The following is a 144,179-nucleotide window of genomic DNA, read 5'->3' on the forward strand; positions in this document are numbered from 1 at the left end:
GGTGCTAGCTGACGTGCAGCCTGGTTGGCTAACTCGGTAACAGAGGGTTGCCCCAAAACACAAGGTTTCCGGTACTAGTCCCGTTCAGGTACTTGGATTAATTCTGCCGGGATGTTTCAGAGCAGCGGACACTCCTTTACAGAGAGGAATATTCCTTTACAGACAGGAATACTCTTTCCAATAACACTAGTGTGTTTTCTCGAAATGGGAGAGACAAAAAAAGTTGGCTTCACCATCGAGGTAAACAACGATGATTGTAATGTTGAAAGTAAGAGAGGGTGTTTCACATTTATTGAACTGGTGAAAGAAAGTTTAGAGGTAACATCCTGTTTGTAGAACGATCAACTAACGTTGGAGTAGTTAATAAACTGGATTGGGATTTGGGGGACACTGAAGCAGAAATTACGGCGTTCACGTAAAATGGTTCCGGTAAGTCACAGGAATCTAAATTATGGAGGCCGGATTTCAACCCATCTAAGAAGAACTGGTTTCAAGTGTTATTATGATTAAGTATGAAGATTATATGCTTAGGTGTTTCAGCAGCGATAGCTTCGATTAATCACCGCTAGGAGCTCTACTTTATACAGAACTTGATGCAACGCCCGGTGTGGTGCCTCAGTGACGAAGACACTGGACTCGTGTTCGGCGGAGTAGGGTTCGTATCCCCGCTGGCATATGAAACCTTAGCTGTGTGGTTTCTTTGGGAACAGATTGGTAGATTTGAAACGTCCCCTTAGAACAATTATACATGACTGTCCTTAAACTGACACAATATTTTTAACGCTACGGAATCTGACTTTCAGTAATCCCTACAAAAGAATGGCCCTGACTAACATTAACATATACCTTTCACAAATCGCTTACCTCACAAAAACCTTCGTTACTCGAACTACTGCAATACAGCGAGCGCCACTACTGCCAGCTAAATAAAAGATTCAAACTACGGAAGGCACTAACTACTGATAGGCATAGTTAGCAAATGAAAGCTTTTAATAGAGAACAAACAATGTATTTACCTTAATAGTGTTGAAAAATCATAATATACATAGCAGTTCATGACATCCAGTCTTACAAATTTCCAAACTCCGCCATTTCTCTCCCCACATCCACCACTGCTGGCGGCTCACCTCCAACTGCGCAACGCTACGCTATTTCTCCCCACAAAAAAATTTACAAATTGTTTTGGGCACTGGCGAATACATATTTGTTAAAAATTTTTCACAATTACAATAACAAAGAAATCAAATGCACACACTTATTGATACAATGTTGGTCAAAAGCTAAAAGAAAATGCACATGGAAGTAGTGGATTTCCATGCAGTCTTGACGAAGTAGTGTTGTCCTTCCAACGGAAAGACAGTGCTGACTCTTGACATGCAGACAGGTAATGGGCCACAACAGAGCGAACCGACAGCAGAGTCAGTCGAAGTTTTGAAGAATATTCGTAGGTAGGTCATCACAGAGCAGACCACTGTAGTCTTGTTAGAGATTACGGTATCGGTGGGCCACCAGAGGTGCAGACTCACAGTGGCAGTCCTTGTAGAAATAATGGTATTGGTGGGTCATCAAAAATGCAGACCCACTGTAGTCCTTGTAGAGATGGCCAGCAGCCATCTGTTGTGACTGTGCAAGTGCACAATCACCATTGAAGAGTCTTGCGGATAATATAGCAAGTCCACAACCACCACTTTTGAACTCACAAAGTTTCTGGAATTGTCCGTAGAACCAGCAATGCTGTTATCCAGTCCCTTGCTGAATTATTAATTCTCGTGCAAACACTAACAATCCCTACTTCTCACATATTGTCCATATACTACGACCAACAGAAGCGTGTGCAGTGAAATGGAACTTACAAGTTAATAATATGATGAACTGGTGTCAATTACAATTTTATAACATAAGAATACAATTACAAAGGTACAAAACAATACAGATAACATTTGTAGTACAGGCTTTAAAAAAGAATCGAAATAACATATACATCAGTGTTACAGGAATTATGACATAAGTACATACATAAAAGATCAGAATAACTTTTGAAACATCAACTTCACACATGAGCAACAAAACTGAACAGATAAATAATGTCTAAACATCTTTACAAAGTAAATAACATAGTATTAGAAAAATTCTACAATGTAACTCATATCAGCTAAACACATAAAGACAGGAAAAACACAAATATTCAAGAGTACACAAACACATAGCAGAATAACACAAGAGGAAAGGGCAGGGTTTGTTTTCAGTGTAACATTTGGTACTGCAGTCCAATCTAAAACTTCATTCCATAGATTTTTCGCCTTATTTCAACATTTGTTTCCACCAAAAAATCCTATCCAAGCATGCTTTCTGTATATATATGTTCACATATTTCTTACCTCATTATTTTCCATTATCTTACCTCATCATTTATTTCCAAGAAAATCCTACCTAAACCTGTTGTCCCTAAACCCTACTTTTTTGCTCATATTCTCTTTCAAAACACTTTTTTGGCCAAACCATTTTCTTATAGCTTCTCAATGCATTTCTTCCAATTCATCACAACTCGTTCTCTCATATAGCCTACCCCAACTTAAGGTAACTTAAATCTACTGAGCTCAGATGCTAAACTATGGGACGAGGCAATGCAGCAGCATAAAACAATTAACACAAACAGCAATGACAAAAAAATGGAAATTGGCAAATCAATTGCAATATTACAACTAATATAAAGCACTGCGCAGCAAACAAGAAAAATAAATCAGTAGTGAAACTGGCTTAACAGAGAAATGTAAAGTGAAATTTAGTAGCACTATGCCTGGCAAACAGCAGCAGCAAATGCAATAACTTATATCTAAACATGACATAGCTCAAGCAGAAAAAATAGTACACTAAAGACAACAATGCAGATTAGGCAAATGTATATTCACATCTTAATGTCTATATAATTAAAGTGGTGCACCACAAGAAGTTATTCTACCAAAAAAAATTACCAAGTACTTGAAAAGAAAATTCCGTATGCAATTCCTGTGAAGGGAAATGTCTTTTTATGCTCCTTCGTTTTTTTGAATAGATCATAAAATTATTTACTGGATCTGTAGGCATAAAATATTTATATTAGTACATCTATTAAATTTTATTTTAACCAATGCTGCAGTGCAGCTAGAAACTAGATATTAAACGAAATGAGCAAATATATATATACAAAGCAACATATGAAACGTCATTCACTAGGCAAATGTCGTCTCCAGAGGTAGAAAAAATCTCTCAACTAGAAAGACAATAGATGTAGAATGTTTCTCATCGTGTCATTAGGCATTTTAGTAAATATCATAAATAAGAGCTCCACAGTGTAATCATATGTTTTCAAGTTCAAGCGGGTCGTTTTTGCGATGCTTTCTAGAAAGGAATGTCAATAGCGAGGTTAATGGTCTCTTTTTTTATTTCTCCACCTAATGGCTTTTTCTTCACGCAGGTGGCACAGCTAGGCGCTCACAACGCATTACGTGAGGTCACTTAACTTTCTTACCAAAATATTTACGACAGCAGTGACAGTCTCATATAAAAATTTCACAGCTCCAGAATTTCGTTGCAAATATGTAGAAACAAAATCCTATAAATATAACAGTGTCCAAAAATATTTTCGTTGGCATTGTAATACATTCACAATTTTTCATAATTCTTAAAGTACGATTCTTGCTTTCCAAAATCCTTTTCGACAAATCAGAGTCCCTAACCACTACTCATTATTCCTTACATTATTACACATATACATATTCGTCGACACTTCTTCAATGTTTCCTAATTATATATATGTAGCATAACCGAATTCCTCATATAGCATCAGCTTATTGATCATAAACATACCTCAACAGCATAATACACGTCGTCGTCGTAATAATAACATCATAACACCTCAGTCAAATCTCAAAATCGTCGTAGCTTTCTCAAATAAATTCCAAACCTAAAAAACTCTCTGTTCATTTCAATAGTGTCATCTACCACAGACGTACTTTAAAAATTGTGATCGCATACCAAATATATCATTCAACACTCTCATAGTATCACAATGGTTCCGAAAAAAATATGAACAGTTCACAAAGTACAGACAAAATACAATTTCGTAAGTGTGAAGTTATCCAACGGTGTAATTACGTAAACATCTGTCACTGATGTAGTAAAATAAACGTTTGTCTCTCTCAGTTAAATGATCAGATAGCTGTGTATTTTGTGTTGGAGAAATATGGTACTGATGTGTAAAGTTGTATAAGCAAATACCATATTAGCTAAAGCTCCTTGTGCTTGCCAAACACATGGTACACAAAGTAAATGTGTACCCCCCCCCCCCCGAGGATTAATGTAATTATACCCTCAGGTGTTACAGATTATTGCAACGGAATGAAATGTATCACGGAAAAACTTTGTATCATTGTACTTCAAATATCTTTAAAAATAAATGTATTAAGTACAAAATTAGTCACTCAAATACGTGTACTATAGCGCTAGCGTCTTGTTGTAAGATAATCTCTGTGGAAGTGTCGTAGTTATCGTCCTCCAAAAGCTAAGTTCTGCAGAAGTCAATGTACTTACCTCATGATAAACAAAAGTGAGATGCTTTGCGTATAGATATCGTAGTTATTATGCTTATTGCCGTGATGAAGAAAGTACTATAATGTAACGTATTGTTGTGCTACGAAAAAGGCTGTCTCATTGTAGCTATACCACAAAAGTTACTACTAAAACATGTTTTACTTTCCAGAAGAATTTTGAAAACCTGTGCAGATATAAAACAGATACACCGCAAAAACAACATTGTAAATTGTCACTCAATAGTAGCGTCGTGATAAAATCGTGTAGCTGTCACATAAACTAACCACTGTGTCATCTGGTATCTCACAGAAAGTACTTTAAATCCAGAATGTATTTTCAAGTAAACCAAAATGTTGCATTAAGATCTCATTAGCAGTACCGGTACATGTTCTAAATAAGTCAGCCTTATAGTCATTACGTAATCGTGCAACTAACAAGCAAGAATGTACTCACACAATAACACTGTGTCGTCAGTTCACTATAACAATGCACTCGTAAATACTGTCTAAATATGTTCCCTAGGTTATAGACTGGATAGTTAACTTCAAACATTGTTGCATGATAACAGTTTCTAAGTCTGACAATGCATACTAGAAATGTGAAGTGAAACGTTTTATGGCAAAGACAAAGTTAAAAGCAGATTATCTTTCAACAAACGGTTTTACATGTGAAATGTGGTGTAAACCTTTACTATTCCTAGTACGCAGAGTTTCAGCTTCAGTGGAATTATCATGTGGTATATGGTACATCGGTAAAGAATGTTAAAATTTTTCTCAAGGTTAGCGTCTATGTAATTTTTCCCTGAGCCAGCCAGCGCACGTGGCTGCCTGCGGTGTGAGTCATTGTGTGTCTCTTTGTTGGCGTGCGTCGTTATTGGGATTAGGAGACCTAACTTCTACAAATTCACCTTGTCGAGAGTGCCCTACTCAGTTTGATTTCCGCCAGTTCTGATGCAATTCAGGTCTGTCGTTACAATCATATCGTCTGTCGTCATGTCGGTAGATTGCATAGTTTCTTTCTTGTCGGTTAAGCGGTGGAGAATTTCTCCCTGAATTATCACTGCTCGGTGGACCATTGCGTCTGAAGTTATTCTGTCTCCCGTGATAATAATAGTTCTGTTTGCCATATTGTCTGTTTCTATGGTAATCTCTGTCACATTCATTACTACGGAACTGCGATCTTTCTCTGTAACTATTATTACTCTGCCAACGGTTGTCATATGGGTGGTGTCTGTTTTGGTCACGATTTGTGTTGTGAGAATGGCCTTGTCGTGTCCAGTTATTATTTCTTTCATCGCAGAATTGCAACGGATGTGACCTGTAATTGTTGTGCTCCTGTTTTCGCGTTCCGCGATTATCAGTGTCAATTTCTAATTCTTGTAAGAGTCCCTGAACAGCTTGAGAGGTGGCATTAGCCCCCTCTCATATTTCTATCTTACGATTTTCCTCTCTAATTGCATGCAGTGAAAATTCTCTATTCCTTCACACGCGGACTTCCCATGCAGCGTCTCTTGTCACCCGGGTGGTCCGGTGACAGGCGGGCGCTGCTGATCTAGAAAGGGTTAAGCTGACGGGTGTAAGGAAGTCGAGTGAATGCTTTGCAGACGAGGACATTGTCAAAAGACACGCCCGGAGGGGTCTGAAGTAGCGTCTGGGCTAGAGGTTCCGTTACTTCGCAGAAACTTAGCGAAATCACTTTCTGGTGGGCTACCAGTGAGGCGTGGGAATGACTGTGTACCCAGGCAGTTGTGGCGGGAAAATTCCCGCGCTTTCTGCAAAATAGTGACTGTGATTGGCTTGCTCAGGGCATAGCTCCGTGACGTAGCAAAATCAGTGCAGAAATTGGCGCCAAGAATCTCCATTGGTGGAATGGTAGTGCTCTGGCAATAGAGTGGAATTTTCCGCCGGTTTTCGAGTTGCTGATTGGAACGTCTAACCACGGCCACTGTCGTGGGGGCGGGAATGTTGTGTGTTCGGCCTGTACGGGTGCTCTAGGTAGTCGGCTCTCGCCTTTCAGTCGAGGACGTCGAAGCAACCAGCCATCGCCTCCGGTACGCCAGATCGTGTTCTGGCAGTTAAGAAGACAGTTTGGTAATGTATGTCCGCAGCACCGGCAGATAAGGATTTTCCTAGGTGATAATCAGAGCTCAGCAGAGTGCGCCTGTTCATCTTTTTCTAACTTTGTTCTGTCTTGAGTAGCAGCAATTAATGTTGGGTTAGCTGTGTGCCTCTCTTAAGATTTGAGTGGCAAGGAATTGGCTCCACATACCACTTTGTCTTAAACCTCACAATCTAGTTTAGGGACGACTTCACCTTCCCAGCGTTTGTTTGAGTATCCCATTTGAGCCAATTTGATGTATTATAAATGTTTCATGTGTTTTTGTTTATTATTTTGTGTTTAGTCTTAATAAATCATATTGTTATTTTGGACAGAACTTTCATTCTGTTAATCGGTAGAGCAACCCATTATTTCTCACTACGTTAATGAAACCTTCCTTTATTTAACTTATTTATCAAATTAAATTATCGCAGGAGCCAAACTCTTTTCCACTCCAATTGCAGGGTTGATTACAGTCAGTTCGCGTATATTTTTTAATCCATGTGCAACAGCAAAAGTCGGCGTTAGAATAGGGGGGGGGGGCTTAGAGTATCATCTACATATGTAGATTCTAGAAGAATTTAGCGTTAAATATACTGCTTGCCCCGGCACCTCGGAAGCTTCAATGTTGTCTTTGCAACGTCCTGCCAAAATAATATGTCGTAAATATTCAGGTAATTTGATTAAGCAAATGCGGATGAGTTCTGAGGGGTTGTATGGGTTTGACAGGTACTGATTCTTGTGCAACATGTCCTCAAAATATTTCACAAGACTGGAGAATTCAGATTGTTCGAAATGTTTCATCATTAAGTTGCTATGTTTTACTCGGTCTTGTGTAGCTTGAGACCAATATGCTGAGAGGAAGGCTTGATAAAATTCTCCTTCACTGTGGCAATCGTGAATGGCCGATCGAATTCTTACCGCTGGTTCATTCTCTAGATAGCCACACATAAATTCTAATCTGTGCTCTAATGACCAGTTGGGAGGAAAACAATGAGAGAATTGATGGAGCCACGCTTGTGGATGAATGTCGTTGCCAGAATTCTTAAATATTTTAAATTTACGTGTAGTAATAAACAGCTTATATTCAAAATCATTATGTCGGCGAGTCACATATCGGTCATTGTTACGTCGTTTCGGCGGTTCCATTTCAAAATTCGGTGCACCTTGCCAATTTCTTTGATAATTTCCGAAATGCACTGTTATTATTTTGTGGTTGTTCCGTATTTCTATGTCCCTCTTCCTGTATTGGAGCACGAGTGGCGTCTAAAATATGTGATTCCTGTGTTACCTGAGTCAGCTGATCTTGTACTTCCCGGATTTTTCTTTGGTGTTGCGTATTAATTTGATTCTGATTTTGTTTGAATTTCCTAATTTGTTCGCACTCTTCTGTGTCATTAAAGACTATCGGTTTTGTGTCATTCAGATTATCATCTAACTTCGTAGATAAGTTAGTGAACTGATCCGAAAGTTCGGCTACTTTCTCCGATAGTGAACACATTTCTTCAGTGTGTTTTTCTGAACCAAGTTTGAGTGTCCATTTGTGAGGAAATCGAATCTACTGTGTCTAAGTTTTCCTGAGTTTTGGCAAGTTGCGTAACCGAATCGGTAGATGCAACTGAGTCAATTTAAGCCCACAAGGTCTCATGATTTTCATGAACAATGGTTTGCAGTTCTTTTATGGCTGCTTCGTGATTCTGTAATGCATTTTCATGCCGCGAAAAAATAGGTTGAAAATGCTCACAAATGTATGTTTTTACGTCATTACAGACTTTTTGATATTTCGATTCAATGTTATGTAACTCAGTAGTTAAATCTTCACGTGTTTGTTAAAGTGTGGTGTCTAACTTCCGAAGATTTTGTTCCATTGTGTCTAACTTTTGAAGCTTTTGCTGTGTTTGTCTCTGATTTTGTTCCGTTTGTTGCATTAATTGCAATAATAATGTATTAGTGTCTGGAATTTGTTCCTCTATGCTTTTCGGCAGAGAATTTGCACCGGCAACATTCAAATTTTGACAAGCAGAAAATGTGTCTTTACTTATTTGAGGAAACGGTGAGGACGCAAAACCTGAATCTACAGTATTTGCAAGATTGTGTCCTGTCATTTCGGATTCCTGTGGCGAGCTCTTGCCGACCGATCGATCGATAATGCTTCCCTGTTCACTAATTGTTTCACTGCCTACAGCATTATTTGCAGCCCGCTCCCTTTCCCTATGCACAATTACCAAATTACTACTTTGAACATTAGTTAATTCATTACTCGGCGGCGCTGATAAGCTACGCTCGTCGTCACTATTATTTCTCAGTTTACTTTGGAGCCTAGTGTTACGTTTTTCACACGCCATTATTGTCACAATATTTCACACGACAACACAGAAAAGCACAATTTGAAGAGCAAAAATAAGAGAACACATTAACATAGCACTGAAAATGATATCTAGTTAATTGCAAGCGCAGCTGCAAAATACTTGGTGCAAATCTACATGCGTGCCACACCTGTTTTACTGTACAACAATGAAAGACTGCAACTACAAAGGAGATTCTCTCTACAATTACGCGCTAGCAATAAACAAAATCTATACTAATTACACAAACTACAAGAAAAAATCAGAAGATTCCAGTGAGGTATCCTCGGCTAAGGGTCGACAGATGAAACGTCCCCTTTGAACAATTATACAGGACTGTGCTTAAACTGACACACAATATTTTTAGCGCAACGCAATCTGATTTTCAATATCCCTACAAAAGAATGGCCCTGACTAACATTAACATAACCTTTCACAAATCACTTACCTCACAAAAATCTTCGTTACTCGAACTACTGCAATACAGCGAGCGCCACTACTGCCAGCTAAATAAAAGATTCAAACTATGGAAGGCACTAACTACTGATAGGCATAGTCAGCAAATGAAAGATTTTAATAGAGAACAAACAATGTATTTACCTTAATAGTGTTGAAAAATCATAATATACATAGCAGTTCATGACATCCAGTCTTACAAATTTCCAAACTCCACCATTTCTCTCCCCACATCCACCACTGCTGGCGGCTCACCTCCAACTGCGCAGCGCTAGTCGCTTTTAACAGCCAACTGCCCACTACAATGGCCAATAATCCAACAACAATGCAAACCAGCCACAGACTGCACACAACACAGCCAGTGATTTTCATACAGAGCGCTACGTGGCGTTACCAATATAAAAACCTAAGCAGCCTACTTACTGATTTACTGCGCCATCCTTGTCCAGTATGAGTTCATGACAGTTATCTGATGCCATTGTCGTCGATTGAGGTGATAAATCCTGATTTTACTTTCCTTCCTTCTTGTAGTAACTTTCTGGAGAGTTTACAGTTTCTCCAAGGAACTTGTCAAAACGCTGAGATAAGACTGTGGACCACCAGGGAAGATTTAATCAGTGAAATTCGCCAGTAAATTCTGCATTTGGACCTTCTTCAACTGCAATATCGGGATAGGTATCGGAGCAGAATAAGGTATTTACGTGACATTAGAGAGTTTCTCAATCATACGTGTACCAATGGTTATTGGTCTGGGATCTAATGCTAAGTGATAATGAAGCCAACTGACAATATGTGTGGCAATGAACATCATGAAGTTAGTAACAGTCGAGGAAACGTATAACATTTGTTTTGGCAAGTAGATAACGATTTTAAATACGACGCATAGCGTTCTGCTTTTCAATAATTCCTCTTTCAGAGAAAATCTGAAATCAAGACACCATGCCGGGCCAACAAAGGGCACAAAAGTCTGCAGATATCTCTGTGTCAAAAAAATGGTTCAAATGGCTCTGAGCACTATGGGACTTAACTTCTAAGGTCATCAGTGCCCTAGAACTTAGAAGTAATTAAACCTAACTAACCTAAGGGCATCACACACATCCATGCCCGAGGCAGGATTCGAACCTGCAACAGTAGCAGTCTCGCGGTTCCAGACTGTAGCGCCTAGAACCGCTCGGCCACTCCGGCCGGCTCTCTGTGTCGAATAATAAATAAAAATCGCACAAGACGAGTGCGCTGTCAAGAAGGTTAGAGTGTAACATCTCGGTTCTGTGTAGACAGAGCATTCCGCCAGCTGGTCCATGAAGGGAAACGGACGGAATTGTCTGTAATACTGTTGATGAAACTATCACGGTATTCGCTTAAAGTGATATTAGAAAATCGCAGGAAACCTGAATCCGAACCACTCGGCAGACATTTGAATTCAACACCATAAGAGGATTTACTCTTTTCGCGTGAGCAGTATTGTGATCAGCGAGCGGCTATGTCAGAGAGATTAAACAGGTGAAAACAGTTATGTCTCACTACTGTCATAGTATCCTGAAGTCAAAAAATGCAACAACTTACAAACCGTCTTGGACGTCTTAAGAGATCCCAATCTACATGCATAATTCAGTTAATACCCCGCACATAATATTTTATGTATTTGCACAGAGAACTTCCGTACCACTCCATTAACTGTCAGATATCAGTTGCTGCATCTATGTATTCGTTAATTTTTACTTTATGGAACGCATCATATAACCAGAAGACAAAGTCTCACAAACGTTTCGGAATGGTTTAGGGTATTTCTGCTTCCTTCCCTCGCCAGTTTCGGAGAACTGTAGAAATTACTTTGTACAATACCATAAGCTATTGTTAATTTACTATTAAAAATAATTTAAACAGCAGCTCACGGTATTACATACCGTCATTTTTGAATTTTATCAAAGCTGTGGAACAGAATCGGATTTTTTTTAAAAAGAATAACTGCATTTTTCGCCGTGTACCATAATATGGTAGTTTGAGCTGTTAATAGAGACGTGCTCCACATGTACTCGTATTTTCTTTTTTTTTTTTTTTTTTTTTTTTTTTAACATCAGAAGTACCGTTTACGTAATATGGTGCAGGCTACTTGGTATGTACACACAAATACCAATAAAAATGAAACGACAATAATACAGCCATACTGATAAATAATAACTATAAATCATCAAATGGTTCAAATGGCTCTGAGCACTATGGGGCTTAACATCTGAGGTCATCAGTCCTCTAGAACTTAGAACTACTTAAACCTTTCTAACCTAAGCACATCACACACATCCATGCCCGAGGCAGGATTCAAACCTGCGACCGTAGCAGTCACGCGGTTCCGGACTGAAGCGCCTAGAACCGCACGGCCACCGAGGCTGGCTATAAATCGTCTTCAACCGTAGTAAGTGACCGATAGTTCAAGAACATTTCAGCTACAGACTTTGACTATTTCAAGTCATCGTACGTGTTGATCTTCTGATCTTACTTTCATCTGAGGGCAATGCCCGTTTTGCTTAGAATTTATTGATTTAGCAGTTGAGATTGTTCTCCTCCAGAATTAAAACATCTATATACATACACGGAAGAAGACGCCCTTTTTGTAACAAGCGAGTCACTAAAAATATTCGTCTTTTTAAGAGAACGCTAACAAAAGGGAAGGATTTAGTTGCAACGGACAGCATCATACGTGAGCAACCAGCCCGGTGGCCTACTTCAGTAATTGGATTGTGAGGCCTCAGGGTAGGAAGGGAGTACTAGGAGGAATGAAAGACGGGATGGACTGGCTGGTGAAATGTGTGTACGCTCTTCTTTAAAGAAATAATGAAAGAACTGTTTGAAGGGCGAGGCGCTGGACAGTTGCGCCCCAGGGCGGGACCGCTCTAATCACCGCCGCTGCCGCATTGTTCGCTGCAAAGGCCCGCGGACTTGAGAAAACACGGCCGCCGCTAAGACTGCCCTGCGGGTTAACCGTCCCCTACCTCGCCAAACAGATACAAACCGCCGTGTTTGTGCAACTGCACCACACTCATTGTGTGGCTAAGTTGTAACCTTCCTCCAGCTGCTTGAGATAATATACAGTTTACAGACCTTCTTCTGCAGCAACACACTACCAACGAGATGTCGTATGAAACTACGACACAGGGGCTCGATTCCACAACCCACGGCGTTTCCTCCACATTTTTTTTTTTATACGCGTTTTCTGCTTAGAGAGTTATTCGGCTTCATATTTTTCAAACGGTAACTGATTGATGTGTAACTGACGGAACTGCACTTTTAGAGCAGTGAACTGATGGTTAATCAGATTGTTGGAAGTTTCAGACTCAACATCATCTTGACAACGTTAGCATTAGAAACATACAGGTGTTCGGAGATTCCCGTTACAGACTTCTAGGAGTTGTGGGGGGATGTGAGTAGATAACACTGCGAATAGGAACGTATGTCCGGAAACGTACCGTCTCCGTGCGGCAACCATTTGAAGACATTATGGTAACGCAACCACTTTTACAAGTAATTCATTAGGCGTGATATAGTCCATCACTTGTTTTACAGTTCCACTTCTCAATAGTCAAAGAAATTGCTCCTGTTCTCATTCACGGGTTCTTTTCATCGTGATGCAGTAAGGCCTCTTACAGTTCCGATGACGTCGTCTCCTTAGTGCATCAGTCACGCCTGCTGACGGTGAAAGTACCCTTTACCGAAGCCTTTGCGCAGTTGCGGAGGAGTCGGACATTGTGGAGAACGATCTTGGTAAAGGCGACTAGTAGTTCTTCCATTACCGTGTGCTTAACCATTCAGAATCGGTGTATTCTGCAAACGTGTAGTCAGCCATTTAGCTCTAACACTCACAGACACGTGAATGAGGCTCAAACCGGGTCAGAGAGGTATGACAGACGTCAAATGACATCAGGCGATCCGACCTAACGATCCCCCACCATGACTGTCCTGTTTCATACCTACCTAGCAAACATGTTTTCAAACGGCTGTAGCACGAATACGTTACATTTCCGCACATAAGTTCTTGTTCAAAATATTATGTACTCATTCCCCTCTACAAGCCCTAGAAGTTTGTAACGGGAATTTCCGAACACCCTGTAAAGTTAGATGCGAAATAATGTTCGGTCTGTAGAACGATGTCGGCAGTTAGTTGTCGTGGGCAGGAACAGGCACCTATGCTGGTGCTGCTGCTACTACAGCCGTCATGAAATGCATGCAGTGTATACGCAGTGGCAAATATGGACAACCATCAATTGTATAATAGAATGATGACAATGAAAATTTTTGCTGGACCGGGACACGAACCCGAGTCTCTCGCTTATCGTGAGCGGTCGCCTTACCATTTTTTAATGCTTGTCTTGCTATTCGCTGTCTGCATTTTATACCCACTTTTTGTTAACAGGAATGAACGGACACAGTCAGCTTCAGGCCAGATGGAGATAAGGCCGGCAGGGGTCGAAACCCGAGGCCTGGCCACGATGCCTCCCCCTCGCCTGTCGCAGTGCTGGTCCCTCGCATGGACATAGTTTTTTATTTCACGTTTTTATTTTTATTTTGTTTTTATTTTTTATATTTTCGTAAATTTTGTCTTTATTGTTGCTGTTATTTGTTTTATTACAAGAACGCCTATTAGACAAAAATGCCATAATTCCGGGACTCAAAGGGAAACAAATTTTTTCCCTAAGAAGGACACAATGAGAAAAGACTTCAGAGAAATAAAAAGTCAAAAGAAAAGAACTACCCAATTCCTTGACGATTAAAGACAAGATGCAACATATTTGCAAATAAAACACGATAATGCGGAATCCTTTGCCACTTCAAGTGAGCAGTCACCATATTTTGGCGGAAACGAAGGGGGCAGTATCGTTGTCATACCCGACTAAATAGTGGGAGTAGTGTCCTAGCAGCCATACGATCGAATTAGTCTTGGTTCGAGGGAAAACGGAAAAGTCTGGACAGAGGAAGTTCAACCGAGAAAGCAGCTTCAGCTGATCGGATAAGGAGAGCCAGTTGTTTGCGATTTTTCTCGTCCACAAGCGACGGACCTTTGTGGTAATGTATCAGGTTGATAACATGTGTCGCAAAGACCAGTCGGACTGAGACCTATGCGATGGAGACGTTCGTTGGCCGGGATCAGATTGTGAGTGATCCTATGCCATGAAAAGGCGATTTCCATCGGGAGGGTAGGAAGACTAACGTAAAACCACACTGTTTTCCAGGATACCAATGGCGCGGCCATTTCAACTTGGGACAGGGATGATTGTACTCCCCAACGAGAAAGACAGGATCTGGTGGTAAGGTGTGTCATTGATAAAATATCAGCTCCCAGAAAACATATATTATGTAAAATTCACGTACTGGCCACAATTTAATATTGATCCGACCACGGTCGGTAGGTGGAGTCAGACTGGCCGGTTGAAGAGACATAAATAAGCGAGATGTAATAGAATGAGCAGCTCGAGTACACGTTAAAACAGTACGCCGTATAAACAGTAATGAATCCTTCACTATGATATTGGGAAGTCCCATACCGAAGTAATGTAAGAAAGTTTTAGGCCTGCATCTACTGATTAATAAAACTAAGCAGTTTATTACTTTCAAATGACCGGTAACAGTCCGTGGCTGCCGCGCTCTCAGGTTGAAAACGTTGTTTGTTGTTGCTGTGCGGGAAGGCGACTGTCACATGGGGCAACGTGGGGGGTGGGGGGCCCTGAGGAAATTCAGTGTCAGGTACAAATAATACACGCCACTCTTACACATGTGGGTGGTGCGGTTCGTGAGAATTAACGGAAACGGAAACTGACGGGATGTCTTTTACCGTCACCACAAGTGCCGCTGGCACATTTTGGCTGATCTGGTTTTGACCAGCAGCGGCTTGTGGCATGCTTTCCCCATCCGGGGTCTCATAAGAAAGGAGGGAACACGGTAGAGACTCAGGAATGTCTGGCAAGTCTGTAGATTACTACGGAACTCCGGAACGGGTCCATCTTCTTGTGATTTCGAAGAAGCGGTCTCGGTCTCGGGAGTCAGGTGGCAGAGAATGCTGGACGCTTTTGAATCTTGACCAGCAACCGACATGTTACGATCCGGTCTAAATTGAGAGAAGGGAGAGGCCTCCTGCGGCGGAATCTTTTCAGTAGAGCGGAGAAGCGAAGAGGAAACGTCTGACTCCTCACCATCTTGCATCCGTCTAGGCTTGTTTTGAAGTGAAAGTGGTGGCGGAGCGAAGCTACACAGGCGAAGTCCTTACTCGAGGCTACCGTCGGAAATGCATTAGGACCATAACGTAATGGCTCGCCTTGTCACTCATAAACGTGATTAGACACAATGGCTGTCAGTTAATGAACTAGATCCGCTGAAGTTGGCCTCTTACGTTGTTCATAAGTAGATTTTAAGACCGTGACATGACGCGGGCAATTTGTACGGAGGTGTCCACACTCATTACATATAAAACAGATCTCCTCTTGTCCGGTGTAAACTGTATGTACACGGTATGCGCACACCTGCAGATGAGATAGAATATTCCGTTTGGCCACCATGTTCCAGGATCGAACTCCGCTATAAACTGGTGAACGATATTGAGCGGACCAACGTCCCCGCCGTATATTCCTTATATCTTCAAACAGAAGCAGGACTGTGTTGAGTAAACTGTCATCAGTTTCGGGCGGTTGTCAAACATCCACACATGAGTATATTCTACCTCCGTATTCGCCAGAATAACGAGGCTATTAGAGACATAGCGATGAGCTCAAGGGTCAACCAGATACGGGTCTATAAACGGTCGGTTGTTCTCTGGGAAGGAGACCAGACAGCGAGGTCATCAGTCTCATCGGATTAGGGAAGGATGGGGAAGGAAGTCGGCCGTGCCCTTTCAGAGGAACCATCCCGGCATTTGCCTGGAGTGATTTAGGGAAATCACGGAAAACCTAAATCAGGATGGCCGGACGCGGGATTGAACCGTCGTCCTCCCGAATGCGAGTCCAGTGTCTAATCACTGCGCCACCTCGCTCGGTACGGGTCTATAAACCTGACGTATAACACGCACGATTAAGAGTCGAAGTAAGCCGTGTGAACCTCTGCTAAAGTGACCTTCATAGTATCTACAAGGTTTTTTTTTGAATTTCTAACAATCTCGGCTGCACATGACGCGTGGACTTGTCAATACTAAAACTGACGGTACCTGTGCGTGGAGTGTTCCTCGGAGCCATGGACGGCATCACGGCTCAAGACAACGTCGCGTCAATATGGAATCACAAACACGAGACGAAGAAAGACAAACAACGATGTGACGCTCACAACGAGTCACACGATACCAAGGACAAACAAGGACACCATCGCAGGGCAACGATAGAGGCGGGAACAGGCGGAACCTTCTCGTCCGGCGTGCGAAACGGGAATGCCATTAGGCCTATCCCAGCACGACTCACGACCACTCAAACTTCCATACGCCCTGGTACGGTTGCTCGGCGTGTTCGGTGAGTTAGATGCCCTCAGCAACGAACAATAACGAAAAAAAGCAGATTTAAAAACAAATGAATAAATATACGTCGTCAACCATGTTTCTACAGCCTCTACCCGCACATTGTTTATGTATATTCCCGTACAGGCGACACATTTTAATTGAAATTCGCCTGCCCGCTGTTACTCATGAGTGCATGCATTCATGTCCTAAGGAACACTGCATCGTAATATCGAATAACACAGGCACTGCAATATAGTATTTATCCACCGACAGTGGCCAAGTGACTTTCAAGTAAAATGTCTGCTCTGTACGGGAATATGAATAATGGGTGTACAAGTAGAGATTGTAGACGTACGGTTGACGACGTACGGAAGTTTGTGTCGAGCTGTAAGTCGTGCTCGGATAACCTAATGGTAAGGCAACCGCTTACGATAATCAGGCAATCCGGGGCCGAACCCCGGTCCATCAAAAATTCTCATTATACGCGTGATGGTTATCCATATTCACAACTACAAATATGTTTCATGTATTATATGCAGAGAATAAGTCTTTAAAGATGTGGAACAATTTAATAATTACTTTCATTAGCAGAGTAACACAACGGTTGTCGTTGACGTGTAAATACGAGTATGTCATCAACATCAACAGAATCCATTCGGTATCCACTGCCGGGTAAAGATCACCTTCAGACTTGACTACGTATTACAGTTTTCAGCTATAGATATCTTTGTTGCTGCGTTATGCGCTATAAAGTCGTCTACACCCATTCAGACGAGCACTGTATACAGTACTTTCGAACCTTCTGAATCTCGTAAAATACTTGCATAGAGCACGAACAATCTGTTCGCCTGCCTGAATGACCTACCCAACTCCATTACACTTTCATAAGAGACTAGATTACTTCTTACACTCTATTCTATTTTCTAAACCATTATTTTGTTATCTTGTCTCTCCTAGCAAATCTCAACACTTATCTCTATTTCTCGCTGCACAACATTTGGTTTTTGAACGGCTAACATATTAAACGACCATACATCACTGGCATACGTAACACCTGGTAATACACTGACTGTAATTTTTTATTTTCAGAAACGTCGGAAACTTAGTTTTGAAAACTTTATTTAGTTTACCAAAAGCACTCTAGACCGTTATCACTGATCCTCTCATTTCTTTTGCTAGCAATCCAGTCGTCGTCTTAAACTAATACAAAATCTCATCAACAGTATTTATGAACCATACGTTGTCAAGAATATTTTTCTTTCCAACGTGTTTATTATACATAATTTTAATGTAATTATAACTGTTCATCAGGCTTACTTCAGACTTTACAGTACTGTATTCTTCCATTTTCCGGCACTAGAGTCCACAATAGAGCTCAAGTGGTTCACATGTGTTTCAGTAATATGTATTCCTTTTTCTCTTTTCCAGTTTAGGGTTCTGAAAATTTTCTTTAGACCTGTTGAGAATTGTTTTGGTGATATGTGTCTTCCTGCATAACTCGTGTTTAAGTTCTGAATTTCACTGAAATTTGACGAAGGCTGTTGGAAACGTATATCACAATAAAAAAGTTTTGTAATAGTCTTTTATATGTATAGCTCCTGGTCTACTGTAAGAGCAACCACATTACGGGCAGGAGGCTACATGAAACATTAAATAATGAGCACATGTATAGAATACAGTGAGCGCCTTTAAAATTTTATTCGGATTATTCTTATTCTTAGTAGGTAAACGGAGCAGGTGACTGAGAAAGAAAAGGATATACCATTTACAAAAAGATTCATTAAGAAACGAATTGGAGGTTCTAAACTCTAAATAATGAATATTTTAAAATTTTTGAGAAAACGAACTACTCCGAACCATTTTAATGTCCATAAATGTGATTACCACATCTGTCTACAACAGCAGATGACACGCTACGTAGCACAATACTGCTGCCATATGGTAACAAATGAAACTTTTCTTCTGCTATCTTAACTAGAGAATGGTCACTGATGTACTAAGAGAAAGCAGTTGCGTTCTGGCCGCATATTAGAAGGCGGTGCAGGTAATTATCTCTCAATCGATCGTGGATACTTCACACTGTTGCGTTTAATACCTTTTGCAAGTCACACGTAACAATTATTTATTATATTGTAAATTAAGTACGTCCCATCAGTAGATATAAATTGACCTTCCTGATATCAAAGCCTGTCAAAAGTCCAGTCTGCGATTTGGAGTGTTTATTATTCGTGGGCACTTGGACGAGGATGGAAGAGAAATTGACCACAGCTTCTTTGATGGAAACATTGTGGCATTCGCCTGAAATGATTCTGGAACCTGCGGGAAGCCAAAATCAGTGTTATTCTTTTACTGACTCAAAACCCATCCCCATCCCTATATCGGTTCAAGACAAAGTCAGTTCAGTCTCATTCCGGAGAGTGTGGGAAAATGCCGGCATACTACACTTTCGTCCTGTGGATGGTGACTTGTCATTGCTCTCGTCCACTACATTTTGAGGTGTTATTTGCATATCCAAATAGTGCAGATGACTTCTTGTAGAATATCGTGCTACGCTTATGTATTTATGGGAAACTGAAGAAAGGAAAGAAGGCAGAGACTGAAACATTGTACTGGCACATACGAAACTCCTCTCAAAGAGCACCAGGACTTCCGCCGTGCTTGTTGTCCTCATAGGCAGGACAGAGCATCACCAGCTGTCACAAGCTATTAATCCCACAAGGCATCGCAAAGAGAATCAGAACTTAACGCAGAACATTGTCGCAAAGATTGCTTATCAAGAACATTACACCATCCTCTTTCTTCTCTTAGATAGCAAAATAATAGTACGAAAATCTCTTCCGCAACAAGAGCTTGAACCTGCTCAAGTTCATTGTGATAGCGTGAATTTGTGACTCCTTACACGGAGTAAAGTCATGCAATCAGGGACCGCTGATGTTTTTTCACAATATCCCATGTCCTCCACCATGTTCAGTATTATCTGAACGGTACATGGCTGCGGACCAAGCACCACAACGTCATAGCTGCTGGCATGGCTACATAGGATAGACGCTGGTAATCACATGACAAACAATTTCCGTTCAGCAATTACCGAAATTAATACGACAGAAGAATCTTAGAAGCATAAACGCTGGGATAAAGCGACAGAAGAATCGTAGAATTGCAACCACTAGGCTTGGCTCTGACCTGAGAATATCTCATCAAAGTTTGATCGCAAGACGCGTTCCTAAGGGCATTTCTATGTACATTATATTATGATCAGCATTGAGGTCACGTTATGTAAAGCAGCATGTCGTGACCAGCACGTGACCAGCGGACCGGAACATTTCATGGTGCTTTAGTAAACTTACCTTTCTCTGTTTTCCTAAAGACACTTCGGAAAATGTCAGACATGTTGCCTCAGACAGTACTGAAGCTTTCCTTCCTCATCAACAAATTTTGTGCCATTAAGTTAATGAATACATAGTTGAGGGATCGTAGTCAACAGCACAAGTTACTGCCAGTTTCACTGGAAATAGTAAATCGGTATACAAAATATCAGTCTACATTTAGTATAGAGTGTTTCTTTAACCATCATGCAAACTTTCGGGAGTGTTGGAGAGAAATAGAAGTCTGAATTTGAGGCAGAAACACCCGAGTCTAAAGTTACAAACGCAAGTATGACTTGAAATAACTGTGACAGTTCTGTATCTACAAATAGCTCTTCGTATATTATAATAAATTATTTTATGGTGGCTAACATTGTATGGTAGACAGCTGCAATCACCGTGCAACATACATCTTGAGGAACTGGGACAGCTGGCAGAAATTTTTGGAAGATGTGTTATGTGATCTTCGGGCACGTATCGAACGATGAATAGGAAACGAAAGTTCGGTTTTGGGAATAATTCACACTAACTTTAGACCTAGTGTGTACACAATGACATTGTAATTTAATGAAATAAATAATAAGAGCACGGTGAAAAAGGACTGAATTTAATGAAAAATTAAGTGCTGTTTCCTTAATATATTTTTCTGAACTTTACTATGTAAATGTGTATTCCTTTTTTTTTGATACCGTATCTTCACTTACATACATTCTCATAAAGGTAAGACAACTATGAAATTCTTTCTCCAAATGATCCACATGGTAGTAGTCTGAGATATAGGCGTAAAGAGTGAATAGTTTTCTGATAGGTGGCACGTGCAGTTCAAGATGTGTAGGAATAACGCATACAGACTTTACAACGATTGTATTCGCCTTAGCCGGGAATGGCGTAAGTTTTCAAGAGAGGATCCCATTCATGAGTTTCCTACACAATAAAGAGATTAACATGATTCATATTTATGATCACGTTATAAATATTTCATTGTAAAGTGGAATGAGACCTGACATTCAACAACTTCTTTGTGAAAATTGTCGCTTTATTCGTCCAGTTTCAATTTTTCGCCTTCTTACAAAATGACGTCTCATTCAGAACTTAGTTTACAACTCGTTACAACTTTTCAGTTCTCATGCAGCTAGTAGCTAACTGTATGTATAAACTTTAACATATTTGGTAGAATTCGTGTAAACGCATCCCTATGAAGAAACCAATACAGCTCAGCACTGAAAGCTGCAAGCGAATATTCTCCACCCTTCTTTGTGATGAACGTCTACTTAAACGTTTTGTAATTATTTTAATTCAGCAGAAAATGCTATCAGCAACGTGTAAAAGACCCGTTGGATTATTTCCAATGGCGCGTGACAGCACCTAAATATCTTTGTTATCCAGAATCCTGCCAGGAACTACTTCATCTATACTTAATTTTTGTACGGACTAAGGTGTTTTCGGCGAGATCTTCTTCACAGATACACAAGCAAAGAATATTAGAGTGGGAAGGATCTTGCCTTGCGGCACGAATGATGCATGGAAACACGCACTTCGGGAGACCCTTGTATGATATGAGCCCTCGGGGTATTTAGCTACATCTACATATCCATTATGCAGTCGCAAAGTCTTCTGACTTTCCAATTACAACTATGTTACAAACATTAAAACCTCTGCCATGAAATTGCTTGAGGTCCTAAGCAGTTAAGTCGCTACATTAGGCTGACGAGTTTCCAGCGGTGGAATGAAGTCATTTGTTTTTCTTATTAGGGGGAGTGGCAGCTACAATAAACACACGGACGAAAAACGGACTGAATGTCTCTTCTAAGGTTCATCAAAGCCGCGTTCTCCTATAGCAGCTGGACTTAGTTGGAATTATTGCGCTCTCATTTTCTGTTTACATTAAGTTTTCCATTGAAGTTAATGTGGCAGTTGGTGAGCGAAATATTGCAGTCCGTAAATCGCTGGATTCACATCTGGATGACCAAGACTCTAATCCCCATTGTTACATCCCTAGAATTTAGTGATGATGATGATGGTAATGATGAGGTCCCAAACTCTGAGGAGTGTAGAGGACGATGCGGGAAACCCGTACCGCCGTACTAGGCAAGGTCCTAGCGCAGGTGGTTTGCCATTGCCTTCTTTCGACCGTAATGGGGATGCATGATGATGATGAAGACGACACAAAACACCCAGTCATCTCGAGGCAGTTAGAAACCCTGCCCTCGCCGGGAATCGAACCCGGGAACATGTGCGCGAGAAGCGAGAACGCTACCTCAAGACCACTAGCTGAGAGAATTTAGCATTTTCCTAAAATCATCTTAAGTTAATAGGAAGAATGTTCCGCCCAGAAGACCACGGCACCGACAATGCATTAACCCAGCGCTAGCCAAATGAGTGAGATTTCCTTCTGCAGTGACACTGCTGCTGATAAGGCATCAGATCTTAATCTTCGTTCAGTCGTTACAACCGTTAATCTTTTAGCTGCGTCAGGAAAACTACTGTATGTAATTCGTACTGTTCACATTTTACTTACGATTTACATAGACTGGCTCTACAATACTGCACCAAAATAGTGTATCATTAATATCTAGTCTCTATGAATGGTTTCTTGTAGAATATAAGGAAAATGCTACCATACAAGCTATTCTCAGGTGCCCTTTATTTTCTACAAAATTTTGCGTAAATATCAGGTCTAGTGCCAAAAGTTGATGCAGATCAACTACAAAGAACAACTACAGTTCCCTTATTTCGTCGCAACTGTTACGACGTACAGAAGTACCCTGCCACACAATTCAACGATAAAATACTAGCTTCGTATTTGGAGAACATTATTAGAGTTTCGAATAAGCAGTCTTTTGAAGAAGTCAAAGGTTTACACTCCATTAGGGGTCTGACATTGGCTACAGTGACAACAACTCGAATTCACACTAGTCATTATTTCGGCTCTACAGACCTTAGCTGTTTTTGTAAATGGGGCTAACGGCCCATTCGACCGGTGATCAACTATTTCGCAGTCTATTAAGCCTCAGCGTACCAGGCAGTTCACCTATACCAAATATGTTACTTTCCAAACGGAACAAGTCTCACTAACGATTTTGCGTAACCACCAAAAGTGCACATAGTTTCCATGTCATTTTTAGTATTTGAAAAGAAATTCTTCCTTCAAGTTAAGGATAGTCTCGATAATTACACATAATGTTAATAGGCAATATCTGATGGTAGAAAGAGCAATTCATAGAAGACTGTAGTTAGTGTGCGTTCGCTAAAGATATTTCAGTGTTTTTCATTGGCACTGGCTACTACCCCAAAGTAAAAGATGTATGAGAGGACCGTTCTCGTTAGGTCATGAAGATTGCGATGCGAGTCAAGAACAACATCTAAGAGTATCAAAAGATGACAAGTTAACGTCTCCATTCTCCAAGGTGGGACCATCAGCTAAGCACGTAAGAAGAAGAGGTAAACAGAAGCTTTCTTAGATTACCGTGTTCTCCGGCGGCTTGATTGGAACAAGAGTTTGCTTCATATCCTTCGCGCAACAGTGGCGACTTCTTTGAGTACATAACATGCAGTCAATTCACAAATCTACTATCACTTAACAGAATTTTCACAATAAAAGGTGAAATCTTTACCTTGACCAGCTGTGTCAGAATGTCTCTCGCCTGTGAAGTCCCTTCTACATCATCCTCTTAAAGTATTTCTTTTGCTTAAAGGCCATGTGAACACAGCAGTTCAGTAAACAATAGGAAATCAGTTGTTGCCGATACGACATGATTCTGTCTCAGACGCTTAGCGACATAGTCGTAACACCATGTTTTATTAGCTGTACGTCACCCTTCGGCGCAAGTTATCAGTACAAATGAGTTCTACGTTTTCAAAAGCTTATTGAACAATCTCTTCCGGTGTGTACGTTATATACAGCTGGCAGTGTCTTTTAATTTTGTCTAGTAGCTGGAGTATAACTGAAAAGGAGGTCTGCGCTATCCCATATCGAGTTTCGTGCTGAATGATTTTCTACTCACCAGCACAGACAACACGTGGCAAACACCGAAAAAGTAGTCAATGCTACTGCTATTACATATAAATTTCCTAAAGATAACACAATTTAACGATGCAGTGCACTTTTTCACTCACGTTGCGTTGTTACTAAACGGTTTACAATTGTTGGAGACATGGTTGTTACAGTCACTACTTTGCCCATAATTGCCGGCCGCTGTGGCTGTGCGGTTCTAGGCGCTTCAGTTTGGAACCGCGTGACCGCTACGGTCGCAGGTTCGAATCCTGTCTCGGGCATGGCTGTGTGTGATGTCCTTAGGTTAGTTAGGTTTAAGTAGTTCTAAGTTCTAGGGGACTGATGACCTCAGATGTTGAGTCCCATAGTGCTCAGAGCCATTTGAACCATTTGTTTTGCCTATAATTAATCAGGAATGTGAGATATTGGACTTACTTACACACAATGATACCATATTAAGTCATTAATGGACTTTCTTAACACTGCGCGACAAATCGAGTGAGCTAAATACAGATTTAACCACTCAATCAGCCTGAAGGTGTGGTTGAATAACTCCCAGTCTGAAAAGGTACTGTACGCAAATTGGAAGGAACTTGATTTGATTCCAACAACCTCTCATTGTTGCTAAGTAGAGGGAACTTTGTCAGTGCAGTGATCGATATCAGGAGCGAAAATGTGAATGAGTATTTATGGGAATATGGAAACATTCCTCATTTAAAGGTTGTGCACAACACTAAGTTGGTGGAGAAATTTGCTGTCTCACTCCTGAAGTCGAAGACAGACATTTATATCCTACAGTATAAATTAGGACTGCCGATATTCTTAATATGGTCGGGAATCTAATATACAGATAATTAAAAATGTGTCATTATCGGCCCTCGATATATGGAAAATATTACGATATATCGACGGAAAAGAATATCAACGGAAAAGAATATCGACGTACCCGCCTATAATATATCGGCTGCGCATTGTAAGTATACAGCCTGTTTTAGAGGTTTATTTTTAAGTATTTATTTATTATAGGATATTCTGTACGTCATCAAGCTAGCAGCCTGCCTATCCCCCGTAGAGCAAGAATTGAAACGAAAATGATGCACTTTCACGCTTGGCGATAACCACTTTGCTAACAATGGTAACTGCATGTAAGTTGCACAAACAACAGAAGGTGCCCTATGGGTCCGTTTTACGGTTTCGTCACGTAACGGGTTTGTGCGGAACACTTCATGTCGACTTACCTGTTTTTTTAATTTCTCCCAACGCAAGTGACGTAGCGGTTGTAGTGTCCAAGTTGCGTGGTGTAGTTAAATGTTGCAGTTTCTGTTGGTTGCACAGAGCGCCGTTTGCGTCAGCATTTCCCCTCACTCGTCTCCAATCTTGCCATTTAGATTTTTTTTTGTTTCGTCAATTTCAGCAACTGTTTTCTAAGAATGCTGGCACGTAAAAAATTGTTTTTTAACGCAATTGGTGTGCTATTTCGTCCCATCGGAAATCTTGTTATTCCATTCAGTGCAATCAGACTTCTTCTTTGTGATACCAATACTTGCTTCACACTGTCAAAGAGGAAGACTGGACATGATGAAAGCTCAAAATGTAGTTAATACTCCTTCGCACAGCGATAATAAAATTCTCTTCTACTACAGTTTCAAATATTTATCGAAAATTGCTAAAAATATAATATAAAATAAAAATATCGGCCCTCGATGTAGCTATTTCAATATCGATATTTGAGGTAAATTACGCAGCCGATATATATCGATATTTTTTGACAAATATTGATATATCAGTACATAGATATTTCATCAACAGCCGTAGTAGAAATGTTATGCTAAGCAGCCTCTGCTGTCTCTGAATTAATGATACAAGTTTACGACTCATGGCATGTACCACTGCAGTGTTTATCGCCATCTCCTGTTGGTTTCCTACTTTAGCACTTGTCATTAACCCTCTGTCACCGTCATTTAGACTTCAAGTGTGGCCACAAAGCAAGAAGGTTCAGGGCTCGATATCTCGTCGACGACGGGATATTAGAGACGGAGCACAAATTTGGACTGAGTAGGCACTGGGAAGGAAATTGGATGTGTCATATTAAAAAGAACCGTTTCATTATTGGTGGGAAGCACAAAGATCGTAATTCTGTATGGCCGGATACGGAGATGAAATAAAGTTTTCCATAGAGCGACTGTAGTCTTTTCTTCAGTTTCGCCGGGTTAAATTGGAGTAGAAACTAGAATTTTGGACCAAGTTCACCCTGGCCATTCTCACGAGCAAGCTAGTTAGTTAGTTACATGTCCCATAGTCATTAGAACGATTCTTTTATCGAAATGGCGTATGACGAGGCAGTTTAAAGGATATGTTTACATGAACAGTGTTAACGTTAATAAACACGTTATCATTTTAGCTAGAAGGCAACTACAGTTAAAAACAAGTTGCTTTTTCTTCCCCTATTCTATTTATTTCTTTTACTGGCTTCCAGTTTTTAAGTGGAAATTCATCAATGAAACAGAATTAATGGCCCACTAGAAATAATTTTAAATTATAATCAAATGACTCTGAGCACTATGGGACTTAACTGCTGTGGTCATCAGTCCCCTAGAACTTACAACTACTAAAACCTAACTAACCTAACGACATCACGCACATCCATGCCCGAGGCAGGATTCGAACCTGCGGTCGTGGCGGTCGCGTGGTTCCAGACTGTAGCGCCTAGAACCGCATGGCCACTCAGACCGGCTATTAAATTATATTTAAAATGTGCTTCGCTACCTGTCAGACATATTATGTTATTGTGAAAATGATCAAAAATTTTTATTCCTACATATTGAACTCTTCTGAGCCATTGACAACTTTAACAGTGGGTAATAAAAGCCATTTTCCCTCTAGTGTTGTAGGCAGGCACATCACTGTTCGTCTCAATTGTGATGGTTTATTTATGACGAATTCCTTTAGCGAAAATATGTATTGTGATGGGCAGTTAAAATGCCTAGCTCCTTGAAGAGGTGCGTGCATGACGTCTCTGGGTGAACTCGACATATTATTCTTAAAAAAATGGCTCTGAGCACTATGGGACTCAACTGCTGAGGTCATTAGTCCCCTATAACTTAGAACTAGTTAAACCTAACTAACCTAAGGACATCACAAACATCCATGCCCGAGGCAGGATTCGAACCTGCGACCGTAGCGGTCTTGCGGTTCCAGACTGCAGCGCCTTTAACCGCACGGCCACTTCGGCCGGCTATTATTCTTACTTCTCGCTTTTGTGCAATCAACGCTTTCTTTCTAAGTGACTGCCGCACCCGCTAATGTTGTCTCCTTTTACAGCCAACAGTGAGATTGTAATCGACTGATAAGCTACATCGTGACGTTCTAGGTATGGCATGAAACACAAGTGCGGTTTTTAGAAATAGCTTGATGTATTTCATTCTAACGTATCGGTATCTAGCGTTCACTTTCACGTGTCAGTGGGGGATGTCCAACATGCGGAAGTTCTTAAGCACCTTCCAGTTTGCAGCAGACATTGTAGTGACGGCTGGTCCCGGCGGAGGTTCGAGTCCTCCCTCGGGCATGGGTGTGTGTATTTGTCCTTAGGACAATTTAGGTTAAGTAGTGCGTAAGCTTAGGGACTGATGACCTTAGCTGTTAAGTCTCATAAGAATTCACACACATTTGAACATTTTGAACATTGTAGTAACTCATTTTCAAAATTTCGATCAGTGAAAAAAATATGGCATTAAATTTAATTTTACGTATATCTGTAGGGCGGTGCTTCACCGCATATTTTCCGCAAATTTCAATATTTAATACGACGCACTAAGATGGTACTTACGGAAGTTCCAATATAAATCCACCTCTTCTGCTGAGCTACGTGTAGAAAAGTACCGTTTACGGGGACTATTGCTTATAAATGTGCCAACACGACTTGAAGTATTTTCGATGTCGTCCTTTGATCTGTCTTCTCTCATGAGTGCACGCAACAAACATTACGTTTGCTATTACCCATCCATTCGAGATCAGACGAGAATGAGGGAGTGTTAAATAGGGTTTCGCCATAACTCTCACACTGTATCCACCGGGAGCGGGTGTTCGCGTATTTGCGCATCACTCGACAGTCACTTGTTTGCAGCAGAGGCATATTGTACCAGTGGAATGCGTTTGTGGGCGGGCGCAGGCGATTACTGGCAGCGGGACATCAAAGGGCAGCTGCGGCTGCGGCCGCGGCTGGGGCTGCGGCATGTTGATAGGTGCGCATCCACAAGGAGCGGAAGACGCCAGCGCTAACGGCCCGCGGCCAGCTGCGTTGCCGAAGCGTCTCGGCCCGCGCGCAGCCGCTAATTTCCATGGCTCGCGGCTGTTTGCTCTGCTCGTGGGAAGGCGGACCCTCACCTGCCCCTTCTTAAGCGCATGCAAATGCCGTCCTGCCTCCTCTTTCGAAAACCCTTACACGTACATGCGTCCGCTTTCTACTGCCAGTCCGAATCCGTAGGTAAACGGGAATTGCCTGCTGCTCATCGCGCGTAAATGGTAACTATTAAGCGCTAACAGCGTAAACGATCACATGATTTATACTGCCGGGGCCGTACTCAGCGGGATTTTTCCTCCTAGGTGCTTTGGTAAGCTCAAAATGAGACAAGGTTGCCTAGTTTCGACATCGCTTGTGGTTACCATTTTAAAAGTGTGGTACACATTTCAGTCAATGGAACTGTTAATGATCAGAGAAATATAGTATCAGTCACGCAGATCGGCAGTTTTACCTAACGATGTCGAGGTAGACTACTTTCCAACACTAGTTCTATTACCGAGTTAGGAAGGCTTAAATCAATTCAGCATACAGTTTTCACTTGTCGGATAGGTGTGGGAGGACACTGATGCCTAGACATCATGTCGCTATTATTTCTCGCAATTTTTCTTGGGCCATATAAAGAACATTTTGCTCTCCATGAAAGTTCGTGTTGTGTATCATTTAATGGAAAGGAGAGTAGAAGGTGTTGCTGCGGCCACACGCTGCACGAGCCTGAGACTGTGAACAGGAATGGCCAAAATAGTATTAGCGCGGAAAACGTCTGGAAGTATGAAACGTTTATAAGACTGACATGAAATGAGTAATCCAGGTGAAAGAAGAGTAAAGATGCTCTTTATGCAAGATGCTGGAAATGCCACCATTGAGTCAATGCAGACCTATGAGCAATTTATCAAACTGTAACGAAGACAATACCACAGGAATGGCAGCAGTATCGTCACCCATGTACTGTTACGCGTCCTCAACGCAAAGTAGGCCTATTCGTCATGAATGCTTTGTGCTCCGCAGTTTCCAGATATTTATTGAGGGATATCGTCTGTACACTATTACCCATGCTAGAAATGTTTTATGTGCTAAAACTTTTTTTTTTTTTTTGGCAACAGTGGTATCTGATACAGCTCAACAGGCAACTGCATGGAAATCGATTTTTTCAAAATCATAACTGCACATATAGTAGCAGTAATATGAATCTATTTACGTTATGCACTTCCATACCAATGATTTGCATATCAGTTATTACGTTAGGATCTGAAATCTGTTCTATAGCATACTTAATAGGCTGTTATGTATGTTACAGCTGCCAAATCTTAGGCAGTGACAATTCTGGGTGAAGTTTCAAGTTGTTTTTGTTGTTGTGGTGTTCAGTTCAGAGACTGGTTTGATGCTGCTCTCCATGCTACTCTATCCTGTGCAAGCTTCTTCATCTCCCAGTACCTACTGCAACCTACATCCTTCTTAATCTGCTTAGTGTATTCATCTCTTGGTCTCCCTCTACGATTTTTACCCTCGACACTGCCCTCGAATATTAAACCGGTGATCTCTAGATGCCTCAGAACATATCTTACCAACCGATCCCTTTTCTAGTCAAGTTGTGTCACAAATTTCTCTTCTCCCCTATTCTATTCAATACCTCCTCATAAGTTATGTGATCTACCCATCTAATCTTCAGCATTCTTCTCTAGCACCACATTTCGAAAGCTTCTATTCTCTTCTCGTCCAAACTATTTATCGTCCATGTTTCACTTCCATACATGGCTACACTCCGTACAAATACTTTCAGAAACGTCTTCCTGACACTTAATTCTATACTCGATGTTAACAAATTTCTCTTCTTCAGAAACGCTTTCCTTTCCATTGCCAGTCTACATTGTATTCCCTCTCTACTTCGACCATCATCAGTTATTTTGCTCCCTAGTCATCAAAACACATTTACTACTTTAAGTGTCTCATTTCCTGATCTAATTCCCTCAGCATCACCCGACGTAATTCGACTACATTCCATTATCCTCGTATTGAACTTGTTGATGTTCATCTTACATCCTCATTTCAAGAGAATGTCTATTCCGTTCAACTGCTCTTCCAGGTCGTTTGCTGTCTGTGACAGAATTAGAATGTCATCGGCGAACCTGAAAGTTTTTATTTCTTATTCATGGATTTTAATTCCTACTCTGAATTTTTCGTTTGTTTCCTTTACTGCTTGCTCAATATACAAATTGAATAACATCAAGGATAGGCTACAACCCTGTTTTACTCCCTTCCCAACAACTTCTTCCCTTTCATGCCCCTCGACTCTTATAACTGCCACCTGGTTTCTGTACCAATTGTAAATACCCTTTCGCTCCCTGTATTTTACCATTGCCACCTTTAGAATTAGAAAGAGAGTATTCCAGTCAAGTTTGTCAAAGGCCTTCTCTAAGTCTACAAATGCTAGAAACGTAGGTTTGCGTTTCCTTAATCTATTATCTAAGATAAGTAGTAGTTCAATACTGCTTCACGTGTTCCAGTACTTCTACGGAATCCAACCTGATCTTCCCCGAGGTCGGCTTCTACCAGTCTTTCGATTCGTCTGTAAAGAATTCCCGTTAGTATTTTGCAGCCGTGACTTTTTAAACCGATAGTTCGGTAATTTTCACATCTGTCTACACCTGCTTTCTTTGGGATTGGAATTATCATATTCTTCTTGAAGTCTGAGGGTATTTCGCCTGTCTCATACATCTTCTAACATTGTACATGGTTTCTGTTGTTCTATATCGTGTCTCCCTACCACTTTCGCGCAACGACGCTCTGAGCGTGTTTTTTAGGGAATTGACTGGTTTGAACCTGGGACCTCTTGCTGGTAAGGAGACTTCAGACCACACATGACATGTAGAATTCAGAAGAGTTCAGTGAGACTAGCGATGATATAACCAAATACTTAATAATTTCAGCGTCAGCTCCACTGCACTCCCTGTAAAAGAATCTTAATACTAACTAAATTTAGTGGAAAGGGTTCAAGGCTCTCCTATTTTTAGTTAGCTGGTAAATTAACGTCGAAAAAGCAGTTAAGTTTACCATTGGAAATTTTATTCTACTCACAAAACATTGTTTATAAATTGCACTATTGATAAAAGGAAATGTTTTAATACAGGATGGTAAAAACCAATTGCGTTCAACAAAAATGTGAACGAATATTCCCTGAATGGATTTCCAAGTTCTACAATGGATTGAAGGATGACCTATGCCACATCACATCTATAATCTAGGTTTAAACTAAGTTTCACAAAAGAGAAAACTATCAAAATGGTCTACAGTGACCCTCAATTATCTTTAATTACTTATCTAACTTGTCGTAAATTACAGTGGCTGATGTGGCTTCTCAATAACTATATAACAGAAAAATCATCGCGTTTCAGATTTTTACTTCAAGTGGCAAATGTGAACACCATGAGCTTTAATTGACGATCGACACTAGTATTACACAAAAAGGAGGTGTAACAGATGAGACTTCTGCAGTTCTGAGTAAAGCTTTATGCGCTGTTATGCGGCATCACGTGCGTTCATTACCTTGTCGGTGTTCGTCAGGGGGCGGCGGACAGCACAGCTCCGCTCACTTCGCCGTCTCGGAAGCAACTCTCTCCTATCTTCTCCTTACTACAATTTACCGAAGTTGGTTTAAAAAAATTATCTGGCTGTGTTTTCATCTGACCAATCAGGGTCTCAATGTTAACCTTAAGCTCTGCCTACAAAAATTCTGTCTATCCAATGAGAAACGTTATACTTTTCGTGGTGGGGCAATGTTTTTAACGTTTGCAAAGTAACAGAGACGCGAAAAAGCCTCACGCTAAAACTTGCGACTGGGGTGTGGCCCATTTTGTGTTATCGTAAGATCTATACTGTTCTTCTGGAGGGCTCTAGCTTTGAACATGGGCTGGGAAGGGGGGGGGGGGGGGGTGGTCCTAGCAGTTAACTGGTGACGTAGGTGTCCACCCCTTATCGTAGGGCTTTCCAGCTTAACGCAGTTCTGCTCTCGGCTTCTGTTCTCGTTTCTCCCCTCGGAACTGCGTCTGTCTCATGGTGGGAAGGTATGACATGCATTTAGGCATTCTTGTGTTAGTCTGTGGTATTCCATTTGCTCACTCGTTACTCGTATTACTTTGGTTAATTTAAGGTCACGATTTATTCGGAGCTATGTGACATTCTACTGGATTTGCTTATTATGTCAGGGTTCTCATGGAAGGTATTGGATTTACCTGACACCTTACATATCACCACCCTTCGAAATTAATTTTTGCACTGAAGTTAGGCAATGATTGAATCGTTGTCTAAGTCAGTCAAAAATTATTCTGTTATCTAAATTTTGTTGCCTACTGTTCAGCCACGTTATTCAGTTCTATGCTAGTTTGTATTACTAATTTATGTTTTTATATTCTTCCACATTATTATCAAAAATATGTTTATATTGACAAGGGAAGAATATTTTTATTCTATAATAATTATTAATTTTTAATTATTTTCTTTCTTTATTTAATTGTGAAGTTTGTTTTTTAAGAAGTTTGCTATCAAATGTGAGGAGTCTTTCACATCGATTTTCTTAGAAACATTGTTTTTACAAATGTAGTAATTAAGTAAAATCTATTCCTAACACATTTTCTAAATATCATGTACAAGTAAAATGTTTTTGTTTCTAGACACTCATTTCAACATTGTTACACTAACAAATAAGAATTATTTCGAAGAATTGCTTTGACAAAGAAATATTCATACACAAGTATTGAGATATTTTCCTAACAAATGGTACAATTGTTAAAAAAAGGGAAAACATCCTACAAGATAATTTTTTATTCTTTGTTTTTATAAGGAAAAGGAGAAAATAAGTGGCGTATAGTTTTAGTGTTTATTATGCCTTACTTTTGTTCTTTATATCCTGTCCATTTCAGAACTAATGACTTATTTTTATCGATAGTCTATTTTTTACTTAAGTCCGTAGTCAATAACTTTTATTTTGTCGTTTATTAGCTGTCTGGTGTGCTTAACTTATTTAGTTTTTCACACGTTTCTTTTGCACAATTCCTACATCACATAATTTGATTTCACACATTCACACAATCCTATGAATGTTTAAGCATGAGGTTGGCGAATGTTTTTTGCACGAAGGTTATGGACTTGAGCGAGATGGATGCAGGCAAGTATTTGATGTACAGCTTTGTTCATCGTTCCTTGTTGGCTTTGCAAGTGTGTGTTGCTGTTGTGGAGGTCCCATAATGGAATGGAGCTGTGAGTGCAGAATCTCGTGGTTTACTGGCTCTGTATGCGTGAACGTCATCGTTATGTGTCGCTGAAAGCGTTCGTTTTTCATTGTAATACTTCACAGACGACTAGTTTACAATAGGATAGGGATTTGGGAACGTATGTCGTCTATTCTTCACGCATCTTCTTTCTTGGTCTCAGTCTTGCGAATCTTCAACTTCTGTTCTTCCTGCTTTTTCTCTGCTTCTTACTTGCTTCTTGGGTCCTCTCTGGTCAGGATAGGGAAATATTTATTGATAACTAGTCGCTTTGAAGTTCTCCTCTTAGTAACAGTTTGATAAATAGTTTGGGTGTGTCATTTTTACTTTGTGGAAGTTTTCTTCGGTTTCATGCATCAGCATGCTGTTTACACATATTTTTTGCCAGTGGTGGCTTGCCCAAGTGGTCTTCTCATCAAGCCGATTTTTGCTCACTCCACTGAGTCAGGGCATTCGGAGAGCCTTCTGGCGTTCGGTGTCCTCTCATGTCTCTGCAGGGTTCCGCCACTGTGTGGTTTCCTGTTCTGTCCCAGCAGGGTTCCGCCACCCTGTGGTTCAGCTTGGCAGCAGATTTATTTACTGCCCACTTCAGCTACAAGGGCCTTCTGTTGGTCTCACTGTCCTTTCCCTTCTCTCGACACTTCTGCCTTGTAGGAATCGTGTCTTGCTAATTACGTCCTTTCCTTTCTTGATACTTCTCGCATTGCAACTTGTGGGTCGTTGCATCTCGTCCTTACTGGAATTTTTACAACGGTTCTTACAAAAATTTTTACTTATAATCATCTAACATATGCCTAGTACCTACATTGTTTTATGCCTTCTTAAAAAGCTAAATTTCGGCACCCTTTCCATGTTACAATTCTAAGATATTTTGAGTCTTAACTTCTACAAAAATCCTCAAATTCGTTTTTTTTATTTTTTGTGTAGTGTTGCGGGGTACAGCATTTTCGTATTTCATGCAGTTACACTACCAACGCTTTATCCCTTCACCTTAATCTATGGTACTATTGGTGTTATTTTTGTTTTTGTTTTTATTGAAACTACTTTCTTTTTCCCACATTCCTCCAAACTTTTTAATATGGCTCACATGGTGAAGTCCTAAAGTTTTGCCTGTTTTTGGGTTCATTAGTTCCACAGCATTATCATGAGCAATTCGGCTAATTATGACAGGTCCTTTGTATGCAGCGTAAAACTTATGTATTTTGTGTTTCTGTTTGCTGAAGAGATGGTGTGCTTTTTACAAATACTTTCTGGCCTACTGAGAATGTTCTTTTAATTGCTGTTCTATCTCTCTTTTCTTTTAATGGCTGCCTTTCTGATGTTGGAGAGTGCTGTTGCTATGACTTGTTTGTGCTGTCTACGTGGTACAAGAAGAAATCTAACATTTTCTCTGGTTATGTTTGGGGGTTCAATATTTTTAAGTACAGTAACTGAAGGTAGTAGTGTAGTGCTATGTGGCATTTCATTTATTACTTCTTGAAAATCTTTAAGGTATATATCCCAAGTGTTATGTCTTTTGTCTGCATATAATCGGCATAAAGTGCCTATGTCCTTCATAGATCGTTCTGCTGGATTTATGCTAGGTTTGTACTTAGATATGTAGATGGGTTTTATTTTGTGGTGTTTTAACGTGTTCTGCCATTGCACTGATTTGTATTGTGGGCCATTATCCGAAATTATTCGTTCCACTCGACCTACTTGTCTGAGAAAATCTTGTCTAAATGCTTTACTTATAGTAAGACTTGTTGCCCGTTTCAATGGTGTCAAGGTAACATATTTAGAAGTAAGTTCCAAAACAACAAATATGAAAAAATATCCATTTTTTGTGCGTGGGAGGGGCCCCATCAAATCTGTTGCAGCTATTTGTTTTAATCTTTTAGGGATTATTGGAAACATAGGTGGTTTGGTTTGGAAAGTGACGTGTTTAGCCCTTATACATTTTTTGCATTTGACTAATACTGTTCTAATTCGTCTTTCCATATTAGGAAAATGGCTTGATTGTTTTATTTTTAAAAAGCATTTCTTTGGTCCAAAGTGGCCATTACTTAAATGTGTATACCATATGTACTTATTAATTAGTTCATGTGGGATATAAATTAACCATTCATTCGTTGCAACATTTCGTCTAAAAAATAAAACATTGTTTTTTACGAGATAGTGCTTTCGAACGTCTGGAAAATCCTAACTTCTCCACTTGTGTTTGATTCCTAGTATTTCGGGATCCTTGTCCTGTTCTTTGCCTATGTTTTTCAATGCTGTCGTAATGTAGTTTTCGAAAGGTACTTGTTTCATATAGTACATTGTAAACTGGTCTTCTGCGGCTTCCAAACCTATGTTATTGGATGCACCCTGTGGACATGGCGATAAAGCATCAGCTAATACATTCGCTGGTCCTGGTATGTGTGTAATAGTGAAGTCAAATTCTTGTTGTATTAACATCCATCTGGCTAACCACCTATGAGTTAGTTTGGCGGATAACAGAAATTCTAATGCTTTGTGGTCGGTGTATACTTTTGTTTTTATTCCGAATAGGAAGTATCGAAAACGTTGGAAGCCCCATACAATGGCCAATGCTTCCAGCTCCGTGACTGAATAGTTTTTCTCGCTTTTTGTGAGTACCCGACTGGCAAATGCAATTGTTCTATATGATCTTAGCCCTGCCTGTTAGTATTCTTGGAATAAAACAACTCCTAAACCTGTTTTCGCGCTATCAGTGGCCATACAAAAATATTGTTTTAGATCAGGATGTGCTAAAATCGGTGCTGCTGTTAGTGCGTTTTTCACTTTTAAAAATTCTTCATCCTTTTTATCTCGCGTCATTCTTAATTGTTTGTTTATAACTGGTATTTCTTCTAACTTTAGCTTTTGCTCAAAGAGAAGTGTGACATTCCCGAATGTTACGCTACCTTTCCCCATATCTATTATCGCTCGTCTCTCATTTAAAAAATCTGCACCTATAATCAAATCTACAGTTAGTTTAGGTATAATCACGAAGTTGGCTTCGACCTTTAGACCTTGACACGAAAGAGTTAACCTTGTTTGTCTCGTAACTTCCGCAGCATTGTTTCTAATAGGACCTCTTACTTTAATCTTACGTGTATTCAGAACTGGCAATTTCTCATTGGCATTACACTGCATGAATAAATTTTCTGAGATCGCAGTCAGTTCACTTCCGCTATCAATTACAATATTGACTGGGATTTGCTTTACCATGGCCTTCACATTTGGTTGAATTTGAAAGGGTTGTTTCTGATCTTCTTCTTCTTGCATCAACGAATCCTCCACTGAATCATACATGAGTCTTTTTAGGAATTTCCCTTGTGAATTCGAACTTTCTGCAGGATAAGCTTCGACTGCTAGTTCTCTCTCCTTTATTTCCTCTTCTCTATTTCTTCCTTCATTTACGCTATCTTCAACATTCTCTACTTTTTCCTCATCCTCGTCTATCTTCTCTTTCTTCGTCGCTACTTCCACATAATCACATCTAAATGGTCTAATTATCGCTTCATAGCTTCCTTCATTATATACGTTGGGTTGTGTGCCCACTCGTAACTTATTTTCAACTTCTGTCGACTGCGCGTTATCCGCATTGAATTCGGTTTCCCTGGTTTCCATCTCAAATAGCTCTGCAATACTCATTACTTCGTCCTTTCCTCCTACATTCGTAGTGCGTGCCTCTGGTAATTTATCTTCCTCGTCAGTATTCTCCCAATTAATTTCGTCCCAACACGATATTATTATCTTCTTGTCTTCGTTTTCATCTGGTCCCTGCGGATTTGTTTCTTCCTTCTTCTCTTCTCGTGATAAGATTTTTACTTCTCTGTTCAAGGTGCTGCAATTGTCCTGGGTCGGTGCGTCATTCTCTTTGGCATGGGCGCTTAGCTGTCAGTTCGAACGTTTATCGGGGTTTAGTGGTCTTAACCTCCACCTCTTCTATCTGTATTCTCTTTTCTTGTTCAGCTTGTTGATAGTGGTTTCTTTGTTGATAATTTGTCGGTCTATTGGTTCTCCAGTATCCGTTCCGGTTGTCCTTATTCCCTCTGTAATTGTTGTTGCCGTTTCTGGGTGAATTATAGTTATTGCCATATTTTCTTCTAAATCCATAATGGGTTCTTTGTTGAAATCTATTGTCGTTTCTTGGTGCGAAGTTATCACGTGATTCGTAATTATTGTTTCTTCGTACTGTGTCTTGTGGATTCCACTGCTTTTTTGCTTTCATTTTCACGTGCGCTTCGTCTTTTTCTTGCGTCATCTTCCGAAAATATGAACTCTAGTTCCCTTAGAATACCTTTAAATGCTTCGACGTCATTGCCTCCGCGACCTACTGATGATTGCTGGTATTTCAATGGTAGCTTCATCGCGCATAATTTAATCAACTCTCCGACACTGTATGGTACGTCTAAGCATTGATTTTTATTTGCCATTAATTCGAAGAATTTGACGGGACTCTTCTCTCCAGAATTTTCAAAATATGGGTTCTGTAATAATTCGTACTTCACTCTGTTCTGTGCTCCGCTGGACCAATATCGTGAGAGAAACTTCTCTCTGAAATCTTCGTACGATCGGCATGTCGCTCCAACATTCTGCATGCTTTCTGCGACTGTTCCTGACGTGTGTGCACATGTAAAGTCTAATTTGTGTGCTAGCGTCCAGTGTTCTGGTAATCCTACTCGGAATTGATCAATAAAAGTTCGCGGAAATAATGAGTTTCCTTCTCGAAAGTGTTGTAATTTTCTGACTGTGAGGAAATGATCGTTGTCGTGCATCGTCATAGTTCCATATGAAATTCGCGATTCTCCGCCACTTTTGTTTCTGATCATTTCTCCCGTCGTTCTTTCCGGTTGTGGTAGATCCATTGGATATTGTCCACTGTCACTTTCGCCTACCCTTGCGTAGTATCGTTGGAGTGGTATGCAATAATTTTCTTCCACCGGTTGTGAACGTGTAGCTGAATGCATTGCACTGTACTCTTCGCGACCTGGCTTTCCATTGTCAGGTACTGTTTCGGTATCTTGTCTGGCTAACCTTGCTGCTTCATTGCACAATCCAAACTGCCTTGAAACATACATTTGTGGTTCCGCATGTGTTTGTGATGACGTTTGTTCATCAAGAATTTCGAAACGTGTTTGTTGCTGTGCAGGCTGTCTGATTTCACGTATGTTACTTTCCGCCTGTGATTGGAATCGCAAATGCGTAATATCTTCGTTAATTGCTTGTTTTTCCGGTGCTGTTACAGATACGGATGCGGTTGCAGACTCTGTGCTTGTTCGATCCTGTTCACTACGCTCTTCAACGATTTGCAACAACTCTGTTCGCAATTTCTGAAGTTGTCACTTGGTTTGCGCTTCTATTTTGACTATGGGGTTATCATATCCGTTCAGCGCTGCTTTTGTGATACGTTTGTGTAACACACTGTTTTCAACAACTTCACGCGCTGCACCTGCTGCTTGTCTAGTAATTTCGTTTAACTATTTCTCTAGTTTCTTGACTTCTCCCTGGGTGTTGTTACGTAATGTTTTGATCTCGTCCTGAGTGTCATTACGCAATGTTTGTACTTCCGCTTGTACCTCGTTAACGTCTGTTCTCAATTGATTGTGACGTGTTATTAAGTTTCCTATCACTTCTCGAGATTCTTTTGCCTCGTCTTCAATGTGACTTAAGTGTAACTGAATTTTTTTGTTTTGTTCTTTAATCTCACGCATTTGTCTCGTGGTTTCTGCATTCAGAATTTGAATTTGGTTCGCTATGTCTTTATTTTGCCTTGTCATGGTTTCCGTAATTTGTTGTAATAATTCTGCCAGATTGGTGGGTCCTATTGCGTTTTCTTCCGACGTCCTACGCTCTGTGTTTTCGCCCAAGAGTTGGTTCGCAACCGATTGCATTGAACTGTGCTGTGACACGTTTCTGCTCGCATTCCTTGTACTCTTTGGTGAGGGAGCTCTGATTACTTGTACTATGGGTTCTACGTATTCAAGACGCAAGTTAGAATCTTCATTGGCTGTCTCTCTACTTTCCTGCTCCTCTGTCGTATGCTGACTTATGTTTTCTATGACTTGACGTACATTATCCTCGTTATGGTGCGTTATATGTCCTATTTCTCGCGATACTGCATCGTCTGTTGTACTGTTCTCTATTCTCTGTCGACTTTCATGCTGGGTCTCTACCTCAATTTGGTCAAGGTCTCGATTTGGCATTGCTAATCTTTGCGAATCCCTTATTTTCTGTTTTAAAAGCAATTCACGCGCCCTTCTTCGAGTCAACATGCGCTCATACGACCTCACGCGTTTCATAAACTTTTTGTTCACGCGACTTGACACTTATTATACCCAAGACTGACAATCCATTCACTTACTTGTTGGATAAGAACCAACTTCTCAACGATGTATCCGCCACCTGTGCGCTTGCATTGAGGAGAAAACTTAATTCTAACATTTTTTTAAAAATTCTTAACTTAATTATGCTATTGTCTCTGCTAGAATGTCTCACTATCTATCGCTGCAGCTACTGTTTTCAACTATTTATGCCTTTAAAAAAAATTTATTTATTACGAAAATTTTTTTAACAGGATATTTTTCTGAGCTACTTAGGCATGTGGTCGACCTTCAGTCATGGAACTTTACCATCCTCGCAGGGTCGCCATTCTCTAACATTCTGCGTGATGTCCGTTTGTTCTATATCGTGTCTCCCTTCCACTTTCGCGCAACGACGCTCTGAGCGTGTTTTTTAGGGAATTGACTAGTTTGAACCTGGGACCCGTTGCTGGTAAGGAGACGCCAGACCACACATGACATGTAGAGTTCAGAAGAGTTCAGTGAGACTAGCGATGATATAACCAAATACTTAATGATTTCAGCGTCAGCTCCACTGCACTCCCTGTAAAAGAATCATAATACTAACTAAATTTAGTGGAAGGGGTTCAAGGCTCTCCTATTTTTATTTAGCTGGTAAATTAACGTCGAAAGAGCAATTAAGTTTACCAATGGAAATTTTATTCTACTCACAAAACATTGTTTATAAATTGCACTATTGATAAAAGGAAATGTTTTATTACAGGATGGTAAAAACCAATGCGTTCAACAAAAATGTGAACGAATATTCCCTGAATGGGTTTCCAAGTTCTACAATGGATCTAAGCATGACCTAAGCCATATCACATCTATAATCTAGGTTCAAATTAAGTTTCACAAAAGAGAAAACTATCAAAATGGTCTACAGTGACCCTCAATTATCTTTAATTACTTATCTAACTTGTCGTAAATTACAGTGGCTGATGTGGCTTCTCAATAACTTCAAAGCCCTTACTGTTACACAACATTGGATTCGTCTAGATAGCCGCTGTCAGAAAATAAGTACCAAACTATAGCTTCCCATTTAAAAAATGCTACTTTTGTCCCACAACATTTTCAGCTCCTATTATACTTTCGGAGCTATTCTTGGTGGCAATAGTTAGTGACTGAGCCTGTATGTGTATGTTTACCTGTTTCTAACAGAAAAGCTCAACACGATACATTCCATTATTCGTTCAAAAACCTTTGGTTTTCATAGAAAACACTCGAGAGAAGAACGTTTCTGGTAACTAAGAGACACAGAAAAATAAATAAGCCTTTTAAATAAGTTTTCAACTATATTAGCGTAATTTATGAAAGAAGAGTAAGATTTACCCGTTGCACTTAGCTCACTAGCGAGTGAGAACTGAAGCATATAGGCCGAGGTGGTAAATTTTTTAGAATATTATTTCCGTTACATATCTACCAGCCTTATTTTTAACTGAATGCTGTAGCTTTATCGTAGATTTCTGTCTGTTTATAGTGTTTACTTAGGTGACATCACAACGATTTTGTTGATAGTCGCCAGAAAAGAGCGGAAGTAGCTGATGGAGTACTTGTATAGTTCAGTATTGTGCGGGTAATAATCTTTGTTGCCCCATTCATTTCTTATTCCAGTCAATTAAGGAAAATTTTTGTACGTTGGTAGGAGGGAGTGTCATGAACAACATACTAAAAATCAGTAATTGGGGGAGGGGAGGGGGGGAAGTTCACTCCATGGAATGCAGATATGTGTTACTAAAACACTAACGCAAGAAATGCATATGAACAGAATGTACGTAATCTTCTCTTGGACTGATTTTGTGCTAGAAGCCGCGGTTTTCGAATTATTCAAGGGAAACATAAAAAAAAATTGGCCTTTAAACGCTCCCTATCTCAGAGGAGGGGATGTTAAGTATGTTGCTGAAGACACTCCACCTTAGCACTGCACAAAAATTTGCAACCAACAAATGTTTCCCCCTATTCGACCTTTTTTTATCTTCGTTGACTGGGCTGTCTCTGATGTTCAAGAGGAACAGCTACTAGCAGCAGTATATGATGGTACACACTTGCTTAAGATTTTGATTTAAATGATTCATTAAAGGAGTATGTTAACAAAAATCTGCACACAAGCGGTAAACTTCTTTATCGTTCTTTTTGTTTATAACTGATTAATTGCACCGAATTGGATCTCCGCAGCAATAAGCTATTACTGAACGTAAGGAGAGTTTATACAGTATATGGCAAACATGAGCAAAAACCATCAGAGTCAGTCGAACTGTAAAGTGCCTCACATGGTAGCTCAATAATGACACGCGCTAGGGATTATCAATTTTACAACTGTAAAATGGCTTTTATAAACAACTTTTGCTTCCTATAAAAGAACTAAATTCCAGAGGAGAGTGTGATCACACTCTCATTAGCTTAATTAGTCATCTTATAAAATATTTCTCAGAATTAATCACAATGGACTGAACAATAACGGTGAAAGAGTTCGTAATTGTGGAAGATTTGTCTTTAGGTAAGGTGGCACACAGAAAATGTTTTCCATGAGGAAAGAGCTCAGATAAATTAACTGTTGACTGAGTAGTTGGACAAGGCTACAGTCTGTCATCCCTGTTGTTGTTCAATATTTAGTTCAGGACAGACATTGACTCTGGAGTCTGGATATATAACATCAGGTGTGTTGATGATGCTGTACCATAGTGTCTTCTAAGCGCTATGGTTGTACTAATAGCGAACAATTCATAATAATTTTAAAAACTTCTGAGTATTGAGGGTATTTGCGAGAATAAATATGCTCGCTATATTAAGTAAAAAAAAACAGAGTTTCCAAGTGTCATCGAAAGCTTTTTACACTTAATGATTTCAATACATTTCAAGTTTAACTGCAGATGTACGAGCTTACGTGTGGAACTTACGCTAAGATATATCTTGGTTCAAATGGCTCTGAGCACTATGGGACTTAACATCTATGATCATCAGTCCCCTAGAACTTAGAACTACTTAAACCTAACTAACCTAAGGTCAGCACACAACACCCAGTCATCACGAGGCAGAGAAAATCCCTGACCCCGCCGGGAATCGAACCCGGGAACCTGGGCGCGGGAAGCAAGAATAAGAAATATCTTGGGCAAAGGTAGTTTGAGAAGAACTTAATAAATCGATTGTCCTTTCGCTGCCATTAATTTTACTTACAGGGTCTCTTTAGCAGATTGTTTCTCAGTTTTGTTCCAGAAACAGCTCCAACATGTACTCAAAATGTTTGGAGAGGCTGTAAGGAGTCTTTCACTGCAGATAAATCTACGAACGACTTCTTTCGGTGGCCACTTACATCCATTAACTTTTACTATTTTATGTTTTACGTTCTGCTACCAAGATATTTTGAACCTGTGTACACAGCTAATCTATGTTCGTTTTCTGTCAATTGACGAATAAAATTACGTGAATTCTGCTATTCAATCATACAAGTTTCGCAAGAAGATTAATCGCCTTGTAGGAAACAGACTGTAGAATTTACAGACTCCTCTGTTTACAATGGCAGACAAAGGAAATGTTGATAGCATACAAGGACACGGAAGCTCCCCTGTCATAGTGTGGTTTAGCATCACTATGAAAGGCTGTGTGTCCTGTCACCAGTACTCAAAGTTCGCAACGAGGCTTGAGTGATAACGCATATATATGATCTTCTTTCTGTAAGAAATTACTGTAAGATTCCGCCAAGATCATTGGTAAGAGAGAATAAGTGGTCAATTTTCTGAGAGACATATTCCAAGATTAGCGAGTTAAGGAACGACTGAAAACCGAAAATAGTTTTGTGAGGCCGGATCTGACAGTAGTGTCTTCCCAGTACAGCTTCAGATTAATTATAATGCCAACTGTCTAATTTTTCGGAACTGCGTAGTTCAGATGCGTTTCTTTTCACGCGGTTTAGAATTTGCCCGGCCATGATAATTGTCTGAAAGACACGACAGATGACAACACACTGAAAACGTGTCAGTCGTTGAGACGTGAGAACACCAGCACTTCTCACAACGGATTTCCGCGCTGTCGCGGGCAGATGACATTCAACAGACTTCTGCTACTGCGAGCAATTTCCTCTTCAATTAGCGTGCCTGCAATCCGACAAAGCTTTGATCCCGAATCTACGCAGAAGGGAACGCGAAACCTAGCTTTCTCCTTTGCTCTCATGCGTCGAACGTTGATAGAGAAAGGCAGAAGTGTGTTCGACATTCGTGTCCTGTTCTAGCTTTGCGAATTGGACACGAAAGCTTGCTCGAAACTTGTCAAGATTAAAGTGTCTGTAAGAGCCACAAAAGTTACCAGAAAGACGTAAATAAATAAGAAAGAGAGAAGAGATGGATGAGATGACAGGTATCACTTCAAAGAGCGTTTACTACAGCTACCTCATCTTTGCTGCGGTGAGTAGAAGAGTGCACTTTTGAAAATAGTTAATATTCCTAACTTTACGGTGAGCAGCAATATGCAAAAAAATATGGTTTCATGGTATCTCTTCTTTATACTGCTCGAGTCAACGATGAGCCGCAAAATGATAGTTGCAGGATGTCACTCGGAAGTAACGAGAAATATAAATCAATAGGCAGTGTATCCCATAGAGGTGACCTGACTGTCTAGAAATTACAAGTATGGCTGCAGAAAATTTAAAACCGCATCTTTAAACAGGGGCTAGTTACAAAAGGATGAAGTAAAGTAGACTGGAGTTCAGTGTCCAGTCGATGACGAATCTGAGTGAACGATCAGAATGGATATCGAGTGGGGTGAATCCTTTCTCTATCGGCAGTTTTATGCAGTTGCTATTCAGTTGTTTCAAACAGTCATCTATACCTGACACTTGCTGTAGAGAAAGTGTACTGTTAAGCAGTGATGCTTAGCTGTGTGTGGTGGAGATAACAGTCTTGATATTTGTTATTGTAAATTTCTATGAAATACAAAATGCACGTATCAAGTAACGCGCGATCGAAAATTATAGGGGGACTAGTAGGGATGAATGGGTTAATTTCAGGTTACATCCCTCCTTTACATATGTAGGCAGCAACTGTCTGCTTCCGTGCTATTTCTAGAGGTGGCTACGACTGCTTGCAGAACCTGTAATTATTCAGTTGATTTCAGCAAAACTTCCAAATCATTCAGCAAGTTTTCACTTTTTCTGCTTTGCTCACTTGGTATTCAAGGAAGTATTTTTATGAAATAAACTAAATTGTGTTTGAAAATACCTCTGCATTCCACGGCAACGATTCCAAATCTTACTCGTAAATTTGTCTTAAACTCATTTCATGTCTCGAAGGTATTCACGACAGACAGTAGCCTTTCTTACGTAACGAAAAAGTAATAAATACGCCACTGCTCCAGAGAAACAATATTATCTTACAGTTATTAGTTAGTTTGTCATATTACGTATAACATAATTGCCAGTAAAATATTGTTTTCAGAAAGTGCGCAGAAATCCTTAATATATGAATTGTAGATATGGCTCATCGAAGCTTCTAGCACACAAAAAAATAATTAATTAAGTAAAATCTCCTAGATTCTCATCGAAGAAATCATTAATTAAATAAAATCTCCTACGATCTCATCGAAGCTTCTAACACACAAGAAAATCATTAGTTAAATACAATCTCCTCCTAAAAATAGCTTGGTCTCTTGCAAACTTGAGGATAGTTAAAACACGTAGGGAAAAGCAAGTTACACATGCCATCTCATGCTAAAACTCCTTTCACAATAAGAGTGGCACATTGTCAGAAGAATATACATGTATCCAGTTTGCTGGAAAAACATTTCTGCTTCGGTATAGATAACAAATGTATCACAGTATGCGACTGATATGGCACGGCAATTAGAAACATTTAGGTACATAGGTGAGCACGAATCTTCTGGATAAAAGTCTAAATTTCACACAGATTAACCGTAAAATTCTGGCTGTATATGAACCAGATACAATATCGTGTCGAGTCGTAGTAAAATCATGCCAACACTTTGACCGAGACTGCACAAACGCGAGTGGTGCTGACTGGAATGTCCAGATTTTCCACACTGATATTTCCATCTTTTCGCAAGCTGAATGCACATGCTGATGCAAAGAGATTTTATAACTACGTGAGTACTGGCATAGCAATAAAGAGATAAGTTTTTGAAACAACAGAACAAATTAATACAATGAAAGACAACAAAACCATCTGCAGAAAATCAAGAACAATGAAACCTAGTTAAACACCATTTAATGGAAAATAAAATGGGCGAATAGCTTTAAATACCATGGCAAATCGACTAGACAAATAGGCGCTGAAAGCACGAGCGAAACAAATGGAAATTTTAACATCTTTAATAATTCTTGCTATTCTGCCGTCCTCATTTGCGTATAATATTATGTTGACAAAGCTCGCGTCAGATCAGTCTATATACAACTGAATAAAACTTATTTTATCATGCCATACGCGCTTAGGCTTTATTCCTAGGATGACGTCGGCAGTGGAAAAGGTATAGTTGCTGCTGTACACGTGTTCTCGTTCTTCTTCTGGTTTTAGAGTTATTGTTCTGTTTCCTGTCATTCGAATTTGCATTAGCCCATCACTATGAATATGAACACTCATGTGATTCATGTTATGTTTTTAAATGAAAACGTTTTCATTAGCACAGCACTAAGAACATGAACGCTCGTTAGCTTCATGTTATGTTTTAAATTCATTTGTATGGCATGACAAAGTTTGTTTCTTTCAGTTGTAGAGACGGGTCTGACGTGAAAAGTACCAACATAAATGGAAAAGCACACGGAACACGTGTAACAAAAGGAGCCTTTCCATAAATCCTAAAATTCCTCGTTACAACTCTGTCATAGAGGACATGCAGAGTGAAGTGACTACACAATATTTTGAATAGGGACTCATATCCGGAGACATAACGAGTCCGACTTGCGGTGGTTCCAATTCAGATGTGTAACGCGTCCGCTGAGGCGAAGAGAAATGTTTCAGAGTTGCTTGTCCTGTATGCAATAAGGCAGTGAGTATTTAACTCCTGTGGACTACTTTCTGTGGGGTCTTATGGAAAGTGTAATTTACGAGAGTCCTATAGAGAGAGGAAGATCTGCTAGCATGAGTTTCGGCTGCTGTACTACAAATTAAAGGGACAATACGTGGTCGACAAATGGAGCCGCTGCCGTGACATATAGTAAGATATGCTGGGTTCTTTTTTTTTTTTGTAATTGTGTTAACACTTAGTGTTGAAGTGCTAATACAAACAAATGCGCTTAGTTGATAAATGAATGTCGCGTTCTGTTTTCTTTCCTATTGTTATCTAATAATTGTACAGCGTCATACCTAACTCAGTTCCTGAAGCAGAAGTGGATAGGTTAAACATCTGAACTGAAACCGACGTAGAACGGAAACGGTATGTTTTCGGACAAGGGTTCCTGTTAAAAATATTATGTTATCACTCCCCTCTTCAAGTCCTAGAAGTTTGTAACGGGAATTTCGGAACACCCTGTGTGGCAAATATATCTACAAGGTGATGTCGAACTCCACTGACCACAGGTCGGAGACTGTGCAGGGATATCTTCTGAGTGTTGTGTTTTAAGAGAACCGTGATTTCCGGTAGCTCGTTATGGAGCAATAATGTAATTATAATTTATTCGGTTTGTTGCTCTGTACTACATTTGTTTCTTAAGAAAAATCCTTACAAAATATGAGGATATGCAAAATTGCCTACCTATACCCCTTAACACTGGTTTGCTGCGGAATTCTTGAACATACCGTGCCGTTTGTTGGGCCGATAAGCGGCGGCCGCTGCCGGGCTAGTGTCGGCGGCTGCTGCGCTGCTAGCATATTGAGCTGCGCGCGCCGCTAGCAGTTGTCGAGTTGGTGATTATTTCCACGCTTCGCGCCGATTGTTTGCCGTGCCGCCCGTTCTTGCTGCTTTGTTGCGAGTTTTTCAAGGCAAGTGACTGTCGTGATTGTAATTTGATATCAATTCGAAGCTTTTTCCAATGACAACGGTTTCCATGAAAATAATATTATTCTGTATTTGTTCTGATATTCTGAGAGGATTTTATTGATGGTGCCATTGCGTAAACGTTTTCTCGAAAATATTTATTAGAAACTAGGTTTTGTATGATGTAACTCCATGTATGGTACTGCGCTAAGTGCAACATCGCACTCTTTACTGTACACTCATCTTTCTCTTCTAACATTTTTGCCGTTGGCATCCCTTTCGTTGTAACACACTCGGAATTTTCGCGTTGGCTCCTGCTTGTTCGCAGAAGGTGGAATGTGTATCGGAAAATGTCGCAACAAACGTGTTGGGGCTGATATCTGGCAGTCGTCTGGCTCTTGTATGCTGAGAGGATGAATTGATAATTGCACTATATTTTTCTAGCAGACTTATCAGTCAGATTAATTTGGAAGTCAAGTCTCACGAATTTTTCACCAAGTTTATTGTACAGCAGGTACAAATTCAGGGCTCCTACATCCAGGAAATGTTGAAACGGTTTCGTATAATATTGTCCAAGAAGCTCTCTTGTGCTGGAATAACTGCTTAGCTATTAGTCAGCTAAATCAACGCCACTCATTTTGTTACTATTTCAGTATCACTTAAGGTTTCATTTCGAATGTTTCTTTTCTTCGCCTCTGTTTCTACAGCTCGTTACTGTAAACATGGGAAAGAGTCTACAAGTCTTTTTTCATCTCGCCGCATTTCCTCAATTCCCACAATAAAAGGTCTTAACATTATCTTTCTTGAGTTTTGCCTCCTTCAAAGCTGTTGCCATTTCATTTCTGTTACTCATAACAGTTCAAGTGCAGTCAGTGATTTTAGAAACAAGGAACTCGAACAGCTGAGAAGTATAAAGCCTGCCGATAACCATGGTATATCACTTGTTAAAATATCTCAGAAGCAAAGACAAAACCACTTTAGACGTTAGAGGATATTCACTTATCGTGACTCAAATACAGCGTCTTTCCCAGTGTAAATTATAAAGCGTCATAAATACTCGCCACTGCTTGAAAGAGAGCCGCCCTTTCCCCAGTAACTCAGTAACTGCCATTCATCAACAGATAATTCATGTTATGATGTATAAAACTTTTTCATGTATAAATTTTTTACTGTAGATGATCACTGACAGGTCTTAATTTATACAATTTAGTGGGAGTACTACACTCTTTTGAATAAGCACATTAGTTACAAAAATGAAGGGCTTATTACTTCTAATAACACATTTAAAAACCCAGTCTTTATATAATCCCTTGGAGGAGTAACACTGGGAATAAGGAATACAGTTCTCCATTCTTTGTTTATATAATCCCTTGGAGGAGTAACACTGGGAAAAAGGAATACAGTTCTCCAGTCTTTGTTAGTCTCGCTCGTCCTCTCTGTTAGCAAAATGTCCCAAAAAAGTGAAAATACTGAGTAGATTTGGAGAATTTCGAAAAGAAATTTTTACACCTGAAGTTCCTGCGTAAAGAAATTTACTTCTAACTGTACTACAGTTCCCAGACCACAATCTTGTAGAGCCAGGATTATTATCAGCAGTTAGCAGTTCTTCTTCGACGTCACCTTCACCACTTGATGTTTCTGAGTCACTGTCATTATTGTTATGACTTTCGTTATCTTCACCATCATTCGAAACACTTACGCTGACCACTCATTATAACTTTCGTTTAACAGTCTCTCAGTGTCGTCATCACACAAAGACCAAGAAGATGCACACTTAGACATGTTCACACATGTGCATCTGCTGCCTAACGAAATAATTATTTCGCACAACAGAACACCAGTAACATCAGCTTGAGGAACTTTAACTCTTAAAAGACATCCTCTATACACCATGAGCTGCACTAGAAATGTTTTATTTGCCAACACCGGTTTTCGGATTTATACCCCATCATCAGTGGCATCTGATACAGAGAATGAAACAACTGTATGTGTATCGATTCCTAGCAAATACCTTTACATATATAATCGTCCATAATGTAAGTAGACTTATGTTACTGTTGTTGTTGTTGTTGTGGTCTTCAGTTCTGAGACTGGTTTGATGCAGCTCTACATGCTACTCTATCCTGTGCAAGCTTCTTCATCTCCCAGTACCTACTGCAACCTACATCCTTCTGAATCTCCTTAGTGTATTCATCTCTTGGTCTCCCTCTACCATTTTTACCCTCCACGCTGCCCTCCAATACTAAATTGGTGATCCCTTGATGCCTCAGAACATGTCCTACCAACCGATCCCTTCTTCTCGTCAAGTTGTGCCACAAACTTCTCTTCTCCCCAATCCTATTCAACACCTCATTAGTTATGTGATCTACCTATCTAATCTTCAGCATTCTTCTGTAGCACCACATTTCGAAAGCTTCTATTCTCTTCTTGTCTAAACTATTTATCGTCCACGTTTCACTTCCATACATGGCTACTCTCCATACAAATACTTTCAGAAACGACTTCCTGACACTTAAATCTATACTCGATGTTAACAATTTCACTTCTTCAGAAACGTTATCATTCCCATTGCCAGTCTATATTTTATATCCTCTCTACTTCGACCATCTTATTTTGCTCCCCAAATAGCAAAACTCCTATACTACTTTAAGTGTCTCATTTCCTAATCTAATACCCTCAGCATCACCCGAGTTAATTCAACTACATTCCATTATCCTCGTTTTGCTTTTGTTGATGTTCATCTTATATCCTCCTTTCAAAACACTATTCATTCCGTTCAACTGCTCTTCCAAGTCCTTTGCTGTCTCTGACAGAAATACAATGTCATCGGCGAACCTGAAATTTTTATTACTTCTCCATGGATTTCAATACCTACTCCGAATTTTTCTTTTGTTTCCTTCACTGCTTGCCCAATCTACAGATTGAATAACATCGGGGAGAGGCTACAACCCTGTCTCACTCCCTTCCCAACCACTGCTTCCCTTTCATGCTCCGCAACTCTTATAACTGCCATTTGGTTTCTATACAAATTGTAAATAGCATTTCGCTCCCTATATTTTACCCCTGCCACCTTCAGAATTTAAAAGAGAGTATTCCAGTCAACATTGTCAAAAGCTTTCTCTATGTCTACGAATGCTAGAAACGTAGGTTTGCCTTTCCTTAATCTAGCTTCTAAGATACGTCGTAGGGTCAGTATTGCCTCACGTGTTCCAATATTTCTACGGAATCCAAACTGATCTTCCCCTAGGTCGGCTTCTACTAGATTTTACATTCGTCTGTAAAGAATTCGTGTTAGTATTTTGCAGCCGTGTCTTATTAAACCGATAGTTCGGTAATTTTCACATCTGTCAACACCTGCTTTCTTTGGGATTGGAATTATTATATTCTTCTTGAAGCCTGAGGGTATTTCGCCTGTCTCATACATCTTGCTCACCAGGTGGTAGAGTTTTGTCAGGACTGGCTCTCCCAAGGCTGTCAGTAGTTCTAATGGTATGTTGTCTACCCCCAGGGCCTTGTTTCGACTCAGGTCTTTCAGTGCTCTGTCAAACTCTTCACGCAGTATCATATATCCCATTTCATCTTCATCTACACCCTCTTCCATTTCCATAATATTGTCCTCAAGTACATCGCCCTTGTATAGACCTCTATTTACTCCTTCCACCTTCCTGCTTTCCCTTCTTTGGTTAGAACTGGGTTTCCATCTGAGCTCTAAATATTCATACAAGTGGTTCCCTTTTCTCCAAAGGACTCTTTAATATTCCTGTAGGCAGTATCTTACCCTTAGTGCGGTAAGCCTCTACATCCTTACATTTATCCTCTAGCCATCCCTACTTAGCCATTTTGCACTTCCTGTCGATCACATTTTTGAGACGTTTGTATTCCTTTTTGCCTGCTTCATTTACTCCATTTTTATATTTTCTCCTACTTGATCCTCTGCTGCCTTCACTACTTCATCCCTCAAAGCTACCCATTCTTCTTCTACTATATTTCTTTCCCCCATTCCTGACATTTGTTCCCTTACGCTCTCCCTGAAACTCTGTACAAACTCTGCTTTAGTCAGTTTATCCAGGTCCCATCTCCTTAAATTCTCACCTTTTTGCAGTTCCTTCAGTTTTAATCTACAGTTCATAAGCAATATATTGTGATCAGAGTCCACATCTGCCCCTGGAAATGTCTTACAATTTAAAATCTAGTTCCTAAATCTCTGTCTTACCATTATATAATCTACCTGAAATCTGTCGGTATCTCCAGGCTTCTTCCATGTATAAAACCTTCTTTTACGATTCTTGAACCAAGTGTTAGCTATTATATGATTAAGTTGTGCTCTGTGCAAAATTCTACCACGCGGCTTCCTCTATCATTTCTTAGCCCCAATCCATATTCACCTACTACGTTTCCTTCTCTCCCTTTTCCTACTACCGAATTCCAGTCACCCATGACTATTAAATTTTCGTCTCCCTTCACTATCTGAATAATTTCTTTTATTTCGTCATACATTTCTTCAATTTCTTCGTCATCTGCAGAGCTAGTTAGCATATAAATTTGTACTACTGTAGTAGGCGTGGGCTTTGTGTCCATCTTGGCCACAATAATGCGTTCACTATGCTGTTTGTAGTAGCTTACCCGCATTCCTCTTTTTTTATTCATTATTAAACCTACTCCTGCATTACCCCTATCTGACTCTGTATTTATAACCCTGTATTCGCCTGACCAAAAGTCTTGTTCCTCCTGCCACCGAACTTCACAAATTCCTACTATAAGTAACATTAACCTATCTATTTCCGTTTTTAAATTTTCTAGCCTACCTGCCCGATTAAGGGATCTGACATTCCACGCTCCGATCCGTAGAACGTCAGTTTTATCACGTACACATAAAGCTGTTTGTTCCCCTGAACCAGATGCCACTGATGATGGGTTACAAACCCGAAAATCGGTTTTCGCAAACAAAACATTTATAGTGAAGCTCTTGGTGTAATAGAATACGTCTTTTAATAAATATCTGAAAGCTGTCGAGCACCAAGCATTCAAGAATTTTACCTTTAAAATAGGTACGGTGACCCTTTCTGCTGATACAGACACTGAAATAGTCCGCAGCTCGTGGTCGTGCGGTAGCGTTCTCGCTTCCCACGCCCGGGTTCCCGGGTTCGATTCCCGGCGGGGTCAGGGATTTTCTCTGCCTCGTGATGACTGGGTGTTGTGTGATGTCCTTAGGTTAGTTAGGTTTAAGTAGTTCTAAGTTCTAGGGTCTGATGACCATAGACGTTAAGTCCCATAGTGCTCAGAGCCATTTGAACCAACCAGACATTGAAATACACTCCTGGAAATGGAAAAAAGAACACATTGACACCGGTGTGTCAGACCCACCATACTTGCTCCAGACACTGCGAGAGGGCTGTACAAGCAATGATCACACGCACGGCACAGCGGACACACCAGGAACCGCGGTGTTGGCCGTCGAATGGCGCTAGCTGCGCAGCATTTGTGCACCGCCGCCGTCAGCGTCAGCCAGTTTGCCGTGGCATAGGGAGCTCCATCGCAGTCTTTAACACTGGTAGCATGCCGCGACAGAGTGGACGTGAACCGTACGTGCAGTTGACGGACTTTGTGCGAGGGCGTATAGTGGGCATGCGGGAGGCCGGGTGGACGTACCGCCGAATTGCTCAACACGTGGGGCGTGAGGTCTCCACAGTACATCGATGTTGTCGCCAGTGGTCGGCGGAAGGTGCACGTGCCCGTCGACCTGGGACCGGACCGCAGCGACGCACGGATGCACGCCAAGACCGTAGGATCCTACGCAGTGCCGTAGGGGACCGCACCGCCACTTCCCAGCAAATTAGGGACACTGTTGCTCCTGGGGTATCGGCGAGGACCATTCGCAACCGTCTCCATGAAGCTGGGCTACGGTCCCGCACACCGTTAGGCCGTCTTCCGCTCACGCCCCAACATCGTGCAGCCCGCCTCCAGTGGTGTCGCGACAGGCGTGAATGGAGGGACGAATGGAGACGTGTCGTCGTCAGCGATGAGAGTCGCTTCTGCCTTGGTGCCAATGATGGTCGTATGCGTGTTTGGCGCCGTGCAGGTGAGCGCCACAATCAGGACTGCATACGACCGAGGCACACAGGGCCAACACCCGGCATCATGGTGTGGGGAGCGATCTCCTACACTGGCCGTACACCACTGGTGATCGTCGAGGGGACACTGAATAGTGCACGGTACATCCAAACCGTCATCGAACCCATCGTTCTACCATTCCTAGACCGGCAAGGGAACTTGCTGTTCCAACAGGACAATGCACGTCCGCATGTATCCCGTGCCACCCAACGTGCTCTAGAAGGTGTAAGTCAACTACCCTGGCCAGCAAGATCTCCGGATCTGTCCCCCATTGAACATGTTTGGGACTGGATGAAGCGTCGTCTCACGCGGTCTGCACGTCCAGCACGAACGCTGGTCCAACTGAGGCGCCAGGTGGAAATGGCATGGCAAGCCGTTCCACAGGACTACATCCAGCATCTCTACGATCGTCTCCATGGGAGAATAGCAGCCTGCATTGCTGCGAAAGGTGGATATACACTGTACTAGTGCCGACATTGTGCATGCTCTGTTGCCTGTGTCTATGTGCCTGTGGTTCTGTCAGTGTGATCATGTGATGTATCTGACCCCAGGAATGTGTCAATAAAGTTTCCCCTTCCTGGGACAATGAATTCACGGTGTTCTTATTTCAATTTCCAGGAGTGTATATTTCGCCGAGCTCGCCAAATGTGAACGACTACGCGCCTGAACGCTGCTCGTCGAGAATGTGGCGAGCGTGGCCGATCGGGCCGCTTTCAGTGCGACAAGCACGCAACTGGCAGCCTGAACCCAGTTAGTTGAGCACTGGGTCTTTGTCAAATTTGATGCCAAGCTCAGGTCGTGGAGTACGCTCGATGGGTTGTACATGCATTAGCAGACATACGTAGACGTGACATTATCGGCATTCAGGACAAGAAAATTGACAATATATCACACGAATACATCGATTACGACGAATCTAAAGAAATATTAGCGATAACGTTTGCACACAGCACCATCTACAACTCGGAATACAGCACGTTTGAATGAATTCAGTTCTACTATTTTTGAGCTTACAGAAAGATATGTGAATGTATAATTATGGAAGAAGTTGTTCAAGTACTCCATTAACCAGCACGCAAGACTTACCCGCGTAGACAGGCTATAAATCGAGGTTCCAGTGACCTATGGCAACCGGACTGTCTGGGAGAACACCCGGCTTAATGAATCTTATTTTCCTAAGACCTACCAGAAAACCTATAAATTATCTAGTTAATGACAGGGAAACATACCAGGAAATACTGCACATGACTGGTGTACATAAGATCACGAAAAGCCTGAGCAACAAGAAATATAAAACTATTATAAAATCAATACTTGAAGGCGAAAACAACAACAGCAGCAGCGGTGATGGTATTGACATTGAACATAAAGCAGTGAAAATCGAATCCCGTAGTATATATATTATGACGACCCCAACGAGCTAATAGATCGACTACGGCTGCTCAGGGCATCAGCTGCTGCAGGTAATGGAGCTGATTCGAATGAAGTTCTTTCAGTAATCTCGGAACTTAGAGAGAAAGATATCATCGAATAAGTATGGAGACAGTACGAGAACTGCTCAAAGGAGCACGCAAAACATATCCTCGTAGGCATGTTATGATTAAAGGGTTGGATGACTTGTGGCAACCTGGTCTTGTAGATATGAGGGGATATTCACATGAGAATAATGGGTTCAAATGTATTTTAATGGTTATTGATGCATTCTCCAAATCAGGCTGGGTATTACCTGTCAAAACAAAAACGGGTAGAAATGTTGCCGATGTTTTTGAACGTTTGCTACAGACAGTGACGAATCGATGCACAGACAACCTCCAAACCCATCACGGTGGGGAGTTCTACAATAGGTATTTCAAGACCGTAATGCAGCGGTACGGAATCCATCACTATTTAACATTCACTCACCTGAAGGCAAGTATCGTGGAGCGTCTGAACAGAACAGTAAAAGGTCGAATGTGGATGCGTTTTAACCTTCGCGGCTCATACAAATGGACAGATATCCTACCAGAAATAATTCCTCATTATAATAGAACCAAACATACCACAATAAAAATGAGACCAATCGATGTTAGTGATAATGAACTCATGGCTACGGTGTACTATCGCATTAAGATGCTAGATCCACGCAAACAGAAATTTAATATAGGTGACTTGGTACATATCTCAAAACAAAAGATGGCAATTGAGAAATCATACCTACCGAACTGGTCAACTGTGATATTTACAGTTTCAGAGGTGCAACGAACGAATCCTAGAACTTATATATTAAAGGAAAGTGAAGGTGAAACTGCAGGCTGATTCTACACCGAGGAGTTGCAGAAAAGCTCTGAACCGGATGTTTTTATCGTCGTGGAAATAAAGTACTAGTCAAACGGCTTGGTTTTCCTGCTACACAAAACAGCTGAACTGATGCCGACGATTTGCTGTATAATGGGCGTGCATAGTCCAAAACCACCACTGTAGCATAACACGCGTGCTAGGAAACGCATTAGAGGAGGTGGTGGTAATCTAGACAAACTGCCAGTGGGATTACACATCCCTGGGTATGACCTGAGACAAAGCTTCAGAAACGCTTGGCGCGAGGTGATAAGGGGGTTAATCTGCTCGACAAAGCGTGTATGGAACACGACATTGCATAAGCTGCAAATAAAGGTCTATCAAGTCGTCGCATTGCAGATAGGATTTTAGCTGATAAGGCTAAGGCGATACGGATAAGAAAGGATATTGGTATGGGTCAACGCTTCGTAGCATTTGTAGTTGATAAAACCATCCGCGGAAAAATTAAGTTGGGTTTAGGAGTGATGAATTTCAAGGTAGTTATGAATGCTGCACGTTGTGCACTAAACAAGAAGAAGTAGGACAAGGGCGGGAAGCAGAGCTGTTTGAAGAACTGTATCCTGACAGTGAGGTATGCAGCTAAAAACGCACTGAAGTAGAAATATGTGGGTAGAAGAAGAAGAAGAAGAGGAGGAGGAGGATCGGTTAAAGCACCTCGAGTTCTACCAATACCCAAGACATCTGGCGGATTTATTTCATTTCTCATCCCAGCCCTCTCCGCGCACTCGGCGGTAGTTTCCCTCTCTGGTGGTGCTGCAGCTATCGCTCGAACGGTCAAGAACGCGCAAAACTCCCAAACACAGTTAGAAGAGGCAAGAAGACATAACCGCATGATGGAAGCTACAGCCATCTATACTTGAAACCGTACAGGAGAGGGCTTGCTCTATTCATAAATGAAAAAAAAGCCCATTAGCGGTCCTACCAGATAGATCACTCAAAAATACAGATCTTCTTAAGTTTGTTAGAGTCAAATTCAAGATACCAAGATACCGTGAGTTTTTATGTTTACCGAAGACTATGTGGAAATCTGGTGGACTCAGCATTGTGAATTTAGATGTTTCTGGAGGCCCCGGCACAAACTGGGTGTCATAAGTTATGAAAAATGCGGATACCATCTACTATTTCGACTTATTTGGTGACGTGCAACCATCAAAGGATTACAACGATACTTTACTCACAGAAGACGTGTGCTCTACAATTATCGACGCTAACAGGACTTCAATACACACCTCTGTCGATGTCTACGCATCATGTTTCTCTTGACCTTCATAAAGAAGAAGAAGAAGAAGCACGCTATATAAGAAGGAGCTTTAAACATTCGTTCATCAGTTGAGGTTTAGATGCAATGTCGTACACTTTGACGTTAAAAGAACGAACATCTGTACTGCGTGCAAATTACTTCCCTCCAGTTGATTTGAGCGTTGGTGAATGGAGTTTGACTGGAAGGGAGACGTACAACAACATCCCAAATATCACTGAGACTGCCAGCCGGGGTGGCCGAGCGGTTCTAGGCGCTTCAGTCCGGAACCGCGCTGCTGCAACGGTCGCAGATTCGAATCCTGCCTCGGGCATGGATGTGTATGATATCCTTAGGTTAGTTAAGTTTAAGTAGTTCTAAGTCCTAGGGGACTGATGACATCAGAAGTTAAGTCCCATAGTGCTCAGAGCCATTTGAACCATTTTGAACCATCACTGAGACTAACAACAAACTGCATCTTGCTATTAATGGTGAAAAAGATTAATGGAAATAGAACCGGGTGCATACGATTTCGACGATTTAAATGAAATCTTAAAATAGTCTTGGAAAGGTACTGAACTCTGTGCAAACATCAATACACTTAAATCTGAAATAAGGACTGTAAATGCAACGATTGACTTTAACCAGAAAGGTTCAATAGGGCGCCTGAAGAGTTTCACAAAAGTGCAGGTTTTGAAGGAGGATCCAAAGTCAGATCAGACTGTGGACATACTCCCTGTCAGCACAATCCGTGTCGAGCGTATATTGCAACAAACTCCTATCTCAACGATAGTCTGATTCGCATTATTTACGGATTCTTCCCCTCAGTGGCAACGGGGTGTAATATTGTTGAGACCCCTGCCAATGCAATATACCTTCCAGTGACAGCTCAGACATTGGACTATTTGGCGCTGCATATTGTGAGCCAAAATAATCAACTTGTTGACTTTCGTGGTGAGGAAATAATGGTACGATTACATCTAAGGCAGGATGGGCGTACTGTATAAAACAAGTGCACGAAATCCACAGCATGCCACTTCGCTACCGACCAGCAAAGTGGTAACACATGCGAACTACGAGTCTCTTAAATCAATGAAGCCGCGCAATGACATCCTCACTCAATATAACCAGTCCAGTAGAATATGATGAGAGAATTATATGTCAGGAATACTTCTCTCATAAACCTTACGCTTCAAACACATTTAACAAGAACGATGAAATCAGGTTTGTCATCCAGCACCAAGACGCACTCACACTTCAATGTAAGAGTTTCATTTATCTACAGGGGTCATTCAAGAAAACTGACGGCATCAATACAGTGGGATCCAAGCTGACACATAGCGCTTTAGCATTCCTATTCCAAGAGATACTCTATGAACTCGATGGCTCTGAGATCGACCGTACACGCAATGTCGGCATAACATTAACTCTTAAAACGTATGTCTTGGCATCACCCACACATTTGCATAGCTTAGAAAATGTGGGAGGGTTCATAGACGATCCAGAGGATAGAACAGTTGCGGAGTACAAGCGATTTACTGCATGCATACCTCTAAAAATGCTTATGGGGTATTTTGAGGACATGAGACAGATTATTATGAACGCTAAACAAGAAGTCATTCTGGTAGAAGAGTGCGACAGACAATAACTCATACACTGAAGAAGCTCAAGAGGAGAATGTGATCACAATCAGCAAGATAATATGGAAAATGCCTCACATCAGTGGATCAGACGAGGAGCACTTGAAGCGTTTAATAGTCCTGAATTTAGATATACACTCCTGGAAATGGAAAAAAAGAACACATTGACACCGGTGTGTCAGACCCACCATACTTGCTCCGGACACTGCGAGAGGGCTGTACAAGCAATGATCACACGCACGGCACAGCGGACACACCAGGAACCGCGGTGTTGGCCGTCGAATGGCGCTAGCTGCGCAGCATTTGTGCACCGCCGCCGTCAGTGTCAGCCAGTTTGCCGTGGCATACGGAGCTCCATCGCAGTCTTTAACACTGGTAGCATGCCGCGACAGCGTGGACGTGAACCGTATGTGCAGTTGACGGACTTTGAGCGAGGGCGTATAGTGGGCATGCGGGAGGCCGGGTGGACGTACCGCCGAATTGCTCAACACGTGGGGCGTGAAGTCTCCACAGTACATCGATGTTGTCGCCAGTGGTCGGCGGAAGGTGCACGTGCCCGTCGACCTGGGACCGGACCGCAGCGACGCACGGATGCACGCCAAGACCGTAGGATCCTACGCAGTGCCGTAGGGGACCGCACCGCCACTTCCCAGCAAATTAGGGACACTGTTGCTCCTGGGGTATCGGCGAGGACCATTCGCAACCGTCTCCATGAAGCTGGGCTACGGTCCCGCACACCGTTAGGCCGTCTTCCGCTCACGCCCCAACATCGTGCAGCCCTCCTCCAGTGGTGTCGCGACAGGCGTGAATGGAGGGACGAATGGAGACGTGTCGTCTTCAGCGATGAGAGTCGCTTCTGCCTTGGTGCCAATGATGGTCGTATGCGTGTTTGGCGCCGTGCAGGTGAGCGCCACAATCAGGACTGCATACGACCGAGGCACACAGGGCCAACACCCGGCATCATGGTGTGGGGAGCGATCTCCTACACTGGCCGTACACCACTGGTGATCGTCGAGGGGACACTGAATAGTGCACGGTACATCCAAACCGTCATCGAACCCATCGTTCTACCATTCCTAGACCGGCAAGGGAACTTGCTGTTCCAACAGGACAATGCACGTCCGCATGTATCCCGTGCCACCCAACGTGCTCTAGAAGGTGTAAGTCAACTACCCTGGCCAGCAAGATCTCCGGATCTGTCCCCCATTGAGCATGTTTGGGACTGGATGACGCGTCGTCTCCCGCGGTCTGCACGTCCAGCACGAACGCTGGTACAACTGAGGCGCCAGGTGGAAATGGCATGGCAAGCCGTTCCACAGGACTACATCCAGCATCTCTACGACCGTCTCCATGGGAGAATAGCAGCCTGCATTGCTGCGAAAGGTGGATATACACTGTACTAGTGCCGACATTGTGCGTGCTCTGTTGCCTGTGTCTATGTGCCTGTGGTTCTGTCAGTGTGATCATGTGATGTATCTGACCCCAGGAATGTGTCAATAAAGTTTCCCCTTCCTGGGACAATGAATTCACGGTGTTCTTATTTCAATTTCCAGGAGTGTATTTCTATCACTGACATTTCACTCTTGGGAGATTTTCGAGTACCCAGTGTTACCGACTCTGAGCAGACAAACAAGGTCTATTAAAACCTCCTCCCATCTAGAGACGCCTAGATTCATCATATTTGCGTTTCAGACTGATAGAAGAGGTAATACAGCAAATGATTCCCCCATGTTCGACAACTGCAACTTAACTAATGACAAAGTCTACCTCAATTCAGAATTCTACACACATAACAATTTACATCTGCAGTGAAATCAAAATGTATACAGTCTAGCATATGGCATGTGTGCAAGGTTACGTGCTTCTTACCATGAAATTGCCGAAGGAGAGGGTGGAGAGTGTCTACTCAGTCTGCGTAAGTTCACGTAAGTTCAAGGAGCTTTCACTGATAATTGTAATAGACTGCTCTAAACAGAATGAGATAATTAAGTCTGGACCTATAGATGTGCGAACTGAATTTGAATCATCGAAAAATTTCCCAGAACTTACTGCCATGTATGCTCTAGTTCTACATGACCGTGTGATGAACTACTGCCTGCTCACCGGTGTTGTGCAACGAGCTGTATAAATGAATAGGTGCTGCAGCATACCTAGAGCATTTCACAATGATGTCTCAAGGTGTCAACATCATTACGGACGCTCAGTGTTCCTATGATAGTGAGCGTAGACAGTTCGTATTTAAATATTCTACAGGTGTCCTCTCCATCGACTCAAGAACATGTACCAAAAAAGTGTTCTTGTATCTGCTTATGAAAATGTAAAATTACTTTTAAATTGGGTTTAGCCGGCAGCAGTGGCCGAGCGGTTCTAGGCACTTCAGTCTGGAACCGCTCGACCGCTACGGTCGGAGGTTCGAGTCCTACCTCGGGCATGGATGTGTATGATGTGCTTAGGTTGGTTAGGTTCAAGTAGTTCTAAGTTCTGGGGGACTGATGACCTCAGATGTTAAGTTCCATAGTGCTCAGAGCCAACTGAACAATTTTTTTAAAACTGGATGAGAAATAAATTATGTTTTTCCTAACAATCCGTGTATACTTTTTTGAGACCTACGCCCCTAGCATGCAAGTCTAGCCATAATACTATACTTGCTTCCATCTATACCTGAATTCCACTGGAACTATGTGATCCATTACCACAGGCTTGTGCTCTGTGAATAAGGGAGTAGCGCTACCTGTGCTATTAATAGGTACGTTTCCACATTCCTTTACTCTCGCCTGCAGTGAATTCTCTGAAAATGTGTGTTAAGCGCGCTACATCTTGTAGAACTTTATGTGCAATGCAGATGTGCCAGCAGAATGTTCACAGATATGTTTTAGCAAAAAAATAAGATAAATAGGTTAATAGGTTAGATTTTTTAAAATAACAACTGTGATGCAAGGTAACGAGTTTTTTTCCTTTATTCAATTCGATTCAGTTCTTTCTTGGGATTAATATTTAGTTAGTAATGTGCAATAAATGAGCAGCTATAAATGTTTTTTTTTTTTTGGACTAGGTGGCTCTAGACATTTTCCACCACAGACAGGTGAAATACTTTAATAATAAAAATTATTTCAGTGGCTCTAACACGTCCAACCCAAACAGCTGTACCAAAGAAAAAAATTATTTGGATGGAAATAAAACTAGTTTGACTGGATGGCTAGTGGTAGGAGAAAATCTTAAAGGCTCTTCTACTAAGAAAAAAAAAAAAAATACCCGCATATGGTGCATAGAAATACGCTCTATGTCAATACTTAAATATATATTTTTTCCGTTTTTCAATATTTTATTGTTTTTTCTTTCTTTCACACACAAACACACACACACACACACACACACACACACACACACACACACACACACACACACATGGTACACATATGCACTCCTGGAAATTGAAATAAGAACACCGTGAATTCATTGTCCCAGGAAGGGGAATTTTTATTGACACATTCCTGGGGTCAGATACATCACATGATCACACTGACAGAACCACAGGCACATAGACACAGGCAACAGAGCATGCACAATGTCGGCACTAGTACAGTGTATATCCACCTTTCGCAGCAATGCAGGCTGTTATTCTCCCATGGAGACGATCGTAGAGATGCTGGATGTAGTCCTGTGGAACGGCTTGCCATGCCATTTCCACCTGGCGCCTCAGTTGGACCAGCGTTCGTGCTGGATGTGCAGACCGCGTGAGACGACGCTTCATCCAGTCCCAAACATGCTCAATGGGGGACAGATCCGGAGATCTTGCTGGCCAGGGTAGTTGACTTACACCTTCTAGAGCACGTTGGGTGGCACGGGATACATGCGGACGTGCATTGTCCTGTTGGAACAGCAAGTTCCCTTGCCGGTCTAGGAGTGGTAGAACGATGGGTTCGATGACGGTTTGGATGTACCGTGCACTATTCAGTGTCCCCTCGACAATCACCAGTGGTGTACGGCCAGTGTAGGAGATCGCTCCCCACACCATGATGCCGGGTGTTGGCCCTGTGTGCCTCGGTCGTATGCAGTCCTGATTGTGGCGCTCACCTGCACGGCGCCAAACACGCATACGACCATCATTGGCACCAAGGCAGAAGCGACTCTCATCGCTGAAGACGACACGTCTCCATTCGTCCCTCCATTCACGCCTGTCGCGACACCACTGGAGGCGGGCTGCACGATGTTGGGGCGTGAGCGGAAGACGGCCTAACGGTGTGCGGGACCGTAGCCCAGCTTCATGGAGACGGTTGCGAATGGTCCTCGCCGATACCCCAGGAGCAACAGTGTCCCTAATTTGCTGGGAAGTGGCGGTGCGGTCCCCTACGGCACTGCGTAGGATCCTACGGTCTTGGCGTGCATCCGTGCGTCGCTGCGGTCCGGTCCCAGGTCGACGGGCACGTGCACCTTCCGCCGACCACTGGCGACAACATCGATGTACTGTGTAGACCTCACGCCCCACGTGTTGAGCAATTCGGCGGTACGTCCACCCGGCCTCCCGCATGCCCACTATACGCCCTCGCTCAAAGTCCGTCAACTGCACATACGGTTCACGTCCACGCTGTCGCGGCATGCTACCAGTGTTAAAGACTGCGATGGAGCTCCGTATGCCACGGCAAACTGGCTGACACTGACGGCGGCGGTGCACAAATGCTGCGCAGCTAGCGCCATTCGACGGCCAACACCGCGGTTCCTGGTGTGTCCGCTGTGCCGTGCGTGTGATCATTGCTTGTACAGCCCTCTCGCAGTGTCCGGAGCAAGTATGGTGGGTCTGACACACCGGTGTCAATGTGTTCTTTTTTCCATTTCCAGGAGTGTATAAACATAAAATTTTTATCCTTTTTTGTGGTTTTGTCCTTTCATTTTGACACATTCTCTCTCTCTTCTCTCTCTCTCTCTCTCATGGTACACAAAAATATTTACACATTTACACGACCTCCCACACTCGCACTCACACACACACGCACACACACACACACACACACACACACACACACACACACACACGCACACACACAAATACACACACACACACACAAACTGTAATGATACTATGATAAAAGAGCCATACCATTTGATACATAAATACACCCCCATCCCAGTCACAGACTCATTCTCTCTCTCTCTATCTCTCTGACAGATTTCCCCACCCCCACTTTCACTTTAAGTAAATAGAGCGAGTATTTCAGGGTTTCCACCCCATCCTCACAAATGAGGAGACAATCCTACTTTCGATTACAGTGCAGTGTACATCTCATGACCTCACGATTGAATACTAATTTGCCAAACGATGTGCAGAGGAGCACCTTGAATGCTGCGACTTTACAGGCACTGCAAATACTCTTCCACTGTGAGGGCGTGAAAAGCAAGTCTAACACCCTCCGCCTGCTTCTGGGCGCCCCCCCCCCCCCATCTATTGTACGATATACATACATTTTGACCTCAATCGCAAAAACTCTACAATCGGTAAACCATTTGCCTCATCTTTCGAAAGACCGGTATCCTTTTTGTTCATAGGAACAATACCGCAAGGATTATCGATCTCATAAGAAGACGTGTCGAATTCTTTACCATGGCACCTAATTACTTCATATGAATCGCAATTCTTTATGCAGTAGATAATGCTGTCTGGTGACTTTGGTTTTACGAAATGAGGTCCCGCAAACTTGTGATGGAAGCAATAGATGTAGAACTGGGAGATATCTAGCATGCACATCCCCAAATAAATAGGTTTCATAAACTCTACTGCAGTCTTCGACGTCTCCAAAGCAACAAAGTTTTCATTGAAGATGGTGGCATGCTTAAAATTTGGCCTGGCGATTCTCTTTCTCACGCCATAATGCCCTCCCCATGCGGCTCTAATCAAAATATCGCATTCGTTTCTTACACTCTACATAGTTTTCCCAAAAATGGAATTGTTCATTAATCTACAAAAATCTTTTTCAAAATCATTACTCGTGACCGCCCTCTTTTTGGTATTTAGTTTAATATACTCCTTCAACCATGGGGATTGCTTGAAGGAGATAGCCTGGGTGATTCTAACAAGTTTCATCCATAAGATGAGGTACTGCCGGAGATTACGATAATGAATAATATACCTCTGCTTATCTCCAACAGTAGCCAACAGTTTAGGGATGGAGCTTCTTCATGGAATTTGTTGCTCTGGACATAATGGAAAGTCGCTTGTCTCTACATGCAAATTAATAAGATATGTGATGTCTGCCTCAAGCACATACCCCACATCAGAATCGGCTGGGAGACCTATTATTTTTCCACATAATCCCTTTAATTCGTCTTCAGGCACCCATCGAATCGCACCAACCAGCACTGGTTGTATCATGGCGTGCCCGTATAAGTTGTTCACATCTAAGTACATAATGTAACTCAAATCAAGGGATGCGTTAAATCCGACACCCATACACGGATTATTTGTCTTGGCATGCCTGTGGACGCATTAGCAAAGTCCCCTACAGATCCCACGCTCAAAAAATAGAAGCAGTGCAGCATCAGTCAAAAGTTCGATGTTGCACCCCATTTTTTTAAGCGTAGCATCCCAGGACAACCCACATGCTGTGTAACAAAGGGCGGGTTCCAGAGAGTATGTGCCCATTCATACACTCCGAAACTTTTCGAAAGCATCTGCAAGCAAACGCTCGTCTTTATCCATGTATGGTCTTGCATATTCCCCCAAACTGGGGGTGTTGAATTCCCACCAGACATTCACAGAATGCTCGTAGTCTGCCGTAGTTACGACATAGCCTGTGAGAGTACTGGTAAATGCAGATATGTTAGGAAGCCTGGTTTCACTGAGTTTTGCCATACTATCGACATACTCGTATGGGAAAACTCCTTACCTAGTCTCAAGTTGGAACTTTTCCTCATCAGGAGATGCAGATCGAGTGATATGCATATCATTCTGAGGTAGTGTTTCAGCGAGTTTCTGGAGTGAAGTCTGCATAAAGCGCAAAGAGTCAAGGAAGTGGAGCGTAATTTTTGGTGTCATTCGTTTTGAGAAAGAGAAGTGTTGTGGATTGGCAAGAGAGCCAACCCACTATGAGAGGAAGCCGAAAGGCACGCGTTTTAGCTCTCGCAGGCTGGCGTGAGGTCTGGAACAGGTCAAGGAAATGAGACTAGCAAAAAAGGACGTAGCTGAGGAATACTTAACTTTAATCCATAATTGGTGAACATCGCTCTTGACGGTACATGTTTTACAGTATCAATAGTAACTGGTAATGGCGCCGTGCTAGGTCGTAGCAAATGACGTAGCTGAAGGCTATGCTAACTATCGTCTTGGCAAATGAGAGCGTATTTTGTCAGTGAACCATCGCTAGCAAAGTCGGCTGTACAACTGGGGCGAGTGCTAGGAAGTCTCTCTAGACCTGCCGTGTGGCGGCGCTAGGTCTGCAATCACTGATAGTGGCGACACGCGGGTCCGACGTCTACTAACGGACCGCGGCCGATTTAAAGGCTACCACCTAGCAAGTGTGGTGTCTGGCGGTGACACCACAAGAAGTACTTCTCAACACTTTCAGACAGGACAATGACCTGATATTTCTTCACACCGAAATTATCCAAGTGCTCAACCAGACAATGAGCATCATACCCACTCAAATTACGAAAAAGGTAGGTATGTGCCATGGTGCATTATACTTCAAATTGCATGTGTTATGAGCTGCACCACGAAATTTTCCCATAAGATGGCAATGGTCTCTATGGGTAGTTTGCGCTTTTCTATCTAACAGCAGCCCACAAATATGACAATTAACCACGTTTTCGTACAATTCATCATCTTCCATTGATTTGGTCATGGGAATGTTAGTGCTGTAGAACTTATCAACTCCCCATGAAAGTTTTTCAAGCTCAGTGAGAAGCCAAACTGTAAGATGGTTCCCAACATAAGACTCATAGCAGTTAAGTTTAGAATCATATCCACATACAACTTGGAATGCTGCTGCATAAGGAACATCGATTAATAGGAGCCAGCAGGCATTCAAAGTCGGCGTACACTACAAAGGGACGTCATTGTTGGTAGTGAGCATTTTTAAATTTAATGAAATTATTTTCGTCTGTGGGCATTATAACATGTACAGGGTCCTTGGAAGCACAACCTAATAGATGTATCACTAATAACTCATCTGATGAAAAATAATTCATGCACCTTAAACAAATATGTTTTGGATGGAATGTAGTTGGGATGAAAGTAGCCAGGACACGTCTTTAATCAAAACATAGTGACAATTATCACCCTGAGTGATGAGCAGCATGTTTACATGCAGCTCATGCTCACCTGCAAATTTTGAGAAATGGATGGGACTGACGACGGTGTGCTTGTCTTGCTCATCTGACTTGCTTTCCTTCTGCAGGCTTAAAAATGAACCAATATGCTGGTATTCTGTGCCTCAAATTTAGGTATGTCCTGGATCTTGACGGGGAACTCTGTACCATCAAAGTTATGAGATATCTTAATATTATGGCCTTTGTAGCTGTTTGGACGCTGAGGATGATCTTTGTAATTCTAATATCTGTCACAAATCTGGATTTACCATGCAAAACAAGCACTGCCATGCCGATTTTCGACATTCACGCACACATTATTCTTCTTAATATTCTCAGGGAGTACGATATTGCTATACACTCTATTCACTAGGTCATAGACATGTATATGGATGTCAAGATGTGATATATTGCTGAGCACTTTAGCGGAACCTCGAATATCCATATCGGAAAACCGGTCCATAGTAGCACTCAGGGTGGATTAATTATACCACTCAGCAATGCAAGTGCTCCGAGAAATAACACCATTAACACCCCATATATAGTGCAGTGTTGTAGCCTCAGAATCACCAGGATGTTTAGATGGGTGATTCAACTCGCAGCAGAGTACTGCGCTGCATTTAATGGCGTTAAATCTCGGATCGTCTAGGACTTTGAGGAGATCAGTATCCAAGACAGGGCGGCAAGCTTCTAAAAACCCGCGATACGTCCCTCCCAGAATCTCAATCCTTGTGAGTGAGATATGCCCGTCAAAATCCCTAGCAACTGCTGAGTAATGTAGAGGGTCATTATACCATTATTCTGATGTCCTTCACTATCAATAGGACAGGGGAGAGCATTACCACTACCCACTGAATAATCAATATAACTACCAATAATGCTACAACTAGGGTTCCATCCTATCGATGACGGGGCTGGTGAAGGTGTGTCTGCTACAGGGAGAGGTATGCGCCATAGTACACACACCTTTCGCTGACGGTGAGGGCATGATGGTTGAGGAGGAGGCGCTGTGGAATAAGACCGCTGCGTGCAGCCTGGTTGCTGCAGCCCCAACCCACTAGCCTGCAGGAGGACATCCCACGGATGCCAGAGTGATGCTGTGGCAGTCGTGGCAGCTGGGACAGGACTCAGGCTACTGGCAGTGGTGGCGGTGGCGGGGGCAGCTGCAGTAGCTGCTTGCCGGTGACAACGGCCCGGGCTTAATGCAGCTGCAGGTGGAGCATTGCATATGACGCTAGCTCTTTGCGGTGGACTTGGCCCACCATCACTTAGCACATAGCCACTTGCAGAGGTGCTTGCAGCCACCGGCAACCACTGGCGAGCAGCAAACAAAGGGATGTGAGCCGGTGACGTGTGATGGCAGGGACCTGTCACTTTCGCAACCCTGCGTGCATCTGGTGAGACTGCAGGAGTACACTCCACACACTGAGAAGGTTGTTCTGTAAAGATCGGACGGAGGCAATAATTAGTAAGGTCTATATTATATTAGGAATAGAACACTTGTTGATATAATAATAATAATTATTATTATCATAATAATGGTAATTACCTAATTCACCGTGCTGCCAGGACTGCATCTCCTCCCTAATATCTGCGTCGAAGAGTATGTCTTGGGCGCAGTCGGGTGTTGTATATCAACGCTCCTTGGCCATTTCATGCACCCACTCGGGCACTGGTGAGAGGGATGGACGTGGCTCTACAGACTCTGTAAGATGAAGCGCATGAATTTCATTAAAAAAACTTGCGATAAAGAATAACTGGGGAGGTTATGCCATCTCTATCAGATGTCTGTACATATAACACAAAGTAGGAAGCATGGACAGAATAACAATATAAGAAGATAAATAAATTCAAACAACAGCAAAACAGGGCACTACAGTGTTGCTTTATGTTATTGCAATGTATGAGGTGAGGCAGTAGGCTAGAGCCAGGAGTGGCTATGTGTAAGTGGCTGATATATGGGATTCACTCCTGCCATAGTTTCTGTCTCTCTCTGGTACTACGTCAGAAGCATGGGGAAAAGCAGTACAAATAGCCAGGCACTTTTAGCTTGAGGGGGTGTGCCAGGTCAGACGAGAGTCGGGTCGGACCTGTGCTCGTCTACGCATATAGGGGCCAGTCTGGCAGCGATGTTGTAAACATTCTGAGTAAACCTTTACTTTCTTTCTATGTACTTGTTTGAGCTGTATTCAGCCTCCAGGAACGCAACACAGGGGCGGGATGGAACGGCAGCCTGTAACTTGGAGATTGCACGGTCTGCCTGAAGGAGGGCAGTGACAGCAGACTGCAGCGGGTCCAGGATGGGCCATGTTTGCTGCTCACTTGGCGTATCGGGGTCAAGGCGAGGCGACGCTACAGGAGGCGCGGCAGTGCTTCAGCAGCGGTGGAGACGGCGATGGGTGTTGCAAGCATCACTAGTGACAAGCTGCGGCACCGCATCCAGGAGGGTGCGGGTTTCGTGTCTGGTACTGTCCTGGAAGCAGCAGCAGCTGAGAGCCACGGGTGACCAGTACAACCACCTTCGTCCTATTGTCAGACAGAGCAGGCGAAACAGGGCGGAGAGTGGTTTCATTAGGGTATATGAAAAGCCTTTCAAGAATATTCTACTTGAGATTTTAAGATGCTTAGAGTTTTTATGGTAGATTATTTGGGAATTCGTGCCTGCAATGTCCAACAGCGGAAAAAAATATTGCCAAAGGGCATCTTCTCGTAATTCTGCTACAGAATAGGAGGCATACATTTCATTAACAGTGTCAACGCCCCCTTTTGTGGCATTATAGTAAATGATGATTTCAGGCTTGTTAGTTTCTTTACTGATATCTCCATTATCATGGATCGTACATAGGACAATCACAGCTTAATCCTTTTTTAGGTACACAGGGCACCAAAGTAATATTTTCTTGGTACCCAAATAACGACGAATTTTGTACTCTATCTTTCTTTGGCAGGAATTCTGGTGGAATCTCACGTTTATTTTTCGTCATTGTTCTTATGCATGTGAGTTTCCTGGTCAGTAAGGAGAGTGCTAATGCGTAACTGGTATAACAGTTATCCATAGTCACATTACTATCTTCCTTCAATATGACTGGTAAGCCTGCTGACCCCATCTGAAGGAGTATTTGAAACAATTTATGACCCTTGAGGTTGCTTGCCACAGTAGATCTCCAAGTTACTGGCGTAGAAAGTTTTCGCATCGCAGAGAGCAAACATCTTTATTCCAAGCTTCGCTGGTTTATTTGTAATATATTGAGTGAAGCTACAGCGTCCTCTAAATGCTTGATTTGATTGTTTCCAATAAAATCGCCAAAAATTGTTCTAATAGTGGCTAACTTGTTCGTTTCTTGTCTCGCTTGTCGTTTTCTTTTATCATCAAATCTGAAGCAACATTATAGAAACAGAAAAAGCTTGGAGCTCATCACAGCTCTATGTATCTGCTTGCCTGATCCATTGGTCATTCAAAGTTAATTCACATTTGAATGGGTAGCCTTCTTCTTTCCGAAGATGTAGATCAATCCAAACAACGCCATTATTTCATCTCTCGTCGTGTCTTTGGCATCGTTTTCTTTCACATAGTTTACACTAGTCTTTTTATGTTGAATACACATGTTAGTACATTTGAGAACCTCATCGATCATGTCTATGCTGATTTTAGTGAAAGCACTTATATTATCCTTGACATCGCTGTCTATGTCTTTAGGGCCGGGAAGAATCTTGACAATGCTCTTACTTTTTGTCTTTGTTGTGACTGTACTGCAAGATTCCTTCCACTTACACGTTTTATCCCTCCCAATATAATAATTTCCATTTGAAACAGATTCGACATCACTTTATTCGGCTTCAGAGGCACATTCTTGCTCAATTGTTGGATCTTGGTCACCCTGTGTGATCATTTCTTCTTCGTTCTCATCTTCACAATCATGGAACTCCAAATTTGAGACCAAAAAATCTAGATCCTCATTGAGTAGCCACTCAACCTCGGCGTCATTAAGGCATCTTTTAGTCCTATAAAAGCAATAATAATGACAAAATAATTAAAACAATTAAGTACTACAACATTAAGGTTTATTAGAGCACATTAAACGAAAAAAAAATACTTACTGGTATCGGGACATCAGCAGGCGCGCGGCGCACTTTGCGCGCCAATTACACACATGCGGAAGAAATATGAACTAACTCCACTTGTAACAATCACAGATAGAAACGATTGTTCACGACAGAAGTCAAGACAACAATGAAGGAATACACGAGAAAGAAACACAGTGTTACCAATTGACTATATTTCACAGAGATTTTTTAACAAGTGGCGCACTCCATGCGCTAGCGCACCCGCTCGAGAGTTAACGTACAACATACGTGTAATACCTTTGGGGGAGGGGTGGAGGGGTGTGGCGACTGATCTTGAATATAACTAGAATAAATGTGTAACCAGACACTGGAAGTTCTTATCAGTAACCTCCAGATAAGATCAGTGTCTGGACCGGAAGAAACCCTGGATATCTACCGTCCCTTTAAATCACGCTATCACCAGAAGTGTGGGTTCCCTATCCCCCCTGTCCCTGGGCTCGTTGCGACAGTGCAATTTATTATTTTTTCAAAACTAGACAACAGCTAAATTGGACGTACATGCAAATTCCTTAGTACTGACACTTCTGCTTTATCGTCTCGAATTCTGAATTTCAGTAAAATCGTAAAGTAAGACACCCTAATCGTTGTATATGTAGGGAGAAGGAAAGGCCTTTTATTGGATCCGGTTTCCTAAAGCAAAAAAGGGTGGCAAATATCGAGGAGCCTTTCTGTGCGACCAGTTGAATTCCAAATCCGTCCGGAAGGCGGGCGATTGTGAGACTTCTCTGGGTCTTTGTAAAAGGCGTCGACCTTATACCCTTTGATTCTGTCTCGACACCGCCGTCTATTGAACTGCCTCGCACGCGATGCGTGTCGAACGTGAGAACCCCACTGACATAAGTTTTCATTCTCTCTTTCCGAAGCAAAGGGACATGACAACAACGTTTCCTACAGTTATTTCCGGTGATATATTCACGTCATTTTACTTCAGTCTACGAAAGGAGAACACTCGTGCGTTGATGAAAATTGTTACTGCGTACCAAATCTTCTGCGAAATTTTTGGAAAGATTCATTGCTCCACAATTTATATCCTCTATTTTTCTCATTCATCAAACATTTTACAGTAACACCCGTCTATGTGCAGAACGTCTTGCTTATGGAACAAACCTCCAGCGGATTATAATTAAAATATAACGACTATTAATGTGTCCTCGAATAGTTTACATTGTAAAGAACGTTTCAATGATTATGAGGAAAACTTTCAGTTACGATGAATAAAAAAAGTTCGGAGGCAAGTTATCGCAATTTAAAGAAACTCTTTATCTTTTGCAGACTTTCGTTATATGTCGCCACGTTGTTTTCTCCTAGTAGTCGTTACGGAGTGTTTCTGTCTCCAACCAAACGTCACGGTCTATTATGAGCCGTGAAAATTTATTGAATCTTTTTTGGACTGGAGGTTAAGGTCCTCATTAACCCCAGTGAATATTTAGCGTCTTCGCGAATACCAATAGTGAGAATAATTAATCGTTCAGAGAAATTGCACATCCAAGATTAGTTAATTCGTAATGCAGTTTTATATACTGGTTTAGGGGAATAATATGCTTGAGCGGGTCTCGCCGTTAACCAGTTGATCAGTGCAGTGAATTCCAGTTTTTGCGTACTTTACTGTTCTCATGTTTATTTAAACTGAAGATGGGGAGAACATTAGAGTTTAACACCTCGTCGACAGCGAAGTAATTATAGACACAAACTGGGATTACGAAAGGATGGAGAAGAAAATCTGCCGTCTACCTGCAAAGGCACCTTCACGGTATTTAACAGGAGCGCCTTAGGGAAATCACAGAAAAACCAAATATGGGTTATCGGACAGAGATTTGAACTGTCGTCCTCCCAAATGCGAGTCAAATGTGTTCAATGCTGCTTCGTATCGTTCGGTTTGTCCAGAAGATACCACAAGGATAAATGCAGGATGTTTCTGTGATGATAATACCAGTTTCCAGAGATGATAATGAACCGAAAATTTATAACTTTGGTGTAGGAAACTCTGATCCAAAACTGAATGACAAGAAAGTTATAATCGTGACAGCGTGTGAGATCGCTCTCTAAGTTTTTATATATTTTTAGGTTTCAGATACATATTTTAACGGTTTTTGTGATAATATTTACTATATAAGTGACTTATTAGTGGTTTCTTCATTCACCTCTACCTTTCTTGTGTTGTGACCTGATATTTGTGAGTGTTTCGTATCGAGCAACTTAACCTCTTACCTGTGTTTACATGCCGCGCTGACCAGTTGCAGCTGTGGCGGCCCATCGAAAGCTAAGTAATAATTAATTGTTTGTGTATAGTGGTTTATTTAGGAACTTTAGTAGTCTTCAACCGGTGTACTTTGTGTTTTCTGGTGAAATAATTTCAGAAAAACTTTTTGGGAACTGTTTTCAGTTTCGTTACTGTGTCATTAGACGTTTTATTTTCTTTCTGAGTTAGTCATTTGTTATATTCTCATTTGTTGTTGATTAACACTGTTAATAATAGTAGTTACTTCCCTTGTAGAGAAAGTTTGTGATTATTGTAGTCAGTTTTTTAACATCTTCTTATTGTAGCAGCGGAACTTAAATAAAGTAGTTTTCTTGTCCCAATAACTGTAAAATTTTACCATGAGTGAGAAGTGTGGGCTTTGCCGTAGGTTCGTGAGTGGTGGACTGCGGTGTGAGACTTGTTCGAAGTTTTTCCACTGGGGCAATGTAGTGGGGAAGCCACTGGAACTGTAGGTTATGTAGAAAGAGTAAGTTGATAGAGGAGCAGGAGCGTAAGATCTGTGCCCTTCAGGTGCAGTTGAAAAACGCACAGGAGGAGCTAAATAGGATGAGGAGGGAGAAGGGATTTAGGGAATGGGAGCTGGCTGTTGGCAAGAGATCTGCTAGGAGAAGGACATTTTCAGATAGTACTACTATTGGTGTTTGCAATAGATATGACCAATTGTCAGAGTCTAGTGGAGAGGAATCTCTAGTAGCTGTAGATGTAGGAAGTTTGCAGCAAACCTCAGCAGTTACGGTGGCTAGGACAGTTGCAAAGTCGAAGGGAAAGAAGAAGGTTCTGCGGTTAGGTAGTTCTCATGGCAGAGGTGTAGGCCAGCAGTTGCAGGAAGTTCTGGGAAGTGAGTACGAGGTCACCAGCATTGTGAAGCCTAATGCAGGATTGGTTCAGGTGACTGTTAACATAGGGGGTTGTGTAGGGATTTTACTAAAGAGGATCAGGTAGTGATTTGGGGGGGGGGGAGGGAGGCTGGTAATAGTATTGATAGGGATGGGGAGTATGACATAGATGGTGATCTGGGAAAGATAGCCACTCAGACTGGCAACACGAATGTGCATTTCGTGGAACTGTTTCAGCGTCAGGATCGGCCTTATCTTAATACAGCCGTCAGGCGCGATAACATGAGACTTGGGGTGCGCTGATGACAGAAGGCATGGGTCACATTTCAGTGGTGTCGGTGGAGTCTATCAGCAGGACGGGTTTCACTAGACATGGCCTGCTTCTCAACAGGTATGGGAAGGGGAGGTTGGCAAAGCTTATAGGTGACAGGAAAGGTGGGGGTGGTGCGATCATTCATGGGAAAATTCCTGCTGTAGTGGGTTTCAGAGCTGCCCCTTTTTTAAATTGAAGTCAGCTGATAGGTATTCCTGCTTAAGGGAAGTCTCTCCAACAAAGGAACCTATTTCGACAAAGCTTAGGTATCTGAGTAATGAGGGAATTAGAATATTTCATCAAAATATACAAGGTATTAGAGATAAAGTTAGTGAACTGCTTATAGATGTTGACTCTGAAATTATTGGTGTATCTGAACACATCTTAAATAAGGAGATAATTCAGAGGCTTCCTTTACCAGGATACAGGTTGGCTGGCAGCTTTTCTAGGAGCTCTTTGCAGTTGGGGGAGTAGCCATGTATGTGAAAAACGGCATCCAATTTGAGTCAATTGATGTTTCAAAGTACTGCATTGAAAAGGTGTTTGAATGTTGTACAGGTGTGGTTAAATTTAGTGGAGCTAAACTTCTAACTGTTGTTATTTATAGATCCCCAGACTCCGATTTCACAACATTTTTGCTAAAGCTAGAGGAGGTTCTAGGTTCACTTTATAGGAAACACAAAAATTTTGTTACATGTGGTGACTTCAATATTAATTGTATAGGTGATTATGCAAGGAAAAGGATGCTGGTAGACCTCCTTAATTCATATAATCTTATGCAAACCGTATTCTTTCCCACAAGAGTGTAAGGAAACAGTAGAACAACCATAGACAACATTTTTGTTCATTACTCATTACTAGAAGGGTATTCTGTTAGCAAATAGGTGAATGGCCTTTCAGATCATGATGCACAAATTTTAACTCTAAAAGATTTTTGTGCTGCAACACATGTTAAATATAGTTATCAACTGTTTAGGAAAGCTGATCCAAACCTTATCAAGGAACAAGAGTGGCAAGATGTTTATAGTACTGATACAGTAGACGATAAATATAATGCTTTCCTCAAGACTTTACTCTTGTTCTTTGAAAGTTGCTTTCCGTTAGAACGTTCAAACAGGGTACTAGTACAAACAGGCAGCCTGGGTGGCTGACTAGAGGGATAAGAATATCTTGTAGAACAAAGTGGCAATTATATAAAAACGTTAGAAACAGTCAAAATCTAAATGCAGCAGCCCATTACAAACAGCATTGTAAGGTGGTTAAAAATGTTATTAGGAAGGCGAAAAGTATGCAGTATGTAGATCGAATAGCTAAGTCTCAGGATTAAATTAAAACCATATGGTCAGTCGTAAAGGAAGTGGCTGGTCTGCAGAGACAGGTCGAGGATATAGAATCAGTGCGTAGTGGGAATATCCGTGTTACTGGTAAGTCGCATATACGTACAGTATTTAATAGTCACTTTCTGAACATAGCAGGTGAACTAAATAGAAACCTAGTCCCAACAGGGAATCATATAGCGCTCTTAGAAAAATGTGTTCCAAGACTGTTACCTGAAATGCTCCTCCATGATAATGATAAGAGGGAGATTGAGTTAATAATTAAATCACTAAAGACCAACAACTCTCATGGATATGGCGGGGTATCTAGCAGAATACTCAGGTATTGTTTTATGTATGTTAGCCCAGTACTTAGCCATATCTGTAACTTTTCCTTTAGGAGTGGTCGGTTTCCTGACCGATTGATGTACTCGGTAGTGAAGCCACTTTATAAAAAGAGAGACAGGGATAATGTTAACAATTTTAGACCTATTTCTATGCCTTCGGTGTTTGCTAAAGTTATCGAGAAGGTTGTATATACAAGGTTACTGGATCATTTAAATTCACATAATTTGCTGTCAAATGTACAGTTTGGTTTTAGAAATGGTTTAACAACTGAAAATGCTATATTCTCTTTTATTTGTGAGGTTTTGGACGGATTAAATAAAAGGTTGCGAACGCTAGGTGTTTTCTTTGATTTAACTAAGGCTTTTGACTGTGTTGACCACAAAATATTACTGCAGAAGTTGGACCATTATGGAGTAAGGGGAGTAGCTTACAATTGGTTCGCCTCTTACTTTAAGAACAGAAAGCAGAAGGTAATTCTCCGCAGTATTGAGAGTGGTAGTGATGTTTAGTCCCAATGGGGCCCTGTTAAGTGGGGCATTCCCCAAGGTTCGGTGCTGGGGCCACCGATGTTTCTTATTTATATAAATGATATGCCTTCTAGTATGACAGGTGATTCAAAAATATTTCTGTTTGCTGATAACACCATCATGGTAGTGAAGGATCTTGTGTGTAATATTGAAACAGTATCAAATAATGTAGTTCATGAAATTAGTTCGTGGCTTGTGGAAAATAATTTGATGCTAAATCACAGTAAGACTCAGTTTTTACGGTTTCTAACTCACAATTCAACAAGAACCGATATTTTGATCAGACAGAATGGGCATATTATAAGCGAGACGGAACAGTTCAAGTTCCTAGGCGTTCGGATAGATAGTAAGTTGTTGTGGAAAGCCCATGTTCAGGATCTTGTTCAGAAACTAAGTGCTGCTTTATTTCCCATTACAACAGCATCTGAAATAAGTGACAGTTCAACACGAAAAGTAGTCTACTTCGTATATTTTCATACGCTTATATCGTATGGTATTATTTTTTGGGGTAATTCTTCTGATTCAAAAAGGGTATTTTTGGCTCAAAAACGGACTGTTCGAGCTATATGTGGTGTAAGTTCGAGAACCTGTTGTCGACCCCTATTCAATAGTCTGGGAATTCTGACATTGCCCTCACAGTATATATTTTCTTTAATGTCGTTTGTTGTTCGCAGTATTAGTTTATTCCCAAGAGTTAGCAGCTTTCACTCAGTTAGTACTAGGCAGAAATAAAATCTGCATGTGGAATGCACTTCCGTGACTCTTGTGCAGAAAGGAGTGCAGTATTCTGCTGCATTCATTTTCAATAAGCTACCACAAGAACTCAAAAATCTTAGCAGTAGCCCAAACGCTTTTAAGTCTAAACTGAAGAGTTTCCTCATGGCTTACTTCTTCTATTCTGTCGAGGAGTTCCTGGAAGAGCTGAAAAATTAAGCAAATTCCAGTTTTACATTGTTGATTTTCTTTATTCAAACTCACGACTTGTCGCCTGAATATGATTCTTATATTTCATTTTATCTGTTTATACTATCGTGTTATAATTTCACGTATTGACTCGTTCCATGACCATGGAGACTTCTCCTTAATTTGGTCCCACGGAACAATGAATAAATAAATAAAACAAGAAAGAGAAAATTTACAGTTCACCGTTGATATACCAATAACATCTGAAGTTGCAATGGTTTTCGTAATAACTTTATTTAACTGCACGAGTTGCACACGCCTGTATCACCGTGTAAAAAAGGTACTGTAGTGGATACACTGCAGTCCAACTCTTTACTAAAACTACAACGCGTGAATCATTGCAGGTATAGAGTAAACGTGATGGGCAGCGATGATTGTAGGTAAGTAAATGCAGTCTCCCATGGTTTTGGAAGGGAAAATGTACATCTAAATCTACATCTACATGGATACTCTGCAAATCACATTTAAGTGCCTGGCAGAGGGTTCATCGAACCAGCTTCACAATTCTATATTATTCCAATCTCGTATAGCGCGCGGAAAGAATGAACACCTATATATTTCCGTACGAGCTCTGATTTCCCTTATTTCATCGTGGTGATCGTTCCTCCCAATGTAGGCCGGTGTCAACAAAATATTTTCGCATTCGGAGGAGAAAGTTGGTGATTGGAACTTCGTGAGAAGATTCCGTCCCAACGAGAAACGCCTTTCTTTTAATGATTTCCAGCCAAAACCTGTATCATTTCTGTGACACTCTCTCACGCATTTCGCGATAATACAAAACGTGCTGCCTTTCTTTGAACTTTTTCGATGTACTCCGTCAGTCCTGTTTGGTAAGGATCCCACATCGCACGTCAGTATTCTAAAAGAGGACGGACAAGAGTAGTGTAGGCAGTCTCCTTAATAGGTCTGTTACATTTTCTAAGTGTCCTGCCAATGGAACGCAGTCTTTGGTTAGCCTTCCCCACAATGTTTTCTATGTGTTTCTTCCAAATTAAGTAGTTCGTAATTGTAATACCTACGTATTTAGTTAAGTTTAAGGCTTTTAGATTAGACTGATTTATCGTGTAACCGAAGTTTAAAGAGTTCCTTTTAGCACTCATGTGGATGACCTCACACTTTTCGTTATTTAGGGTCACTGCCCCTTTTCGCACCATTAAGATATTTTTTCTAAATCGTTTTGCAGTTCGTTTTGATATTCTGATGTCCTTATTAGTTGATAAACGACAGCGTCATCTGCAAACAAACGAAGACGGCTGCTCAGATTGTCTCCCAATTCGTTTATATAGATAAGGAACAGCGAAGGGCCTATAACATTACCTTTGGTAACAGCAGCAATCACTTCCGTTTTACTCGATGACTTTCCGTCAATTACTACGAACTGTGACCTCTCTGACAGGAAATCACAAATCTAGTCACATAACTGAGACGATTTTCCATAAGCACGCAATTTCACTACGAGCGGCTTGTGTGGTACAGTGTCAAAAGCCTTCTGGAAATCCAGATATACGGAATCGAACTGAAATCCCTTGTCAAAAGCACTCAACACTACGTGTGAATAAAGAGCTAGTTGTGTTTCACAGGAACGATGTTTTCTAAACCCATGTTGACTGTGTGTCAATAGATCGTTTTCTTCGAGGTTATTCATAGTGTTGAAACACAATGTATGTTCTAAAATCCTGCTGCGTATCGACGTTAACGATATGTGCCTGTAATTTAGTTGATTACTCATACTACCTTTCTTGAATATTGGTGTGACTTGTCCAGCTTTCCAGTCTTTGGGTACGAATCTTTCGTCGAGCGAACGGTTTTGTATGATTGTTAAGTATGGGGCTACTGCCACAGCATACTCCAAAAGGAACCTAATTAGTATACAGTGTGGACCAGAAGACTTGCTTTTATTAAGTGATTTGAGTTGCTTCACTATTCCGAGGATATTTACTTCTACGTTACTCATGATGGCAGCTGTTCTCGATTCGAATTCTGGAATATTTACTTCGTCTTCTTTAGTGAAGACATTTCGAAATGCTGTGTTTAGTAACTCTGCTTTGGAAGCACTGTCTTCGATAGTATCTACATTGCTATCGCGCAGAGAAGCTATTGATTGTTTCTTGCCGCTAACATACTTCACATACGACCAGAATCTCTTTGGATCTAATGCCAGGTTTCGAGACAAAGTTTTGTTATGGAAACTGTTATAGGCATCTCGCATTGAAGTCCGCGCTAAATTTCGAGCTTCTGTAAGAGACCGCCAATCTTGGCGATTTTGCGTAATTTTAATCTCTCCTGTAAACTCAAAAATGGTTCAGATGGCTCTGAGCACTATGGGACTTAACATCTGAGGTCATCAGTCCCCTAGACTTAGAAGCACTTAAACCTAACTAACCTAAGGACATCACACACATCCATGCCCAAGGTAGGATTCGAACCTGCGACCGTAGCGGTCGCGCGGTTCCAGACTGAACCGCCTAATTTCTATCACCTAATGAGAGGTAAACATTGCTATTGCTAATCTCTAATACTAGACTTTATTTCTTGCTAAGTAAATCCTAAATTTTGACGAATTCTCATTTCTCTAAAGAACAAGAGACAGATTCTTGCCGAATCCAACAGACGCGACCCCAGAGTTAAAGAAAGTCTAGGTTGTCCAGTATGTCTCAAAATTTGGAAGGAGAACAAATCTTCCACTTTTCTTACGGAAATGCACATTTCAAGATGTTTAATATCAGGATAGCTTGACTCATAGCCCACTTTCGAAGCAAATGAAAACTATTTGCTAGACGAAATAGTTTTTGATCTATTACAGTATCTTTATTAATCCGACACTGTGTTCTAGGACTTGCTTGCATGTAGTGTGGCGGGGCAGGGTTTGTCATCGTTATTACTCGATCGTACAGTATCTAATTAATTGTCCACTTACCTCAGTACGGCTTCCTTACGACGTCCCTTCACTCTGCAGTAGCAGATACTCACTAGGCCGTGTAAAGCAGCGTTGATGAAAACACGACGTAATACCTACCACACAGAGGCCGCGTAACTGAAGTTGCGAATCAGTTCCTGTTAGTTCATTTTAACAAATTTCGGGTGGTGGGTAAATGCAGTTTACCTGCAGTATGCCTTCGGAAATTTTAGTGAACTGGTTTTTATTCTTAAGGAAGCACATAAATTTGTTATCAAGTCCGAATTTACTATTTTTAACTGCTCTACTATTCCCATCTCACAGTCTGTACAAAATGTTCTCACACGAGAAAAGCGGCCAGAATATATACCAGTCCGACCCGATTAATGTTCAATCTGACAGTTACTGACCCACTACCATAGCGAGTTGAAACTTCGGTCGTATCAGTGGTCTTCAAAGTTAGAAGTGCTCACCCAAGTAGTCCATAAAGCATACGGAATATGCCACGCGGAATTTCACTAAGACCCAAATATCACGCGCTCATAACACATCAATTAATTAATCAAATTGTCCTCACAATGTTCGTAACCTAAACTGCCTAAGTCACGACACTTCCTATCAGCAATGAACTCAACAGTTCATTTTACAAGTTATTTTCTCTGCGACATTTAGCATTATGTTACACGTACGAAGGTTGGCGAGCGACTCCATCGATGCCACCTCACTCTGTGCCTATCCAACTTTCCGCACGCGGAAACAGCTTAATTCTGATTGGCTAATGGTTTGAATGACCAATCCGAATGTTCCTTCTAGATCATTCTCGCGGCGAAACGTGCCTGAGCCAATCACTAATCAGAACATCATTTACGTTATTCCAATTCCAATTTCTAATATAATATTTAACAAAACAAGCCGAAATACAAAATAATCTTTAAATTAATTTAGAAACTTATTCCTCTTCCGACTTCTATTCTGGCTGCTTTCTTACAAAAGCAAGCACACATCGCCATACGTCATCAGCTTCGTGGTTGTACCACAATTTTCCCACGATTCAATTTCTTAAATTTTTACAGAAAATAGTATTACGTTTTTACGTATGTCGCACAAACACTCTCTCATTCATTCCCATTTGTTCACACAACAAAATAATAAGCAGATAATAATTTAGATTGATTTTTAGACTACGAAATTCAGAGTAATTAAACTTTGGAAAACAAAAATTCCATTTAAGTGATTTCATTCACTGAGAACGCAGTTTATGACTTTAGAAAATAATAAAAGGCAAACTGCTGTTGTTCCTAACTGAATTTTGAAACGTAAGTGTCGGTTTTTGGACATTTAACTAATTTTCTCGATCTCCGGAACTATAGGAGATAACAGTCTGAAAATTTTACAGGATCAATAATTAATAATAAAAGATGGTATACCAAGTTTGAGCAACATCGGATTATAATCACTATAGTTTATTTAAATTCATAGGGGGTATGAATTTACCTTCCTACTAGACGTTACCTGAGACCTTTCTCATCGATAGTAGCGTCAGCTGCGCTGTGAATCATAGCGAAGACACAATCCTGCAGCCACCGGGCCATAGAGCTGCAAACTTCACTGCACTGAATGTTATCTCGTAATAACTTGCTATGTTACAGTAGGACCAAAGTTTTGCGTTATGTGGGCAATGTACTCTCATGACTGCATTCCTTTGTGTACATTATTTCTCCATTAAATACAGTTCTGTCGGGGGAACAGTTTAAAGTTCAGCACTATAGCGGTACTATGGCAATTTTTGCTAGTCTGTTAATCTTTCCTTCGCTATCTATTCTCTTGCAAATGGCCAATAATATTAAGACCATCGTCGTAGAAAATTTGCTAGACTTTGCACCCTACTGATCGCCGTTTCGATGGTTATGGTGCTGGAGACAGTACCACCATCGGTCTCTGAAATATGGGAGAACGCGCCACATGATGTGACAACCAGATGGGCGTGCATGGACGGGACGGTTTTGTGACTAATGCTCTGCAGCGGAGTCAGTTGTGACCACAATAATATTTGATAAAAGAGATGTAATGACTTGTTTTCATGATTTGTGCTCTAACCACTAGGATTTATCGATACAGAAATGAACTAAAATGTTTCTAAACACGTAACTGACTGTGCTGCTTCTGAACTGATACAGACATTAACATATTTTCTACACAACAGCCAGAAGTCTAGAACTGAACATTTTAAGAGGAATCATTCCGGCATCTGCCTTAAGCAATTTGTTATCCTACATCCAGACGGGAGAGGATAGCTCCATCTTCTCTTGTCAGCGACGTCTATTTTCAGAAGAGAGCATCGTTAACACGTGTTAAGTCACGAACCGCATTTGCTGTGTATGTTACTGCCACTGCGTCAACTATATTTCTATGTATTGTTCTCCTCTGGTCAGCACTGCTCCATCCTTCTTTGCGAGGAAAAGCTTCCAGGCTGCTAGAGCAACGATGGAGTCGAAGAACCTGGAAAAAGCGCTTGACATTCACGTTTCGGGAACGGTAATAGGGCTGAATCAGATGATTATAAGGTTGCGTCGCTGATATCAACCACTTCTGGAATTATGAAATGCGTTTTACGCTTACGTATTATGAACTTTATAAAGATCTGTAAAATCTGTGGATCTTGTCAACCACATCAAATGCCTCCCTATCCCACACAGTGTTACACTAACTCTGTATAAAGAGTTAGAGAGATTCGCTGCGTGGTCTGCGCTCAGTGCACTCTTAGAGGTACTATGCGTGGGCCTTTTCAAAAGCTATTCCTAGGGGAATAACCTCCCTATCTTAGTATTACGTACTGACTTAAACATGCGGACGGTGAACTGTGTGTGTGGACTAGCACCAACAGACAGCTCAGCACATTCCTGGAACATTTAAACTAACTACACGACACGACATAGTTCAGCATGGAGCTTGGTATAAATTCTTTTACTTCTTGAATGTTAACATAGACGTCACTACAGATACACATTGTTTCAAGTTCTACAGACCTACAGCAACACCCCTGTATTATTTTGCTTGCAGCATCCAATAACACACAAACATGCTGCCCTTAATTCCACAGTAAACTTTCTCATATACGTTGATAACATTGTACACTGGAAACAAAGAAGGAAGATCTTTCCCTGCCTTTAAACACCCTGAGCCAGAATCAGCTTTTGTACTATCCAGTATCTGGGAAAGTCATCCAACAAACTAGCCAAAACCCTCAAATCTTGAAGCTGTAATACATCATTTTATGTAAGGGTTCCCATAGCTCGTATCTCATTCGACAACAAGAACTAAACAGATTCATTAGTAATAGTTGTGTTTAGAATATCACTGGCATTGACTGGAACAAACTGTGTATTGATCAAACACGCAGAGCTACAGCAGCTACACAGACTTAGCATGAACGTATCTGGAGATGACACATGTCAGACTTCACTTACGCTGAACATTTGTTGAAGGAAGGTTATCGATACAAAGTCATCAGGGAACTGCTACATATAACCAAACAAAGGGAAAGAAACTTAACATAACAGAAGTAGTTTTAAAGAAGCATTTGGCGTATGACATGCAATAACAAATGTGTGTTAAAATGTGTGTGAAATCTGATGGGACTTGACTGTTACGGTCATCAGTCCCTAAGCTGACACACTACTTAACCTAAATTATCATAAGGACAAACACACACACCCATGCCCGAGGGAGGACTCGAACCCCCGCCGGGACCAGCCGCACAGTCCACGACTGCAGCGCCCTAGACCGCTCGGCTAATCCCGTGCGGCTGCAATAACACAAATTAGTTAGGCAATTCTAATATCATTATAACCCATGGCGTTGCATTCATCCACCTGATATATTTCAGTTATGTGCATTTTCTTTATGTACTTCGTTTGATACTATTCGTGTCTGATGTATAACTGGAGTAAAGAGTGGTCGGTCTCACATTTTTCAGCTAATGTCAGGGCCAAAGATTCTGTATGTGCAGATAGTATCTTTGTATCTAACGTTTTACTTCCTCTTACCCAGTGGTGTCTCTTGTGAAAGCTAGTCTGAAAAGGTTCGAAATAAACAAATCTTATTAGAAGGAAAACAATAATTGTAATCAAACTTAGAACTAGTTGTTCGGAAAGAAGGTACCTGACAATGTCAGCAGGAGAATCCTAAGAAATACAATTCACCCACAAAAGAGCTAGCTTACACAACAGTCATTCCACCAGTTCTCCTATATTGCTGATCTGGGGCACTTACGACGTACGTCTCATCAAACAGCAGGGGCAGACTCTGCAATTTAAGAGTTTTAAATCTCGGAGAAGTTTCCTGCTAAGGGGCCAAGATCGTACGTTCCTGCAAGAATCCCACAACATATTATTTCCTCCCATATACATCATCAAGTGGCCATTATGTGAAAGTCATAGAAATTGGAGATGGTGACATTTCTTAGCCCTCGCCTTTTTTCTACGAAGAAATTGTAGTTGAATCAGGAAAGGAAGTAATTCGTAGTGGTAACGGAAGTTCTCTACAAACCCAGAAAGATGGAATAAAGAATACATATGCAGACAAAACTATTTTACATTTTCATGTAGCTGTGGACAGAGGAGTCTCTAAATTTCGAATCGCTTTCCAAGCGGAATATCACATACGCTTAGATTTGTTTACCTGCAGTTTTTCTTCGAAACTCCTATAAATAATACTCTTGTGTTGTGATCAACTGGGAAGACACATCACCACAAGTGCAAGAGCCAGTTTCAGGATGCGCCGTTGTAGTACAAAGTGAGGTGATAACAAATTTTAAATAAGGTTGTTCTTAGCCTCACGGGAAAAAGTGTGACCTACATGAAGGTTAAATAGCAGCTCGAGTATGAAAAATCTACGTAAACCTTCGGTAGACGACGGTTCATCAGACTGTCCAACGGGCTAGAATCTTTCATTCAGCAGTGAATTGTGGACAGTTTCGAACTCTAAACTGAGGCCGGTACCGAACTCCCGCCCATGCCCCGGCATAGGCCCTGAACACACTTGGGAACAGCAGAGGGTGCACACCAACATCCAGAAGTTGAGTACCAAAGGAAGACAGAGGCTCTCGACGACTGTGGAGGGACCCGAGGCGGTACGTGAGGCAGCCGCCAGGAAGAGGGGTCCACCCGCAGACGACGGTGCCTGTTGACTCGGCGATGACATTGAAAGGGTGTCTACTTCCATCGGCTCCGGGACCGGCGCCAATGGCGTGGGGCCAACGACAGTCGGACGCAGCAGGGGTTCCTTCGCCCAGGCATCCGTGGAATCTGAAAGCACAAAACCTGTGGTAAGATCACGCAATTCACATGGACGAGTTTATTTCTCGTGGAACCTCAGCAACCCTCGAGGTCCCTGAAACGGTGCCTCGCTCCAGGTTCCTCCGACTGCAATACTATTTGCAAAAGACGAAGTTGTTAGTGTGGTACTATGCCTGTCTGGGAGGAGTGGGCGCCGCCTGCCTTGGTGAGTGCAGCAACTGAAGCGAGGTGCGGTTGTGCCGTCCATGTAACAACTCTGCCTGCGCTGGTTCGTCGCGTGGCTGGGAGTGTTAGGAAGACTAGAATAGCAACAGAGCTTGATCCCATGTGTGGGAGCACAAATTTAGTCCATCTGTTGCTTAAATGTGCGTAGAAAACGTTGAGCATCGACATTGGATCATTGGATTTTGAGTGGAGTGGTGCAATCGTGATGCGCTCGATGCCGGAAGAGGTACAAAACTGTTCAATCTCAGCGGAAACACACTGAGGTCTGTTGTCAGCCACAATCACTTCAGTCAATCCCTGGGGCAACGGATCGACGATAAGGTCTGAATGGTGAAACAAGCCATAGCAGAGTGCATAGGAACCACGAAGAGAAATTTGCTGAAAGCGACAACGACGATGAGCCAACGTGTACTCCTGAAAGGACGTGCAAAATCCAACTGCAAACGTTGCCAGGGCGCTTGAGATTTGGGACACGCGAAGAATTACTGAGGTGGACCTGAGTTATGTTCACCACAGGCTTGGCACTAAGATGTCACCTATTCATTTTGGGCATCCAGACAATGTCAAATGCAATTACTTCATGCCAAGTGTTTTGGGCGAACAATGACACATTGACCTTGGTGTAGCAAACGCAACACGTTACGCTGGAGTGCCTGGGGATCCAAAACAACTGACTGGTCATTATCAGTGTGAACTGCGTGCAGACAGGCCAAATATTGGCGAACCAGGAAACTACGAATTTGTCTAGCTGAATGCGGCCAAACAGTGCGGATGTAGTGCAACAGTACTGCAAACCAGGATCTGCTGCAGTGAGCTGGGCAATATTCCGCAGATTAAGTGGAAAGCTATGCAAACGATCTTTATCTTGTGCATCAGTGTATCGACAAGATGCAGAGTACTTACTGAATGTGGAATATGGGAAAACAGGAAGGCGGGACAGTGTGCCCGTGTTCGGCATGCTTGTGAGTAGAACTGATACAAAATCTCATATTGATAACTCGACAAAAGAAACGCCCACCGTTACAGCTTCAGCGCTGTGCGAATTGGTACTGACTGAGAAGGGCTAAACAAAGGTTGTAGAGGTTTATGGCCAGTTACCTAGTAAAATTTTCTGCCAAAAATATATTGGTGAAACTTAGTGACACCATAGACAATATTGAGAGCCACCTTTCAATTTGTGAATCCTTACATTGAGCTCTCTTCAACAACTTCGAAGAAAAGGTAATCGGCTAGTCAAGAGAACGAAATTTATTCGACAAAACATCACCGATGCCGTAAGAGGATTCAACCACAGCCAGTACAACAGGTTTGGCTGCATCAAAATGAACGACGCATCAATCACCAAGCAAAACATCTTTCAACTTCTGGCAAGCAGACCGACACTCTTGCCACCAAACAAAAGGATCATTCTTTCTGCGCAAGCGATACAAGGGAGCTGCAATTTGAGTGGCGTTATGAAGAAATCGAACGTATTATGTGAGCTTCCCTCGCAGAGACTGCGATTCCCATACAGTGTGTGGGGATGGAAGGTAACGGACAACAATTAAATATGATTACAGTGCGTGATCACTCTGGCTATTAATGACATGTCCTATGTACCCAAGTTCAGTGTGAATAAACACACATTTGTCTCTGTTACGTTTGGGAGCAGCTACAGATAGCATTTCAAACCGGGTGACTGCTAATGTGTTCTTCAAGAGAGCAACCTGAGACGACAATGTCATCTAAATAATTGAAGTAAAAAGCAATTTTAGCGGCCACCTAAAGGGGCTGAAATTTGGCGGATGCGCAACCACTCCCAAACGGCAATGTAAAAAATTTGAAGAGACATAGATGAGTGACAATGACAAAAACTTCTTGTTTATGCTCATCCAGAGGAATTTGCAAGAAAGATCGCACTAATCAGTTTTGGAAAATATGACAGCCACCCAATTTCTGCATAAATCCTCCAGGGTGTGGCAAGGGATAACTGTCAGTGACTGTTTGAGGGTTCACAGTTGTTTTAAAATCGGCGCAAAACTGCAGTCTGCCGGACAGCTTATTTAGAACAGCAGGAGCGGACGCCCACTGACTAGCTGCAATGGGTCCTACAACTCCACTGTCTTGCAAAGCAGTAAGTTAGCGAGCCACTTGGTCTCTAAGAGCATGAGGAACAGGACGAGCGTGGAACAAAACACTGTTGCGATGACGACGAACGAGTCATCGCCCATGTCGACTGGTGGCCAATGCTGAATAGAAACAACAGGTTTGTCAGTAACGTCGATAAGGTGCTGGATTCGTGGTCTGGATATATAATTATAAACAGATAGCTATTAAGGCCTCACTAAGGGCATACGTTACTAAGCGCCTTGTTAGAGGTTGCTTCCTATCAGCTGAAGGGTATGCTACTTTACTACTTGACGTCCCGAACAACAGTGGACGAGAGCTCGCTAGAAACTTGACACAAGCCGCGGTGCGGTGCTAGTGGCAAAGGTCGAGACACGCGGGTCCAACGATACTAATACGTACCGGAGCAGATAACAGCAATCCCTAACAAGTGTGGTATAGAAAGTTGATACCACATTCCTCTCCCGCAAATCTGCGGACGGCCATAGAATATGGTTTACGACCGCCGGATAAAGGGCCCCATGCTGACTTAGTCGAGGAGCTGGGGAGCCTGACTGCAGGCGAGGCATGCCCACCCACACCCTGCCGTTTGGACCGAGGGGAGACAGGAAACGCCTGGAAACCTACTCCAAGGTGCATGTCAACATGAGGTGTCTATGCTTCTACAACTATGGGAGGAACCGAAGGGTCGACCTCCATCGGGACGAGGCACACGACCGGCAACAAGGACTGGAAACCAGGAAGTTCAGACTGTTCTACGGCGGTGGATGGCATTGTACAGTTTTTTCACTGTGCCCTATCACAGTTGAAGAGACATGTTCCATATGGTCATCTGGTCGCCGCAGCGATGCTGGCACTGCGGGCGACTCCAGCGTTAGAGATGGCGTCCACGCTAGCGGGTCATCGCGTGGCAAAGGCAAAGCTACGGGGGCTGGCAGCCAGAGGCGTGGAGAGCACGGAAGAGGTCCCCGCGGGTGCAGTCCCGACGGCGCCGACACTGGAAACATACGGAAAGCGGCAGAGACCCCACGACGAAAGAGGTGCATCTGATTCTGATGCCTGCGCACCTCACCAGACGGACTGGAGATGACAAACATAGCGTGTCCAAGATGACGAAGAATGAGCCCTTTCAACCATTGGCGATTGCCACGGAAATGACGAAAATAGACAATATCATCTGGCCAAAGTTGGTGGGTCTGCCGTGACAAAGACACGCGGTGCGGAGAATGCAGCAAATTCATCAGAGTTCTGTGAGGACGACGATGCAACAGTTCAGCCGGCGAAGAACTGTCGCGTGGTCACGATCGGTGCGAAGATAAAAACAAAAAAAGAGCGTCCTTGTGAGTATGAGAGTCGCGCAATTTACACATTCGCGATTTAAATGACCGAACGAATCTATTAGCGGCTCCTTTCGATTGTGGAGAGAACGGTGCTGAAGTTAAATGCTGAATACAATTTGCTTCACAAAAGGATTAGAACTCTACAGGCACAAACTGAGGTCCATTGTCGGTAACAATGACTTGTGGCAATCCTTCTATGCAAAATACAGAATACAAGGCTTTATTGGTAGCAGACGATGTCGTTGATGACATGCGAACAACAAATGGGAAACCGCTAAAAGAATCATCAAGAATTTCCCATCGTGTGTCCCCTGCGAAATCTAAATATAAGCGGTTCAATGAGAAAGTTGCCTTGGGCCATGAGAAATATTTCTGAGGTGATGCGGGTTGGTTTTCTGCACACACAGAACCAGAACAACAAATCTTGGTTATGTCAGCATCAATACTAAACCTGGTACAGTGACGGCGACCTAACTGTTTTGTCCGTACAATACCCCAATGGCTTTGGTGAAGAAGTCGTAGCACAGCAGACTACAAAGAACGTGGAACGACAACACGAGACTGATGGTCTCTATGCGGAGAAAGATGACACCATGTTGGACAAAAAGTCATTGTCTGTGAACAAGAAATGACGAACAAATGGATCAGCAATCCGATTCTTATACAAAGGCTATTGCGTAGTGACATAACGCATAACAACACTTAATACTGGGTCGTTAGTTGTGGCTATACGGCGAAAGTCAACAGGAAAACTGTCCCCAACATCATCATTTTGCACATCTATGGACATACAAAGCATGTTCGGAAGAGTCGAACAGCGTGTCTCGAGCTATTGGCAGTCAGGATAACGCGTCGGCGTTATCGTGCTAGGCAATAGGCAGAGCACACTGGACTCGCATTCGGGAGGACGACGGTTCAATCCCGCGTCCGGCCATCTTGATTTAGGTTTTCCGTGATTTCCCTAAATCGCTCCAGACAAATTCCGGGATGGTTCCTTTGAAAGGGGACGGCCGACTTCCTTCCCCGTCCTTCCCTAATCCGATGAGACCGATGACCTCACTGTTTGGTCTCTTCCCCCAAACAATCCAATCCAAATCCAATAAGCCGATACAAAGTGTAGCCATACTGCGACAAAAATACTGACCAAAGATTAAACTTTTGAGCCGACGAGGAGGCATGGGTTTTGGCGGGTGAAACAAAGACATCAAAGGCATATGATCGGTGAGAACTGTAAACCTGCGACCATATACGAAGTCATGGAATTTCGTGAAAGGGAGAGCCTTCTTCTCGATCTGCGAGTAGTTACGCTGAGCAGAGGAGAGTAGCTTCGATGCAAATGCGAACGAGCGATCGCGCAATCCAATTTTGAGAGCAAGAACAGCTCCGCTCCCGAAATTGGAAGCGTCAAAAATGAGGACAAGAGGTTTTGTAGGATCGAAGGGCTTAAGACAAGTACTGGATAACAACTCAGATTTTAGCTGGTGATAGGCACGTTCGAATTCAGGCGACCAAATGAACAGAACGTTCTTTCGACATAGTCGATGTGACAGTACCGCAAGAGATGATGCGTGAGGCAAAAACTTGTGATAATAACTGAGCTTTCCTCGGACAGATTCAAATTCTTTAACTGTCTTGGGTACTGGTAGCTCTGATATTGCTCTTAAATGATCCGGACTTGCCGGCCGGGGTGGCCGAGCGGTTCTAGGCGCTACGTTCTGGAACCGCCCGACCACAACAGTCGCAGGTTAGAATCCTGCCTCGGGCATGGATGTGTGTGATGTCCTTAGGTTAGTTAGGTTTAAGTAGTTCTAAATTCTAGGGGACTGATGACCACAGAAGTTAAGTCCCATAGCGTTCAGAGCCCTTTTTTTGATCCGTACTTGGATGGATGCCTTGAGAGTTTATTCAGTGTCCTAAGTAGGATAACTGTTCAGAAAAAAATGTACATTTGTCCTTACTGACTTTAAGTCCATTCTCACGTAACACATCAAATAACTGTCTGAAATTATGCAAATGTTCATGCTGCGTAGAACCAGAAACTATGATGTCATATCGGTAATTACACACCGAAGGGATCGACACACAAAGAGTCTGTAAGTACTGCTGAATTAGTGCCAGTGCAGAGGCATATCCGAACGGAAGCCTCTTAAATTTGTAGAGACCTAAATGGGTATTCACGACGATAATCGCCTGGGATTCTTCATCCACAGGAATTTTAAAGATATGCATCTTGCAAATCTAACTTGGAAAAATATTTCCCTGAACACAATTTGTCAAACAAGTATTCTGGACGTGGCAAAGGAAACGTTACAGCAACAAGTTGAGGATTGCAGTTTCTTTTGCCCGCATCTCGTGGTAGTGCGGTAGCGTTCTCGCTTCCCACGCCCGGGTTCCCGGGTTCGATTCCCGGCGGGGTCAGGGATTTTCTCTGCCTCGTGATGGCTGGGTGTTGTGTGATGTCCTTAGGTTAGTTAGGTTTAAGTAGTTCTAAGTTCTAGGGGACTGATGACCGTAGATGTTAAGTCCCATAGTGCTCAGAGCCATTTGCAGTGGCTTTAAAAAATTCCACGCAGAGCCGCAATTTGCCTTATGGTTTCGTTAAGATAACCAACGGTGAAGCCCATAGTGATGCTGTCACTGGTTCAATGACTCCTTGTTCCTCAAGTTCATGCAGTGTTTTAGGATCTTCGTCTAGAAGCGCGTGAGGCACTGAGCGAGCGTGGAAAAATGTAATCTGTGCAATTTTCCTTCAAATTAATATGTGCAAGAAAATTTCTCGCGCAACCTAAACCTGGCGAAGAAATGTCACCAAACTCTTGACATAGTCTGGACACATTGATTGTGGGAACAGTTTAGTGACGACTAGTACGTAATCGCGGACTGTTAAGGAGATACATCAAATGAATCAAGACCAAAAATATAGACAGATGAGGGTGAACACAGAACATGAAAGGAAACCACTTGAGTTATTCCACGGAATTTCGCTGGCAAACAGCACAGTCCTAAAACCTGGATACTTTTACCACTATAGATAGCTAACGTAACATTTGCGTTACAAGCAATTAGTAAGTTTTACGATTCAATAGTGAAACAGATGCTCCAGTGTCCAACTGAAAAGGAATCGTATGATTCTAAATGTGCAAGTCTACAAAAAGTTTGTTCTGCCGTCGGCGAGAAGTGTCATTCTAAGAAGCAATTTTCACTGGCAAATGTTGACGGGCAGATCATGGGTGGCAAGACTTCCTACGTTTGCGTGCACTAGCATCACAAGCATGATTTTCACTCTAGGGTAATGTCAAAGGTACTGGAGGCGAAATTACAACATGTATTTCCATTGCTTGTGGCTCGTTGTGATAGGAAGTCTTACTTCGGGAACGCGATACTGAGCGTCAGATTTTTGTCTTTTGAGGCACACTGCCTGGACATGTCTCTTCTTGTTGCAAAAATGACACACGGCCTTGCGCCATGGGTAGTTTTTGCGCGAGTGCGTTGAATTACATTGCGGGCATGAGCGCGAAGGAGGCGGCTTCTTCCGGCGCATTACAGGTGTCAGCTTCCTGGAAGTGAATTAGGCAGGCGCTCGCCGAGCCGGTACAGCATGTGTGTGTGGTGCGAGCGCAGCTGGCTTGCTAACCTGACAGACAGCAGGAGGCGATTCAAAACAATTTGCAGCAAAGTCCAAAGTGTATTGTCTGTCCAAAATATCCAGCACTTGTTCTAAGGTGCTGGGTACCAGCCCTTGGCTTCACAAACAGAGGGAGTTCCTGCCAGCATGGTTGAGATACGTCGCCTAGAACTACTTGTGCAAAGTTATGACATATTCGTGGTTACCTGTGAATTATTTTAATTTTAATCATCGGGCGTGCCATCTCTAGAGTTTTTTGTGGTGCTTCTCACTGTACAGTGTCTTTTGATCGTCATTACTTAATATCACCGTTCATATTTAAGTCCGTCTTCCTTGTCCTATAGCTCCTTCTTCTAAGCTGCCTTTCTTTTAAGGTCGTCTTCCTCGTTCTGTCTGTTTTAAATTTCGGCTTTGGCTACAAATTCGACGAATTTATTGTAACCTGACTGGGAGTGATGGAACGTCCCATTCGCTGAACTTTCTCCAGTATATAATTTGAAAAAATAAAAAAAAGGTTTCAATTTGCTTTCATCAGTTACACATTTTGTATATCACTTTATACTATCTTCTGCTTTGGTTACTGATCCTTCTATAAAAAATATATTTTCTTAAGTCTCCCATCCGCTTTTCTCTATTTATATGTACATGAAGATATAGCATTAACGTTATGAAACCGGTAGTACTATTAAAGGATCATAGAACAACTGTTTGCGGGTTATTTCCCAAGAATGTATATGCTAGTGTTTCTACTAAACTACGTGGGACTTGTGTAGCAACTAGCTGTTATACTTACTCGGAACGTGCAAATGAACAGAATGTGAATGAAGTAGGAGATATTATCGGGCTGATAGACCGTAGTCCTTCAACAATCACACGCGCACTCGCAGGACTTGGCAAATGTATCGGCGTTGTACATGCAGAAATATGGCTGACATTACGTATGCACGGTCTCAGTCCTTTTCATTTACAGTGAATCAAACACTTTTGAGAAAGAGATGATGGTAGATGAATAGGATGTTGTCGTATGCCAATTGCAAATCGCCGAGTAATGTCATTAATGCTGTTTACTGTCGAAGCCATTTTCACTCGTGATGGCATCAATAACACTCATACCTCACATTGGTGGTCGGACGAAAACCCGCACGCCTTCGTGGAGACATATTTTCAAGAACACTTCTCTGTGAATATTTGGTGTGATATGATACAGGATAAATTGACTGGGGATGTTAAATTACCTCATCGTCGTACACAGACCAGTTATCTAGGCTTTCTGGAAAACGAGCTTCTGGCATATTTGGAGGAGTTCCATTTGGCTACGAGGGTGGATACGTTTCTCAAGCACGACGGGGTACCTGCTCATTCTAGTCGTCAGATGGCGCGTCATCTAAACCCAATATTCCCTGGACGCTAGGTCGACAAGAGCGGTCGCGTTTCTGGTTCACCATGAACTTGGACCTCATTGCTTATATTTTTGCCCGTGGAGCTGATTCAATGATTAAGTATACAAATAAAGAGTAAACATATGTGACTTATTCATAGTTTGAATTATGAATAGTGCTACTTTCATAAAAGAACAAACGACATCAAAAGAGGTTACATTGTGTTGTCAAGACACTTAAAAAGAGAATTGAAGTCTGAGGTGTGATTAATGAAAATTGACTCTGAACGTAATTATTTGCCTTTGCTAAACATCTTTTGTGAATAATAGTTTGGGTTGCATTCTAACGGCCGCATAACAGTCAGAGCATTGTGACAACAGACCTACTATCGACTTAAACTCATCCAGGCGATAGAAGCGTCACCTGGCCAGGAGTGCCTGCAAGTCAGACGCACCCAGGGTCCACGTAGTGTCAGTAAGCGTGCTGTCCGTACGTAAAATCGGCTGGCTCTGAGCACTATGGGACTTAACATCTATGGTCATCAGTCCCCTAGAACTTATAACTACTTAAACCTAACTAACCTAAGGACATCACACAACACCCAGTCATCACGAAGCAGAGAAAATCCCTGACCCCGCCGGGAGTCGAACCCTGGAACCCGTGCGTGGGAAGCTAGAACGCTACCGCACGACCACGAGCTGCGGACTGTAAAATAGGGATGCCGCGCGATCTTTCTAAGTTTGACCGAGGGCAGATTGTGATGGACTGGAGGCTCGTCACAAAGATTTCGGAAACTGCACAATTCGTTGGGTAATTAGAAGAGTGCTGTAGTGACTGTCTCCAATACGTGGCGAAACCAAGGCGAAACCATGTCCACGCGACGTGGAATTGGGCGACCACCCCTCCGTAGAGTTTGTCGGACGCCATAGCCTGGGCAGAGTGGCAGAATAGGACAGGCGACGAATTGCAGCGGAACCAACATCAGACTTTAGTGCTGGGCAGAGAACGAGTATGTCTGACAACACAGCGCACCGAACACTCCTGACGATGGGCCAACGGCCGATGCATGCACTGTTATGATGGCGACGAACGAATCAACGTCAATGTGAATGACTGGTGGCCAGTGCTAAATAGAAACATACAAATCTCTTCTTTGGATATACAGCAGGTTTGTCAGTGAAGTCGACAAGGAGCTGGCTGCGTGGACTGGCTGTACAACGACTAAAATTATTAGAAGTCGTTGGTAAAAAATGATATATTGTGCTTAACTGATGGTACAGAAGTCTTCGTAGTCAGGGGGAGTATAATTACAAACAGAGAGCTATAGAGGCATCACATAGGCCATACCTTCACTAAGCGCCTTCTTAGAGGTTGCTTCCTATCAGCTGAGGGCTATGCTACTTTTCTAGTTGACGTCCCTAGCAAGAGTGCCCGAGTGCACGCTAAAGACTTGTTGCAAGCCGCGGAGCAGCGCAAGCGGCTCTACTCTGGACTAGCGGGTCCGGCGATACTAATACGGACCGCGATCGATAATTGCAACCCCAAACAAGTGTGGTATAGAACGTTGATACCACATTCTTCACCCGCAGATCTGCGAACGGCACTTGAATATGGCTTAGGAACGCCATGTGGAGGACCCCATGCTGACGTAGTTCAGGAGGTGGGGAGCCTGACTGCAGGCAAGGCATGATCACCCGCACCCTGCCATTCGGACCGAGGGGAGACAGGATACGCCTGGAAACCTACTCCAGGGTGCACGTCAACATGAGATGTCTGCGATTCTACAACTATGGGACGAACCGAAGGGGCGAACTCCATCGGTCGGGGCACACGACCGGCAACAAGGACTGGAAACTCAGGTGCAGACTGTTCTACGGCGGGGGAAGGCGTCGTTACGGGAATTGCACTGTGCACTACCACAGTAGAAGGCACCTGGTCCATAAGGTCATCCGGTCGCCACAGCGATGCTGGCACTGCGGGCGACTCCAGCGCGAGACTTGGCGTCCGCGCTGGCGCGTCATCGCGTGGCAAAGGCAACCTACTGGCGCTGGCAGTCAGGGCCGAGGAGAGCACGGAAGAGGTCCCCGCGGGTGCAGCCCCGTCGGCGCCGACATTGGAGACATACGGCAAGTTGCAGAGGCCCCACGACGAAAGAGGCGCATCTGATATGATGCCTGTGCACCTCACCAGACGGGCTGGAAATGACAAACATAGCGCGGCCAAGATAGCGAAGAATGAGCCCTTTCAACCATCGGCTATTGCCGTGGAAATTACAAAAATAGACAATATCATCTGGCCAAAGTTTGTGGGTCTGCCGCGGCAAAGAAACGTGGTGCGGAGGATGAAACAAATTCATCGGAGTTCTGTGAGGACGACCACCGTAGCACACTTGCGTGGCTGCGATCGATACGAAGATAAAAAAACAAAAACAAAAGAGCGTCGCCGGCAGCTGTGGCCGAGCGGTTCTAGGCACTTCAGTCTGGAATCGTGCTGCTGCTACGGTCGCAGGTTCGAATCCTGCCTCTGGCATGGATGTATGTGATGTCCTTAGGTTAGATAGGTTGAAGTAGTTCTACGTCTAGGGGACTGATGACCTCAGATGTTAAGTTCCATAGTGTTTAGAGCCATTTTATCCATTTTTGAAAAGAACGTACTCGTGAGAATGAGAGGCGCGCAATTTAGACATTTGCGATTTCAACGTCCGAACGAATCTTTTAGTGGCTCCGTTCAACGGAGGAGCGAACGGTGCTGAAATTAAATGAAGAATACCATTAGATTCACAAAAGGTTGCTTACTCTGCAGACATAAATTGACGTCCACTCTCGGTGACAATGACTTGTGGCAATCATTCTATGCAAAATACAGAAGACAAGGCTTTGATGGCAGGAGACGATGTAGACAAGAAGTAGCCAATGTGCGTCAAAAAGGACCAGCGAAATCTAAATGTAAACGATTCCATGGCAAAGTCACCTTAGGCCACGAGAAAGCGTTCTGCGGTGGTGCGGATTGGTTTTCTGCACACACAGATCAAGAAGAACAAAAAATGGTGATGTCAGCATCAATTCAAAACCAGGTACAGTGACGGCGAGCTAACTGTTTTGTCCGTACAATACCCCAATGACCTTGGTGAAGAAGTCGTAGCACAGCTGACTGCAAAGAACGTGGAACAACAACACGGGACTGATCATTCTCTGTGCGGATCAAGATAACACGACGTTGCACAAAAAGTCGTTGACTGTGCACAAAAAACCGACGAACCAATGGATCGCCAATCCGATCCTTAGACAAACGCCACTGCTTAGTGACATAACGCAAAACAACACTTGATACTGGGTCGTTAGCTGTTGCCGTGGCTATTCGACGAAAGTCAACAGGAAAACTATCCACAACATCATCATTTTGCATATCTATGGACATACAAGCATGTTCGGAAGAGTCGAACAGCGTGTTTCCAGCTATTGGCAATCGGGATAACTCGTCGGCGTTATTGTGCTGGGCAATAAGCGGATACAACATGTCGTAACGGTACTGCGACAAAAATAGTGACCAACGAATAAATTCTTGAGCCGTACACGGGGGCACGGGCCTTAACGAGTGAAACAGAGACGCCAAAGTCTTACGGTAAATAACAGTTCAGAACAAAAATTACAGTTGTCCGTAACGAGTCTAAGTTCATTCTCAGGTAGAACTTCAAATAACTGCCTCAAATTAAGCAAATGTGCATGCTGCGTAGAACCAGAAGCTACGATGTCATATCGGTAATTACACACATAAGGAATCGACGCTCAAAGAGTCTGCAAGTACTGCTGAAATTGTGCCAGGGCAGAGTCACACCCGAACGGAAGTCTCTTAAATTTGTAGAAACCTAAATGGGTATTCACGACGAGAATCTTCTGGGATTCTTTATCCACAGGAATTTTAAGATTTAAATCTAGCCAATCTAACTTACAAAAAATGTTTGCAAGGACACAATTTTTCAAACAAACCTTCTGGACGTGGCAAAGCAATTGTTGGATCAACAAGTTGAGGATTGACAGTGGCTTTAAAACGCACGCACAGTCGCAGTTTACCTTATGGTTCCGTTAAGATAAACAACGGTGAAGCCCATAGTGATGCTGTCACTGGTTCAATGATTCGTTTATCCTCAAGTGATGTAACGTTTTAGCAACTTCGTCGCGAAGCGTGTGAGGCACTGTGCGAGCCAGGAAAAATTTATGCTGTGCATTGTCCTGCAATTCAATATGAAACTGAAAAGTTTTTGCACAACCTAAACCTGGCGAAAATATGTCAGCAAACTATTGGTATACACTCCTGGAAATGGAAAAAAGAACACATTGACACCGGTGTGTCAGACCCACCATACTTGCTCCAGACACTGCGAGAGGGCTGTACAAGCAATGATCACACGCACGGCACAGCGGACACACCAGGAACCGCGGTGTTGGCCGTCGAATGGCGCTAGCTGCGCAGCATTTGTGCACCGCCGCCGTCAGTGTCAGCCAGTTTGCCGTGGCATACGGAGCTCCATCGCAGTCTTTAACACTGGTAGCATGCCGCGACAGCGTGGACGTGAACCGTATGTGCAGTTGACGGACTTTGTGCGAGGGCGTATATTGGGCATGCGGGAGGCCGGGTGGACGTACCGCCGAATTGCTCAACACGTGGGGCGTGAGGTCTCCACAGTACATCGATGTTGTCACCAGTGGTCGGCGGAAGGTGCACGTGCCCGTCGACCTGGGACCGGACCGCAGCGACGCACGGATGCATGCCAAGACCATAGGATCCTACGCAGTGCCGTAGGGGACCGCACCGCCACTTCCCAGCAAATTAGGGACACTGTTGCTCCTGGGGTATCGGCGAGGACCATTCGCAACCGTCTCCATGAACCTGGGCTACGGTCCCGCACACCGTTAGGCCGTCTTCCGCTCACGCCCCAACATCGTGCAGCCCGCCTCCAGTGGTGTCGCGACAGGCGTGAATGGAGGGACGAATGGAGACGTGTCGTCTTCAGCGATGAGAGTCGCTTCTGCCTTGGTGCCAATGATGGTCGTATGCGTGTTTGGCGCCGTGCAGGTGAGCGCCACAATCAGGACTGCATACGACCGAGGCACACAGGGCCAACACCCGGCATCATGGTGTGGGGAGCGATCTCCTACACTGGCCGTACACCACTGGTGATCGTCGAGGGGACACTGAATAGTGCACGGTACATCCAAACCGTCATCGAACCCATCGTTCTACCATTCCTAGACCGGCAAGGGAACTTGCTGTTCCAACAGGACAATGCACGTCCGCATGTATCCCGTGCCACCCAACGTGCTCTAGAAGGTGTAAGTCAACTACCCTGGCCAGCAAGATCTCCGGATCTGTCCCCCATTGAGCATGTTTGGGACTGGATGAAGCGTCGTCTCACGCGGTCTGCACGTCCAGCACGAACGCTGGTCCAACTGAGGCGCCAGGTGGAAATGGCATGGCAAGCCGTTCCACAGGACTACATCCAGCATCTCTACGATCGTCTCCATGGGAGAATAGCAGCCTGCATTGCTGCGAAAGGTGGATATACACTGTACTAGTGCCGACATTGTGCATGCTCTGTTACCTGTGTCTATGTGCCTGTGGTTCTGTCAGTGTGATCATGTGATGTATCTGACCCCAGGAATGTGTCAATAAAGTTTCCCCTTCCTGGGACAATGAATTCACGGTGTTCTTATTTCAATTTCCAGGAGTGTAGTTCTGAAACATTGTTGTTGGGAACACTTTTAGTGAGGACTAGTACGTCATCGCGCACAGTTAAGGAGAATATACATCAAATAAATGAAGACCAAAAATATTTACAGATGAGGGTGAACACAGTACATGAAAAGAAACTACCTTAGTTATTCCACGGAATGTCACTGGCAAACTACACAGTCCTAATACTTGGATAAATTGACCACTGTAGGTGGCTTACGTAACATTTGCGTTACGCAATGGAGGAGAACCAAGCAATTCGTAAGTTTTACGATTCATTGGTGAAACAGATGCTCCAGTGTCCCACTGAAAAGGGATAAAGGAATCGTACGATTCTGACTGTTCAAGTCGACAAGAAGTTTGTTCCTCCATCGGCGATAAATGGCAGTCTGAGAAGCCATGTTCAATGGCAGATGTGGACGGGAAGACCGGGCGTGGCGGGACATCAGTGGTCGGCGTGCACTAGCCTTAGAAGCAAAATTGTCACAATCGGGCAAAGGCACAGGTACTGGAGGCGAAATTACAACATTTACACTGCTTGTGGCTCGTTGTGATGGAAAGTCTTACATCGGGAACCGTTCCGGCGGAAGCTACTTTGTCCGGAAACGTGATACTGAGTGTCAGATTTTTGTCGTTTGAGGTACGCTGCCTGGACACGTCCCTTCTAGTTGAAAATATACACACGGCCTTGAGCGATGGGCCATTCTGCCGCGAGTGCTTTGAATTATGTTGCGGGCCCGAGCTTAAAGCAGGCGGCTGCTGCCGGTGCATAACAGGTATCAGTTTCCTGGAAGTGAATTGGGCAGGCACGCGCCGAGCAGGTACAGCATCATGTGTGTGTGATGCATGCGCAGCTGGCATTTTAACCTGACAGACAGTGGGAGTCGACTCGAAAGAATATGCAACAAAGCCCAAAGTGTCCTGTCTGTCCAAAATGTCCAACACTTATTCTAAAGTTGGGTTGGATAATTTAAGAGCCGGCCGCGGTGGTCTCGCGGTTCTAGACGCGCAGTCCGGAACCGTGCGACTGCTACGATCGCAGGTTCGAATTCTGCCTCGGGCATGGATGTGTGTGATGTCCTTAGGTTAGTTAGGTTTAAGTAGTTCTAAGTTCTAGGGGACTGATGACCACAGCAGTTGAGTCCCATAGTGCTCAGAGCCATTTGAACCATTTTTGATAATTTAAGAATTCGCTCTCTAATGAGTGTGTCTGACACTTTTTGCTCAACAGCGTCCTGTGCCATTATGTCAGAATATGATATTCCACAAGAACATGAAAATTCACAGTTGCGAGAGAGGCCTTGCTATATGGCTACCCACTCAAGGTAATTCTGCTGAGATGCACGTTTTGTGCGGAAAAATTTGTATCGCAAAGCAACAACAATCACACAACAGTCACACTTTCCTTGTAATAATCAGTTAATGCCCGAACAAGATCTTCGTAACTGTGCTGATCTGGAGAACTTCTCGGGAAGAGTTTGAGAAGTATTCTGTACGATGCCACTCCTACACAAGATAAAGGTGCACGCAGCTTTGTTGTACCTTGGATGTCAAATGCAGCAAGGTGGTGTGAAAACTGCGCGTTGCACTCCTGCCAGCTTTCCACGCTGGAATCGAACCCTCGAAACGGTGGGGCTGTGGCCCGCTGTACGTTCGGCTCCTGTGCAGCCGCTACGTGTGGCACAGCTTGTTGTTGTCCCTGGAAGAGCTGTCCCAAGGCTTGCAGTAGCGAGTTGGACTGGTGATTCTTTAATCGTAACAGGTCTGCCACTACATTTTGTTACTCCGGATTTGCCATCACAAATAAATCAAATAATCACAAATGGGTGAAGGAGAAAATGTTTTTCACTCTTCAGTCACACAATGCGGAGAGGATTGGTGGCGCAGCCGGGTATATAGTCTGTAAACACACATAAATAGAGATAGTGTAAACACAAACGAAAGAAATGTCTCGTCTCCGATGTATTATTGAATCAGCTCTTTTGCCGCTGCTCTGCTTTCCAAATAATCTGCGTCGCCGCTTCCAAAGAACGACGAAAGGAACGAACAAGACATATACAGTGTAAGTCGTCGACACTGTTAAATAACGACGAAGTACTTTTACCCTCGTTGCCAATTGTTGCAGTGATGACGAACGAATCGTCGCCAATGTGAATGAGCGATTTCCAATGCTAAATAACAACAAACAAATTTCTTCTTTGCATATACAGCAGGTTTGTCAATAAAGTCGATAAGGAGCTGGCTGCATGGTCTGGGTCTACAACGACTAAAATAATTAGAAGTCGCTGGTAAAAAATAATATTGCACTAAACTGGTGGTACAGGCGTCTTCATTGTCTAGAATAATATAATTACAAATAGAGAGCTATAGAGGAATCACATAGGCCATACTTTCACTAAGAAGCTTCTTGGAAGTTGCTTCCTATCAGCTGAAGGCTATACTACTTTCCTACTTGACGTCCCTAGCAGGAGTGCACGAGCGCACGGTAGAGACTTGTTGCAAGACGCAGAGTGGCGCTAGCAGCGCTAGTCTCGACTCGCGGGTCCAGCGATACTAGTACGGACCGCGGTCGATAACTGCAGCCCCCAACAAGTGTGGTATCGAACGTTGATACCACATGTACCAATGTTAACACCACATCGCCAACTACGACAGAAATTGGCACGTAACCACCGGCGCAGGTCGTTGACGTAGTGGCAGAGCGTTGCATGGTATGATGAATCCCCGATATCTTCTTCAGCATGGCAGGGCGGGAATCCGTCGTCTTTCAGGGGAACAGCAGCTCGACAGCTGTGCAGCAGGACGGAAACTAACTGGCAGCTTCTCGATTATGCTCTGGGGAAAAATTCACGTGGTCACCCACAGGTCCAGTGGAGCTTGTACAAGGCACCATGACGGTCAAGGGGTACCGTACGTTGGTTGCAGACCACTTACACCCTTTCGTGACGATCATGTTTTCCGACGGTAGTGGCATTTTTCAACAAGATAAAGCGCCATGTCACAAATCCAGGAGCGTGAGATGGAATGGTTCGAGGAACACAATGGCGAGTTCCAATTGATTTGCTGACCGCTCCCAGGTATGTCTAGATCTGAACCCGAAGGAACTCATCTGAGACGTGACTTAACGTGGCGTCGGAGTTCATCACTCCCTCCCAGAAATTTACTGGAATTTGGTGGCTTGTGTGTGCAGATGTGGTGCAAACTCTCCCTCCCCCTCCCCTCCTCCCCATTGATTTACCAAGGCCTCATTGCTTCCAAGCCACGACGCGTCGCCGCTGTTATCCGCGCCAAAGATGAACATACCAGCTATTAGGTAGGTGGTTAAAATCAATGTATCTGATCAGTGAATCTGTAACTGATAGATATTGGATACACGTTACATGAAATGTTAAATTCGAATCACTTTATGCAGCCACCTCCTAAGGTACACTGCCTGACAAAGAAAGGAAGCACGTACATGAAATGGAAGATAACAATATGACGTACACGCTATCGACGGGCTCATAAATGATTAAAGTTGCAATTGTCTGTGGCAGGTGGAGCAGCCACCAGAGCATATTAGTAAGGTTCGCGTTTAGTGTTGTTACCAGGCGCAGAAGATCATATAGAGGGCATGAATATCGTCTTATGTTGAGAGATAACTGCGAAGGACAAAGAAAGGCCTCGAACTCTTGTGAGACAGTGTTATCAGCACCTTACAGAGTAGGAAAGTGGCCTGACTGTGGGTCTCCATTTCACTCGCTGGTCGAATCTTTCAATGTCCAGTTTTGTCGGGCATTGGGATGTAACAGTGGACTGAAATTGGACTCCATGGATAGGTCAGGACATGTTCACTCGTCGTCAAGATTCCAGTCCACCACGTCTCACCATCACAAGGAAGGAGCCGCATTGTGCGCCGAGCACATCGTAGCTCCATCACATCAGCGCCTGCAATCCGCGAACATTCTGTTTCACCCTGCACTATTGGTTGTGGACTAGAAGCAGCCGAACTACGGAATAACTATCCCATACATAGACTACCCATTAATACTAAAACACAAACGACTGTGTTTGGACTGGTGCCGTGGCCGGGAAATATCGACTGCTAATTAATGGCATTGCAATGTGTTCTGCGATGAATTGGGTTCTGCACTACCCCAGCTGATCATCATCAGCGAGCTGTTACATAGTTTAATTCTTAATTTCTTTGCGTGTTTTTGGTATTTGCATTGTTTAATTCATAAATTTCGGGCGTATTATAGTATTTCAGACTTGTAGCATCGCGTTTTTAGTACCTGAATAGTGTAAAATCGCGTAGTATCCTTCCGCCGCCGAGCAGTGTGTCAGCAGTGCGCAAGTAGCAGCATTACTGAAATTAATAGGCAATCTTGTATTTTAATAACCGTTTAAATTTTGTGTCGAATTGTTTGTGCTCTCTGTAGATTAGTTCAGACGTTCTTTGCACAACAGTTATTAGCATGGATAGGGACTGCAACTGCTGTGTTCGGATGCAGGGTGAGTTGGCATCCCTTCGCTCCCAGCTTCAGGCAGTGTTGGCTTCGGTCACACAGCTTGAGGCTGTTGCCAATGGGCATCACTGTGGGGGTCCGGATGGGGGTTTGTCGGGGACGGCCAGTTCGTCCCACGCATCCCCCGATCGGACTACGACTGTGGCTGCCCAGGATACTGCCCACATTGAGGCTGATCCCTCACCTGTGGTAGAGTGGGAGGTCGTCTCAAGGTGTGGCAGGGGGCGAAAGACATTCTGGTGGGCTGAACGGAAGGCCTCTCCAGTTTGTCTGACGAACCGGTTTCGGGCTCAGTCTCAGGCTGATACTGATCTTCGGCCGGACACGGCTGCTTGTCCTGTTTCAGAGGTTGCCCCTCAGTCTGCAAGATCCGGGCGGTCGCATAGGGTGGGCTTACGGGTAGTTTGGAGCTCCAAAGTCAGGCGCGTAATGGGGCCCCTTAGGGATATGGCAGCAAGAGGGGAAGAAACCAAATGTGCACTCCGTGTGCATACTGGGGGGAGTCATTCCATATGTGGAAAGGGTCCTTCCGGATGCCATGAAGGGTATAGGGTGCACCCATCTGCAGGTGATCGCTCATGTCGGCACCAATGATGTGTGTCGCTATGCATCGGAGGAAATCCTCTCTGGCTTCCGGCGGCTATCTGATTTGGTGAAGACTGCCAGTCTCGCTAGCGGGATGAAAGCAGAGCTCACCATCTGCAGCATCGTCGACAGGACTGACTGTGGACCTTTGGTACAGAGCGGAGTGGAGGGTCTGAATCAGAGGCTGAGACGGTTCTGCGACCGTGTGGGCTGCAGATTCCTCGACTTGCGTCATAGGGTGATGGGGTTTCGGGTCCTGCTGGATAGGTCAGGAGTCCACTATACGCAGCAAGCGGCTACACGGGTAGCAGGGGTTGTGTGGCGTGGACTGGGCGGTTTCTTAGGTTAGATGGCCTCGGGCAGGTACAAAAAGGGCAGCAGCCTCAAAGGGTGTGGGGCAAAGTCAGGACATGCGGGGGCGAAGCAGCAATCGGTATTGTAACTGTAAATTGTCGAAGCTGCATTGGTGAAGTACCGGAACTTCAAGCGCTGATAGAAAGCACTGAAGCTGAAATCGTTACAGGTGCAGAAAGCTGGCTGAAGCCAGATATAAATTCTGCCGAAATTTTTACAATGGCACAGACGGTGTTTACAAAGGATATACAACCGGTGGTGGCGTGTTAGTCGCTGTTAGTAGTAGTTTATCCTGTAGTGAAGTAGAAGTGGATAGTTCCTGTGAATTATCATGGGTGGAGGTTACACTCAACAACCGAGCTAGGTTAATAATTGGCTCCTTTTGCCGACCTTCCGACTCAGCAGCATTAGTCGCAGAACAACTGAGAGAAAATTTGGAATACATTTCACATAAATTTTCTCAGCATGTTATAGTCTTAAGTGGAGATTTCAATTTACCAAATATAGACTGGGACACTCAGATGTTTAGGACGGGTGGTAAGGACAGAGCATCGAGTGACATTATACTGAGTGCACTATCCGAAAATTATCTCGAGCAATTAGACAGAGAACCGACTCGTGGAGATAACTTCTTGGACCTACTAATAACAAACTGACCCGAACTTTTCGACTCTGTAAGTGCAGAACAGGGAATCAGTGATCATAAGGCCGTAGCAGCATCCCTGAATATGGAAGTTAATAGGAATATAAAAAAAGGGAGGAAGGTTTATCTGTTTAGCAAGAGTAACAGAAGGCAGATTTCAGACTACCTAACAGATCAAAACGAAAATTTCTGTTCCGACACTGACAATGTTGAGTGTTTATGGAAAAAGTTCAAGGCAATCGTAAAATGAGTTTTAGACAGGTACGTGCTGAGTAAAACTGAGGGACGGGAAAAACCCACCGTGGTTCAACAACAACGTTAGGAAACTACTGCGAAGGCAAAGATAGCTTCACTCCAAGTGTAAACACAGCCAAAACCTCTCAGACAAACAGAAGCTAAACGATGTCAAAGTTAGCACAAGGAGGGCTATGCGTGAAGCGTTCAGTGAAGTCGAAAGTAAAATTCTATGTACTGACTTGACAGAAAATCCTAGGAAGTTCTGGTCTTACGTTAAATCAGTAAGTGGCTCGAAACAGCATATCCAGACACTCCGGGATGATGAGGGCATTGAAACAGAGGATGACACTCGTAAAGCTGAAATACTTAACACCTTTTTCCAAAGCTGTTTCACAGAGGAAGACCGCACTGCAGTTCCTTCTCTAAATCCTCGCACAAACGAAAAAATGGCTGACATCGAAATAAGTGTCCAAGGAATAGAAAAGCAACTGGAATCACTCAACGGAGGAAAGTCCACTGGACCTGACGGGATACCAAAATGGTTCAAATGGCTCTGAGCACTATGGGACTTAACATCTGTGGTCATCAGTCCCCTAGAACTTAGAACAACTTAAACCTAGCTAACCTAAGGACATCACACACATCCATGCCCGAGGCAGGATTCGAACCTGCGACCGTAGCAGTCCCGTGGTTCCGGACTGAGCGCCTACAACCACGAGACCACCGCGGCCGGCACGGGATACCAATTCGATTCTACACAGAGTACGCGAAAGAACTTGCCCCCCTTCTAACAGCCGTGTACCGCAAGTCTCTAGAGGAACGGAAGGTTCCAAATGATTGGAAAAGAGCACAGGTAGTCCCAGTCTTCAAGAAGGGTCGTCGAGCAGATGCGCAAAACTATAGACCTATATCTGACGTCGATCTGTTGTAGAGTTTTAGAACATGTTTTTTGCTCGCATATCATGTCGTTTTTGGAATCCCAGAATCTACTCTGTAGGAATCGACATGGATTCCGGAAACAGCGATCGTGTGAGACCCAACTCGCTTTATTTGTTTTTGAGACGCCGAAAATATTAGATAAAGGCTCCCAGGTAGATTCTATTTTCCTTGACTTCCGGAAGGCGTTCGATACAGTTTCGCGCTGTCGCCTGATAAACAAAGTAAGAGTCTACGGAATATCAGACCAGCTGTGTGGCTGGATTGAAGAGTTTTTAGCAAACAGAACACAGCATGTTGTTATCAATGGAGAGACGTCTTCAGACGTTAAAGTAACCTCTGGCGTGCCACAGGGGAGTGTTATGGGACCACTGCTTTTCACAATATATATAAATGACCTAGTAGATAGCGTCGGAAGTTCCATGCGGTTTTTCGCGGATGATGCTGTAGTATAGAGAGAAGTTGCAGCATTAGAAAATTGTAGCGAAATGCAGGAAGATCTGCAGCGGATAGGCACTTGGTGCAGGGAGCGGCAACTGACCCTTAACATAGACAAATGTAATGTATTGCGAATACATAGAAAGAAGGATCCATTATTGTATGATTATATGATAGCGGAACAAACACTGGTAGCAGGTACTTCTGTAAAATATCTGGGAGTATGCGTACGGAACGATCTGAAGTGGAATGATCATATTAAATTCATTGTTGGTAAGGTGGGTACCAGTTTGAGATTCATTGGGAGAGTCCTCAGAAAATGTAGTCCATCAACAAAGGAGGTGGCTTACAAAACACTCGTCCGACCTATACTTGAGTATTGCTCATTAGTGTGGGATCCGAACCAGGGCGGTTTGACAGAGGAGATAGAGAAGATCCAAAGAAGAGCGGCTCGATTCGTCACAGGGTTATTTGGTAAGCGTGATAGCGTTACGGAGATGTTTAGCAAACTCGAGTGGCAGACTCTGCAAGAGAGGCGCTCTGCATCGCGGTGTAGCTTGCTCGACAGGTTTCGAGAGGGTGCGTTTCTGGATGAGGTATCGAATATATTGCTTCACCCTACTTATACCTCCCGAGGAGATCACGAATGTAAAATTAGAGAAATTCGAGCACGCTCGGAGGCTTTCAGACAGTCGTTCTTCCCGCGAACCATACGCGACTGGAACAGAAAAGGGAGGTAATGACAGTGGCACGTAAAGTGCCCTCCGCCACACACCGTTGGGTGGCTTGCGGAGTATAAATGTAGATGTAGATGTAGATGTAGAGAATTACGGGAGCTCGAGGTGAGGTTCCTTTCTTCCACTGTTTTGGAGCGGCACAGAGGCATTACTTCTGCCGTCATGGAGCCATTGAGTATGATGCAGGGATGGTTTTGTGTTACCTGTTATTGTCTTCGTACTTTTGTGCTCTATGCGTATGTGTCTTATTTTAGTACCTATATCTGTACTTTTCTTCCCATACGTACTTAATTTATGAGAACCATGGAAATTTAACAGATTGAAATTCACAACATAGTATTTAACTTGAGATTCATACTTAGAGCCAAGAATGACTGGTAAAAGATATATTCCTATTCAAAACATCATTTGGTTCACTTTTGTTAATTGTTTAATTACCAAGTTGTTTATGATTATATTAATAAAACAGAAACAGCCCTACTTCAGAAATTGTCTGAAAAGACATTTTCACGTTGAAAGATTGTAACCACAAAAATGAATAATAAATGCATCTCTACCAAATTCACCATCAACACAGTCGTGACCTTGTTACATATATTGGTATGGAGGATCTCTTTACCCACTGAACCGTCGCTTACTTTGCGTCTTCTCAAGTATTAAATTTATATATTTTTAACGTATGCATTAACAAACCTTATTCCTACCACTACCTGTGTAAGATAATTCACACATCGTAACAATTACCTTAAATATTTATACCACTAGTAGTGCTGCCCTACAACTATTAGCACAAATGTTTGTGTCGAAGTTACGCAAGCATAACTGTTGCTGTATTTTACCAGTTTTAGGCGTAGTTGTTTCCACTGTGATGGAAGAAATGACGGATGCTTGTGGTTGAATGTTCAGTGATTACAGATGCAGCACGTCTGTAAAGACGACGACGACGAGGAAGAAAATCTGTTTCAGGCTTTTCTATGAAATCTTCCTTCAGTGTTCAACAGTAGTTTAACTAATCTTGGTATAGTACAAATCAGAATAATGTGACAGCAATTTTCATTCTGCTGCTCTGGATCGCGAAAATAGTGCTTCACATCTCCCCGTCTCCTCCAGCAGTTCCAGTCAAACGTCATCAAAAGACGTTCGGAAATACTAGGGCTTATAAAGCTAGATGACTTTTATCTAGATGACGTGAAAAAGAACTTTAGCAGAACAAACACCATTGTTTAGCAGTTATCGATGCATGAGACAGCTGCTCTTATTGGTTTTTATTATAATATTTTCTGTTAGAGCACGGGAATTTACGTATTTTAAGCTTTAAAATTCCATCCACAATGAGAGCAGAAGAGTGAATGCACAAGTTCGGATGCGACCGGATAGGTGAGGAGATAGTTCGTATCCATTCGAAAGGACTCATGCCAGCATCTTCCTCGAGTAGTTTACGGAAACAATTGAACATCTGCATCTACATGGATACTCGGCAAATCACATTTAAGTGCCTGGCAGAGGGTTCATCGAACCACCTTCACAATTCTCTATTATTCCAATCTCGTATAGCGAGCGGAAAGAATATATTTCCGTACGAGCTCTGATTCCCCTTCTTTTATCGTGGTGATCGTTCCTCCCTACGTAGATCGGAGTCAACAAAATATTTTCACATTCGTAGGAGAAAGTTGGTGATAGGAATTCCGTAAGAAGATTCCGTCGCAACGAAAAACGCCTTTCTTTTGACGATGTCCAGCCCAAATCCTGTATCATTTCTGTGACGCTCTGTACCATATTTCGCGACAATACAAAACGTGCTGCCTTTCTTTGAACTTTTTCGATGTACTCCGTCAGTCCTGTTTGGTAAGGATCCAATATCGCGCAGCAGTATTCTAATAGAGGACGGACAAGCGTAGTGTAGGCAGTCTCCTTAGTAGGTCTGTTACATTTTGTAAGAGTCCTGCCAATAAAACGCAGTCTTTGGTTAGCCTTCCCCACAAGATTTCCTATGTGTTCCTTACAATCTAAGTTGTTCGTAATTGTATTACCTAGGTATTTAGTTGAATTTACGGCTTTTATATTAGACTGATTTATCGTGTAACCGAAATTTAACGAGTTCCTTTTAGCACTCATGTGGATGACCTCACATTTTTCGTTATATAGGGTCAACTTCCACTTTCGACACCATTCAGATATCTTTTCTAAATCGTTTTGCAGTTTGTTTTGATCTTCTGATGACTTTATTAGTCGATAAATGACAGCTTCATCTGCAAACAACCGAAGACGGCTGCTCAGATAGTCTCCCAAATCGTTTATACAGATAAGGAACAGCAAAAGGCCTATAAAACAACCTTGGGTAACACCAGCAATCACTTCTGTTTTACTCGATGACTTTCCGTCAGTTACTATGAACTGTGACCTCTCTGACAGGAAATCACAAATCGAGTCACATAACTCAGACGATATTCCATAAGCTCACAATTGCACTACGAGCGGTTTGTGTTACAGTGTCAAAAGCCTTCCGGAAATCCAGAAATACGGATTCGATCTGAAATACCTTGTCAATAGCAATTGAAAACTTGAATCATGAACGGAGATTTGAATTGAGTTCTTTCCGAATGTGACACTAGTGTTTTGACCACTGCGACACCTTGCTCTGCTTAGACCATTGAGTTTTCATCATAATTTGAAAACAATGTTCTGTTTTACTTGTTAAAGTTGTCTGACACATCAAACTCGTCCGCTATTCCACCTGCCGCACGTGTGCTCTCATCTAAAATTTTATTTTCTTCCACATCACGAAGTATTGTTTTCGTTCTACGAAAGAACCTTCAACTTTTCACACTGAATCTTTCGCCCTGAAGCGAAGAGTGCGCTGCTTTGAAACTTTTTGTGAGATTACAGCTGCAGGATCCAGCCACCAACTCGTAAGTTTGCCTTTCGCGTGCAGAGCTCTTATTTGTAATCAAATGACTGATTAGTCGCCGCACAAGCAGCTACGAATGGAAATTCACTTTATAATTTAAACATTCAGTTATTTTCTCAGTTTAAAACGAACTTCATCTTCCGTATAAAATGAAAAAAGGAATAACAGCTGAACGCTGACAGAATTATTTATTTATGTCATGTGTCATGTACTCCCATAAAACTGCACGTTGTTTGGTTTATCCCTTTAACATTAACGTTTTCTTGGCTTCTTACGTATACCAGTATTTTCCCTTTGATCCACCGGACTGAGTTAAGCTAAAAGCGTAATACTGGAAGCTAATGAGACCTTTAGTCGCTCCGATTCCAGAAAAGACAACTACGTCGCAGTAATAACTATCTGCCTCTTCTGCACTGTCTACTCATAGCATTTGAAATTCCAGTTCATATTTTTCTGATGGACTGTTACGAGTTTTTGAGCTTCATATTCCATTTCGCGATACAGTGATATTGGCGTAATAAAGATAGACAGTACTTATATCGCTTCACTCGGTGCAAATAAACCAGGTCTAATCATCATTTAGGGAAAATTATCGAGCCACGAAGCATTCCGGAATATACAGGGTGGTCCATCTCCTGAAGTTTCGGATGAGATTATCTCGAAAACTATACATCGGGTTAAAATAGTGGGTAAGACAGGTTCGTAACCTCAAAGGGAGACATCAAATGATACTACACGTGACCTCAAGGCCCGCCCCGTTGGGCGGGGCGGGGGTGCAACTTTTAAATCTTAAATGGAAACATCCATTTTTATTGCAGATACGGATTCTCCATAAAAAGTAATCAAGTCTAGTCTGAAACATTTATTTAAACCACTGACACATGGCGCTGAAATCGAGAAAAATTTAAAATTTGGGAAGAACTCTGATTTATTTAGAATTATCCGAGAAAGACGCATCAAACCGAAAAAAAATGTGCACCAATTCCTTCGTTACGCAAAATTAAGTTATTTTTGTACGAAATGTACTTTATCCTACTGTTAGCGTTACCCAGGAACAACGACATGGACGTAGTAGAATGCTGTTCCCATGGGTTGCTTCATTAGTGTGAGTCCCCTTTCCTCTCACAATTTGGGGTGCTTAATTAGCCATGAAGGAATTGTTCAAAAATATCCGCATTTGCTTCAATGCATAAAGTCAATCGTCTGCGAAGGTTGTCGAAAGTTTTGAGCAGCACATCTCGTGATATGGCTGCACTCGCTCTTCGAATGCGCCGGCTGCGGTGGCCGAGCGGTTCTAGGCGCTTCAATCCGGAACCGCGCTACTTCTACGGTCGCAGGTTCGAATCCAGCCTCGGGTATGGATGTGTGTGATGTCCTTAGGTTACTTAGGTTTAAGTAGTTCTAAGTTCTATGCGACTGATGACCTCAGATGTTAAGTCCCATAATGCTCAGAGCCATTTGAACCATATTTTTCTTCGAATGCGTTGCTCCATATCGTTTCTGGTTGTGGGCTGTCTTTCATAAACAATATTTCTTAAATAACCCCACAAGAAAATTTAGTACATGTTAGGTCCGGTGAACGTGGAGTCCACTGAATTGGTCCGCCGCGTCCTATCCACCGACTAGGGTACCGTAAATTCAAAACGTTCCGCACATATTTAGCATAATGGGGAGCTGCTCCGGCGTTTCGGAACCGCATTTGTTACCTAGTTTCTAAATCAACAGCTTCCATTAGCTCCAACAAATCATCGTGGAGAAGTTGTAGATAAGATTCCCCAGTAATATTTCCGTCAAAAAAACACTGTCCTCTCAAGTAACCTTTTAAAATTCCACACCAGACCATTAACGACCATTTGTGTTGACTGTCAAAGGGTCTCTGCCAGTGTGGATTGTCAGGGGATCAATAATGACAATCACGACGATTTAATTCACCATTGTTTTTAAATGTGGCTTCATCGGTGAGCATAACGTATCTAAAAAAAATCATTGACACCTCTTATCATTTGCAAGGCCCGTTGGCAGAAATGCACGCGTATTTGCATGTCTTTCAGCGTCAATGACTGTGTCAAAAATGGCTCTGAGCACTATGGGACTCAACTTCTGAGGTCATTAGTCCCCTAGAACTTAGAACTAGTTAAACCTAGCTAACCTAAGCACATCACACATATCCATGCCCGAGGCAGGATTCGAACCTGAGACCGTAGCGGTCTCGCGGTTCCAGACTGCAGCGCCTAGAACCGCACGGCCACTGACTGTGTCAGTGTGATAAGATACACACGATATGTGTGTGCCTTCAAAATCCTCAAAAAGTTGATTTCGGTATTCCAGTTTGTCTCTGAATCGCACGACTACTAATTTGGGGATCCAGTTGAACACAGGCGAGAACGGTAAGTGTACGAGCGTCATTTTCATTTTATTCACGATGACGAGGTGGACGGTGCGTGTATCCTTTTCCAGCTCGTTGAGTGCAATTTCGAATAATGTTTTCGCGTGGATGTCGTCTGTTTGGGAAACGAACCACATACAATTGCGCAGCTGCAGCGTAATTGTTATGGCATTCACTTAAAATTTACGTTATACCAACAATCGCTGTAGGAGGATAGTGAGCCATGTTTCACTAAAGAATAATTTACTTTCGTCAGTTGATGTTTAGGCTTCACAATCTAAAGTGAAGTGACGTCTGATCGCATTTCTCCGACCTTTATACTGAGCCATAGATCATAGCTTGGACACGGTAGCGCCACAGTCGGGTGAGTAATGTAATTGTGAAGAGTTCCCTAACGAGATTTTAATACCATTCCGCCTCCCTCCATCAAAAACTGTGGTGGGTAAGATACATTTTGTACAAAAATTGCTTAATTTCGCGCAATAAAAGAAATTGTGCACATTTTTTATAGATTTGATGTGCCCTTCTCGGATCATTCTAAATAAATCGGAGTTTTTCCCCAATTTTAATTTTTCTCTATTACAGCACCATCTGTCAATGGTTTAAAAATGTTTCAGACAAAACTTGATTACTTTTTTATGGGGAATCCGAACCTGCAACGAAAATTGGGTGTTTCCATGTAAGATTTAAAAGTTGCCCCCCGCACCACCCAAGGGAGCGAGGGCTTGAGGTCACGTGTAGTATCATTTGATGTCCCCCTTTGAGGTTACGAACTTGTCTTACCCACTATTTTTACCCGATGTATAGTTTTCGAGGTAATCTCACCCGAAACTTCAGATGGACCACCCTGTATAAGCGGCCGAAGATTCGCTATTACGGGACCATGGAATGTTTCCATTTACAAGTAATGACCACACGCATGAGGACATTTAATATCACTGGGAGACGAGACGTATCATTCCCGTTTCGTAGCACGTGGTAGGCCAATGACAGCTCCACAACCGCACCTACTCTTGCACTTCCTGGTCCGACTGAAACCGACGTCTACGCACGTCTGTCTCCAGGTCGTCAAACACGTGAAAAGCCCATGGTGAAAGTTCCCGGCTGTACAGAGGATGTTGCAGTGTTTCCCAACTAAATCACTGAAGCGTAGCCTTCGTCCGACTGGCAGTGTGGGGACGGGCGTTATCGTGCAAACAGGATCATTCCGTCCGACTGCATTCTGACAGCATGAGGGCAAGCAGCCAAGCCAACAGTGGAAACATTCTACATTCCCCCCACCAAAGAAATCCAAAGTTCCTGTAAGGTCATGATGACCTTCTTCGATTGTAGGGACACACTGCTTGTCGAGTTCCTCGGGCGTGAAGCCAGAATCAGTCCGCAGCACTATGAAAGCACTTCCCAGAAATTGCGACGCGCTATTAAGTCGGAACGCTCTGGAATACAGTCGGACGGTATCATTCTGATGCAAGATAACGCCCGCCTCCACACTGTCAATCGGATGAAGGCTACGCTTTAGCTATGTGGTTGGGAAACACTGCAACATTCTCCGTACACCCCGGATCTTTTGCCGTGTGATTTTCAGATCTTTGGCGACCTGAAGGAAGACATGCGTGTATGTTGGTTTCAGATGGACGAGGAAGTGTAAAAGTGGGTGCGGTAGTGGATCCATCAGCAGCCGACCATATTCAGTGAAAGAGGGACTGATCGCTTCGTTTCGCAGTAAGATAAATGTCATAATGCGTGTGGTGATTACTTTTGACTGGAACTATTCCATGGTCCCGTCAGTTTTCATTTGACTGCTCCTTATACAGCATAGTCTAACGTACACCTGTCCTCAATATCAGGACTGTCATCAGACGTGTGGTAATGTGTATACAAAGAGTGTGCAAAACAAAGTGCAACAGGTGGTGAAGCGAACTGTTCGTTCCTTTTGAGCTGGTTCGTTATTTTCTTATTTAACAATGAGGAATGTAGATCTGCCGATTACGACAGCAAATCACCTTAAGCGTCACGAACAGCGGTGAAGTGAAATATTTGGTATACAATTCATTAGAATGAAATGCCCAAACGAATATCTATACATTATGTCACGGATGAAAACCGAGAAAATTTTATTGAAGTATGCCGCCGTGAAAGACTCGGGGGATACCTTATGATGTGTCTGCACTACCGCAATTACAATTTTATCTCAGTTTGCTATACTATTTCCTCCCACAGAGTGTTGCAATATAAATTTCGCGTAACTATACTGTAGCAAGGCACAAAGAAACGTACAAAAGGAAACAATATAATGAAGATTAGAAAAAATTAAATATTACGGTTGCCTAAAACACCATTTACTAGGTCACTTAAAACTCGTTATTTGTGAAACGTTGAATCCGCAGTTAGATAAATTTCATACGAATTTAAAATAAGTCTATTGATAATTCTGTTACCAAATAACTTACCTGTGTAAAAGCATACAATTTGAGCTTGTGTTTGAAACACTTTACGTGGCTTACTTTGTTCCATTTCATACACTAAACGTATTCAAGTTCACCGCTCATCATTCTTCCGTGTGTCCTGTTTGAGGGCTTAACTTGACGCAGTAATATGATTACCGCTTCCATTAGCCAAAGTATGCAGCAGTGGACCATAATGGCTGCGGACAGGGAATTAGTAGTTCCGCAACGTCTGCTCTCGAGCTCATTTTGGAAGTTAGTGTTCCAGGTCACAGCTAAAATGTACTCAAATCTGCACATTATTAACAACATTTCATCGCATTGAATTAAATACTCGACGCTGTTTCAGAACCATACCTGACGATGTGAAACACTCCGTATTTTAAGTTGGCAATTACATCACTCGTTTCCATGAGGGTCAAAGTTCATTTCACATCAGTTCGAAAAAATATGATTTAATTCAATGTCTTTTTACAGCCCCTTGTTACACCGAAATGGGCTTTGGTCTTATCTTAAAATACAGATTTGTAAATAAGACAGACAAATTATCGTCTAACATGTAGGCGTTTTTATAAAGGGTTACCACAACTTTTACTTTTAAAGTTATTTGTAATGAATACAGACAACTGTATTCTGTGACGTTATTCAGTAAATCCCTGGTAAAAATAGACAATGATACGGATTGCGGATCACTGCGTAACTTCCGTTTTTTGTATATGTGTATGCTAAGTTGTTTAATTGACCAGTACCTCCACGAATGCCAGGCAAAATTGTGGCGGTCGGCAGACATACACTATATGATCAAAAGTATCCGGACGCCCCCAAAAACATACTTTTTCATATTAGGTGCACTGTGCTGCCACCTAGTGCCAGGTACTTCACATCACTGACTTCAGTAGACATTACACATCGTGAGAGCAGCATGGGCTTCGAATGCGGTCAGGTGATTGGGTGTCACTTGTGTCATACGTCTGCACGTGAGATTTCCACACTCCTAAACATCCCTAGGTTCACTGTTTCTGATGTGATAGTAAAGTGGAAACATGAAGGGACACGTACAGCACAAAAGCGTACAGGCCGTTACCGTCTGTTGACTGACAGAGACCGCCGGCAGTTGAAGAGGGTCGTAATGTGTAATAGGCAGACATCTATCCAGTCCATCACACAGGGATTCCAGACTACATCAGGATCCACTGCAAGTACTATGACAGTAAGGCGGAAGGTGGGAAAACTTGGATTTCATGGTCGAGCGGCTGTCCATAAAACACACGTCACACCGGTAAATGCCAAACGACGCCTCGGTTGGTGTAAGGAGTGTAAACATTGGACGATTGAACAGTGGAAAAACGTTGTGTGGAGTGAAGAATCACGGTACAAAATGTGACGATCCGATTACAGGATGTGGGTTTGGCGAATACCGGGTGAACATCATCTGTCAGCGTGTGTAGTGCCAACAGTAAAATTCGGTGGCAGTGGTGTTATGATGTGGTCCTGTTTTTCGTGGAGGGGGCTTGCAACTCTTGTTGCTTTGCGTGGCACTATCATTGGTCATAATGTACGGCATGTGACGGAGTGGTTACACGACAGTAACATCTCTGTAATGGACTGGCCTGCACAGAGTTCCGACGTGAATCCTACAGAACACCTTTGGGATGTTTTGGAACGCCGACTTCGTGCCAGGCCTCACCGACCGACATCGATACCTCTCCTCAGTGCAGCTCCCCGTGAAGAATGGGCTGCCATTCCCCAAGAAACCTTCCAGCACCTGATTGAACCTATGCCAGCGAGAGTGGAAGCTGTCATCACGGTTAAGGGTGGGCCAACACCATACTAAATTCCGGCATTACCGATGGAGGGCTCCACGAACTTTTAAGTCATTTTCAGCCAAGTGTCCGGACACTTTTGATCACGTAGTGTATCTCTGCTCCAATGCCCTCTAACGGGTGCCATATCTTCTGCAGCGCACAGTTCGGCTTGACACTGCAGCTCTACCCTTACGCCTGTTAAGTTTCTTATAGGCTTTAAATTTTTAATAGATGAATCATAAGTTCCTAGTTAATATAACTGGTATGTCCAGGTCGTGTTGTACGTTTGTACACATTTTGTAACTCTTGACCGTTATTTTGATGTAATGAACATTATATAAGACTCTTGTAACATTGGCCATGTGACACCTCCCCCCCGATAGTGGTGTGGAGGACGGAATAACAATAGAGGAAGGAAAAGAAGTATCATGTAACGCTATGCACTCCGTCTCGGTTTCTGCTTCCGTTTACCTCCACCCACTTGGATTCCCATCAAATGCCAGCCCCTCCTCACCCACACCGAACACCTCCGCGACTCCTATAGCAACTGCAAATTAGATTCCAATCACCACATTATCTCCCTTCTGTTCGTCAACCCTGGTACGCCACCTCGCCTTCGCTAGGAAATCCCAGCATCATACACCTACACACACTTCATATCTTATCCAAACGCTACTTCAACCAACTCCCTTTCCAAGACCATTAGATCCGCCCCGCTATTTATCCATCCTGCCACCTTTAACTCTTCTCCACCTGTCCCAGTCCACGCCAGGGCTCCTCTCTCCTCTTCCCTCTCCATCCATGCACATCCTTTTCCTCTTGTAACCACTGCCATACCCACACAACTCACTATCCTCACCCTTTGTCTTTCCCACCGTTTGTATTTCCCACTGTCCACCTTAACTTCTACCTCTCATCTCCATACTTTTCCTATCTAACAGCTCCCTACCTTTCCACCCACGCCACTCCCCCCTGGCAATACTTCTCATCCTAGCGCTGATTCTTCAGCTTTTAAGTGGAAGTGCACTGCTTCAGTGTTTTTATCAGAAGAATTTCATCTTCCTGCGATGATTTTTGAAATGTATATATATACGTTTTTTAACTGCCCGTCTTTCATTTTTGGTTTAAAGTAGAAAACTAACCTAAATTTTGTTTCTGTTTCTGACTATAATTTTTTTTGTTAATTCGCTTGGCTGAAGAGCGGACAACTGTACTGCTAACAATCCACCCCGCCCTTATATGGGCAAGGAGGATGAAATAACAATAATTGAAAAAAATACCAAGTCAATAATTTTTGGCTATTTATTTGGTCATCAGATAGTGGGATAATCCTTGGATTCGTCATGGCATGTAACAATAAATAAATTTTCAAAGAAACAGTGACCATTTCTGAGCAACCTTACTACATTTTCTAACTCTATTTTATAATTAACGTGTTAATGATTGCATTCCTTTTTAATGGTTTTACATCCAGTTTATATATAATAAAGGCACCTCTTGATGAGGTCATACTCTCGAAACACGCCGTCAACAAAGGAAGGATATATATAATAGAGAACCAAACCACTTAGAAATTTTCTTGCATTTGAATATAGGCCGAGATAGCTATATCAAGCCGTGCCCAAATAAGTAAATACAAAGAAGTGCGGTTTTGACTAAGTTGTAGGGGACAGTGTGGTAAATTTTCAGATGTACTCATAAATTTTTATCGTTTGTATAACTTTAGTCCATAAATTGGAATCTTCTATAGATGTGTACAAGTTGCAATCAAGTATTCTTCTCTTCAGGGGGCGTGGGCAATTCAAAACAATATCATTGGTGGGACCTCCTTCTCAGCGTTCGGAGATTGATGAGTTTCTGCATTCCAGCATTTTGGTCCTACTATGACCTGTTATGGGTCATACCTCTTTACGGCCACGGTTTCGCTTATTAAGAATATCGGTAATTGTATTGTGTATTTAAACAAGGGACCGAGAAACGATGGAGAAGCGTCGACCCGCCGTAGCCCTCAGTGGTTGAGGCCACAGCAGTCGATCAACCCCACCGCCACCCCACATCGAACCCAGTGGAACCCCTCCCCCCGTCTCCTCTCTCCACATCCCCGGAAACGTCTCATACCAGACGTGTGTAACCCCAAATGTTTGCGTGGTTAGAGTAAATATGGTGAACGGGTACGTGGAGAGTGTGTTTGCTGAGCAATCGCCGACATAGTGTAACTGAGGCGGAATAAGGGCAACCAGCCTGTATTCACCGAAGCAGATGGAAAACCGCCTTAAAAACCATACACAGACTGGCTGGCACACCGGGCCTCAACACTAATCCGCCGGGCGGATTCGAGCCGGGGACCGGCACGCTTCCCGCTCGGGAAGCAGAGCGTTAGAGCGGGCGGCTAGCCGGACGGACTAATACGGGTAATACTTCGGAATATACTATACACCCTCCTCGTGATGTTTCATGTGTCCCACTCACACTACCATTACTCCAGTCTCAAAATTCCGAAGAGTTTTTTATTAAGTATGTCGATTTCCGTGACCCCATATACTCGATAACATTGCTTCCGACCTAATACACCCGAAGGATTTTATATATACTACATATATATAGAAATATTATAAATTCTTTTAAAAACGCTATTAAAGTCTTCTAAAAAAACTTATGGTAGCAGCATTAGCTGTTAGCAGTTCAATTATTACAGGATAAAACAAACGTTTTCGCGATAATTTAATCGCATTCTCAGTGTATACATCTACGAAAAGTTGTAATATGAATTATAAGGTATAATAGTGGTAAAAATAAGGCAGTTAACCAGAAAGATACAGGAACTAATACACACATAACAAGTTTAACATTGGTTCGTTAAAAATACACTGTCTTTCAATGCTCGGAAGGTGTTAGAATTGCCAGAACCGCTTAAATTGGAAGGTTACAAGATATAACATCAAAAATTCCAATGGGTAGCAGGCGCTGGCAGTGTTCATGAGCACTGTGAGCAGCGGGTATGGACCTAAAAACGAACTGACGTTAGAACCCCGGAGGAAAACTATATAAAGACTCACCAGCGACAAAAATATCATCCTATGTCCGCAAAAGGCACATAGTGTAGACGTGACTATGCCTGAAGCAGGTAGGCTAGGCCACCTAACAGAACAGTTGACATGGTGTTACTGACACTGCCGGTGCGCAGTATGATCTAGAGAAGAGGTAGCGAAACATGCCGCTAGACACTGCAGAGATGGAGACGGCTGAAACACGATTATTTACCACCGAAGGCTACAAACCGTTACAAAATAAATTAAAGAGTAAAATTACATATATGTAAGCTGTGGTTGTCCAGACCGTAAAATCATATATATTTATATATTTTCTGGCACAGGTGTAGCGCGAAAGGCTCTGGTGAGCCCCAGAAGCACTGTCCTGCAGCCTTCGTACTGAAGTCACTGAGTCAAGACACCCTCACAAATCTTTGCTTCATAACGCCACCGTACAGCACGCTGAAATAATCTACAGCCGACAGAGACAGCATGGACAATATATACAGTGCATAATTTTAGGTGGCTTTTGACTAAAAGCTTGCACATGTTGAGGAATAGTTCTTTGACCTTGCCAAGCACCTGATTTTGTAAATGGACCAGTCACAAAGCTCTTAATCCAACAAACCTATAATTACATGTCTTCAATAATATCCACTGTATTTTACCAGCCTTGGAGTGTAACAGAGCAACAAGTATACAGCCGAAACGTTGAAAAGTATCTGAAGGGCATGTATCATACATCAAAAAATATGAAAAGGATGTTTATCTCAAGTACAATGCCTATTATCTCACATGTGCAGACAGCATCAAATAACATGTAAAGAATGTAACTTACAGAATTCCCATGTCAAAAACACGTAAGAACCGACAATTCTACCTAGTCAGTAAATTTCGTCTCATATACGCACATGCACACACACTCCTGAGAAACACAGTATGCACATGTCTCCAGACTTGAGTGAATCTGGAGGCGGCAGAGAAACCGTCTGTGCAGGCCTTGCTAAAACAGCGTCAGATATTATACGTGTGAAGGCTCGTTAAGTAGGCAACAACAGGAGTTTCTGCATTTGTGCCAGAGACTGATGACCTTCAACGAGCCGTACCTCACAAGCCTACCACCCTGCAGCGAAGCCAGTAGCCTAGTGTTGACACTGCGTTCTATGATGAACTTCCATTTCCTCTATGGATACGTGTTCGGGCTAACTTCTGCACACAATTGTCCCAATGCAGCCAAGCCGTTACACATGCACTGTCTTACAGTGTATTTCAAGAAATATGTAATTTATCAAAATACAACCGCTTCACAAAAGCTATGTTTCCTTTTTTTCGAATGATTTTTTCAACTAGATATATAGATGGTTATCTGATTTCTTTGTGGTTCTCTACTGTGAAATTCCCTGCTACATGTCGTAACTTGTAATTTTCCGGCAGCTACGTTCTTGGGCTTGTCTCGTGAATTGCTTGAATGTTGAATATCTTGGTGGGTCCAATGGGATGACGCCTTTTACGTAAATTGTCGTATTTGCAGATTCCATCAAAGTGGCCGATTTTGAATTTAGCTTTCCATGGAGCTAACATCCTGATCTTATTATACACTGTACACATAACGCTATTAACTATAATATTAATTTTTCAGTGTTTTGTGTGCCTGCATTGACATACTAGATCGTGCACAATGTCAGTCCATTCGAAAGAACCTTGAGCAATGCTACATTTACACACTGAACTGCTTCAAAGATGAAGCTTTCGAGGTAGAAACAGATGACTAGTGACTAATCACACGTTTTTGCATTAGCTTCTCCAAATGGGTATCGCAAAATTCTTTACCTAAGTCTGTTTGTAAATTGTACGTATCCTACTACACACTTAAATTTTTTAAGTGCACTTGCATTCTCAGTATCAGTTTCAGCCATTTGTAAACCTACCCACGCATTTTTGTAGTACTCATCAATCAACGTGTGGTTCGACACTGGACTCGCATTCGGGAGGACGACGGTTCAATCCCGCGTCCGGCCATCCTGATTTAGGTTTTCCGTGATTTCCCTAAATCACTCCAGGCAAATGCCGGGATGGTTCCTCTGAAAGGGCACGGCCGACTTCCTTCCCCATCCTTCCCTAATCCGATGAGACCGATGACCACGCTGTCTGATCTCCTTCCCCAAACAACCATCAATCAACGTTAAAAATATTTATAGACAGAAATGTGTTTGAGATTTGCAATCAGGTTAACTAAATAAGCCTCATGTAAGTCAACAGTATGTTTCATGAAAACCACTGTCCTTTGATAAATTTTGCATGCTGAGTGATGCTGTATTGCAGTTACTTCAGCTTGCACGTTGATTACAGTGAGCTCAGCAAGAAGGGAAGGAGCTCGCTGGAATGAGACATCAACGAAAATATATCCCTTTAAATAATATATTACAGAGGGGAAGGGAAAAAAGCTAATAAGCTTTTATAGTTTACCTGCTCAGTTAGTCTTGCTAGGATGGCTAGGATGTGTGCATGCTGTGTGCGGACGCAGGAGGAGCTGTCCGCTCCTTCAGCAGGGTGAAAACAGTCACAAGTGGGCAGTGGTTTATTAGTTATTGGGAGCTCCAAAATGAAGCGCGTTATTGAGTCCCTTAGGCTGACAGCGTTCAGGGCTGGAAAGAAAGCCATTTTTCGCTCCATATGTCTGCCGAGATGTGGAGGCGGCCTTGCCTGCGGCTGTCGAGCGTTCAGGATGGCGTCGTCTGCATGTTGTGGCTCACGTCGGCACTAATGATGCCTGTTGCCTGGGTTCTGGGGCGATCCGCAGTTCGTACAGTCGGCTGGCGGAGATGGTTAAGACTGCTGGCCTCGCGTGCGAGATGCAAGCCGAATTCACAATTTGCAGCGTTGTTCCCAGAGTTGATCGGGGTCCTTTGGTTTGGAGCCGTGTGGAGGATCTCAACCAAAGGCTTCGTCGACTCTGAGACGGTCTTGGCCGCAGATTTTTAGACCGGCGTTATCCTGTGGGAATTTGTAGGAGCAGAGGTGCACTATACAAAGAAAGTCTAGGGTCAATAGCTCGTAAATACCCAGATCATGCAATACGAGTTGGTGGAGACTTTAACCAACTGAGTGTAGACTGGTATGTTTATGGATTCATTGCAGAGGGGTGCCGACAGATAGTCTGTTACTTTTGAAGACTGCGAGCTAACATCCAAAAGACGTTCGGGCTCACATGCGGTTCCTCTTCGTCGAAATGTCTTGGCTCAAACTCATCTAGTGGTTGAACCGCACGTGTCGCATTACATGCCCTAAATTAGACACTTGTGACCCTTTGGTTAAATTGCCTGGCTGATGGCAAGTTTCCGAAATAAAAAGTTAACATAACATATAATAACAGTAATAATAATATCGGGAACTAAATTAACGACCCATAAATGATGTAGGCCACACAGTTGCGATTTGGTTAGAATAATGTTTATTCCGAAAGCAAAATAATAGCGAAAGTGGTCGTATTAAGAATTACTATTACACTCGAGAGCATATCCATTTGACACAGTTCCATTATTCACAATGTCATCGTGAGTTAAAAGTCCAGCAATCCACTTCGTTAACTATACGAAAAGTTGGAATTCATTCTCCAGGCGCGCTGCTGCTCACCACTCAGAGATCAAGTCCCGCGATACCACGCAACGCGAAATTTTCTAAGTCATTTCACTTCCTAGCTGCCTAAACATAGACCGTCCGCTTTCGCGTCTTCATCTGAACTGTCCCCTTTGGTGTCTCGACCAGGATTGCCTTCTGGCCGCCCCCGGCCGCGTTTGCCGCTCGCCGAATATCCTCGCTCAACTGACTAGGGCAGTTCCCTCCTCTGAAGACAACCATCTGATTGGCTACAGCTTATTCTACATTATTTTACATTTTAACATATTTAAATAATCCAAGCTTGACCACTTTCACGTTATAAATAAAGTAACAATAATATCCATCACATAATAAACGTTAAATTCTTTTACATAAAACCAATACAATTTCCTTCTTAGCTTTGAATGTCACGGCCAGCAGCCTTACACCAATGTGTTTTCTGATAGATAAATAAAAAAAAGTAATTATTATGCACTAAACTTCACAACAAATATTCCATTACCTAATGATTCAATAAGGTGTCATGCTGTCATCGTTCAATGTGTTTTGTGTGGAGGAAATGATGATCTGATGCTTAACTGTAAGTACTGATAATTTAAATTTGCGATATCTTTGAAACAAATAAAGATAAAGTGTTGATATTTACAACGTTTGTCATTTTAATGATGTGCTTCTATATGAAATGTCGATCGAAGCGTTCAGATTTTAGCATTCAGGTCTTTGTTATAAAACTTGTTAATTTCACTTTAACAGCAATTTCTAAATTATTATAGATATGGTCAGTATTTTAGGATCCTGAAGGACAGAGGACTAGCTGGAACTACACAAGAACTCATAAAAGAAATTCTGACAGACACAAAAGCAAAGGCAAGATTCAGAGGAGCACTGTCAGAAGAATTTGATATCAAGGCTGGTGTTAAACAGGAAGATGGATTGTCACCATTGTTGTTCACTATAGCACTGCACGAAGTTATCAGGCAGTGGAGAGCAATAAAAGAGGAAATGGGAATACCAAAAACCCATGTGGAAAAAGGACAACAGGGCTCAAGCGGACTGCCTAGCCTTCGCCGACGACATAGCACTAGTAAGTGAGACGGAAGAAGACGCAAAGACACAACTCGACAACTTAAGTAAGGTAGCCAGAAAGGTGGGACTGAGGATCGCCTATAACAAGAGAAAGACATCAAATACCACTGCAGACTGGGAAACACAGGAAGGCACTGTACAAATGGTGGACAAATTTAAATACCTGGTAGAATTTATAACAGGAAGGAACAGTAGCAAGGAGGGAATAATAGACAGGATAAAGAAGATAAGGTTAGCCTTCTGTATGACAAGAGAGACATGCAATAAAAAGAAAATATCCATAGAGGCAAAGATAAGACACTACAAGGTAACGGTGAGGAAATCAGTATTATATATGCTGCTGACACGACGACACTAGGAAGAAATGGGGCAGAACAACTAGAGAAAGAAGAGAGAAAAATACAATGTCCCAAAGGTGTGAAGAGAGATGGATGCGAAGATCTAGGGAAGAACTATACAGGAACATGAGAATAATATCCAGGGAAATCAGACTCAAAAGGACAAGGTTTGCTGGACATGTAATTAGGATGTGTATGGACAAAATGACGAAGAGTGTGGCAAACAAAAGGGAGGACTCAGGCGAAAGACAGGAACCAAGTGGGTTGTTGAACTTCAGAAGGACTGGTTGGAATTGGGGATCAAGGTCGAAGGAAAGGAAATTTGGAGGAAGAAATATACACCGACCAATATGCCAGACCTAGCAAGGTAGCGAAGTGGTTAGCACACAGGACTCGCGTTCGGGAGGACGACAGTTCAATCCCGCGTCCAGCCATCCTGATTTAGGTGTTCTGTGATTTCCCTTAATCCCTACAGGCAAATGCCGGGATGTTTCCTTTGAAAGGGCACTGTAGTGCCTCGTTTTATTTTCTCCCAGTAACTCACCGAAAAATCTTAACACAAGCTTTAATAAAAAAATTTAATTCTACCATTACTGAGGATGGGGAACCGGGGAATGTGAATACCCACAAGTTTCACTTTAAGTTTGCTTTTATTGGAACACAAGTAGTTAAAACACCAACAATTACGTGTTGTAATTCATTAGATAGGTCACAGCTATACAGACAACAATTTACACAAACAGATTAAGGCTTGCAAATTTAGAAATTTTAAATTCCACAAAAATTAGGGAATAAACAGTTAAACAGAGAACTACTTGGTTCAGATATGACTGGTATACATTATAGCACTGAAACACCTTTCGACGAGATAAATCGTAGAAGGCGGAGAAGTAAGCTAATTCGCGTGTTACAGAAAGCGGATCAGTTAGTTTAACTTGAGAGTGATATTTCAGTGTGCTTACTTAAACAGTAAATAAGACAGGATAAATCTGGAAAGCATTAAAAGGGGCATATACATTAAATCATTGAAATAGCACAATAAATTTAAAAATATCATAAATATGTATAAACAGACTTCTAACACAAATCTGTTTCACCCTGAACAATTCAACATATAAAAGGGGTTACAAATTATTATTAAAACCATGGCTTTGGGATCACATTGGCCGTGTGAAGTCAACTTAATAAACTCGACCGCGGTAAGTTACTCTCTAGAGCTGTAAGAAACTATCTTAAGGTCAAAGGAATCCTAATGGACCAGCGCTGACCTAAAGCTAGCTTGAGGAATTAAGCCCCTCCCTAACGCTGAGGCAGGTAAAGAAAGGGTAAGATTGATCTCCACAAGGTGCTAAACTCATTAATTGAAGCGATTGGCTGATGAACAAACAAGTCACGATAGAATTCGTAACAGCCACCATGAGCTGGGCAGTGTAACGGCATATAGCAAGAGCCCCTCAAATAAATCTTTGCAGATTTCGGGCATTCACTCATCTAGAATAAGGGTAGAAAATAGGAGACCCTGTAATCACTCAAGAAATGAGAGGACTGGAATGAATTGAATAAAATTACTATTAATTAACCGAAGTATTAAATTAGATATACACCATATGACTGTTGCGAGTGCTGAAGCAATTAACAGACCTTTAAGATGGTATAACGTGGACTTGACCAGAACCCAAAAAAAAGAGAACATCGCATGTCAAAACCCCATATCACGGGCAGAACAAGTTTTGCTTAATTTATAGTATAAAATAATTATTTGACTAATTAACTAAAACCTCTTAGAAAACTGGATAAACAAGTTACACAAAAGCAAATTTAAGTCACATTTATCTTGGTTGCCTGACGTGCATCGTGAGTGGTATGGGACGTTTTGGTTATCGATTCAAACAAACCCAGGACTCAACCACAAGACAACAAAAATTCATTTCTAATCCATTGGGCTGAATATAAACACTGAAATGAACGCAACAGTACACAGCGGAAGAAACGGAAGAGACTACTATAGATTCTGACAGGAATAGTCAACAGTAGTCACGACAAATAACTGCGGCAATATGGCCTGGTTACTGAATCACCGTTTTAGCGGAATGTAAATGTCAACCACCGCTAAACAAAGGTGTATGATAGATCTTACATTGATTGACGCACACTCCGACGGATAACTACCGGTACCGGGACACAGTCTTGCTTCCACACTGGCAACATAGAGGAAACAGAACTGACAGAATTTCGATAATGTCGTGAATCAGACACCACTATTACGTCCAGACGTCAATAACCTTACCGAGGCCATGTCTACAATCAGCATAGAGCGTCGACAACGGTCGCACTACTCGCGACCACTTCCCACTACCGGCCTTCCTGTCACCGTCACCCCCTGATGTGCGTGCAATGAGTAACCGCTCCTTGCAGAGCACACAGCGCCGCCTTGGAATCGCTAGTAAACAAAAGATGGGGCGTGCCGGGAATTTAAATTAACGCTGCAAGCGACATTAAGAGGGAGAGGAATCAAACTGTAAGGAACACACAGTTCAGGCACAGCCGACATCCTTTCCAAATCTGATCAGACCGATGACCTCGCTGTTTTGTCTCCTCCCCAGAAACAACCCACCCACCCAATATGCCGGATGTCAACGACAGAGAATATAGAAAAAGGTTTGAGTGGCACCAGTGGAGCCGACAGGAGAAAAGGACACTGAAGATCTCGGAAGAAGAGCGGGAGAGAAGAAGAGAAAAAGAGGAAAATGCAGTCCATGAAGGGGATACCCGTGGTCCTACAGAGGCCGTAACGCAAGAAGAAGAAGAAGAAGATATGATCAATATTCAAGTTTAATTGGGATCACCATGAAAATTTATGGAGGGTATCGGATTAAAATTACTGTGGCTTCATTCCCTGCACTACAGCAGAATTAATTAGTTTTCATAAATGTTTCCCTTTATGGCCGATCTTACGTCCGCCATATTTAACATTGCTTCAGTTAATTAGTTTTCGGCCGAAGTGGCCAAGCGGTTCTAGGCGCTATAGTCTGGAACCGCGCGACCGCTACGGTCGCAGGTTGGAATCCTGCCTCGGGCATGAATGTGTGTGATGTCCTTAGGGTAGTTAGGTTTAAGTAGTTCTTAGTTCTAGGGGACTGATGACCTCAGAAGTTAAGTCCCATAGTGCTCAAATTCAATTAGTTTTCATAAATGTTTCCCTTCATGGCCGATCTTAGGTCCGCCATATTTAACATTGCTACGTCTCCTTGACCACAAAAGCCTTCTACTGGGATTCCCTATGACGTAGGTTCTCGTCTGTCTCACTCGCACACTAAAGCGCCTAGGCCTCAATAGACAATAGACGCCTGTGAGTTTCCCCATCTCGTAGTGAATCTGCACCCTTTGTGGCATCCGGTCTTCGACGACAGGGTACGTTCCACAATTCCTGTATGCTGACTCTTTCGGCCATATATTTAAATGAGAGCTCAATGCTCGTTAACTCACAACACTTTTCTAAAAACTGTGTTGAGCAGCTAGCTCGGCAGCCCACACGCATTGGAAATATCTTCGACCTTGTAGCTGCAAATAGGCCGAACCTTATCGATAATGTCAGTATAGAAACGGGGATTAGCGATCATGATGTCATTAAAGAAAGTATGATTACGTAAGTTAATAAATCATTCAAGAAGGCTTGAAGTGTGTTTCTGCTAGATAGAGCAGATAAGCAGTTATTAGCATCTTGCGTAGACAGTGAATTTTCACAACTTAGTTACAGTAAGATGGATGTAGAGGAATTATGGTCAAATTATAAGCAGATTTTAAATCATGGTCTGGAGAGTAACGTGTCTAATAAGCGAGTAAAGGATGGGAAAGAATCACAATGATTTAGCAACGAAATTAGGAAGATACTGAGAAAACAGAGGCTGTGGCACTCTAGGCGCAAAAGGGAACACATAAATGACGACAAGGGAAGCTTAGTAGAGAATCGGGCGTCTGTGAAAGAGCTATGCGCGAAGCATACAACATATACGACCATCATGCCTTATCAGAAGGTCGGGCTGAGAACCCGAGGAAATTCTGGTCTTATGTAAAATTGCTAAGCGGGTCAGTCCCTTGTCAGTCTCTGGTATGGCAGTTGAAGATTGCAAAACGAAGATCAGAGTTTTAAATTCCACGTTCAAGAAATTGTTCACACAGGAGAATCGTTCAAACATACCGTCATTTGACCATCGGACAGACACCCGTATGGACGATATAGTATTAAGCGTCCCTGGCGTACACAAACAACTGAAAGAATTGAAAGTAAATAAATCACGAGGCCCGGATGGAATATCAATTCGATTTTACAACGAGTGTTCTACAGCATTGGCTTCTTATCTAGCTTACATTAATCGTGAATCTCTCCCCCAGCACGAAGTCCCAAGCGACTGGGAAGAGTCGCAGGTGACTCCAGTACATAAGAAGAGTAAATGAACGGACACGCAAAATTACAGACCGGTATCCGTAACTCCTGTTCGCTGCAGAATCCCTGAATATATTCTCAGTTCGAATATAATAAACTTTCTTGAGACTGAGAAGTTTATGTCCATGAATCAGCATGGTTTTAGAAAGCAATGTTCGTGCGAAACTCAGCTTGCCCTTTTTTCACATGATATACTGCGAACTAGGGTTGAAGGGCAACTGGCAAATTGCATATTTATAGAGTCCTGGAAAGCGTTTGACATGGTGGCCCATTGCAGACTGTTAACGAAGGTACGAGCATATGTAGTAAGTTCACAGGTACGTGAGTGACTCGAAGAATTCTTAAATAATATAACCCAGGATGTTGTCCTTGAAGGCGAGTGTTCATCAGAGACAAGGGTTTCGTCAGGAGTGCCTCAGGGAAGTGTAATAGGACCGCTGGTGTTCTCTATATACATAAATGATTTGGCAGACAGGGCGGGCAGCCGTTGTTTGATGACGATGACGTAGTGTGAGGTAAAGTGTCGAACTTGAATGACTGTAGGAAAATACAAGACGACTTAGACGAATTTTACAGTTGGTGTGATGAATGGCAGTTAGCCCCAAATGTGGAAAAAGTAAGTTAATGCGGATGAGTACGAAGATCAAACCTATAATATGTAGATACAGTATTACCAATGTACTGCTTGACACAGTCACGTCGTTTAAATATCTGGGCGCAACGTTGTAAAGCGATATGAGATGTAACGAGCATGTGTGATTTGTGGTAGGTAAGGCGATTGGTCGACTTCGGTTTTTGGAAGAATGTCGGGAAAGACAGCTTCACTTGTGAAGGTGACCGCATATAGAACGCTGACGCGACCTATTCTTGATTACTGTTCGAGTGTTTGTGATCCATACCACCTCGAGCTGAAGGAAGACATCGAAGCATTTCAGAGGCAGGCTGCTAGATTTGTTACCGGTAGGTTCGAACAACACGTAAGTATTACGGAGATGCTTCGGGAATTCGAATGGGAATCCCTGGAAGGAAAGTGACGTTCTGTTCGAGAAACAACATTGAGAAAATTTAGAGACCCGGCACTTAAAGCTGAATGTTGAACGATTCTACTGCCGTCAACATACATTGCACGGAAGGACCACGAAGATAAGACACGAGAAATTAGGGCTCATAAAGAAGCATATAGGTAGTCTTCTTTCCCTGGCTCTGTTTGCGTTTAGAACAGGAAAGGAAAAGACTAGTAGTGGTGCCGGGTAGCCTCCGCCAAGCACCGTAGTGTGGCTTCCGAAGTGGCACCTCACAGCTCCAAGTCTTCTCGAGGAGCTGACCAGGCAGGAAAACCAGGACAAATGAAATCATAGTTTCCCAATGATTAAGTCTAGACGCCCCAAACGGTTCTGATTAACAGGCCAGGAGTGCTGCCATTCGAGAGACGCAAGCTAGCACGGCTCATATATACGAGGTGCTAGGGTTATGAGTGCAGATATCTTTGTTAACAGGAGAGTACATTGTACTGAATAACGTTACATCATTATTTGGTTCATTTACGGGCTAGTAATTAAAGCTATTAGGGGTAGTATGTTTTTAGGTTCGTCAGTACCTCTAGGTACATATGTCAAGAGCAAGCCATTAATTCATTTACTGTCCTGGGCAGCAGGTGTGGTGCTGAAGCGTGGACATGTGCACATAAAATTCTAAGTCCATACTGACAGGCGTCGTCCACTTAGTGGTGCAGTTATAATCATGCAGAAAAATACAGGGAGTAAATTACATGACTTGTTTGCGGGAAGACTGTTAGACGCAAAAAAAAAAATAACAACTAAGACACGGAAGCGGGTACGTATTAAGCTACCAAAGCTCAAGTATCAGCTCTTACACGTTACACAGTACGTTTATACTTAATTTAAACCTTCAGACTGAATAATGTTCATTTGTGCATAGCATTTCCTGTTTCACAGTCAACACCAGCCACTAGTCACGAGAGTAAGTCCACTTGCAGTCTGAAATGAAGGAGCCAACCAACACTCTTAGATTTTGTTGGCAATAGCTGCAGGACTCTGAACTGCAATGTAATCAGTCTACTCGGCACCTGCACATTGTTGGTCCCCCTGTTGGGTGACCGACACATGCCGGCAGCCCCCTCACCAATGGTCCATAGATTCGACTGTGGGCCATCTAGCTGCCAGACCCTATGGCTTAGCCCCATCTCATCTGACGGTTTTCGGCCAAGTTACAAATGCAGTCCAGCAGCCAAGCTTGCTTTCTGCTGTCCGACACCAGTGACCACCAACGTCTTGCATCAGCTGTCTGTTGCTGTGCTGATCGCAGCATAATCCTGCCAGCTGCCATCGTGCAATGTGCCACCCTCGTGGCGGACAACCACCCATCGTGCAATGTGCCACCCTCGTGGCGGACAACCACTGATGCCGCCATACTTCAGCCTCTGTGGAGGCCAAATAATACCTCTCCAGCTTTCATTCCAGCACTGCAACCATTTCTTAACCAGGAACGTGTATCTGACAGGTCACCAGTCAGCACCTCCCACAACCACCACTACAGATACACTCTGGTGGGAAAACTGCACTTTATTTACTTACTTACACGTCAAGTCACATGCTGATGGTACATTGTAGTGAGTATATTTGCTGTCTAGTTAGTCTTTTCTGTTCATGTACATGGAGAAGTTTGATAATATTGGTTGCCACAGAAATTTAAAGGTGTAGTCTGTGAAGGTTCTGAAATTAGCCAACCTTACTCATTTCAAGGGTAATAAAAGGAAATATTATACTGGTATGCAGCCAGTCAGATGCATGCAGTGTAATCTATTAGGCCACAACGTTCTATGCTCACGGTCAGTACCTGTTCTATGTTGTACATGTCAGTGCTATGTTGATTATACCGAGTAGTGCTCAGACTCAAAGTGGATGATGATTCGACCCAAAGATAAAGAACATTTTTGCAGTTTTGGAGTGCCTGTTGTGGCTCTGCTTGTTTTCTTGTTGTGCGTGTACTGTTTCAAATTTTTGGTAGGTAAATGTTCCGCAATGTCAGAGTCAGATACGCAGTTGGTTTCCTCACAGGAGGCTCTTCAAGCTTTGTCAGACAAAGTAAAGAGGTTCAGAGCTGAAAACACGAGGGATTCAAGGAATTAGCTGAAGCGAAGGCAGGGAAGATCTTGGATCCACCATTTGCAGCAATTACTACAAAATATCACCTCTTTCAACTCGTATTTACCGTAAATCCTCGTATCTAGTATCCATCCCACTTTTATCTACATTTTTCCGTATTAGTTGTTTAAAGTAATTTGTAAGCCTTGACTACCCATATGCAAAGAACTGTACTTTTCTCAACTGAAGTTTATATTCTTCCTTCACAGTAACCGTTTTCGCCAGTTTGCGGTTCCTCTTTCTTCTTTTTTTTACGAACTATAAAGCCATTAAACTCCATCTGACAGCAGAGGCAAATACGCTGTAATGTGGATCTGGAGAAAAAGTGTAACCCTATGATCAATATTTGGCCACGAGAGATGATGGAGCTCTGTTCGAGTCTGTTAAAAATGGTTGCATTTAGTAGGAATCGAACACAGATATTAGGCATACTACGGAACCTTCATACCATATTCTCAGAACAAGCTGAGTAGCACCGTCGTGTGGGGGTTATGATACTAAACTGTGGCGAGGGTCGGGAATTCAAAACTCACCTGGAGTGTATAATTTTAATTTATATATTCGGTTGGAGTACATACTAGAAATATCCACAAATGACAAGAATCATTGTACTTGAACGTTCTGTAACAGTACGTATACCGTATGTGTTCCGGCCGGAGGCAGTTCGCTCCGCGCTCTTGTTTGTGCAAGTGCTGAATAAAAATTCGTTAAATGAAATTAGTGTTCGTCATTCAGCTAATTCCAAGTTTTTCTACGTGAAATTATTCTGGTGGAGACGCTGAGTATTGGAACTTGTGATAGCCCACAATATCGACGACACAGTGGCTCCCATCAGGCCACGACAGAGCCGCCGTTTACGTGGCGAGAAACCCGAATTCGAGCAATATTCAGCAGATCGCAATCTACCGGAAACAGAAGAATAAGAGGACGTTACGATGATTGCAACTGTGTGCCACCACATGAGACATCCTTCCGGGTTCTCTGGGGACGATGGCCAAGATCCAAACAAGTGGCTGAAGGTATATGAGCGTATAGCCAAATTTAATAAATAGGATGACACCGTTCGTTGGGCTAAGGTATTTTCCACTTGGAGGGCACTGCCAAGCAATGGTATGAGAACAATGACGAGAAGTTCACAAGCTGGGAAGTATTCCAGGTGGAACTGCGCAAGTATTACGGCGACACACAACGACAGAAGTGCAAGGCTGAAGATAAATCAAAGTGCAGGGCACAGCGACCAGGAGAAACTACAGCATCCTACATTCAAGACGTCTTGGAGCTGTGTAAGAAAGTGTATCCTAGAATGAAGGAGGAAGATAAGGTTGCACATCACATGAAGGGTGTTACTGAGGACATGTATCAAGCCCTACTCCAGAAAGAGGTTTCGACAGCAGACGACTTCATAAAACGGTGCCAGTATATCGAAACAATGCATCAAAAAAGAATTACACACAAGAAGTTTGAACGGCTTCCAAACGTCGTATCGATGTCTGTGATGGAGGAAGCAACTGATTTCACAAGTGTTCCTCATCAGGTAGTTAGAGAGGAAGTTCAGATGGCATTTGGATTGCACAGCGAGCAAAAAACCGTGACGCTTCAAAAGGTCATAAGGGTGGACGTGGAACAGACATTGAAACCACTCTCTCGTCCTTCATTTCCCTTTACAACGGGGAAAAAGTCGGGACCCAGGTGGAGTTACGTTCCTGCAACGCCGCATGAGGAACCTGTTTGGGCACCAAGGAAGACAGACGTCTGGGTAACCCAGGATAACCAACCAGTATGTTTCCACTATCGACAACCGAGACATGTGGTACGCTATTGGTGATGATACCAACGCCAGAAGACAGTAGACTGATTTTAGCAGCCGCCAACTCCGGCGCGGCGAAGATGAACAAGAAGATGTGGGTGCAGGACGCCGTAGGTCACCATCGCCGCAAGCTATCCCCTGGAGAGGACGCTCCCCAACACGCCCATGAAGGTCTCCATCACCATTTAGAAGCTCCAGCCGATCACCTAGCCGCCGCAACCTGGAAAACTAAAGGGTGCGACCTTCCTTGGAGGTCAGGCTGCCGAAGAGAAATATCCACCGCCGCCGACCACTATAAAAATGATAGGAAACTACGTTGACATCCTCACAAATGGCCAACCAGCCCTAGCTCTTGTGGACCCTGGAGCATCATATTCAGTCATTTCCGAGAAGTACCGTCGCCAGTTGAAGATAACCGTATTCGTCGACAGCAAAACATCTCTGCTGAAGGTGGCTAATGGGAAATATGTTAAACCTACAGGAAGATGTACCATTCGTGTGGGTATAAGTGGCCATTCACAGTCCTTAGAATTCATCGTCTTACAAGTGTGTAGTCATGACGTCATTCTCGGATGGGGCTTTTTGAAAGCTTCTCAGGCAATTATAGATTGTGGTCGCTCGGAGACTATGCTAGACGAGATGTGATACTGTGGACAGGAAGATGTGTGGAGACAATGTGTGCTGGATGAAGTGATCATTCCTGCAGTCTGAGCTAGAAAGATATCTGTCACGCGTCATGCCATGCATCAACCCATGGATCTTGTATTGGAATGTAAGAGAAGCATACGACTGCAGAATAATTTGGTCATCCCGGCCTCTGTCGTCTCGTTTAAGAACGGATTCGGAAAATTGTGGATAGTTGAGTGTCGCCTAGAACCGCAGATCCTTCCAAGACGCATGTGCGTAGCAAACGCTGAGCGGGTAATTGAAGAACAGCTGAGCGTCATAGAAACCTCACATGCCAAGTCTGTGGGCGAAATTAGCGCTACCACTACGAGACAAGATCTTCTGGCTCGACTATCACCAGATTTCACTAAGGAACAACCGAAGAAGCTACTTGCCACTCTTCAAGAGTTCTCCGAATGCTTCAACCCACAGGTGAAGAGCAAATTAGACAAATTGACTGCGAAGCACCGGATTAGCACTGGAGACCATCAAACAATAACCCAGAGAGCATACCGTGTGTCAGCAACGGAGCGTCGAATAATTCGAGACGAGGTAGTGTAAATTATGAAGAATGACATCATTCAGCCTTAGCAGAGCCTATGGTAGTCACCAGTGGTCCTCATCAAGAAGAAGGATGGCAGTTGGCGCTTTTGTGTTGATTACAGGAAGCTTAATAAGATAACTAAAAAGGACGTTTACCCTCTTCCACGTATTGACGATTCACTAGATTGTCAGAAGGGGACTAAATTTTTCTCAACCATGAATATGTACTCAGAATACTGGAAAATTGAAGTAGATGAGGCTGATCGTGAGAAAACTGCCCCCTGAGGGCCTGTATGAGTATAGGGTAATGCCGTTTGGTTTGTGCAATGCACCAGCCACTTTTGAACGGATGATGGACAATCTTCTAAGGCATCTGAAGTGGGTTATGTGCTTTGTTGTTTAGATGACATTATAGTGTTCTTAGGGACATTTGATGAACATATAAAAAGGCTGAGAACCGTTCTTAAGTGTCTCCAACAAGGCCGACACAGACTTAATCCAAGAAAGCGTCTTTTTGGAGTAAAAGAAATCAAAGTACTTGGACACCTTGTGTCAAACGAAGGTGTGCGGCCAGACCCAGAAACGGTGAGATCTATAATGGAATTTCCTATTCTTGAAAGTATTAGAGATGTGAGAAGCTTCGGTGGATTATGTTCTTATTACCGTCGTTTTATCAAAGACTTTTGTATCAAAGCCAGGCCACTCCAAGAGTTGTTAAAAGCTGATGCAAAACTTACCTGGGCTGGTGCCCAACAAGATTCTTTCGCTTTACTGCAAAAAGCTCTGACGACTGACCCTGTACTTGTTCTGTATGATGAGAGATCACCTACAGAACTACACACAGATGACAGCTTGTATGGGATTTGTGCTGTTCTGGTGCAAATTTCGGATGGAAAAGAGAAGGTTATAGCTTATGCTTCTAGGACAGTTACAAAATCCGAGAGAAACTACTTAACTACAGAAAGAGAATGTCTTTCTGTGATCTGGGCAATGTGCTAATTCCAACAGTATCTCTATGGAAGGCCCTTCACAGTTTTTACAGACAATCATTCACTTTGTTGGTTGACAGGTCTTAAGGATCCAAGAGGACGACTCTACAGCTGGGCACTACGTCTTCAAGAGTATGACTTTACCATAGTGTACAAAAATGGAGGAAAACACTCTTAAGAAGCCCGTTGCAAGACCATCAAGACTTTGATGAAGATAGTGACTGTCTCGCTGCACTTCAGGATCTCTTTGCTGAGCAGAAGAAGGAAGCCAAGATATCTCAAATTACGCTTGCCTAAAACCGGTCAGAGGATGTGAAAGGAGAATTTAAGGTAGTTAATGGATTACTTTGCAAGAAAAACTTTGATCTGTTTGGAAAGAGGTGGCTACCAGTGGTTCCTAAACACATGCGCTTAGATGTTCTACAGAAATTCCATAGATACCTGAGGGAGGACATTTAGGATTTATTAATACATACGATAGAATCCGCGAGAGATTTATCTGGCCAGGTATTTCCAGGAGTTTCTCTTGCTATGTGTCGCACTGCCGAGATTGGCAGAGGAGAAAGGCAGTTCCTCAGAAACCACCTCGACGACTCATACCAATTCCACAAGCCGAACCGCCTTTCCAGCGTGTTGGTATTGACCCCGTCGGACGATATCCAGCGTCTGCTAGTGGCAATAGATGGATTGTTGTTTCCACTGATTATCTGACACACTATGCCATTACAAAAGCCGTGAAAACAGCCGGATCATGCGAGGTAGCCTAATTCATCGTGGAAGCCATTGTATTAAAACACGGTGCCCTAAGGTCGTTAATTACGGATCGAGGGAAAGTTTTTCAGTTGAATCTTGTGACAGAGATAAAACGTCGGTGCAACATTACTCATCACATGATGACTGCCTTCCATCCGCAAACTAACGGGCTTACTGAACGCTTTAATAAGACCTTGGCCGACATGCTATCAATGTTCGTCATTGTTGAGCAGAGCAACTGGGATGACGTTTGCATACAACACCGCCAAACATGACACAACAGGATTTACGCCAATTTTCTTGGAACATGAGCGTGAGGCGGCTACGACGATGGATGCTGTGCTTCCGTTACATCTGATGACGTGGACGACTACATTGGCTGGGTGATAACCAGGGCTGAGGAAACTCGGCAGTTAGCTCGACTCCGCACGCTGCAGGGTCATGAAAACGGTCGCTCTGTTGTCTACCAGCTGGTGACCTCGTCTGGGTCTTCACTCCTTTTCGGAAGGTTGGTCTCTCTGAGAAGATACTCAGGTGCTACTTAGGACCTTATAAGGTTGTAAGACAGTTGTCTGATATTACTTATGAAGTTGAAGATTTCGACCCCCACACAAGACGACGAAAGATCAGAGATACGGTTCACGTCCTTCGAATGAAGCCCTGTAAGGATCCTGCAACCCAGGATAAATTCGAAGCTCCAACGACAGGCAACAAGCTGACGACGTAACACCGAGACGCTGTTAACTCAAGGAGGGAGCAATGTCTCTGAAGAAGCTGCGAAGCACCGTGGTGTCGTGGTTATGATACTAAACTGTGGCGTGGAGGGCCGTGAATTAAAAATTCACCTGGACTCTGCAATTTTAATTTCTATATTCGGTTTGAGTACATGCTAGAAGTATCCATAAATTTCAAGAATCATTGTACTCGGATGTTCTGTAACTGTACATATACTGTATGTTTTCTGGCCGGAGGCAGTTCGCTCCACGCTCTTGTATGTACAAGTGCTGAATAAACCATCGTTAAGTGAAGTTAGTGTTCGTCATTCATCTAATTGCATCTTCTTCTACGTGACAATATCATTGAATCCAACATTTAATTGGATTATGATTTTTACATAACAAAGATTTTTGATTCGCTGGAGATAGGTTATAACTTGTTCAGTATATGCTTTATCTTGTTTGTCCCCCACAATTACTAACTGCCTTGACTACCCAATGTGTACATTCAACTTGATTTTGTAAACACTGAAATAAAATCATGCAATGGCCAGCTGCACAAATTGGCAGCACTGTAGCTTACAGAAGTGTCTTTAGGAATAAATGACTTCCAGTTCAGCTGTTGCAGTGCTGTCTCTGTTCGTATTCTAGTGGTAAGTGCTGTACTGTACAAATGCAAACGCAAGACATTATGTACAATCCTTCCTGGGTTTTTGAAGGTGCAGTTGGTCTGTCTGCCAAATGTACCAAACTGATAGAAGTTCAGAAATAATTTACTTAATATCCTATCTCGTCTGTAGTAGAAAGAAATTCTACAAACGTTTCCGAGAAGGAGCTCACGGCTTCCCTTCGTGGGTTTCGTATCGTTGCAGCGGACACTGGCCGCCTTACGCCTGACCTATAGCGCACGTTCCTGCTCACGCGTTAGCAAGCAGTATTCATTTATTGTTTTATATTACATAATGTTGTAGACTGATTTTCATGGCGAACTGTCTTCAGTATTTCGAGTAAACATTGAGCTCATAGAATACGACGTGATGCGTACTGAAGTGCGTAATATGACACTGCATGGAAAATTTGTATGAAAAAGTAGGTAGGCGCGTAAGTTCGTGGCGTTGTTATCAGGCGTCTCAGTATGCATACTGCTATTAGTGTATTTACCAATCGTCACTTCTTATTTCAGTTGTTTGTGCTTACTTACTAAATGTTTCATATTCGAAGATTATAAGGAGCGTCAAGGATAATAATTTGTGAGAAGTGCACACGGTGCACATATGTGGACGGGACAGTGGGGCTGTATGGTGGTGCAGTTATTGGTCTTGCTAATCACCTCTACAGTAAGGTGAAAAGTCTTATGCAAAAGAAATTATATCGTCTAAAGAAGGATGTAAGCAGAGGGCATATTGCTGTGATTAATTAGCATTGTGAGTGAGATACAATGTTCTTAATGTCCTTCACTCAACATTGAGCAGTTCTTTCAATGGCAGAAACTAAGGCTGGGCTATAATCTGGCTTAACACGACCACTGTTAAAGAACTATGATAGCCTGCTGTAATGAATCGTCAGCGCCTCGACAGTCTCCACACATTCCAGCACCATTTACTCTTCTACGTGATCACGTTAATATCTCGGGATTTCATGTGCATCGTTTGTGTCAATGCTGCTCCAAGTTACATTTTTAAATTAACTTCCGTTTAAGGACTTGCTGTTATTGAGCCCTTCACCTGGACAATCCGCAAACCATTTTATTATTTACGCACAACGTATGAGTATGTTCTTGTAATTACTCCTTTAATAATTCTCATATAAATATTCCGACAACCTGGAGACTAAAATTTGCTACTGAAGAATTAATACCATCTGCTCTTAATTTATGGTGTTCTTGGGTTGGAATCATATGCCTGTATTTATCGTATTTCAGGCATCCGTGAATTTGAGGGCTGTTAGTGGAGCGTCTTTGAAAAGCATGCTTTTCTCCTGAACTGCTACCACACTCAAGAAACACATTAGCTGCAGAAATGTTTTCTTGTTGCTCGTAGTATGTTTAACTTTCGGCAACGCTGCAGACTCTGCCTGACAACACATCTCGCTGCATTCAGTAAAGATAAGAAATATTTGATATTGCAGAATTATTAACTGTATAATGGCTGTAGTTACCTGCCTCTGTCGACATAATTTTCAGTTGTTTGTGGACACACAATTTTATTGGTGATATTGCGGCAGTGATTAATTTATCAATTACATTTCTTTAGGTGTCTATTCTCACCTCTATATATTTATACCACATGGTGGTCCTGTAATGCCACTTTACAATGATACTGAACTGCACAGCATGTTTTGAGGTCTAAAGTGTGTAAAATGTTACTAAGGACGATGTGGACACGTTCGTGTTACAGACATTTTATGTTAGTGAAGACTGTCTTACATTGGAAGGCTGTCATGATAAGTTGTAATTCTTTTATTTTAGTATAATGTGTAGTTAGCAGCATATTCCGTTAGTTAATCGAACAAAGCAGATAAAAAAACAGATATTAGTAGCAACGGTATGGGCATGTTGGTGCACTGTTGGGCTGCACTGATTCTCCACGACCTTGAATAGTAACCTCATCATCCTTCTTCATATATAATGCATGAAATTATCAACGGTTTATAGCTGATAACGTCATTAATGAAGTTCAAAAATGGTTCAAATGGCTCTGAGCACTATGGGACTCAACTTCTGAGGTCATTATTCCCCTAGAACTTAGAACTAGTTAAACCTAACTAACCTAAGGACATCACACACATCCATGCCCGAGGCAGGATTCGAACCTGCGACCGTAGCGGTCTCGCGGTTCCAGACTGCAGCGCCTAGAACCGCACGGCCACTTCGGCCGGCCATTAATGAAGTCTTCATCCTGATCAGTGGGCAGCCATGCCCTTTCTAACCTCCATTCGACAATGATAGTGCAATATGATAAAGTCCGAGATGGCGGAAATAGCCCAGTTGCATATCAGGAAAAGTTTGTACCTTCTCCTCCCCCTGCCTCTAACCAGTCAACGCACTAAGTTAAAAATGAAACAGCAAAGCAGGGAAAAAGTGGTGCTCAGTGTAAGTTACAATCTGCATTTTCCGTCAGTTACAATAAAATCAAATTATGATGGATCACTAAATTATTCCATTAGAAATAGATTCTATTCACTTAACGTCATAAATTTTGATTCAAAGAACGATGATCATTGCTTCAAGTGATCGATTATAGCTGCTTTGTATCCAAAAAACAACAATGAGTCGTGTGTCTAACTATGTAGCCATTTCATTTCCTACTGAACTGAATCATGTGGAAATATTTGAGAAAAACAAAATAAATGTATGTATTAATGTGTTTTGCATTCAGTATTGTAAGCACTCGCGGATGGTTATAGGAGGAAGGGAAGAGAAACACGAAGGAAATAAGTTTCTAGTGGTTCCATTTCGAGGGTCGAAACGTTATAAATGCGAGTATCACGTGAATCTCGTAATGCTGCCTGCTGCAACCACAGAAATTTAACAATACATTAAAAATCTTTGCCGGCCGTGGTGGCCAAGCGGTTAAATGCGCTAGAGTCTGGAACCGCGCGACCGCTACGGTCGCAGGTTCGAATCCTGCCTCGGGCATGGATGTGTGTGATGTCCTTAGGTTAGTTAGGTTTAAGTAGTTCTAAGTTCTAGGGGACTGATGACCTTAGAAGTTAAGTCCCACAGTGCTCAGAGCCATTTGAACCGTTTTTTAAAAAATCTTTCGAGACAAGTACACAGTAGCACCGCTGCTCATACTAGATCCATTGTGGTATGCGAACGCTATTTACTATTTCCATTCTAAATGGAAGCTGGCGGCGCATTTATGTGACTGTTCACAGTACAAAACAATCGGAAATAGAATAGCCCTATCAGAGAAACAGTTCATTAAATTCAGGCAGCAGCGTTTGCATACAGCTGTCAGTGCTAACAGACGAGCAGCACTGCGTTAAACACCCGCAGAAATCAATTTGGGACATACAATGAAAGTATCCGTTAGGAGC

Source organism: Schistocerca piceifrons, chromosome X, assembly GCF_021461385.2.
Source record: "Schistocerca piceifrons isolate TAMUIC-IGC-003096 chromosome X, iqSchPice1.1, whole genome shotgun sequence".
Classification (NCBI taxonomy): domain Eukaryota; kingdom Metazoa; phylum Arthropoda; class Insecta; order Orthoptera; family Acrididae; genus Schistocerca; species Schistocerca piceifrons.